Raw genomic sequence first — 142,639 nt, 5'->3', positions numbered from 1 at the left:
AACTCCCCACCTTGTTATTCCTCCCCACCCCCGGCACCTTCTGGTCTACTCTATGTCTGTATGAATTTGCCTGTTCTAGATGTTAGGAGCTCAGCCCAGCTGGGGGTAAGAGAGAAAGCACTCACTGAGTTGCCAGGTGTTGGGGGAAAGCAACAAGCCCAGAATGAAAGAGTTAACATTTTAATCACTTACCAGGTGATACAAGCAAGAATCTAAAACTGGAGCAGTCTCGGACTCCCCCGGTGCCATCTTCCCCCGTGAAACGATGCACCTGCTGAGGGTCAGGTGGATAGCACAGATGTAAGGTCATCTTTCTGTGGAGGGAATCCCAACAGAAGGCAGGTTTATAAACCCTGGTCAGAGGATAGATGAGGGAGAGGGCTCAGAGTGGAAAAGGGCTGAGTACTGAGTCCCACTGGAGAAAGAGCCCTGAGATTCCCCCAATCCTCCCATAAAGAAGCATCTGGAGATCTCTGCCCCAGGCAACAGAGAAGGCACCTGGGCCAGGAATGCACCTGGGCAAGGAGAGCGGCCAGCCGGGGGCCAGAGTCCCTGACCGCCACTCTCCTTGGAGACCGAGGTGCACCTGCCAAGCCTGAGCCTGAGCCCCATGGCAGGGGAAAGCTTTGACCCACCATCCCACTTCCACTCATGCCCATGAGGCCTGATGGGGAAAGCCTTTGTGATACCCTGTGGTCAGGCCTGAAAAGTCACACAAAGGTTTCCAACCAGTAACCAGACTCCTCACTAGATATTTCAAATAAGTGCAATCTTACAACATTTGTCCTTTTGTGCCTGGCTTTTTTCACTCAGCCTAATGTTTTCATGGTTCATTCACATGGTAGCATGGATCAAAACTTCATTCCTTTTTGTGGCTGAATATTATTCCATAGTGTGTGGACACATTTGGTTATCCATTCTTCTGCGGATGGACACTTGATTGTTTCTGCGGATTGGTTATTGTGAATAATGCTGCTGTGAATACTGGTGTGGAGTTATCTGTTTGAATCGTTTTCAGTTCTTTGGGGTATATACTGAGGAGTGGAACTACCGGGTCATGTGCAAATTCTATGTTTAACTTTGCGAGGAACCGGCTAGCTTTTTCACAGCAGCCGTGCGTGAGCATTACAGTTTCCCTACATCCTTACCAATGTGTAATTTTCCTTTTTAAAAAACTTACAGCCATCTGAATGGATGTAAGATGGTATCGTATTGTGGTTTTCACGTGCATTTCCCTGATGACTACCAATGTTGCCCACTATCTTCTGTGCCGGTTGGTTATTTGCACGTGTACTCAAGTCCTTTGCCTGTTTTCAAATTGATTTGTCTCTTTGATGTCAAGCTGATGTCTCTTTGATGTCAAGTCTGGGCATTAAACTCTGATGAGACACATGATTTGCAAATATTTTCTCCCACTGCGAGTTGTCTTTTCATTTAATGGATAGTGTCCTTTGATGCACAAAAGCTTCACATTTTGAAGAGTCCAATTTATGTTTCTTATTTTGTTGCCTCGGCTTTTGCTGTGATATTGAGGAACCCGCTGCCAAAGGCAAGTTCATAAAGATTTCCCCTTATGTTTTCTTCAAGGCATTTTAGCCCTTAAATGTTAGTCTTTGATCCATTTTGAGTAAATTTTTGCTCATGGAGTAAAGTAAAAGTCCAGTTTCGTTCTGCACGTGGGTATCTAGCTTCCCCAGCACCATGTTAGAGAGAGTATTATTTCTCCATTGACTGGTCTTGGCACCCTCGTTGAAAATCTACTGACTACAGATATGAGATTTAATTCCTTGGCTGTCTATTTTATCCTATTGGTCTGTTACTTATCCTTATAAGTATGCCACACTGTTTGATTATTGTAGCTTAGTAGTCAGTTTTGAAATGAAGAAATGTGAGTCCTCTAATCGTTTTTTGTTTTTCAGGATTGTTTTGGGGGTGCCATGGTGACTCAGTCAGTTAAGCTTCTGACTTGATTTCGGCTCAGGTCATGATCTCGGGGTCACAGGATTGAGCACCATGTTGGGCTCCTTGCTCTGTCTGGGGTCTGCTTGTCCCTCTCCCTCTGTTCCTCCTCCCCCTTCCTCCCTCTTTCAAATAGGTAAATAAGTAAGTAAATAAAATCCTTACCAAAAAAAAAAAAAGAGAGAGAGAGAGAGAGAGATTGTTTTGACTATCTGGGGTCCCTTGAGATTCCAGATGAATTTTAGGTTGGGTTTTCTATTCTTGCAAGAAGGGCTATTGAGACTTTTTTTTTTTTAATTTAAGTCATTTATTTCATCATTTGTTCCCTTTATTGTAGTGTATCTTCTTTCCTTGTCTAGGATATATTATTATGTTACCTATTTTATTTTATTTTATTTTATTTTAATTTTATTTTTCATAAACATATAATATCTTTTTATCCCCAGGGGTACAGGTCTGTGAATCGCCAAGTTTACACACTTCACAGCACTCACCATAGCACATACCCTCCCCAATGTCCATAATCCCACCCCCCCAACCCCCCTCCCCCCATTAACCCTCAGTTTGTTTTGTGAGATTAAGAGTCACTTCTATTGAGACTTTAATAGGGATTTCATTGATTTTGTAGATTGCTTTGGGTAGAATTGACAATACTAAAATTATTGAGTGTTCTATTTCATGAACACAGGATGTCTTTCCATTTATTTTGTTTTCTTTCATTTCTTTTCAGCAGTGTTTTGTGGTTTTCAGGAGAAGGATTTTCCTCTGCTAATTATCTGCTTGTTTTCTGCATGTCAGAATGGCTAAAATTAACATGTCAGGAAACAACAGATGTTGGCGAGGATGCGGAGAAAGGGGAGCCCTCCTACATTGTTGGTGGGAATGCAAGCTGGTGCATCCATCCTGGAAAACAGCATGGATGTTCCTCAAAAAGTTGAAAATAGAGCTATCCTACAATCCAGCAATTTCATTACTGGGTATTTACCCAAAGATACAGATGCAGTGATCCAAAGGGGCACGTGCACCCCAGTGTTTATAGCAACAATGTGCACAATAGCCAAACTATGGAAAGAGCCCAGACGTCCAATGACAGATGAATAGATAAAGAAGCTGTGATATATATATTATATATGTAATACATGTATGTATATATCTATATACCTACATACTCAGCCATCAAAAAAATGAAATCTTGCCATTAACAATGACAAGGATGGAACTAGAGGGTATTATGCTAAGGGAAATAAATCAATCAGGGAAAGACAATTATCATATGATTTCACTGATATGTGGAATTTAGAAAGAAAACAGAGGAGCATAGGGGAAGGGAGGGAAAAATAAAACAAGATGAAATCAGGGAGGGAGACAAGCCATAAGAGACTCTTAATCATAGGAAACAAACTGAGGGTTGCTGGAGGGGAAGGGGTGGAGGGGATGGGGTAACTGGGTGATGGACATGAAGGAGGGCATGTAATGTAATGAGCACTTGGTATTATATAAGACTGATGAATCACTGAACTCTACCCTTGAAACTGATAATACATTATATGTTAATTAATTGAATTTAAATAGAAATATAAATAATAAAAAATAAAATAGAAATCCTCTGAATGCAAAAAAAATGATTCTAATTAATGATATACATGATAAAGTATTTAGAAGAAAGTATATGCTGGCTGAAATTTATTTTTAAAAACATAAAATATACTGGGTTAATGAATGGATAGAGAGATGATACATATGTGATAAAGCAAGTATATCATTCAGGGTTCAACTAGAGAAGCATAACACATAAACAACATATACTACGAGATTTATTGCAAATAATTGGCTTATACAATGGGGGGGGGGCTGTCTGGGCAACCTTGAAGTCCAGGGGGCAGGCCTTTGGGAAGAGCAGGCCAGAACTCATGTGTGGGGCGAAAGCTTCTTCTCTCAGGGAACCCTCAGTCCTGGTTTTAAGGCCTTTCAATTAACTGAATCAGGTCCACCAAGATTATTCTAATTTATTACCAGATTATTTTGTGTTTAATTACACGTACAAAATGCCTTCATGGCAACATCAAGACTAATGTTTGATTGAGTATCTAAGAATTGAGTCTAACCAAGGAGACTCATGAAAAAGATCATTACAAGAAACTATTTTTTAGGGGTGCCTGGGTGGCTCAGTCGTTGAGCATCTGCCTGCTGCTCAGGTCATGATCCCACTGTCTAGGGACTGAGCCCTGTGTCTAGCTCCCTGCTCATTCGGCAGCCTGCGTCTACCTCTCCAGCTGCCCCCACTTGTGTTCCCTCTCTCGTTGTCTCTCTCTGTCAAATAAATAAATAAGATGTTTTTAAAAAAAAGAAAATATTTTTATTGAACTCATATTCCTGATTTCTTTACCTGCTATTGAATTTTTGAACATATTAAAAAATATATTTTAAAGAAAAAGACCATCACGTCCACCCCAATACCTCTAAAATACACATAACTTGTATATATTGTAGATATTTCTAGAGCAAAATATAAGTAACAGGTAACCATCATTTCCTCTGAGGAAGAAGAGGGATAGGACAGAGGCTTATTATGTGCCTATTTTACAGTGTTTGAATTTTTACCATGGGCCCACATTGCTCTCTTCAAAAATAATTTTTAAATATATAAATACAGCCAGCTATTGTCTGGGGGCACTTGGCCCCACACCTGCTGCACTGTTTCTTTGTGCCTTCAGAAATGGAAGCCCCAAAACTACATTTCCCAGGCTCCTTTGCCAGATGCTGCCCAATTAGCTTCCACCACTAAAGAGCCAATGGGTGAGATTTGCAGATATGAGGGAAGGTGAAGCATTTTCTGCTGCCAGCAACTGCTTTATCAACAGCTGTGTTAAGTGCAGCTTAGTGAACTCTGTTACAGAGGCTAGAATAGCTTATCTATCAGTAACACCATCTTTCCACGTTCACCCCTCCAGGCTTTTCAGCTGCTTTAACTGATTCCTTGCAATGACTAGGAAGGAATTGGGGAGGATATTTGGGTGAATTTGGATATATCTTAGACCCTTGAACTCATATGTAACCCAAGCCTTCCTTGCTTGAAGACCATGTAATGACCTCATTGGAGGCAGTTGCTTTATAAGGAATTATAATGGGACTCCCTCCGCCCATGTCTCCGCATTGCCTTCAGACCCTAACTGGAGTCAGATCCCAGCGTGCCCCAAGAAGACAAGTACTGTGTTGTCTACACACCGAAAGAAATACAAGATGATGAATGAATTATAAGATTTTACTGACTTATCTGCCCAAATCTGGGGAAATGAATGGAAACGGATTTTAAAGGCACTAGATCAAGGGAAAGAGAATATTTTGTTTGATTAGACAAAATTAGGGATATGGATTCACTTACCAGGACTTCAGGATTTGAGTAGCTTGAGTAGCGGAAGTGGCCTTAATGGATTGTTTGATAGGCTGAGTAAAACCTGAAATCATCTCAGCCTACATTCAATGCAGCTGAGAGGCAGAACATTCCCAGTTTAACACTTATACTTGTGTGTGCCTATTAGGACACAAGTTGGTGGGCTTCACTCCAGAAAATTCTAACACAGTAGGTTTGTGGCAGGAGCCAACAATTTCCATTTCTAACCAGTCTCTCGACGGTCTGGGCCTGTGCTTGGAGAATCACTGATATAAAGGACAGAATCCAGCCTGAATGAGCTAGACATGGTGGAGGAAATTTCTCCCATGAGACTCTCCCGAACTCCCCGTACCCTGAAAATGTGCAGAGAATGCCCCTTGGGAATTGAGAAATGCCTTGGTGCGGGAGCCTTAGCATCTTTGGAAAGCTATGGGGCTTTTAGAATGTGGGCGTGGCCTATAGAAGACTTACTTTGTGTGCCTCCTGGGAGATAATGCCTGCAAGTTTGGGAGACTGTCCTGAAAGACACAGTACATACTTAGAGCCAGCAATAAACATGTAGGGCTGTTTTTCTCCTGTAGCCAGAACCCTGGGGCTGGAAATCAGAGGTGGAATTGGAAGAGGCTCCTTTCATTCTCTCTTCCTTTATTATGGTAAAATACACATAACGGAAATTTACCATCTGAACTATTTTTAAGTGTATAGTCCAGTGGCATGAAGTATATTGACATTGTTGTGCAACTGTCACACCATCCACCTCCAGAATTCTTTTCATCTTGTAAAACTGAAACTCTGTCCCTGTTAAACAATAACTTCCACCCCCCACCCCATCCCTGGCAGCCACCCTTCTACTATCCATCTTTGTGATTTTAACTATGATAGGTCCCCCCTATAAGGAGAACCACACAGTATTTTTCCTTTCGTGATTGGCTTATAAACTTAGCATAATGTCCTCAGTTCAACCATGGTGTAGCAGGTGTCAGAATTTCCTCCTTTTAAAGGCTGCATAATACTTCACTGTGAGGATTTGCCACCTTTTGTGTATTCATTCATTCAGTCGTTTGTGGACATTTGGGTTACTTCTATGTTTTAGCTATTTTGAATAACGCTGCTGAGAACATGGGTCTACAAATACCTCTTTCAGACCTTGCTTTTGATTCTTCTGAGTATATGTCCGGAAGTGGAATTGCTGGATCATATGATAATTCTATTTTTCACTTTTTGAGGAACCATCACACAATTTTCCATAGTAGCTGTACCATTTCACATTTCCACCAACAGTACACAAGTGTTCCAATTTCTCCACATCTTTGCAAACATTATTATTATTATTATTTGGTAGCTATCCTAATGGATGTGAGGTGACCTTTTATTCTTACACATAGATTAATGTGCAAAAATTTTTGCTTTTCATTGTCATTATGTTGGGCTCAACCTGGATTCAGGTTCTTAGTTTCTTTTTTTTTAATTTTTAAAAAAATTTTTTATTTGACAGAGATCACAAGTAGGCGGAGAGGCAGACAGAGAGAGAGAGAGAGAGAGAGAGAGAGAGGAGGAGGAAGCAGGCTCCCCACTGAGCAGAGAGCCCGATGTGGGGCTCGATCTCAGGACCCTGGGATCATGACCTGAGCCCAAGGCAGAGCCTTTATCCCACTGAGGCACCGAGGCACCCCCAGGTTCTTAGTTTCTAATGGAGGAGAGTTTCCACAGGGGATACAACAATTACTCCATGTAACTGGATGTTGAGATGTCTCCTAGGTATTTTTAGCTCTTCTGTTGAACCAACAGGCAATTAAGAGAATTATTAGGCTGGCTTGGATGATTGATCCTGAATACCAGATAGGATTGCAGATGCAAAATGTGGGCAGGGAAGGCCATATCTGAGTCCTAGGGGATTTCAGAGGGGACCCGGGGCTTCCAGATCCAGTAACAAAAGTCAATGGAAGATTATATCAACATACTCTAAATGACAACACTGGGGCTCAGATCCTTCTGGAGGTACAGAACCCTGACTAGCTGAGATGCCAGTGAAGGGTAGAGGTCACATGAAATATGTTGTGAAGGAAGGAGTTATAAACACCAACATGGCATCTGCCCAGTTAGAGTAAACACTCTAGGAAATATGAATACTTCTGTTTTTGCTTGTATTTGTGTATATTAAGGACTTTCTGTTTCTCTGTTGTGATTTCCCCCAGCTATTTTAGATAAGGGAAGTGGTGGTGATTAACCTCACAGCGCTTAGGTACAGACAGTCCAGGATTGTGGCTGAAAGAGAAGAGAAATTAACATCATATGGAATGCTACACAACGATTGCTGGGGTTCTGTGTCTCCTCTCTCAGGGAAAAGGATGAGAACATGAAGGAGACTCATATAGGTTAAGCAGAAGCATGATGCTGTTATTGATCTTTGGAAAGTGAAATAAAGACGCCCACTAAAAGCCGCTAAGCAATTTTCTATCTTTTTTTTTTTTTTTAGCAATTTTCTTGATGACTCAGTGTTCATGATTCTCACTGAGACATCTCATACTTCTTTTTTTTTTTTTTAAAGATTTTATTTATGTATTTGACAGACAGAGATCACAAGTAGGCAGAGACAGAGAGAGGGAAGCAGGCTCTCCGCTGAGCAGAGAGCCCGATGTGGGGCTCGATCCCAGGACCCTAAGATCATGACCTGAGCTGAAGGCAGAGGCTTAACCCACTGAGCCACCCAGGCGCCCCTGAGACATCTCATACTTCTTATCTTCTTCCCCTCATACTTCTTCTTTTCTCTCTCCTCTCTCTCTCTCGAAAAAGTCCACAGAGGGATCCACCGAGTCCTTCCAATCGGGGAAAGTCCTGTTTAAATTTAGAAAATCCTGAAATGTGAAAATTTCACCAAACCCTGTTACAACTTTCCCACCAGAATTAAATGTTAACAAAGTAATCCCAGATAAAATATTTTATATCATTTTGAAGTTAGTAATGCCCACCATATTCAGGGGTAAACATGTGACATCTTTAAGAAGTTTTCTAGATCAAACAAGAGTCAAGTTCGGCCCAGAGCAGACTGAATGATCACAATTTCTTAGCAGAATTCGAACTCTGAAACTCTCAGATTCATTGTTAAATAATAAATCCAGAAGAGTTGGACATTGTCCTTCCCGCATGTGGAAAAAGAGAAAGGGGCCAATGATCCCCTTCAGATTTAACAGATTTAACAGATAAAAGTGTCTATTAGGAATATAGACACATCAATCCTAATGCTATCCCCCTCAGCAACAAACTATCAACTAAAGTAACTAGTAGGAATGATGTCCTTGTTGCAGGTTTCATTTGTTTGTTTTTGCAGTACATGGCAACAATTTCTAAAGCTTCTTTGTTCAAATAACACTTGTAACAAAAAATTTATTCTAATCCCAAACACAAGCTGGTAGCTGTTCTCCGGGTTCACATTAACTCTAGGTTTTGTAGCAGAGGGTGTACCTTGTGACCACTCACAATTTACTCTCTTATCAAATCAGATTATTTTAAATTGTTTATGATTACAATAGATGCTTTGTGTAATAAAATTTTAATAGGTTATTTAAAATAGATTATTTTAAATGGTTTAAACTATTATTTTTAATAGTTTGAGATGCAGAACATTTTCTCTAACCATTACGTCTTTGGTTCTTTCTGAGATTTGCTCTGTTAATTTGTAAGACTTGCAGTTTTTAAGGCCTGGCTCTGAAATGATGCTACTCATCATGATACACAAAGAACAGACTGCAAAGAGCCTTGTTGCTGCCAGAAATGGGGAAAAGATTGATAACAGCTTTTACTTTATAACAGTGAAATGAAAATGAGGAGTGTATAGAATGTTTCTTCTCTCAAATGAGTTAGCTTTCTATGAGAAAATACTCAGGATATTAATAATCTACACTTCTTGAAAAAGCCACTTTCCCATCTATACTTTTGTGTAATTGTCACGATGGCCCTGTGAAGTTGGCATTAATTTCCGTTTTGCCCATGAGAGACCTGAGGCCCAGTGGTGCAAACTCACACAGCTTTAGTGGCAAAGAGGACTGGAAGCTTGGCTTTGCCAGGCTTTGATGATGGTGGTGACATCAGTGGTAACAACAACTGATATTTATCGAATACTTGTTATGTACAAGCTCTGTTCTGCAATATACTGTATAATTTGTCCTCATAAAAGTCCAGTTAAGGAGTTACTGAGACTAATTCTATCCCACCCAGATGCATCCAACTCTTCAGCCCAGAAAATGTTTATCCTTCAAAAAGTGAAAAGGTTTACATTTCTAAAAACCTTGCATTCTGAGATAGGTCATGGATATAGAAGCTTCCAGAAAGCCTTGAAGTACAAATACCCATAGCTTGTCATCTTTAGGTAAACTGTGTCTTGTTTTTTGTTAATAAAAGACAGGAATTTCCAGTTTTTGTCGACAAGAATACATTATCCAATCAGGACTGACAATTTGGACATAATAACCTTTACTATTAGCACCATTTCTTTTCATCTGCTAGCCAGTTGTTCTGAAAGCTAGACTCCTTTGAATGTTTTACAAGAAAAGAAAAAACTTATTCAGTACTCAATACTAAGCTGTGATACTCTTTCTTCAGTATCTTCTTCAGCATTATCATATTACAGAAAGTGGGACACAGAAGTCCCTGGGTGGCTCAGTGGGTTAAGCCTCTGCCTTTGGCTCAGGTCATGATCTCAGTGTCCTGGGATGGAGCCCTGCATCGGGCTCTCTGCTCGGCGGGGAGCCTGCTTCCTCCCTGTCTCTCTCTGCTTACTTGTGATCTCTGTCTGTTCAATAAATAAATCTTTTTTTAAAAAAATAAAAAAAAAAAAGAAACTGGAACACAGAAACGTTTGGTACTTGCCCATGGTTACCCAGCTAGGATAGGGAACCCGACAATCTGGTCCCTAAACCCGCTTTGACTCTCCCTGCCACATTCTGGCCATCCCTTGACTCCTAAGTCCCTGCTTTGCTGAAAAAGTTGTTGGGGTTCTCATGGTTTACTACTCCTACTTTTTTTTCTACCTCTGCCCTAGCCATGGGAATACAGAGGGTGAAAAACACAGTCACTGCTCATGTGAGTTTAACATTTTAAATGGGGGCATTGGACAATTGAATAATGATTATAGAGCTTGGGGTGGGGGATGCCCAGAGGTCTGTGGGGCTCCAGGGGCCAGGCACGTCACTCAGACTTAGAGGTCAGAGAACGCTTCCCAGAGGGGGAATACTGGAGCCAAGTGTTGAGAACAAGAAGGGTTATTCAGATGGGAATAGAGAGGGAGGGAAGGAGTGTTCCATTATCCAGTTATCTATTGCTATGTAACAAATCACTTCAAAACTTCGTGGCTTAAAACAACAAGAATCATTCCATTCTCTCATGGTTATGGGGGTTGATTGCTATTGTTCTGTGTCAGAATCTCAGATAATTGCAGAGAGATGGCTGGCGCTAGGATCATCTTGAGGGCTTCCTCAATGAGATGTCTAACAGTTGACGCTGATTGTTGGCTAGAGCTTTGGCTGTGGCTGTCGAAACCCTCTAAGTTGCCTTCATATGGCCTGGGCTTCCTCAGGAGGATTCCAAGAGCTTGCATCCCAAAATAGCCAGAAGGAACTGATTTCACCTTGACTTGGAAAGGGCATGGGCTCATTTCTCCATGGTTATAAACCCTCCCAGATTCAAGGAGACAGGTTCTACCTCTCCAAAGGAGGATCATCAAAGTCACCTCTCGTCCCACCACACAGATGCAATTCAAATGCAAACAACCCTAGACCATAAACAGGTACAGTGCGGCTCAGTAAACTACAGACTTTCCCATAATAACTCCTTCCATGCATTTTGGAATTTTTTTTTGGAGGGTTCTTTTTTATGTGTGTGAGGGGGTTCCCTGTTTTGCTGGTGCTCTATGTTTGTGCTTTATGTGTTAGGTGCTCCATACTGGGGGAAGGGTGTTTCAGGCAGAAGGAGCAGCATATGAAAAGAGAAGAAGTGAAAACACCTGGTTAAGTATATCTAAGTGAGTAGATACTGGAAAGTGAATGGGGAGACATCCACTGGAAGGTTGATAGGGGACAAAGGATGAATGGTTTTGAGCACCAGGAACAATAGCATGCATTCTTTCCTTCTTAGTATTCTATGCACTTTTCATGTATTAACTCATTTAATTATTCAACAATCCTGTGAAGTAGGTAATATAACTACTTCACTTTACAAATGAGGAAAACTGGTTACACACTTTCTTCAGGTTCACGTGGCTAGTGGGAGGCAGTGATATGATTTAAGGCCCAGAAAGTCTGGGAACTGCCCCAGAACCTGTTCCTTTAACCACAATTATTATGTCATTAATCAAAGGAGTTTTTAGTTCAGCCGAAAGATGATAGGGAGTGATTTATTACAAAATGAAATTTGGGGAGGGGGAAAAAAAAGAAAATGAAATTTGATTAAAATGAAAGTAGAGAATTCCTATCAAAACCTTCTGAGCTCATTTTGGATCCTATGGGAATACTGACGCAAGAATGAAGTGGTGTATCTGTCAAGAAGAAAACCATTGACCCCAAATGGCCTTGCTGAGGTTAAAGCCCCAAGTCAGTAAACCAAGACTTAATACCTAACCCAAACGCAGTTGCAATCCCCCAGGAGGGTAACCTTTAACAACTCAACATGGGAGTTTCCTGGTCAGCACTAGAAAGTTTGCTGATAGACCCCTTCCATTCCCTTCAGGAGGGCGGCCTTGCCTAAAACAATGAATTCTCTGCTCATGATTTCCTGTTTTCTGCTCCCTCTTGACCTATTAAAACCCTTTCTATTCTATAGTCCTTTGGCGTTTCCCTCTACTTGCTAGATGGGATGGTGCCTGAGTCATGAATCAATAATAAAGACAATTAGATCTCTTAAGTTTACTTGGTTGAGGGGCGCCTGGGTGGCTCAATCATTAAGCGTCCGTCTTTGGCTCAGGTGATGATCCCAGGGTCCTGGGATCAAGCCTTGCATCCGGCTCCCTGCTCAGCGGAAAGCCTGCTTCTCCTTCTCCCACTCCCCCTGCTTGTGTTTCTTCTCTCTAGCTATCATTCTCTCTGTTAAATAAATAAATAAAAATCTTAAAAAAATTTTTTTACTCAGTTGAATTTTTGTTATTTAGGATATCCTTTACTTTTTTTGCGGTGGAATATACACACAGTTGTTATATAGATAATAAAGCACACTGATCTTAAGTGTACAACCTGGAGAATTTTTACGTATGTAAACACCTATAGAATTATTCCCAGATCAGCATGTAGACTAATTCCTGTACCACAAGGCTTTCTCGTCCCTTTTTCCCCATCACAGTCCCAAGCCCCAGGAAGTCACTCTTTTGGCCTCTGCCACCGCCATCCCCTGTTCCTAGACTTCACGAAATGGTACTCAATTTTGTGTCTTTGTGAAAGATCATCAATCACAATGTCTGTGATATTCATCTGTATTGCCCCTAGCGCAGTTAATTCTTTCCCATTGATTTGTTACAATACATTTTATGATTACATCACAATTTGTGTGTTGATGAACATTTGGGGTCGTTTCTGCATTTTGGTGATTACAAATAAAGCAGCTGTGCACATTCTGGTACATTCCTCTTGGCAATACACCTACCAGGGAATCACCGGGTGACAGGATGGGCTACCCCTTCACTTGCTCAATTCGGCTGCCTTTCCCGCAAGCCACCCCGGGCCCAACACCTCCCCCCGCCCCCCCCGGGTTACTGTCTGAACGCGAGGACCCCTCAGCATTAACTCCTTGGAAAGCCGCGAGGTGGACACAGCGCTCAGCGCCCCCTCCTAGGACGCTGGGGACTGGTGGCCTCTCGGTTACTGACGTCTCTTTGGCTCTCTAGTCTGCAATGCATGCTGGGAAATGTAGTCTTTTGTTGAAGACAGAGGGAACGGCTAAAAATCAGGAGACTTTTATGCCCATATCCATCGAGAGGATCGATATTTATTCCTGTTACAATGACAAAAAGGGATTTTATAGGGAAAGAGCAGGGATTCAGGGAACAGAAAGTAACAGGCAGCTTCACAGGACAGGGTACCAGGAAGTATCAGCCAATCTCTGCCCACCCCTATTTTTTTTTTTTACTTTTCAGACTTGAAGTCGCTTCTCAGTAAAGCCCTAGAGACAGAGCCTGATTGGTCCAGACGTAACTCAAGCCCAATCCTTGGTGAAGAAGTCTTAGCTGAAAGTCCTACCAATCTCTAGATTCACTCATCTGGACAACTCACAGATGGTTCGACTGACTCACACATGAGCCCACGATCAGAAATGGGAAGGAGACAGCAATTCCTTGCAAGTGGATCCAGGAGGAAATCTCTACCCAAATCAAAACCACCCCTTTGTCTCCTGCAATGTGCTTCCTAAAGCTCCCGGGGGCAATTTTAGCATCACTGATAACTCCACCAGCTCCAAGGCTGGCTGGTAGGAGGAGCTGCCTCCCATGATGGGGTCAGAATTTGCATCTTGCCTCTTTTAATTTAAGGTGAAAAGGAGAAAAGCAAGTATCTTGTTGGAATCAAAATGTGAAATGTGATTCCCCAACAATTACCAGGAGGATGGTACTCATTTCACACAGAACTAGAAACTTAGAGAAGAGAAAGAATTTAAATGAATTCCAGGCAGCAAGGATTTTCCTATCCCTCAGTTAAGACGCTTGTTACCATCTATCTATCTGTCCGTGTTCAATAATACACTAGGTGACATTTGGACCCCATAGCACTTTACAACCTCAAAATAACTAAGTATTATTCACATTCACTTTATAGATAAGTACCCCTATGACTTTAAACATCAGTACCTAAATTACAACGGGGTGGATTAAGTAGTCATAAGCACAAATTAAAGTAAGATGCTTTATACTTTCTTAAATTTAAATTCAATTAAAGATAAGATGCTTTAAAGTCTCATTATCTTAAACTTCCCTCAACAAAAGATTGATAGGGGTGGCAGAAGGGATAAATGAGCAGAACACAGAGAATTTTTAGGACAGTGAAAGTACTTTGTATGATATTATAATGGTAGGTACATGTCATTAGGGTTTTGTCCAAACCCAGAAAATATACAACACCATGAGTGAACCTTATTGTAAAATGTGGATTTGGGTGGTTATTTTGTGTTGATAGAGATTCATTCTTGGTTTAAAAAAAAAGAAAGTATTGTGCCCGTGACTCATATTGATAATAGGGGAGCATGTGTATGTGTGGGGACAGGTGGTTTGTGGTAAATCTCTGTGCCTTCCTCTCAATGTTGTTATAAACCTAAACGGATCTTTGAAAAGTGGTCTTTTAAGAAGGTTATTAATGCTTAATATATACCAAAAAGGGTGATATAGAAAAATACAATTCCTTTCTTTGAGAATCTATCAGTGGAGGTGGAGGGAAGACCAAGGGTAGTTTGGATAATTAACACAACTATATGGGGAATTTGTTCCCCAAGCCTCCATGTGATTGGAGCTATGAGAATATCGAAAGGTTCTGTGAATGGGAAAAAATTTTCAACCTGGGGAAGGAGGCAGAGTTGGGGGAGGCTTCATGGGGGTAGTGGCAAATAAGAAAATATCATGACATCGTCAACATTTATATAACACATTCATTCAATGTCTGAGAAGAACATGGTTATGGGGAAAGAAAAAAGATACAGATCTTGCCCTCTGGGAATTCACAATCAAGATCTATGGCACAATGTAGATTTTTTTTTTTCTGAGTTACTTACATTTTATTCACATGGTTCAGAAACGTGAACTTCATACACGAATAGGGCTCAACAAATAGAATGTATAAAAAGTCATTCATCGGGGTTCTGTCATCCTTGTCGCTGCCTGCCCCAGTGTCTGTGCTCCCCTCCTTGGGTTCCCTCGGAGCTTGTACGCATGTGCATCTGTGCTTTGATTGGGCTTTTGCTCAGTTAATAGTCACTCTTCTTACCTCCCTCCACTGTGGTAGAACTTACTTCCCTCTTGCTGCCGTGGGACTTGACGTTCCTCTAGTTAACAGAAGGGGGGCGGAAGTAAAAGTGCACCATTCCCAAGCTGAGGCGTTAGGAGATGTGGCAAGTTATGTCCAGAACTCTCGCATTCCCGCCATCTGCCAGGACAAGAGCTTGCTTGCATGTTCAGACTGGGCCCCGGAGTGAGAGACATGTGCAGCACACCTGAACCTGCCTGGCAGCCCACAGCAGTCAGACCCCCAGATCTGTGAGCAAAAAAAATGTTGTTGTTGTAAACCAGTTAGAGTTTGGGAGGTGGGGTCATGCTTATTAGATGGTATAATTGCAGGAAAATCTAGTTTCATTTTGCCTTTTTAACTTTATATATAAGTCACTAAGATATATAGTGACTTCCCCTATTGGAGCACAGATTTTCTTCTTTGAGTTTCATGATATTCCAGCGGAGAATGTTTAAATATGTTTAACCAACTTTCACTAATGAGTGCTTGGCTTGGTCCACCTGAGATAGGGAAACTTAAATCACTTTGCTTCAGAAAGGCTCTCCTTGTGACTGAATAAACCGAGGAAGCTATGTTCCCACTCCAAGGGGGGAATCAAGAAAGTTAACCATTCTCTGAGTTTCATCCTCAGCCCCCATACACCCAATGACATCTAAGAAAAACCAGATCCCAAAAATGTTCCAGTACAAACGCTTAGCTCTGAACAAACCCTGGCCAATACTGGCATCAATACCCCTGCCTTCAGTGATTTCTGAACTAAGATCTGTTGTTCACCTGTCACTCACCTGTGATTGGACCCTACCCGGGAGTCCTGAAGGAACACATACCTTGGACCCCTTTCTCATATAAACCCCTAACTCCGAGCAATGATGAGACTCACTTTCCTTTCTTTCCAAGTCTCCTAGACACTCAGTCTGTCATAATCTAATACTTAATGCTATTCAATGAACTCTGCTTTCACTTCCTCCTGGCTTGCGTTTGGTTTCTATCCTGGGCAAAGCCAAGGACCCTCCTGGCTGGTCCTCAGACCCAGTGAGCCTACAGTGCAACCTTTTGTTATCACAAATAAAGATGCACCGAATAGTCTTGCGCATACGTCATTTCACACATGTGCAACAGCATCTTTAGAATCTTGGAATTTCTGGGACACCTGGGTAGTTTGGTAGTTTGTCTCAGGTCATAATCACAGGACCCTGGAACTGAGCCCCGCATTGGGCTCCTTGCTCAGGAGGGAATCTGCTTCTCCCTCTGCCTGATGCTTCCCCTGTTTGTGCGCGCTCGAGTCTCTCTCTCTCTGACAAATAAATAAAAATCTTCAAAAGAAAAGAAAAAAACACAGGTTCATTCTTAAAAGATGCGGAAAATATGCAGCACCTGGAGCCACACAGTGAGGTTGGGGCAGGGGCTGAGGAGGGTAGAGAGAGAAGGGCAAACATGGGCCACGAGTTCTACTTTTTGGGGGGTCAAGGGGTGGGGGCCTAGGGTTTCACAGGCTCACTCATTATTGGTGAGTTGAAAACACAAGAGGGGGAATTTAAAGTGCAGGGAAGAGAAAAAGGCAAGTGGCTCAAATAGTTATTGAAATCAGCCAAGATTTCTAAATCAAAGGACCCCGAATGGGAAGGAAGTAGCCTGGCTCTGTGTGTGTAGTCTGTAGCTGGCAGTGCGTTTCTTCAACTTTGAGGTGGATACCTTGATGATCAAAACTTAAGTCAGGCACTTGTATTGAGAGAGAGAGAGAGAGAGAGAGAAAGAGAGAGAAAAGACCAGCCATTGTGAAGGCTTATACTCTACAATCTAAGGTCTCTCCTCTCACTTTGTTCATTCCAGGACCCAGACTATTGGAGAAGCCTCTGTATGGGACATCGCTGATCTTAAGGCAGGAAACAGGCATGATAAACTGCACACTGATTTCTACAGTTTTTGCTCAGAATTGACATGTCACTTCTGCCCACATTTCACTGGTTATGGAAATCTAATGGCCATGCCTGAGTTCTACGGAGCAGAAATGTTTAATCCTTCTGCAGGAGTGAGCAATAATTCAATCTACCACAGCCCTGTTCTCTTTTAACCTCACAGTGTGGACCCGGGGCTCAGGCCCTTTCCCTTTTCCTGAGGTGATCCCCTGGACCCCCATGGTCTCTGCTCTGTCTCCAGGCCTGAAAAACTGACACGCCTAATGCTTGCTGGGCTGCTCTGGAGGGCTCCCTTGCCAGAACCTCAACCCCAACACACCTGAAGTGAAACAGCCAAACCTGTTTCTTCTCTTATACCTACATCACCCCGAATCCTTCTTGAGTTATGTTTGCCTCTCCTGCTCCCTCCACATCCATCCAGCCCATTGCCAAGTCACACTGAATCTACACTTGCCTCGTCTCTGGATTCCAGCCTCTCTCCATTGCATTTCTGGCCTCAGGACCCTAGTTTTGAAATCTGTTCCCTTCATTATTCCTACAGCATCTGGCACATGGTAGGTAGGCAAGAAATATTTATTAAGTGATTAATTAACTTTTCAAATTCCTTAATGTGTTTTCTGTGAACTTGCATTAAGTTATGTGCTTACCTAGGAACAGCGTTACTCCTGTTTCCTAACTGGGCTATCTGCCTCAACTCTCAACCCTCTTCTGTCATTTTTCAGAGAGAAGCTGTGGGGATCTTCCCGGCGAAGTATACAAAACCGCTCCCCACTCCCAGCAGAACGCAGGCCAGTCTGACCCTGTCTGCTGTCCAAAATCTCTTCACCTGTCCTGCGCAGTAGCCAAATCAAACAGCTAACCATCCTCTGTGCCCTTGCTAATGTCACGAAGGGTGAAATGGACATCTCCAGATTCTCTGTATCTTGCAAAGACCACACAAACATCTACTCTTCCAGGAAGCCCTCCCGGATGCCCATCCCTACTCATCTCCTTCTAAATTTCCACAGCAGTGTAACTGTAACTCTCTACTCCATGCCATTTTCTCTTGTTACGGCTAAGTGTGTTCATGTCTTCTCTCTCCCTCAGATCGTGAGTTTCTTGGGGGCTAGAGCCATGCCTGCTGTCTCCTTGTACCCAACAGTACCCTACATGTAGTAAGCACTATATAAGGATTTGTTGAACACATAGGAAATAGGAAGTAAGAAAATGAGGTGTGTTTCTCCACAAAAGATACCTTCATCCAGGAGGATGCCCTGTCGTCCTCTTCTGAGCACTTACAGTATACTAAGCCCAGGCGTGAAGTCCTGGGCTCCAGTAGCCAAACCCACAGACTTGGAGGCTCTCATTGCATGATTTTTCCACCTGCCTCTGGGGAGGCAATGGCAGGAGCTCTCACTTCACATTTCACCTTCCAGATCAGACGGTTTAAGCTAACCCAGAAATGTCACAGACCGTGTGTCGCCATGGCTAATGGGGTTGCATGTGGGAAGTAAGCATACAAATAGTGTCTCATAGGTCCTCAGACAGAATTTTTAATGATCACATGTGCTTTTTTTTAAAAACCAAAAATACCTTCATGATGGCAGAAAGTCTGAAAGTTGCTAAACGGCAGGTGCCGCAGCTTTGAGTCCCAAGGATTCAGTCCCTTCCTGGGAGAAACCTTGAGATCAAAGCTTCCTTGTCTGCCTCAAAGAGGGATGTGACCACCTCAAACATACAGACACGCTCAGATATCCATGGCCCAATGTTTCGGCTAAATCCCAGTGCTAGAGGAATAGAAGAATATCGAACCGGGCAGCTAAGCTACCTCGTTCTTCACTCCCTTACATGTCCCTGGTGAATGGTGAAGGGCGAGAGGAACTGCTTTGGCAAGTCCTGTCCTTAAGAGGAAACAAGAAATGGAAGATACCCCCTCCCTACACCAGAGTCATTTATCTACAAAGAGGAGCTCAAAAGGTAGGAGAGCTGGCAAGAAGGCAAGCAAGGCACAGACAAGGCACTCCTGCCGAGATTATCCACCCAGACGCCTCCCGGTCAGGGGAGAAAATGGAAGCTGGAAGAGCCGCCATCGCGAGATGGCTCCTCGGGCGCCCGCGAGCCGGTCGCGGGCGCCACCTGCTGGAAGAGCTCGGAACACACCCTTCTGCGAGCACGGCTTTCCCCGCCCCCGCGTGCGAGCCTGGGAACCCCGGGGCTGCGAGTTGTCCCCGGCTTCGTAGTCAACCAGGTCCTCGGTTTTAGACTTCTGACTTTATTGCCCTGTGAGGCCGCGGAGTCACGGAGAGACGCTGACGGGAGAGAGAAAAATGTCGCTCATCACACGATCTTAAACTCTTGTCCCCGCCCCACCCCTGAGCCAGCTGTCTGCAGATCTCCCCACGAATTCTGGAATTGTAAGCACAAAGACATCACACTTTATTTGCGTGTTGAAATCATTGATTTGTGAAATGGGAACCTCAGAGGTATTCCATAAGTGTTGTCATCGCATTTTGGGATCGTGTGTGTGTGTGTGTGTGTGTGTGTGTGTGTGTGTGTGTGTGTTAAACACACCAGGAGACCTTAGCTGGTGGGAGTCCTGGATTTGAATATAGAAGAGAAAAGCAAGTAAGACGGAGCAACCATTAAATTGACATGTTTTGATTCAAACCAAACCCAAAGCGTTCCAGTGTGTGCATGTGTGCTTGTGTGTGCACGCGTGTGTGGCAGGGTGGGGTGGGGGCAGAGTCCAGAGAACTTTCTCCCTGGACTACAAAAGAAGACGTCCACAACCAGCTGTCCATCTGTGGTCTCTCCCCGGAAAAACTGGGCTGTTTAGCTATGTCCAGGGGTGTGCTCTGGAGTTAGACTCCTCAGGTTCAAATCCCAGTGTCTGCAGGTTATTTTTTTTTCCATTTGACATTAGCGCATTGTTCGACACGCAGATGTCTTTGACAGGAGTAGAAGAATCTAGTAGGAACAACGGTGCAGAAGGAATGTTTTTCAGAGTTAATGTACCTTTGCTGTGACTCCTCTAGTGCTGTTCCATAGAACTTTCTGAGATGGCAGACATGTTTTCTATCTGTTAATGAACACTTGAAATAGAGCTGGTGTGACTGAAGAACTGAATGTTTTATTTTATTTTAATTAATTCACATTGAAATAGCCACGTTCGCTAGTGGTTACTGTATTGAATAGCACAATTTTAGCCCCGAATGTCACCAGCTTCCTGTGGAAAAATCAATTTTGTGAAAATGTCTATTCCCTCTGACACTCCTAGACTTTTATGGGTGTTCCTCTTGAATATTATGTCTGATTAAAACTATGAAGAAATACAGTGTACACATTATTAGTTGGATGAGGCAACAGGATCCTATAGGACATTTTTACTTAAAAATTTTTAGAAATCTGGGTGTCTGGGTGGCTCAGTGGGTTAAAGCCTCTGCCTTCAGCTCAGGTCATGATCCCAGGGAAGCCTGCTTCCCCCCTCTCTCTGCCTACTTGTGGTCTCTGTCAGATAAATAAAATCTTTAAAAAATTAATAATTTAAAAAATCAAAAATTAAAAAAACTTTTTTAGAAATCCTTCTTCTCAGGGAAGAATACAGGCTGCCTGAGAGAGAATCTCTGTGCAGCAGTCACCAGCATTTGCTTTTCTCACAAGTTTCAGTGAATAGCCATAAAACTCCCCTTCCCGCCAGGAAGCTGAACATTTCCCAGGAACCACAAATAATAGAACATATGAGACAGACGAAGCTGTGTGTCTCAGCTTTGTGCTTTTTTTAAAAAAATGGTTTATTTTTAAGTAATCTCTACACGCCTACCCCCACTGTGGGGCTCAAACCCATAACCCTGAGATCAAGAGCCACAAGCTCCACCAACTGGGCCAGCCAGGCGTCCCTCAGCTTTGCGCTTTCTGCTCTCAGATGGGCAATGTTCTAAAAACTGCATTGCCTTTCTTCGGTTATCACTTCCCAGTTGTCCTTCTGACCATCTACTATCTTTGGCATAACCTTTATACTTGCAAATACACCCCTGAGATGAAGAGGTGATAATGACAAGTGCCAAGACAAGTACTACAAACTACTGATGCAATTCCAAGAGCTTCGGGAAGGTGGTGGTCTTTCCTGGTAGCTCAGTGCGGTGGAGGAGGCAAGGAGGGGTCCTTCGAATCATCACACAGCCTCCAAGTAGCATCATACGAAGCACATGTCAAAGGGAAACCAATTTTATTAAAAAGATCCATGCGGTGGGAGGATGGGGTCATGTTAGAGTTCGTTTGCTGAGAGAAAATCTTTCCTTAGAACTCTACAAAATCTGGGGCTCCTGGGTGGCTCAGTGGGTTAAAGCCTCTGCTTTCGGCTCAGGTCATGATCCTAGGGTCCTGGGATCAAGCCCCACATCAGGCTCTCCGCTCAGCTGGGAGCCTGCTTCCCCCTTCTCTCTCTGCCTGCCCCTCTGCCTACTTGTGATCTCTGTCTGTCAAATAAATAAATAAAATATTAAAACAAAGAACTCTACAAAATCTGTGTTGTTACCAATGAAACATTTTTTTCATTTTTCTGCTCTCATCGGAGGCAACTATGGTTATGGATCCTTGTATTCTTGTGACAACGGTTCCGCCACCACCAGCAATCAGAACAAGAGCTACGATTTATTGAGCACTGACTTATGTGGCCCTTTACAGGTGTTACTGTCTTTGGTCTCACGCTTTATTATCTTCATTTTAAGGATGAGAAGGCTGACGTGTTAAGAAACTCAACCCTTGTCGTGTGTGTGTTTTTAACTCTAAACTTTATTTTGAATGAATTATAGAACTTCACAGGAAGTTGCAAAGGGAGTACAGAGCATGATTGTAGTTCAGCATCAAAGGCAGGGATCTGACAATGTATGTGTGTTTGTGTGCGAGTGTGCAATTCCATGTCGTATGTGTAGATCTGTGTAACTACCAGTACACTCAAGACACAGAATTACTCTATCGCCACAAAGATCTCCCTCCTATTAACCACTTTATAGTCAAAATCATTCCGCTTTCTCCCATGGCAACCCATGGCAACCCCTAATCTGTCATTTTAAGAATCTTACATAAATGGAATCCTAAGTAGGTAACCTTTTGAGGTTGGTTTTTTTCACTCAGGATAATGCTCCTAAGATTCATTCAAATTATTGCAAGAATCAACAAGTCATTCCTTTTCTTTGTTCAGTAGTATCCTGTTGTATGGTTGTGCCATGATTTGTTTAACCACAAGAGATATTTCGGTCGGTTCCTGTTTTGTCCACCACAAGTAAAGTGTCTATGAACAACCATGTTTGGGTTTTCATCTTTTTGTAAGTTTCTGTTTCTTTGGGATAAATGCAATTACTAGGTTTTATGTTTAGTTTTATGTTTTGTTTTGAGAAACTCTCACACTGTTTTCAGGAGTGGCTGTACCATTTTACATTCCCACCAGTAACGTATGAGAAATCCACTTGAATTTATTATTTTCCAATCTGTATGCCCTTTATTTCCTTGCCTTGACTTTTTGCACAGGCTAGAACTTCTAGTACTAGGTTGAATCGCATCAGTGAAAGTGAATATCCTTGCCCTGTCCAGTTTTAGAGGGAAAGTGTTTGGTCTTTCACTATTAGCTATATGGACAGCTGTGGGTTTTTCATAGTTACTGTTTTTCAGGTTGAGAAAGTTCCTTTTTATTCCTAGTCTGTTGAATGTTTTTTTCATTAATAGGTGTTTGATTTTGTCAAAAGCTTTTTCTGCACCAAGTGATATGATCATATGTTTTATTTTCTTCATTAATCTCTTAATATCATGGATTGCTTTGATTGATTTTTCAAATACTGAAACAGCCTTGCATTCCTGGAAAAAACTTCACTTTGTTATGGTGTATAATTCTTTTCACATATTGCTGAGTTCTGATTGCTAGTATTTTACCAAGAAGTTTGCCTCTATATTAATGAGGAATGCTGGTCTATAGGAGTCTTCGTTTTTTTCCTCTCTTTCCTTTTTTCTTTTGGTATTGTCTCTGTCTGGTTTTGGTATCAGGGTAATACAGACTGACCTCATAGAACGAGTTAGGAAGTGTTCCCTCCTCTTCTAATTTCTGGAAGAGATTTGTAGAACTGGTATTACTTCTTCTTTAATTGTTTGGTATGATTCTCCAACTATCGGGGCCTGGATATTTCATTTTTGGCAGGCTTTCAATGATTTCTTTAGTAGTTCAAATTCTATTGTACTTTTCCCTTTCCTACAGGCAAGTTGTGATAGTTTGTACTTTTAAGGGAATTGGCCCATTTTATCTAAGTTGTCAAATTTATGTGTTTAAGTTGTTTTAGTACTCCCTTATTATTTTTCTGATGTGTGTGGGTCTGTAGTGATAACACCATTTCATTACTCATATTAGTCATTTGTGTCTTCCCTCTTTTTTGTCAGTCTTCCTAGAGGTTTATCAGTTTTATCTTTTGAAAGACCCAGCTTTTTGTTTCATTAATTTTGTTTTAAAATTCCATTGATTTCTGCTGCCCTTATTATTTTCTTCTGTTTGTTTTGGTCTTTTTTCCCTAATTTATTTTTAGCTTGTTTGAGACTGTTCTCTTTTCTATGTAACCAAATTTCCCTCTCAGAGCCACCTTAGCTGTGTCTGCAGGTTTTGATATATTGTATTCTCATTTTCATTTGGTTAAAAGTATTTTTTTCAGAGATTTTATTTATTTGTCAGAGAGAGAGAGAGAGAGAGTACAAGCAGGGCGAGCAGCAGACAGAACAGGCAGAGGGAGAAGCAGGCTCCCCGCTGAGTAAGGAGCCCCATGCTGAACTTGATCCCAGGACCTCAGGATCACGACCTGAGCTGAAGGCAGACACTTAACTGAGTCACCCAGGCGTCCCAGGTTCAATGTATTTTTAAAAAATTTCTCGAGGGGCCCCTGAGTGGCTCAGTGGGTTGGGCCTCTGCCTTTGGCTCTGGTTGTGATCCCGGGGTCCTGGGATCCAGCCCCACATGGGGCTCTCTGCTCAGCGGGGAGCCTGCTTCCCTCTCTCTCTGCCTGCCTCTCTCTGCCTACTTGTGGTCTCTGTCTGTCAAATGGGTAGATAAAATCTTTAAAAATAAAAATAAAAATAAAAAAATAAAAAATTTCTTTAGATTACCTTTTTGACCTATGGTTTATTTAAAAGTGTTTAGCTTCCAAGTTTGGGGAGGTTTCCCTGTCATTTTTCTCTTGATATTTAGCTTCATCCCGTTGCAGTTGGTACACACTCCATATAAATTCCACTTCTTTTAAACTTGTTGAGGTTAGTTCTTTATGGCCCAGAATATGGTCTATTTTGACATACGTTCTGTGAGTGCTTAAAAATAATGTGTTTTCTGTGTTGCTTCTGTTCTATTGTTGCTGGGGGGTGTCCCACAAATGTTAATTTCTGTTGTTGATGGAATTGTTGAGCTATTCCATGAATGTGGGGTGGAAGGTGGCCCTGTTGCTGCCGAGTGGTGGTAAAGGTCCTGACTCTTCATTTAGTTCCTCTAACACCACCTTTTTACCATTAAGTAGGGGTGGAAGTCCAGGTTCCCCACACAGTTTCCACTAACACCATATTGGGTGAGAGCCTTCTGTCCAATGGGAATGAAAGTCCATGCTCTCTACTTGGCCTTCTCTGACATTATATCAGGAGAGGAAAGAAGGGGGTAGCTGGATCCCTCTATAGCTTGGCTTGAGGGGAAGTCTAAGCTTTCTGCTTAGCTTTTGCTGGAGGGGCTTGGGGGGTATGGGGCTAGAGTATGTTTTGGGAGTTTTGGCTGGAGTAGAGCCATTGTTTAAGTTTTCTGTCTTCCAAGGCTGCCCCTTTCCTTGTCTTTCTAGTTAGAGAGAGCAGCCAGCGTTTTTGGGGGGGGGGGGAGGTTGCGCATGTGGGCATTTCTAGGTTGCCTGCCCTTCTAGTATCCAGTTTGGAATAATGAGGCAAAGAACCAAAACCAAAACCAAAACCACCACCATGTTGTTCCTTCAGTTCCAAGGTCCCTAGCCAGTGTGCCCTCCCTCTACTTTTCAGATACTTCTTACGCTTTTTAAATATATATTGTCCAGGATTTTTAGTTGTACTTAGCAAGAGGAATAGCATGTCTATTCTTTTTTTTTTTTAAGATTTTATTTATTTATTTGACAGAGAAAGAGATCACAAGTAAGCAGAGAAAGAGAAAGAGGGGGAAGTAGGCTCCCTGCTGAGCAGAGAGCCTACTTCCCCCTCTTTCTCTGCTTGATCCCAGGACCCTGGGATGAGGACCTGAGTCCAAGGCACAGGCTTAACCCACTGAGCCACCCAGGCGCCCCTATTCTGTCTTCTTAGGAATTCCCCTGTCCCTTTTTCATTGAAAGACATGGTGTCTATTTGTATAATATCTTGGCTGGGAAGTTAGAGTTCTTGTACTTGCATTTGACAGAAGATCCAACTCAAATTGATTATAAAAACATTGGAATTTATTCTTCCTTCCAGAATGACTCCAAATAAGACTGAAGCTTATGTTGGCTAAAGTGATGACAGGCTTAGAAAATTAACCCTAGGAAACTGGCTCAGACTTGCAGTAAGGACTCAGGATCATATTGGGTTTGTTAGTGGGATAGTCCCACTTTGGGAATTAGCAAGCAGGAGTCTAGAGTTTCAAGGTGCCTGGGTGGCTCAGTTGGTTACGTGTCTGTCTTCACCTTGGGTCATGATGTCAGGGTCCTGGGATTGAGCCCCGCATCAGGCTTCCGGCTCAGTGGGGAGTCAGCTTGTCCCATTCTCTCTGCCCCGCTCCTGCTCTCTCTCTCTCTCTCTCTCTCTCTCAAAATAAATGAAATCTTAAAAAAAAAAAAAAGTCTGTAGTTTCCAGAACAGTGGAATGAGGGTATGTATACTATGTTTCACTCCTGTGAAAATGTCTAAGGAAAACATGTTAAACATATTATTTGAAAAGACAACTAACATTTAGTTAGAAATACAATTTCCTGTTTCTAGATTTTGTGAGTACTTGTGAGGATTTCCATGGAATATTAAATGACTAAAGTGAATAAAAGCTACGTACAGAGAAGTGTTACGGTATCCTGTTGGTAAAACAAGGGACAATGGGGAGAATGCTGAATGTACACAGAATTGCTGGATTATGCACAAGATGGCTCTGGAAAGACAAGCATAGCTAATAGCATTGTTATCTACTGGGAAGAGAACTGGGTCCCTGGAGAACAGAAAGGGAGATTTTTCAACTTATTCCCTTTTGGCATCTCTTGAATTTTGAACTATGAGAATTCTCCTCAGTTACTCTTTCAATATCTTCTTCCCACGGTTCCCCTTCAACCACTTCAGATCTTTTTTTTTTTTTTTTTAATTTGACAGAGAGAGAGAGAGATCACAAGTAGGCAGAGGGGCAGGCAGAGAGAGAGGGGGAAGCAGAGAGAGAGGGGGGAAGCAGGCTCCCTGCTGAGCAGAGAGCCCCATGCGGGGCTTGATCCCAGGACCCTGAGATCATGACCTGAGCCAAAGGCAGAGGTTTAACCCACTAAGCCACCCAGGCGCCCCACCACTTCAGATCTTTTAAAAAAATTTACTTGCAAGAGATCTTATATATCCTGAATAAAAATCATTTTCAGATGTATGTATTGCATATATCTATTCGGCTCTATTCCTTGCATGGTACTCTCTTCCGTCTTTCCATGTCTTAAATTTAAGGACGCCCAATTTATCAACATTTGTCTTTAGGGCTAGTACTTTGTGTGTCCTGGTAAAAAGTATTTCCTTAACGCGTGGTCACAATACTGTGGTGTTATTTTCTAGAGCTGTACGTTTCACATTTAACTCTACTTTTGAATTGATTTTTTGTATGAGGTAGGAGTCAAGGCTCATTACCCACCTCCACCCCATATCGGCATTCAATTGATTTAGATCTATTTACTGAAAATAACTTTCCTATTGCTTTATGGTGGCTCCTTTGTGGGGAAAAATATGACTACATGCCTTTGGGTTTGTTTCTAGCCTTTTCTTTTCCACTGATCTTATATATTGCTGTTTTAATGATGTCTTTATGATTTATAGTAAGTCTTAACATTCTCCAGTGTACCGACCACTCCCCCTCACCCCAACAAGCCACCAAGAGTGTGCACGAAACCCAAATGCGCCTCCTTCTGAATTTCCCTCCGAAAGATGGAAGAAAGGCCCTTAGGTAGGAGTTCGCTTTTCAGACCTCGGGGTGCAGCGCCTCCTCCCGGCACCTCGAGGAACGCACGCCAGACACGCACGCGCAGCCTAAAGGCCGGGATTGGATGGAGCCTCGCGGGCGGGGCGAGCGAAGTCTCGCGTCACTTCCGAGGCGGGAGGATGAAGTTGATTGACCATGGTCTCAGAGGCGACCAGGTAGGGGTTGGGGAGGAAGCGACCTCGGTGGCGAGGGGCGGAGGGACCGTCCCGGAACTGAGGCGCGCGGGTGTATCCCGACTCGAGTGCATTCCCGGCCCCGGCGAAGGGAGGCAAGCGGGTGTAGAGGCCGAGCAGAGGCCACGGACCCCGAGCCGGCCTCTGCCGACCGCCGCAACCCCCAGCTCTGAGGAAAGACTCCGCTCTCGCGCGTACACTCGAGTCTTGCCTCTGGCGCTTTCTCTTTGGGCGGCCGGCGCCTTCGCTGAGGTCCCGGTGACGGTGTGTGCGGCTGGGAGGTGCTGAAATGAGGCGGCGGACCCGCACAGGCTAGGGCCTGTCCCTTTCCCCGATTCCGCACCCACCGACGCGGGCGTGACCCACGCTTGAGCGCTAGAGGCTGGTGGCACTGGAGCCTGGCGTTAGAGACCTAGGATTAGCAAAGGACATCCCGTTTGTCACACGGCAGCGGAGAGAGTTGACTGTGGAGCTCCCGCGGGAAGGGCTTGTTTCAGACCTCTTATTCCTCTGGTCCTTGCTCCGCCGCTTCCTGCCTGTGCGACTTTGGGCAAATGTCTTAAATTCTTGGCGCCTGGGTGGGTACTCAGCCGTAATTTGGGGAATAAGACGCCCATATTCGTGAGGTGGTTGTGAAACGTCAGTGAGATTGCCAGTAGAATGCACCCCGCCTAGTGTTTGCCACACAGTAGTTAGGAAATAAGTGGTACCCATAGAACTCTCTTTTAATTTCCCTTGGTATAGTGATTTGCGAGTTGAGAAGTTACTTCTGGGCTTCATACATACCTGTTAAGTGAGCTAATACTTGATTCTTGTAGTGGAATTGCCAGGAAGTGCTTTTCGCGTCTTCCAACCTGTGTGGAGGTGGGGGTTTCTAAGGGACGTGGAGCAAGGGATCCTTAGCTTGGTGATCCAGAGATACAGTAAACATGATCTAATTCTTCAGAAGGATAGGGAGGGGAACTAACTTATGACTCTTGTCTCTTGTAGATACTTCTCTTACTCTTCACCACAAAAGAGTAAAGGGGGTGGTATTATATACTTTCAGTGGAGTTAGCAAAGCTGAGATGGCACACAACAAATATGTGGGGGAGGCAGGGTTTTAGAAGATACAGAGGTCTCTCAACTTTTTCCTAAGGTAATGATGCTTTTTATTTCTCCTGAGGCTTAGGATGGAAAGGAGCCGAGATGGGAGGAAGAAGTAGGGTCATGACTGTGGGCCTTGGTCAGGAGTGACCAGTAAGGCTGAGTGCTGCTTCTCGCTGGGATTTTCTGGGCTGACCTTCTGTTATCCCCAAAGACAGTATGGTGAAGATTCCAGATTAACAGCTGATTGTAGTTTATGTAGTCCCAATAGGGCTCGCTTTAAAAAGGAGGCATTATAAAGATGGACATGCATAAATTATGTTTTGCTGAATTAATCTTTTTCAGGAGACAGGTGACCACCTAATTTGTTCTATTATTTTTCTTTACAACATTTGAAGCTTCTTTAGGATCATTCCTTGTATCCCTGCATGGAGGGTTTCTTTTATTGTAGAAAACACAGACTTTGGAGAAGGCAAAACAAAACAAAAATTTATATCATTGGAAAGGATCTTTGTTGTACATTTTTTCCTGGATTGTAGATTGATTAGGGATCTGGTACAAACACTAAAACAGCAGTTACCATGTTTTAATTTTATGGCATATAGTGAGCCTTTTGCCCAAGACGGAAGTATTATCTTATCTTAATTATTTTTTAAGGACTTATTTATTTGTTTCAGACACCCCTGGGGAGGGGTGGAACAGAGGGAAAGTGAGAAGGAGAATATCCAGCAGACTCCTGCCTGAGTGCGACACAGGGCTCTCTATTCCACAACCCTGAGATCATGATCTGAGCCAAAATCAAGAGTCAGATGCTTAACTGACTGAGCCACCCATGTGCCCGGAGAAGTACTATTTTAGTTCCATTTTTTACAGATGAAGAAATTGAGGCTCAGAGAGGTTGAATGATGTGTCTAAATTTGGAGAATCTAAGAGAGAACAGAAACAATTTTAAAGGGGATTATCTTGGGGAATGTAGAATATACCAGAAGGGAGAGAAAGGTTACCCTCAGATGTTGGAGAACTCTGGAATGAAGGGACATTTTCTCATTAAGTCTTGGAGTTTCCTGCTGGGAGGGAAGGGCACTTAAAGGCAAAAGCCTGTTGTTTTATCTGCATATCCTGGGCCAAGGTCAGCACAGCTGGACTGAGGTTCTCTAGGTTTTGAAGTGCAGGTCTGGAACTCTGCTGCCCTGCACTAATGGGTTGATGATGTACTTTGCTTTTTAAGAACCTGGCACTGTATACAAGAGTGTGCAAGCCACATAAATGCATGATCAGTTGACATCCAGAAAGAGTCTTGGCTTTATAAACATCTTTTTGAGGGTTCTTTTAATTTTTATTTAAAAATTTTTTCTTATTTTTAAAATTTTAATTCCAGTTTAGTTAACACAGTGTTATATTAGCTTCATGTGTACAATATAGTAATTTAGCAATTCTGCATATTACTCAGTGCTCATCAAGATTAAGTGTTCTCGGGGTGCCTGGGTGGCTCAGTGGGTTAAAGCCTCTGCCTTCAGCTCAAGTCATGATCCCAGGGTCCTGGGATTGATCCCTGAATCGGGCTCTCTGCTTAGCAGGGAGCCTGCTTCCCTTCCTCTCTCTCCCTGCCTCTCTGCCTACTTGTGATCTCTGTCTGTCAAATAAATAAATAAAATCTTTAAAAACAAAAAAAGATTAAGTGTTCTCTTCCTAGATGTCCATCAACAGATGAACGGATAAAGAAAATGTGGTATGTATGTACGTGTGTGTATATATGTGTATATACACACACACACACACACACACAATGGAATACTATGGAATACCATATATATATATAGTATTATATATATACATATATGTATGTATATATATGTATAACCACAATGGAATACTATGCAGCCATCAAAATAAATGAAATCTTGCCATTTGCAACGACGTGGATGGAACTAGAGGGTATTATGCTGAGCGAAGTAAGTCAATCAGAGAAAGACAATTATCATATGATTTCCCTGATATGAGGAATTTGAGAGGCAAAGTGGGCGGTTTGGGAGTAGGGAAGGGAAAAAATGAAACAAGATGGGATCAGGAGGGAGACAAACTATAAGAGACTCTTAATCTCACAAAACAAACTGAGGGTTGCTGGGGGGAGTGGGGTAGGGAGATGGTGGTGGGTTATGGACATTGGGGAGGGCATGTGTTATGGTGAGTGCTGGGAAGTGTGTAAGCCTGATGATTCACAGACCTGTACCCCTGGGGCTAATAATACATTATATGTTAATTAAAAAAAAAAAGATTTAAGTGTTCTCTTAATCCCCTTCACCTGTTTCACCCATCCCCCACCCACCTCCCTCTGGTAACCATCAGTTTGTTCTCTATAGTTAAGACTCTGTTTTTTGGTTTGTCTTTTTTTTTTTTCCTTTGTTCATTTGTTTTGTTTCTTAAATTAGGCATGAGTGAAAACATATGGTATTTGTCTTTCTCTGACTTAATTTGTTTGGCGTTATATTCTTTAGCTCCATCCATGTTTTTGCAGATGGCAAGATTTCATTCTTATTTATGGCTGAATTGTATGTATGTATGTATGTATGTACATAGATGTATATATACACATGCATACACAATATATAATAAGCATACTATACAATATACATACATATACTGATATATGTATGCAATATTCCCATTATACAATATACATATATAATATATCTTATATATATATACACAGGGAATATATCATATATGTATGTATATACACACACAGAGCATTGTGTATATATATATATATATATACATATACCACATCTTTATCCATTCATCTGTTGATGGACACGGGCTGCTTTCATAATTTGGCTATTGTAAATAATGCTGCAGTAAACATTGGGGTACATATATCCTTTCGAATTAAAATTTTTAAAAAGATTTTATTTATTTATTTGATATAGAAGGGGAGTGAGAGAGAGAGAGAATGCACAAGCACAGGGAGCAGCAGGCAGAGGGAGAGGCAGACTCCCTGCCCAGCAGGGAGCCCTGTATGGGGCTCGATCCCAGAACTCTGGGATCATGACCCAAGCCGAAGGCAGACACTTAACCGACCGAGCCACTCAGGCACCCCTCAAATTAATATTTTCATATTCTTTGGGTAAATACCCAGTATTGTGATTCCTGGATCATAGGGTAGTTCTGTTTTTAATTTTTTGAGGAAACTCCATACTGTTTTCCACAGTGGCTGCACCAGTTTTCATTTCCACCAACAGTGCAAGAGTGTTCCTTTCTCTTCACATCCTCTCCAGCAGTTGTTTCTTGTGTTTTTGGTTTTAGCTATTATGAAAGGTGTGAGATGATTAGCTCATTGAAGTTTTGATATGCATTTCCCTGATGATGAGTGATGTTGAGCATCTTTTCATGTGTCTTTTGGCCGTCTGGATGCCTTTGGAAAATGTCTGTTCATGTCTTCTGCCTATTTTTTAATTGGGTTATTTTTTAGGGGGTGGTTTGAGTTTTATAAGTTCTTCATATATTTTGGATACTAGCCTTTTATTGGCTGTGTCATTTGCAAATATCTTCTCCCATTCAGCAGGTTGTCTTTTTAGTTTTTTTAAAAAATATTTAATTTATTTATTTGACACAGAGAGATCACAAGTAGGCAGAAAGGCAGGCAGAGAGAGAGAGAGGACGAAGCAGGCTCCCTGCCGAGCAGAGAGCTGGTTGCAGGATTCAATCCCAGGACTCTGAGATCATGACCTGAGCCGAAGGCAGAGCTTAACCCACTGAACCACCCAGGCGCCCAGTTTTGATTGTTTCCTTCACTCTGCAGAAGCTCTTCATTTTGATGTAGTCCCAATAGTTTATTTTTGCTTTTGTTTCCCTTGCTTTAGGACACATATCTTTTTTTTCTTTTTAAGATTTTATTTATTTGAGAGAGAGAGAGAGAGAGAGAGAGCGAGCGAGCATGAGCAGGGGTGAGGGATAGAGGAAGAGGGAGAAGCAGATTCCCTGCTCATCAGGGAGACTGATGCGTGGGACTCAGTCCCAGGACCCTGGGATCATGATCTGGGTCAAAGGCAAATGCTTAACTGACTGAGCCACCCAGGTGCCCCATAGCACACATATCTTGAAAGAGTGATGTAATAGCTGACGTGAAAGAAATTACTGCTTGTGATCTCTTGTTCAGGGTTCTTTTAGATAATACTTTCCTATACTGTACTTAAAATATTTTATTCACATTTGCAACTGTATGTTTGTATAAAGGGAGCCGTGTTTGTGTTCTAGTCAACAGAATGGGATGTGTCTTGCCTAACATACTTTTCTCTTTTTCTCTGTAATTATAATAGTTAACATTCATTGAGTGTTGTGTGCCCGACTTTATGCTAAACATTTTATTGGATTATTCAACTCTCACAATAACTCTGTAAAGTAGGAATAGTTTATTTTTATTTTTAGAGGAAGAAATGGGCTCAGAGATGGGAAGAAATTTATCCAAAGGCAAAGAGCTAGTAAGGGCAGAACCAGTTCTGCATACTCCAAAAGCTGGTGCTTATCTGTGTATTTCATTCATTCCTTCATTTAGCAGAACATACCTAGTCTCTACTAGCAATGTGCTAGGTGTTGGGGATACAGTGATGGCCAAAACAGACACAATTCCTATTGTCAGGTTGCTTCTAAGTCTAACAATGGTGATAGGCAGGTAAAGAATTACAAACTAAATATTAATTATGGTTGTGGTACATGCTATGGAGGACAGTAGAGGGTGCTATGGGAATGTATAATGTGGCCATTTGGCCCTGGGAGGGAGTGAGGAGAGGCAGGGAGGCTCTATTGAGGAAATATTTAGCTGAGACTTTTAAGTATTGAGTTGGAGTTAAATTGGGCAAAGAGAAGGGTGAACCAGGGGGAGGGAAGGGCATGTGTGAAGCCTCGAGAATAGGAGGAGGTTGTCTTATAGTTACTGTGTGGCCAAAGGATGGCAAATGTTGCCCAAGTCTAACACAGAATGTATGTGGGGGTCTTATCCTAAGAGCAGTATCACCGCCAGTCTTGGTTTGTTTGCTTCTCAGAATTTATAATGAATTCCACAAACCGTATCTATTTTCCAGCTCTGATTGGAGCCCAGCCTCCTTTTTCAAATATGTGGTTAGACCTCTGGTTGCCCACAGAATGGGGATTGGGGATGAGAGGAGGGATAAATACCTAAATGGGAGACTTAATTGGCATTGGTAATTTCTACTACAAAGCTAAATAGACACTGAGTGTCAATATTTTGTTTTATCATATTGTCTCTGGTTTGCTAAATGATTTAACAAATGTTTTATAGCTGCACTGTGGTCCATACCCTATGTTAGCCACCTAGGATACAAACGTATAAGGACATTCTTTTCCTTTGCCATGCATAATTTAATGTTTTCTTTGCCTTCCATTTAAGATGCTGCAGGTTTTTTAAGAAAGATTTTATTTATTTATTTGAGAGAGAGAGAACGTGAGCAGGGGGAGGAGCAGAGAGAGAGACAAGCAGACTCTGCTCTGAACGTGAAGCCCAACATGGGGTTAGATCCCATGACCCTGAGACCGTGACCTGAGCCAGAATCAGAGTCGGACACCCAACTGACTGCGCCACCCCGGTGCCCCTAAGGTGCTGCGGTTTTATCCGCATTATTCTTCAACATCTATTTATTTAGCGTTTGTTATGTGCTAGGCACCGGGCTAGGGATACAGCATGAGCAAATAGTCGTGGTCTCAGTCCTCATGGAGCGTAAACTCCCATCTGGGGCTGGAAGGCAGAGAGGGAGGGAGAGAGTCAGGGAGATGAGGTTGAAGAGATAGGCTGGGGTCATACCACACAGGCCTCATAGGTCATGCCAAGGATTTAAGGCTTATTCTAAGAATGGTGGGAAGCTGTTGAAGAATTTCAGTCACAAGAGTATCATCAGCGGGACTGTGTTAGTAAAAGGTCACTTTGGCTCCTCAGAGGAGGCAAAAGCCAATGGATTTGAGGACTGTTTAGGAGGTAGGATCAATAGGGCTTGTTCGTATTTTCACTCTGGGATGAGAAGGGTAAGGGGGGTGTCAGAGCCGATTCTTCATTTTCCAGCTTGTGCTTCTGTGATAGGAACCCCTGGAGGAAGAACATGAGTTCAGTTTTGAAAAAGATGTCTTTGAAATAATCCAAGTGGAGGTGTCACAAAGGCAATGATATGGGAGGATCTGGCTCTGATGACAGTAATGGGCTAAGTCCCTGGAAAAAACTCTTGTTGGGGAGGGTTTTGTTTTGTTTTGTTTTTTCTCCTTGTATTGAGGGAGCCATCAGAGTTGGGAAAGCAGGGAATAAAATTTCTCCACATTTATGTTGGGGAGAAGTTAAGATCTGCCCACCTAAGAAATGGTCTCCACAAATGTGGAATGAAAGAAGCTAGTTCTGTTATTGAATAAGCATTAACCGGGACTGGGGTACATCACAAGTACCCTGCTAATGAGACTACAAAAACAAAAAAGAAACTCTACCATTTATAATTCATTACAAACACAGTCTCAAGGTAATCTTGTAAAAAGACTTGACAGCACCATTTGATATATATGCTTTGGTAGTTCCTCCTTTTTTTTTTTTTTTTTTTAAGATTTTATTTATTTGACAGAGAGAGAGAGAGATCACAAGTAGGCAGAGAGGCAGGCAGAGAGAGAGAGGGAGAAGCAGGCTCCCCGCCAAGCAGAGAGCCTGATGCGGGGCTCGATCTCAGGACCCTGAGATCATGACCTGAGCCGAAGGCAGAGACTTAACCCACTGAGCCACCCAGGCGCCCCTTGGTAGTTCCTCCTAAATTCACCTGGTAATTGGGGTGGCCATCTGTACTAATTAATTGCCTTTATCTAAAGGAGAAGTAAAACCTCTCTAATCTCGGTGTGCAGGGAATAGAGGTGTGTAGGCTAAACTCCTACGGTGACTGGGAGAGGGGGCGCTTTCTTCCTGGGTATTAACATTTAAAAGAGATGGCTTTTAGGACCCTTGGAAAAACATTCCTGAGTTCTGCAGCTAGCTTATTTAACCTTTAAAAAGATTTGCATACATATCAAAGGACAGAGGAAAGTTTTATATAAATACTAGGTTATTCAAAGAAATGCTCTAAGAAAAAAGAGGGAGGAAAAAAGATCTCTTTCCCTTTGGAAACAGAGAAAGTTTTAAAATTTTACTTAAACTTACAGTGCAATAAGATGTTGGACTAGAGCACACACAGAATGGGGATTATTCTGAAGAGGACTTTTAAGTGAGTTCCATGTAGTTTTGCATAGTTAGGATACCCTCAAATGGTCAAATGTAGCCCATAATTTCTTGTACATTGATTCAAAGAAAAATGTATATTGGTCCTCCTGGTAGTTTCCAGCCAAAACTCTTGTCTCTCGTAGTTAACTCTTCCAGGGCTTGTCTTGTCCTCCTTAATGTCAATAATGTCATTTCTTAGTTCGACCCAGTGTTAAAAAACAAAATTCGAATAAGTAAAATTCAAATATTTGATTAGCTTTATTCAGTGATTCATGAATCAGGCAGCATCCCATCTACAGGCAGAACGAGCTCCACAGCTATACAAAATGAAGGACTTTTATAAGCAGAAGAGAGTGGGAACAAGGAAGTCATACTAGCAAAATGTGGATTGGTTTTGGCAAAGTCACTTTCCTTTAGGAGATGGCGGGGGTCTATCAGACAGATTACCTCACTAATGCTGACCAGGTGATTCCTGATCGGCTGGTTTAAGATTCCACTTCTGGAAGAGTCTGAGACTGTAACTAAGTTAAGACTTGGTTTGGTGATGTGGGGCTTACCAAACATGACTGTTTTGGGTCTATTGTCTTGTTTTTAACCCCAGTTATAGACATATGAGACCTTTCTTTGGTAGGTAAAGTTAAGGTTTTAAAGCAGAAATGAACTCTCCATTAATCTCTTCTGGAAAGCTATAAACCAGACGCTGGAAATTGAGGTCGAATGGCAAATAAATTTAGCTTGGAAGCTACTTGCCACCCACAAGATAGGAAATTGAATAAATGCTTTTAGATTCTGCCTGGGCTCTCCCTCCCATGCCCTTATGGTAACCTGAGACTTGTCTACTCATCTACTTTGTGGAGGGAGTGGTCTGCTGATAGCTGCTGATTTAATGGAACGTTGCTTACCAGTAGTTTGAACTTGTTTGCTGTAGCTAGAGCTTTATTTTATCAAGTAAGGTCATGTTTGCTCTGGGAGCACTATGTTTTGAAGGGAGATGTAAGATTTTCTAGGTTTATATGAGTAGTACTTAGCAGTTTTAAATTGGAAAGTGTATTAGGAAACTACTGTTACTTCAAAATTCTCTGTGAGTATGGTATTACAGTCCAGATTGGCTTAAAACATTAGCTAAAGTGGGGGCACCTGGGTGGCTCAGTGGGTTAAAGCCTCTGCCTTCAGCTCAGGTCATGATCCCAGGACCCTGGGATGGAGCTACATCGGGGAGCATCAGCGGGGAGCCTGCTTCCCTTCCTCTCTCTCTGCCTGCCTCTCTGCCTACTTGTGATCTCTGTCTGTTAAATAAAGAAATAAAATCTTAAAAAAAAAAAACAGTAGCTAAACTGAATCAAGGAAATTGTACTGAGTTTCTGTTAAGCGATTAGCTTGTTTACATTCAATTCTTGCATAAAAGCCTTTGTATTTTGTTTGGGTGATTGCAGCTGAATATGGGGATCTTATCATCTCGACAGTATTAAAATTCTTCCTTTTTAAGGCTCCAACTAAAGGATTACTAATATTATTATTATTTACCCCCTATTTATTGCACTTAATGTGGACTTTAGAGTCTGAAAACCTGGTTCAGATCTCTTTTCTGCCACTTGCTAGCTATGTGACTTCAGTCACATAGCTTTTCTCATTTAGCAGATGGAAATTACTATCATACCTACCTCATAGGATTGCTATGAGGAGGAAATGAGATCACCCGTATGGAGTATGTAGCCCAGTAAGTTGCAAACACTAAAAAAAGTAATTGTTATTAGTATTTGTCTTTACACAGTAGCCATATATGGTAACAAGCTGAAAGTTACTTTTTTAAAGTACAGTTTGGACTTTTGTTTACTGTTATTGTTATTGTTTCACTCCATTAAAGTCCTCGTGTGTGTTAAAAACTATCACAGAATAGGTAAAAGATGAATTATATTAGAAATAGAAATGCACTTCTGGTTTCAGGAGTTGGGATATCTAGTAATTTCTGCTACATTTTCAAGAGATTGAAGGATTGTGACATTATATCTTGTAGCATTCTGTAATTTATAAAAACCATCTGAAAGCATCATTGTCCTTCTATACCTATCAGTTGACAGGTCTTTACAAAGGGCAAGCTTTTTTCTCTCTTCTTAACCTGGAGATTTACAAATTGTGACAAATGGTGGTTCTTACATACTGTGCATGCACCTCCCAAGGGTCCAATCCAGTAGGTTGTACAAAAGTGTTAGAGCTCTTGCTCTCCACTCTTTGGGATAGCTATTGGGGCCTGAAGTTCCAGCTCCTGAAAACTAGGAGATAGGAGTACCTCGAGGGAGCCCAAGGCGCTACAGTGTTCAGTTTGCTCATTTCACATATGCTGCCCATTTGTTTGTCATTCCAACAATATTTGTTGAACATACACCTTGTGTCTGGCACAGGAAACAGAATTGAGGGGCTTAAACCTCCAGAGAGAGTCTACATGCGGACAGATCAAGTACAGCCAGGTGTTCCAGGAGCTCTGGCATTGAGGCATCAGACTGTCTGGGCTTTCTTCTTGATCTGATTTTCAGGTTGAGAAACACTCACATGAGTTAAACATGCTTCAGCAGAGGATGTTTCTAGCAGCAGGGGTAAGTAATTCCAGTGGACCTCATTCATCACTTTATAGTACATGAGGAACTATTACCTCGTCATCTCTTATCTCATAACTCTCTTGAGATGTGTGTAGAATGAGGATTATTTCCTTATTTTATAGGTAGAGAAGCTGGGGTCCACAGTGGAAAATAAGGTCTATTGTAGAACAGGAAATAAATGGTGGCAACATTTTTATTCCACCATTGCTCCACCGTGTAGTAATTATAGTGATTTGCATTTCATTTGTGATGCTGGACTGCCTCAATTTAAGGAATCTATACTTATGAAAATATAGGTGTATTAAGGATTTTCTAGCAAAGGTAGGTATTCTAACTTGTGCTATCCAGATGGACTTATGGCCATTTTTTGGATTTTCTCATATCATTTCCACAGTTTATTTGTATAAACTTGTATTTTAGCAGATTCAGCGGTAATAAGGTTTCCAAAGGTATCTATTCTGAGAAAAGGTAGGGAATTTTAAAAATTCAGTATATAAATTTAAAAACTATGGTACTTAATTTTCTCCAATGTTCTCCAATGTTTCTCAGACAGTAGTGCCCCCCCAAAATTGCTTAAAAAATAAAATTTAAATACAACTTTGTAGGAAAATGTCTTATGTTTCTCAATGTGTTGTGTATGGTAGAATATCATTCTGTGAGAACTGTCTCAATTAATGAAAAGGTGGATTAAAAAAAGAGAAGGTCACTTCATTGTTAATTGGTGGATAAGGAGAGATGAAATTTAAATAGTTAATTTGGCCACTCATGAGTGCTAGACATAGCAAGGAAGAGAAATTTATCCATTTTCTTTGTTCTTTTTTTTTTTTTTTTAAGATTTTATTTATTTATTTGTCAGAGAAAAAGAGGGCAGAGCAGGGGGAATGGCAGGCAGAGGGAGAAGCAGGCTCCCTACTGAGCAAGGAGCCTGATGTGGGACTCAATCCCAGGACCCCAGGATCATGACCTGAGCCAAAGGCAGACGCTTAACTGAGCCATGCAGGCAACCCTTCTCTGTTCCTTCTTTTCACCCTTTCTGATATAACCTACCGAATTTCTATGTAGATAACCCAGTAATTGTAGAGATAATTGGTATCATTTTAATCCTTCCTGCAACCATGTGAGGCAGGTATTAGACATATTTTGCAGATAAGGAAACTGGCTGAAATATTAAGTAGCTTGTCTAGAGATACTTACCTGGTTAGTCCGATTATTGGTATTTGAACCTAGGTCTGGCTGGATCCAAAGACAGTTTGCTGTATCATCAATTGAAATGATCATACCTGTCACTTAAATCTCAATAGAAAAATGGTAGCTGGAAAGTTGATCTTAGGTAAAGATCAAGAGAAATTTAAAAGGAAATTATTTATTGGAAAAAAACTACTGAATTGTAAGAAACAAAGTTTGGTTCTGCATTTTATCAGAAGAAAGGTATGGTTAGACACTTGTAGCAACTGACACCAGGCCAGGGATACTGGATAAAGTGAGGAAGTATAAATTCTTACAACAAGAAGCAAATTTCACAGCGATCTAGTATCTTTTTTTTTTTTTTTTTTTTTTTTTTTTGCTTCTCATAAACTTGAAAATAAAATTAAATGTCCCCCCCAACATTTTAAAATTTAACTCGGCCACACATCACATCTGAGAAGCCATCTCTTTTGAAAGTTTCTAGTTGACATGCAGTATTTGATTATGAAGACATTCAGATTGGATGAATTGAGAGACAGAATTTCCATTTGATTAGATTTGCGTTATGATCATCAGTTTCATTTCTAGTAGTAGGAAAAAGTCCATTAAGTCCTTGGGATGAGGTGAGAAGACTTCTGGTATGATAAAGAGGTTGCAAATTTCCCTCCAAAACCAACTATAAAACAGGACATATGTCAGAAACAACCATTTCAGAGGTCCAGAAATCAACCAAAGACACACAACAAATTTGAGAAGCATTTCTTCATGAAAACGCATTGAACGTTAGGTGAGACCAGTGGGAATCTGTGGTGTTCCTGCCAAGGGCTCCTCCCATCCCATCCCATACCCCCAGCTCAGTTAGTGTAGTAGTTCAACCAGATGAATAGCTATTTCACTGTTGGGGCTACCTATTTAGAACAGAGAGAAAACAAAAAACCATGCCCAGAAGCTTTCTTATTCTTATGTTGTGGCCCTGGTTGGGCAAGCAGTGAATCAGTAGACGAGCTGAAAATTTGACAGGACCACGTACTCCGGATGACTGGAAAGCTACATGTATGAGCGTAGTTTGCTAAAAAGGCCCCAGGCTATCCACACATCCCTGGATAGTGTGCAACTATAGAGGAGTTAGTCACAAGAAAGCTTGATGAAAAGTAAAAGCTGGTGAAGACTTGAATATTGCTTGGATTTTGAAATTACTTCCCATACCACACATAGATCCATCTGCAAAGGGTAGAAGCTGTACTTGTCTGAGGTGTTTGGCATAGATACTGACATACAATGGTTGACCATTAAGATATTCAGATAACCACCAGTAGGAATCCAAGCATAAAAATAAAAATAAGAAGAAAAGAAAAACTGACCAGAGACATCACTGGCCACATACTGTGGGTGAAACAAAATCCTTAAGTTTAGTACAGGCAAGTTTTAAATAAATTTTAAAAGTCAGCTACTCTACAGTCTCCAGAGGACAAAATGAGAATCTGAAGTTGCTATAAGGTAATATCTAAAATAAACAGTTTTCAACAAAAAATTTTATAAGACATGTTGAAAAAACAGGAAACTGTGACTTATACCTAGGGGAAAATAGCAAAAAGAACAAAGGTTGAGGACAGAGCTTCAGATATCCTTGGGACAATATCAAGTATACTATCATTTGGGAGTCCTAGAAGAAGAGAGTATGGGGCAGAAAAGTATTTAAAGAAGTAATGTCCCAGGGCACCTGGGTGGCTCAGTTGTTAAGTGACTGTCTTTGGCTTAGGTCATGATCCTAGGGTCCTGGAATGGAGGCCTACATTGGGCTCTCTGCTCAGCAGGGAACCTGCTTCTTCCTTTCCCTTTGCCTCTCAACTCCCTACTCCCCCCAACCTCTGCTCATGCCCCCCCTCTCTGAAATGAATAAATAAATAACAAAAAAAGAAATAATGTCTCCAAATTTGGTGAAGAACATTGTATTTATTTCCTATTGCTGCTATAATAAGTTACCACAGATGTAATAGCTTAAAACTCCATAAATTTACTACCTTGTAGTTCTTGAGGTCAGAAGTCTTATAATCAAGGTGTCAGCAAGGTTGTGTTCCTACTGGAAGCTCTAGAGGGAATCTGTTTACTTGCCTTTTCCAGCTTCTGTAGGCCATCAGCATTTATTAGCTCAGGGCCCTTTCCTTATATTACTCTAATTTCTACTCCTGTTGTCACATCTACTCTGTGACTCATCCCTCTTGCCTCCCTCTTATGAGGACTCTTATGATTGTATTGGGCCTGCCCAGATAATGCAGGATAATCTCCCCATCTTGAAATCCTTAATTAATCGTATCTGTAAAGTTCCTTTAACCATATAAATCAAGTAATATACTCTTACGTTCCAGGGAATAGGATGTGAACATCTTTGGGGAATTTTATTCAGGCTACTATAAACATCGGTATATATATCCAGGAAACTCAGTGAACCTCAGGTAGGGTAAACCCAAAGATTCTCACCTAGATACATCATAGTAAAACTGTTGAAAGCCAAAGATCAAAGTTAAAAGCGATAAGTGAAAAATCACTCCTCATATACAGGGAATAACCATATATGATTAATGGCTTAACTTCTCGTCTTAAAGAATGGTGTTGGACCTTCTGATTTCTTATTCAGCATGTAAGGTGCTTAGAAGTTGCCCTTCCACCCTAACAAGTAAAAAGCAAAACAAATGGAAAAATCAACCAACTCTTAGATCCATCAGAGTCATGAGATCACAAAGCAAACTGTTGCCACCAAAATAGGCAAGATGGGTGGATACAGACAATCATACTTATTTGTGCAGTACTGCTGTAGGAAAACTTGAACTGTAATTGAAAATTGCTGGAGGGGGCGCCTGGGTGGCTCAGTGGGTTAAAGCCTCTGCTTTCTGCTCAGGTCATGATCCCAGGGTCCTGGGATCGATCCCCGTATCCGGCTCTCTGCTCCGCAGGGAGTCTGCTTCCTCCTCTCTCTGCCTGCCTCTCTGCTTACTTGTGATCTTAGTCTGTCGAATAAATAAATAAAATCTAAAAAAAAAAAAAAAGAAAATTGCTGGAGGCTTAATGCAGAAAAGTCTGAGAGTTAAAAACTCTGGAGGGATCCAGTCTAAAGGGGGCCTCACAGTTTTGTGAGTTTTGACTCCAGGACTTCCACCAGGCCCTCACAGTGAATATTGGGAGAAAATTCCCTTGTGCTTCTGTTATGGGGAGGGAAAAGTAACTGTTTTGAAATATGGCAGAGTGTTTTGTTCTTAACAAAACCTGCCCTCAGGAGAAACTCTTTTATTTAGGGAACTTACTTAGGGAAAGGGAAAATAAGTTCCCTTACTTAGGGAAAGGGAAATACTCAATTCCAGGTCCCTCTGGTCATCCTGTCCTATCTAAGGAGGGGGATCAAACCCTGAGAACCACTGATAAAGTTCTCGGTTCGGAGGAAAGGCTCACCACAAGACTAGATCTAATCATTGAACCATAGCATGCTTCTGCTGCCTCTACATTTCTCAAGGCCTATTACTACAGTTCCTTTAAACCAGTACATCATTTCTGCCTTTATTTTTTTAGTTTTATTTATTTATTTATTTATTTGTCAGAGAGAGAGAGAGAGAGAGAGAGAGAGAGAGAACACAAGCAGGGAGAGCAGGAGGCAGAGGGAGAAGTAGGCAAGGAGCTGATGTGGAACTTGATCCCAGCACCCTGGGGTCATGGCCTGAGAAGAAAGCAAATGCTTAACCAACTGAGCTTTCTGATTTCTGCCTTTTAAGAAAACATTACCAGGCATACTGAAAGACGAAAAACACAGTTTGGAGAGACTGAACAGCATTAGAACCAGAGTCAGATATAGCAAGAAAGTTGGAATTTTCAGACTGATAATTTGAAAACTATGATTAATATGCTAAGGAGTTTAAAAGGGGAAAAAAAAGACAACATGCAAGAACAGATGGATAATATAAGCACAGAGATAGAAAATCTAGGAAAGAATAAAAAAAGAAATGCTAGAGTTCGAAAACACCACGAGAAATGTAGACTGTCTCTGATGGGCATGGCTGAGGAAAGAATCTCTGAGCTTGAGCATATGACAGTAGGAACTTTCTCTTCTATTCCTTTCTGTTCCTTGCTATTCCTTTCTGGTCCTTTCTTCCCCAAACTGAAAAGCAAAAAGACAGAGATATATAAGAACTGTGAAACAACTACAAAAGATGTAATATATACATAATGGGAATATCAGAAGGAAAAGAAAAAGAAAAAGAATCAGAAACAATATTTGAAGCAATAATGATAGAGAATGTTCCCAGTTTAATTGGAGACACCAAACCAGAGATCCAGGAAGCTCAGAGAATACCAAGCAAGATAATGTCAAGAAAATCTTAGAACAACTAGGCATACTATTGTTAAACTTCAGAAAATCAAAGATTTAAAAAAAAAAATCTTGGAAGAAATAAAAACTAGCCCCCCCAAAAAAACACCTTACCCATAGAGGAACAAAGATAAGAAATACATCTGATTTCTCCTCAGAAATCATAAGTGAAAACAGAATGGCATGAAATTTCCAAAATGTTAAGAGAAAAAAGCCTAGAAATTTTAAACAAAAATTTTAAATATTTATATTTTAGGTAATGTCTACAGCCAACATGGGTCTCAAACTCACAACCTGGAGATCAAGAGTTACATGCTCCACTGACTGAGCCAGCCAGGTGCCCCAAAAGGCCTAGAATTCTATACCCTGGAAAGTTAATCTTTCAAAAGTGAAGGAGAAATTAGTCTTCACAGACAAACAAAAATTGAGGGAGTTTTAACTTGCCTTGCAATAACTGTTAAAAGAAGTTCTTCAGAGAAGGAAAATGGTATAGATCAAAAAGTCAGATATATGTCAGAGAAGAAAGAGCATTGGTAAAATAAAAACTTTTATTTTTCGTCTTCTTAATTGGCCTAACAGTTTGTTTAGAATAATAATAGGAAAAATGTATCAGTTTGTGTGTATATGCTTATATATAAGTGAAATGAATGACAGCACTGATTTAAGAGTTGGAAGAAAGGAATTAGTATTTTGTCGCTTGCATTATCTGTGAAGTGGTATAGTGTTAATTAAAAGTGGGCTTGGATTAGTTGTAAATATATGCTGCATTCTGTAAAGCAAGCACTAAAAAAAGTTTAACAAGAAGTATAACTGATATTCTAAAAAAGAGAAAATGGAATCATATAAATGCTACCAAAAAGTAGAAGAAGTGTGGAAGACAAAAATAGGAGCAGAGAATGATGATAGCAAAGAGAAAACAGTAACAAGTATGGTACATATTAATCTAACTATATAAATAGTTACTCTAAAGTTCAGTGGTCTATATATACCAATCACAAGAAAGAAATTTTGAGAGTGGATCAAAAAACAAGACCCAAAAATATGTTGTCTACAAGAAACCTGTTTTAAGTATTAAAGACATATAGATTAAAGTATAGGGATGGAGAAAGATATATCATGCTAAAACTAATGAAAAGAAAGCAGGACTAGCTATATTAATTTTAGAGCAGACTTCAGGGTAAGGAAAGTGATCAGGAATAAAGAGGGGCATTACATAATGATAAAGGGAGTAAAAAATACTCCCCAAAGACATAACATTCCTTAACTGTGTATGCACCCAACTATAGTGTGTCAAGGTACGGGTGGTTAAAAACTGATAGAATTACAAAGACAGATAGACAAATCCACTATTGTAACTGGAGACTTAATACCTGTCTATCAGAAATGAACATAAGTCACCAGGCAGAAAATCAGTAAGAACATAATTGAAGTTAACAGCACCATCAGTCAACTGGATATAATGAACATCTATAGAATATTTCATCCAACAACAACAGATTACAAATTATTCTCAAGTTCACATGGAACATTTGCCAAGATAGATCACATTCTGGGCCATAAAACACAACAAATTTAAAAGAATAGAAATCATATATTGTTCGCTTTCAGGTCACATTGGAATTAAAGTAGAAGTCAATAACAGAAAGGTAGTTGGAAAATGCCCCCAAATATGTGGAAAACTGAACAACACACTTCTAAATAACATGTGGGTCAAAGAAGAAATCTGAAATTTAAAAATATTTTGAACTAAATGGAAATGGAACTCCAATTTATCAAAATTATAGAATGTAGTGGAAACTATGCTTAGGAATTTATAGCATTGAATGCATATATTAGAAAAAAAAAGAAAAATCCAAAATTAGTAGTTAATCTTCTACCTTAGGAAAAAGAACAAATTAAATCAAAAGTAAGCAGAATAATAATGATAATTGGAGTAGAAATCAGTGAAATTGAAAAATAGGAAATCGGTAAAGAAAATCAAAACCGAAAGGTGATTTTTAAAAAAAGATTTTATTTATCTTTTATTTATCTTTTATTTCTGTCAAAACAGGCAGAGATCACAAGTAGGCAGAGAGAGGCAGAGACAGAGAGGGGGAAGCAGGCTCCCCGCTGAGCAGAGAGCCCGACAACGACGCCGACGCCGGGGCTCAGTGTCAGGACCCTGGGATCATGACCTGAGCCAAAGGCAGAGGCTTTAACCCACTGAGCCACCCAGGCATCCCAACTGAAAGCTGATTTTTTGAAGAGACCAGTAAAACTGATAAGGCTCTAGCCAGGCTGATAAGGAAAAGGGGAAAAAAAAGACATTGCTAATATCAGAAGAGAAAGAGGAAACATCACTATGGATCCCATGGACATGATACTAAAGGAATATGAACAATTCTGTGCCCACAAATTTGATAACTGAGATGAAATTGACCAATTCTTTGGAAGACACAATGTGTGACACCCATGCAAGAGGAAATAGGCAATCTGAATAGACCTATATCTGTGAAAGAAATGGGATTAATAATTAATATTCCAAAGTAGAAAGCCAGCACCAGACCTGAATGAGTTCACTGGTGAATTCTGCTAAAACGTTTAAGAAATTATGCCAATTCTCTACAATCTCTTCCAGAAGACAGAAGTGGAGGGAATACTTCCTAACTCTGTGAGGCCAGTATTACCCTGATACCAAAACTGGACAAAGATTACAAGAAAATAAAAGTACAGACCAATATCTCTTACAAACATAGATGCAGAAATCATCAACAAAATATTACCAAATCGAATCAAGCATTGTATAAAAGGAATTATACGCCATGACTAAGTGGAATGCATCTCAGCATGTAAGACTGGTTGAACATTCAGAAATCAATTAATATAACCCATCACATTAACATACTGAAGAAGAAAAATTATTTGACATATCAATGGATGCTGAAAAAGCATTTGACAAAATCCAATACCCATTCATGATTTAAAAAAAAAAAATACGTCTCAACTGTCAGCAAACTGGTAATAGAAGAGAACTTCCTCAAATGGCAAAGAACACTTAGAGCCAACATCAATCTAGTTAATAGTGAGAGGCTCAAAGCTTCCCTACTGGGATTAGGAATGAGACAATGCTCTTCACACCACTGCTTTTCAACATAGTACTGGAAGTCCTAACGCAATAAGATGAGGAAGGGAAGTAAAAAGTATACTGTTTGGGAAGGAAGATAAAACTGTCTTTTTTTTGCAGATGACATGATTGTCTATATGGAAAACCCAAAGAATCAGTAAAAACAAAACAAACAAACAAACAAAAAAAACAACTCCTGGAATTAATAAGCAATTATAGCTAGAGTATAGGATACAAATTTAATCTATAAAAGTAGATCACTTTCCTATATGCCAGCAATGAACAAATGGAATTTGAAGTTAAAGATAATATCATTTCTGTTAGCTTCCCCTCTCCGCAAAAATGAAGTACTTAAGTCTAACAAAATATGTGCAAGATGTATGAGGAAAGCTTCAAAACTCTGATATATGAAATAAAAGATCTAAATAGTGAGATATTCCATATTCACAGGTAGAATGACCCCATATTGTCAAGATGTCATTTCTCAGCTTGTCTATGATTTCAACATAATCTCAATAAAAATCCCAGCAAGTTATTTTGTGGATATTGACAAACTAATTCTAAAATCTATATGGAGGGACGCCTGGGTGGCTCAGTTGGTTAAGCAGCTGCCTTCGGCTCAGGTCATGATCCCAGCGTCCTGGGATCGAGTCCCACATCGGGCTCCTTGCTCATCAGGGAGCCTGCTTCTCCCTCTGCCTCTGCCTGCCATTCTGTCTGCCTGTGCTCGCTCTCTCTCTCTCTCTCTCTCTGACAAATAATTAAATAAAAAATCTTTAAAAAAAAATAAAATAAAATCTATATGGAGAGGCAAAAGACCCAGAATGGCTGACTTGGAAGTTGGAGGATTACACCATGCAACTTCAAGTCTGTAAACCTATACTAATCAAAACAGTACGGAATTGGTGAAAGAACAAACAGATCAATGGAACAGAACAGAGAGCCCAGAAATAGACCCGCAAAGCTATATACTCAGTGGAGCATTGATAAAGGAGCGAAGGCAATACAATGGAGCAAAGAGAGTTTTTTCAACAATGATGCTGGAACAACTGCGTACCTACACCCACAAAAATGAAGCTAGACACAGATCTTCTACCCTTTACAGAAATTAACTCAGACTGGATCACAGACCTAAATGTAAAACACAACGCTATAAAACTAGAATATAATGTAGGAGAAAACCTTGATAATCTGGGGTATACTGATGGCCTTTTTAGATGTAACACCAAAGACATGAGCCATGAAAGAAATACTTGATAACCTAGACTTCATTAGAATTAAAAACTTCTGCTCTGGAAAAAACAGTGTGAAGAAAATGAGAAGACAAGCCAGATTGGGAGAAAATATTTGTAAAAGACATATCTGATCAAGCACTGCTATCTAAAGTATACAAAGAACTCTTAATTTAAGACTCAATAGGGCACCTGGGTGGCTCACTGGGTTAAAGCCTCTGCCTTCCGCTCAGGTCATGATCCTAGCGTAACCCTACATTGGGCTCTCTGCTTGGCGGGGAGCCTGCTTCTCCCTCTCTCTCTGCCTACTTGTGATCTCTGTCAAATCAATTAAAAAAAAGGTTTTTTTTAACTCAATAGTAAGAAAATGAAGAGCTGAAAATTGGAGCAAAAGACTGACAGATGCCTTAGCAAAGAAGATACGCAGATGGCAAGTAAACACGAAAAAGATGTGCAACATTTTATGTCGCTGGAGGATTGCAAATTAAAACAGCAGTGAGATATCAATACACACGTATTAGAATGGCCAACATCCAGAACACTGACACCACCAAATGCTGGCAAGGATGTGTAGCAACAGGAACTCTCATTTATTGCTGGTAGGAATGCAAAATGTCACAGCCACTTTGGAAGACAGTTTGGCAGTTTCTTACAAAATTAAACATACTCTTACCGTATGACCCAGGAGTTGCACTTCTTGTATTTACCCAAATAAATTGAAAACTTACGTCTACACCAAAACCTGCAAACAGATGTTTTTAGCATATTTATTCATAATTACCGCAACCTGCAAGCAACCAAGATGCCCTTCAGTAGCGGGATAAACTGGTACATCCAGGAATATTACATACATTTTTTGTGATACAAGAAAATGTTAGTGTGAAAAGGAAATGAGCTATCAAACCATGAGGAGACATGGAGGAACCTTAAATGCATATTACTAAGTGAAAGAAGCCACTCTGAAAAGGTTGCATACTGTATGATTCCAACCATCTAACATTCTGGAAAAGGCAAAACTATGGAGACAGTAGAAATATCTGTGGTTGCCAGGAGTTGGGGTGGGGAAAGAAGGGATGAATCAGTGGGCACAGAGAATATTTAAGGCAGCAGTACTATTCTATATGATACTACAGTGGTGGGCACATGCCATTATACATTTTTCAAAACCCATAGAATGTGCACCAACAGTAAACCTAATACAAACTGTGGACTTTGGTTGATAATGATGTGTCACCGTGGGTTCATTAGTTGTAACATTTACCATCGTGATGGGGGATGGTGGTAGTGTGGGAGGTTGTGCACCAGTGAGAAGAAGGGGTATAAGGGAACCGTACTTTCTGCTCAATTTTGCTGTGAACCTAAAATAGCTCTGAAAAAATAAAGTGTAACAATAATTGGAAAAAGAATGCTTGTCACAGAACAGTGGAGTTCCAACATTGAACGAAAAAACTGTCAACATCAAATCCTATATTAAATTTTATATCTAAAACTATCCTTCAAAAATGAAAGTAAAACATAGTCTCCTGTGAACAAAGATGAGGTAATCTATTGATTACAGACTTATCTTTCAAGAAATACTGAGGGATCCTCTAGGCCAAAAGGAAATGACTCCAGACTGTAAGTTGTTTCTGCAGGTAGAAATCAAGAGCCCTGGAAATGATTAACTTGTGGGTAGCTATAATAGACTGTAAATATGTTTTCTCTTAATTTTTGTAAAAGTTATAAGATCATATTAAAGCAGTAATCATTATTAACACTGTTGGGTCGACAAGATGTTTAGATGTAATCTGTGTGATAATAAATTCAGGAAGGCAATAGCCAGATTGGGGTGTTGGATGTGAAGATTGTATAGGGCTGCTGTTTGACTATGGGAGTGGCCGAAGTAGTGTGGAGGAGTGGTCATAGAACTAAGGCACAGGAAGGGGCACCCATTTGTAGGTAAAATCTCCAAGAATTCTGGTGACAGGAAATGTGCTGGAGAGAGTTAACAGCGAGTAGCTAAAAATCTTTTGTAAGTAATGCCGGGGTGTGGGGGATGGTGGTGGCCAAGAGGAAGGCAGGTGATTATTAGGAGGGGCAGTGTGTGACATAGTCTGACAAGGAAGAGGCACAGTTTTAGGGAGAGAGGGAGTTGTAGGGAAAAAGTTTTAGGGTAGTTTTAGGGAAAAAAGGAGGAATAGTGAGGAGCAAAGATGGCCCCACCATACCTTCGAGCAAGTTTGTGAGGGGTATGGGGGAGAAGACAGCCACCACTGCAGAGGTCTGCAGGGGAGTCTGTCCTCAGGAGGAGCCAGACATTGTTGGAACAGGATGGTGAAGGGGCTGTCCAGAGTAGAAGATGTGAGTTAAGATGCAAGTGATTTCGATGATGACTGACCAAGAGGACCACGGGTTAATATGGGGAAGGGTGGGAGGTGGGGTCAGACAAGGGAGTGCACAGAACGGTTTGGAAGCCTGGGGATGTCTCAAGAGACCTGGACTTCCTCTGGTGACTGATGTAAACATCTATAAAAATTATGATGAGATTGGTCCCAGTGGTTCCAGGCATATGGGGGTGGCAGGGTTGGTTATTGTGGTGGGAGTGGGGGTGGAGGGCCTTGCTGGGAGCCTCTTCTGGGCTTCTGTTGATAGAATCTAGGAAAAAGGCAGTTATCCCAACCCTGTGAATGGAGGTTGGCAGATAGCCCTTGTTACCCTCAGAGTGGCATATCTCTGTTGGTAGACAATTAAGGAGATCTTCAGGGGCTTCTAACGTTAATATCTATTAAAATCATCAGAGGAGGGCATCAAGAGTCCAGATTCCCACCCAGGTCCACCTTTTCTGGTATTACTGATGTCAAAGGTCTTTACTGGGTGGGGCCCTGGAGCTGGATTTCAACAGGTGCTTCTAATGTAGATAGGGATTAGGAGAGGATGAGTAATGTAGCTTGGAGCAAGGTCGTTTGGAAAATACAGCAGGAGGGGGAAGCCTGGAAAAGTCTGGTGATTTACTCTGTAGTCACCTGGTCTCAAGTCCCAGGAAAGGTCCAAATCAAGACCCCACCTGCCATGCTGCCCCAGATAGATGGCACTGTAACTTAACATTGGTCAGTTTGTCCCCTATTGTGTTCTACTTGGGGTATTTCTTAGCTAATTTTATTTTGCAAAGTTGGTACTTCCAGTGTAGCTAATTGTTCACTTTAGCAAAGTTGAGAGTGAAGTAGAAGTTATGGAAATGCTCAAAGATACACAAAACTAGAATAGTACAGTGAACTCCCATATACCCTGTACTCAACCTCAACAACCATCAGCATTTTGCCATGGAAGGAAAGAGACAAATCTTTCATTTCTTGGCTCCTAAAATTGGCTTTAAAATTTGTTTGCTTTTATTTCATTCTGTGGCTAAGCTTATTTTATAAGCTTATTTTATATCACTTATATTTTATAAGCTTTATTTTATATCACCAGGGGAAAAAAAGAAAGCTTCATTATGTAACAGTGTATATTTTAATGCAGTTTAAAAGGTAGCCCTTATACTGTTACACGCTCAGAGCAAATACAGTGAATATATAAAAGGTGTTTTCAATTGCAGGTGTTTTTTCTTTTAATATAGATTCTGGAATTTGCCAAATATATATTTTTAAAGCCTGAAGGGGCTCAGAGAGAAGAGCTCCGAGAGAAGGCTCAGAGAGAAAAATATGTTTGGGGAAGAGTGGGAAATCAAGGAGTGGTTGAAATAAAGTTTATTGACTCCCTACCATGGGCCTGTCCTGAGGAGACATAGCTATGTCTCAGGGAGCAGTTTGCTAGGATGCTGAAAATAAAGTGATCAGGCACTCACTAGGCTATTTTTAAATGAAAGCTTAGAAGTTGGCTATGGAAAACCCCTCTCAGGTTATTATGCTTTTTTTCTCCTTTTGCCCTTTCAGTTTGTGAAATTCCTTCCTTTATGTTTTCTAGCATAAAAGTCAGTGCACTACAAGTTTTAAGTAGAAGCATTGTAAAAACTGCTTCAGAGTAAGGGCGTTTCCTAGTCAAATTTCACAATAATGTTTTTCAGTTCTAAAAATAACTTGGAATTCAGGGCGAAGCATCATCCTAAATGAATTACAGTAAGGGAGATCGTCTAAGACAGTGGACAGGGACAGATGATTTATCTAAATCCATGAGGAAATTAAGACAGTCATTTCTTAGAATTAAAGATAATCTGATTTCAACCACGAGCCTACTTGAAATTGGGCAGCATTTAGTGTTTAATCCTTTGTGGATGACATACTTATTTTTTTCTTTTTTATTGTGATAAAATACAATAAAGTTTACCATCTGTATTTAAAGATTTTATTAATTAATTAATTTATTTTTAATATTTTATTTATTTATCTGACAGAGTGCGAAAGAGAGGGAACACAAACTGGGGGAGTGAGAGAGGGAGAAGCAGGCTTCCCGTGGAGCAGGGAGCCCAATGCGGGGCTTGATCCTAGGAACCCAGGATCATGATCTGAGCTGAAGGCAGACACTTAACGACCGAGCCACCCAGGCGCCCCAATTACTGTAGCTTTGTAGTAAGTTTCAAAATCGGGAAATAAGAGTCTTCCACTTTTGTTCTTTTCAAGATTGTTTTGACTCTTTGGAGACATTTGACATCCTATATGAATTTTAGGATGAGTTTTTCTGTTTTTACAGAATGTCTCTGGGATTTTGATAGGGATTGCATTGACTCTGTAGAGCACTTTGGGTATTATTGACATTTTATAATATTTAGTGTTCCACTCCGTGAATGTGGGATGTGTTTCCATTTACTTATATCTTATTTAATTTCGTTTAGGACTATTTCGTAGTTGTCATTTTACAAGTCTTTACCTCCTCAGTTAAGTTATTAAGTATTTAATTTTTTCAGCTATATTGTAAGTGGAGTTGTTTTTGTAATTTCCTTCTCAGATTAGTCATTGTTTGTACATAAAAATACCAACTGATTTTTGTATGTGAACTTTGTATTTTGCTACTTCGCTGTATTTATTTATTCTCACACCTTTTTGTGTAGTCTTTAGGGTTTCCTATGTATAAGATCATATCATCTACAAATGGAGATAATTTTACTTCCTCCTTTCCAATTTAGATGCCTTTTGTTTCTTGCCTCATTCCAGTACTTTGTAGTGAAGTGGGTATCCATGCTTTGTTCTTGATCCTAGAGGAAAAGCTTTCATAGTCTTTTACCATTGAATATGATGTTTACTGTGGGGTTTTCATATATAGTGTTTATTAATATGAGGTAGTTTCCTTCTGTTCCTGTTTTGTTGAGTGTATTTATCATGAAAGGGTGTTAGATTTTGTCAGGTGCTTTTTGTTGCATCAGTTGAGATGGTCATGTGGTTGTATTCCTCTAGTTGGTATGGCATATTACATTGATCAATTTTCATATGTTGAACCATTCTTACATTTCAGGGATATATCCCATTTGATCATGATGTATAAACTTTTTAAATATGCTGCTGAGTTCGGTTTGTTAATATTTTGTTGAGGATTTTTGCATCCGTTTTCAAAGGGGATGCTGGGCTGTAGTTTTCTTTGTTTCTTTGTAGTGTTTTTTTCTAGGTATCAGGGTAGTGGTGATCTCATTGAATGAGTTAGGAAGTATTCTCTTTAATTTTTTAGGAAAGTTTAAGAAGGAGTTATATTAGTTCTCCTTTAAATGTTTGGTTGGATTCACCAGTAAGGCCACTGGATTTGAGACTTTTTTCTTTTTCTTTTTCTTTTCTTAGAGAGAGGGCATATGCAAGCAGCAGGGAAGAGTGAAGGGAGAGAGAGAGAATCTTAAAGAGGCTCCACACTGAACGTGGAACCTGACATGGGGCTCGATTTCATGACCCTGAGATCATGAGCAAAAATCAAAAGTTGGATGCTTAACTGACTGAGCCACCCAAGCGCCCCCAGGATTTTTCTTTGTTGACATTTTTTTAAATTATAGATTCCGTCTCTTTAATAGTTATTGGCCTATTCAGATGTTCTGTTTCTTAGTGATTAAGTTTTGGTAGGTTTTGGATTTCTAAGAATGTGTCCCTGTCATCTAAGTTATCCAGTTTGTTGGTGTATAATGTTCATAAGTACTCTTGTAGTCCTTTTTATATCTGTAGAATCAGTAGTAATGTCCTCACTCTCTTTTCTGATCTTAGTAATTTGAGTCTTTTCTTTTTCTCTTTTTAAGTCCATTTAGCTAAAGGTTTATCAATTTTGTTGACCTTTTGAAAGCATAACTTGGTTTCATTGATTTCTATTTTCTATTCTGTTTCATTTATCTCTGCTCTAATCTTTTATTTTTATTTATGCTTTTTTATTTATTTGACAGGCAGAGATCACAAGTAGGCAGAGAGGTAGGCAGAGAGAGAGAGTAAGGGAAGCAGGCTCCCCGCTGAGTGGAGAGCCCGATGCGGGGCTTGATTCCAGGACCCTGGGATCATGACCTGAGTCAAAGGCAGAGGCTTTAACCCACTGAGCCACCTAGGCGCCCCACAGATTTTATTTATTTGCCAGAAAGAGAGCGCGAGCATGCACAAGTGGAGGGAGCAGCAGGTAGAGGGAGAAGCAGGCTCCCTGTCAATCAAGGAGCCCCATGTGGGACTTGATCCCAGTACCCTGGGATCATGATCTGAGCTAAAGGCAGGTGTTTAACCATCTGAGCCACCCAGACATCCTTGTGTTCTAATCTTTGTTATTTCCTTTCTTCTACTAGCTTTGTCTTTAGTTCTTTTCCTAGTTTTGTTTTGTTTTAAATTGTGGATTTAGGTCATTGAGATCTTTCTTGTTTTATAATGTACATATTTATAGCTATGAATTTCCTCCTTAGCACTCTTTTTGTTGTATACCATAAGTTTGGTATATTTTTGTTTTCATTTATTTCTTAAGTATTTTCTGTTATCTCTTGTTACTGATTTTCAGCTTTACCTTGTTGTGGTCACAGAAGATACTTTAGGGGTGCCTGTGTGGCTCAGTGGGTTGGGCCTCTGTCTTCAGCTCAGGTCATGATCTTGGGGTCCTGGGATTGAGCCCTGCATCAGGCTCTTTGCTCAGCAGGGAGCCTGCTTCCCCCAGTCCCTCTGTCTGCTTCTCCTCTTACTTGTGGTCTCTCTCTGTCAAATAAATAAATAAAATCTTTTTTAAAAAAGATACTTTTTATGATATCTTTTATTTTGTTTTAAAAGATTTTATTTATTTATTTGCTAGAGAGAGAGAGAGAAGGCACAAGTGGGGAGTGGGAGAGGGAGAAGCAGCGATGCAGGACTTGATCCCAGGATGCTGGGATAATGACCTGAGCTGAAGGCAGACACTTAATCGACTAAGTCGATATCCAGGTGCCCTGATATCTGTCTTTTAAATATTGAGACTAATTTGAGAATTTGTGCCCTAACATATGTATATCCCGGAAATTGTCCCATGTGTTCTTGAGAACAATGTATATGCTGTAGTTGTTGGATAGTGTTTTATATGCCTGTTAGACCTAGTTGGTTTATTGTGTTAAGGCCTTTATTTCCTTATTTTGATTGTTCTTTCTGTCATTATAAGTGGGATATTGAAGTCCCCAACTACTCTTTTATTTATTTTTTAGATTTTACTTATTTATTTGACACAGGGAGAGAACACAAGCAGGCAGAGTGGCAGACAGAGGGAGAGGGAGGAGGGCCTCGATCCCAGGACCCCTGGATCATGACCTGAGCTGAAGGCAAATGCTCAACTGACTGAGCCACCCAGGCACCCTCCAAGTACTCTTATAGGACTGTTTTACCTTCATATACCTTCAAAGGTTTTACTTCATATATTTAAAGTCCATTTTTATATGACACTAGTGTAGCTACCCCTGCTCTCTTAATGTTTGCGTGGAGTATCTTTTTCTATCCTTTCACTTTCAACTTCTTTGTGTCTTTGGATCTCAAGTTAGTCTCTTGTAGGTAGCATATAGTTGAATCATGTGATTTTATCTGTTCTGCCAAATTCTGTCCTTTGCAGAGTTTAATCCATTTACATGTAATTACAGGTAAGGAAGGACTTACTTCTACAGTTGCACAGTTTGTTCTCTGCTTTTCCCCCCTCATTTCCTTTATTATTGTCTTCTTTTATATTTAGTGGATTTTTTTTGCAGTGAAATGTTTTGATTCTTTTTTCATCTCCTTTTGTGTTTGTTCTATAGTTATTTTCTTTGTGGCTACCATCAGGATTATGTGTAACATCCTAATGTTGTAACATTGGAATTTGACTTTATACCAGCTTAACTTCAATTCTCCTTTTACAGCTCTCTCTCCATCCCTTTTGTTGTTGATGTCACAAAATTATATCTTTATACATTGTGTGCCCCAAAGACTAAAGTAGTAATAATTTTAAATGTATTAGCTTTCTAAATTATATAGGAAATGGGCTGCCTGGGTGGCTTAGTTGGTTAAGCATCTGCCTCCGGCTCAGGTCCTGATCTCAGGGTTCTGGGATTGGGCCCCATGTTGGGCTCCCTGCTCAGTGGGGAGCCTGCTTCTCCCTCTGCCCCTCCCACCCCACTTGTGTGCTCATGCTCTCAAATAAATAAATAAAATTAAAAAAAATTTTTATAGGAAACAAGATTTGGAGTTACAGACCATAGTTTCAATAATAGTAGCTTTTAAACTAAAAATTGTTTTTAAAAAATGTATTAGTCGGGGCACCTGGGTGGCTTAGTGGGTTGGGCCTCTGCCTTTGGCTTGGGTCATGATCTCAGGGTCCTGGGATTGAGCCCCGTGTCGGGCTCTGTGCTCAGCAGGGAGCCTGCTCCCCACTGCCTCTCTGCCTGCTTGTGATCTCTCTCTCTGTCAAATAAATAAATAAAATTAAATAAATAAATAATGTATTAATCTTTTAAATCATGTAGAAAACAGAAAGTGGAGTTATGAACTATTATAATTATTCTAATATTTATGTTTTTGCATGTATTTACCTTTACTGAAATCTTTATTTTTCCACATGGTTTTGAAGTGCTGTCTAGTGTCTTTTCATTTCACCTTATAGGACTCCTGTGACAATGTAGGCAGATGTAGTGATAAACTATCTCAGCTTTTGTTTATCTGGGAATGGCTTAATTTTTCCCTCACTTTTGAAGGACAACTTTGCCAGATGCAGGATTTTTGGTTGACACATTTTTCTTTTAGCACTTTGAATGTATTGAATATATTGCCCACTGCCTTCTGTGTGATGAGAAATGTGTTGATCATCTTATTGAGGATCTCTTGTGTGTGACAAGTCACTGTTCTAGCATTCAAGGTTCTCTGTCTTTGCCTTTAGAAAGTTTGATTATAATATGTCTTGGTATGGATCTCTTTGAGTTCATGTTACCTGGAGTTCTTTGAGTTTTTGGGGTGTTTATAGTCCTGTCTTTCAGCAAAGGTGGGAAGAGTTCAGCCACTAATTCTTCAATATTCTCTCTGCCCCTCTCTCTCCTGTTTTTGAAGCTTCTACAATATATATGCTGGTCAGCTTGATGTGTCTTGTGGGTCCCTTAATATTCTGCTCACTTTCATACAGTCTTTTCCCCTCATTTCTTAGATTTAATACTTTCCATTGCCCTGTCTTCAAGTTTGCTGATTCTCTCAGCTTTGTGCTCCATCTGCCTTTGAATTGCCCTAATGAATTTGTCATTTCTGTCATTCTTTTCAAGTCCAGTGTTTTCTTTTGCTCTCTTTTTAGGTTTTCTGCCTCATTATTGATATTTCCATTCTGTTTATACGTTATTTGCTTGATTTTCTCTAGGTCTTTCTTTAGTTCTTTGAGCAGCTTGAGATAGTTTTAATATCTTCACCAGGTTAATCTATAGTCTTTCACTGGGACAGTTTCTTTGAATGGGCCATAGTTCCCTATTTCTTTGTATGCCTTTTGAATTTTTTGTTGAAAACTGGACATTTTAATCTAATAATGTGGTAACTCTGGAATCAGATTTTCTCCAGTCCCTAGTGTTTTCTCTTTTTTTATGATTAATTAATTGGCACATTTATTTTTGTGGGCTTTGTGCCTAGGATCAGTCTGATCTATGAACCTAAGGTCTTCCAGGTCTTTTCTGAGCATGTGCCTTTTCCTGGACATTCATGGTCACTTTCTAATTTTCCCCATGTATTCAATTGCTTTTGAATGTCCTACTCTTCAATTACTGACTCCTAAAAAGAGGAAAGGAGGAAAATGAAGGGAGGATAAATTGCTGCTGGCCCTGTAAGTTCTCTGGCAGCCCCCTGCTCCGGAGGTGGAGAGGCTTGTTACTATGGAGGGAGGTGCAGCCACACTGGCTGTCCACCTCTGTCTGCACCTCTCTGATTGGAAGCAGCAACCCACATTCAGGCACAAATCCCTGATATTTAGAGGACAGAGTCTTTTTTGCCCATCCTCATTCAAGTTGCTCCAGAACCTGGTGCACAGCTGCCAGCCCTGCTCCTGGGGTGGAGGTTGTGTAGCTGCTATTGTGTTTGCAGCTGAAATTGACTGAAATTAACCACAGCTTGCCAGCTAGGCCTTAGCAGGGAACTTGCAAGCCTTCAGTAGACTCCAGAGTTCTAAAATACATGGTTCCACTTGACAGATTCTGCTGGTGCAGTCATTGAGTAGGTGGGGAGATGGATTTCTGGTGCTTCCCATTCCACCATTGTCTTAGAATCCTTTCAGTGTACATTTTATTTGCTTATGTTTTTATTGTTTGTCTTTCCCATTGATATGTCATCTTCAAGAGGATAACAATTTACTTTCCGTTTGCTCATTGTACCACAGAGCCTGGAAAAATGGACACACAGTAGGTGCTCAGTAAATGTTTGTGGAATGAATTTATACTTTAGCAGATATAGTGATAATTGTGCCCAAGTTTTAGTACAGTATTGTTTACTGTGTTTTCTTCTTATTTCTGAAGCTGATACCCATGCACAGTTCCTAGTAGATACTCGGGCGTGGGCCCAACCAGGTCCTTTTAAACACACTGGATTCTTGGAGTACCTGGGTGGTGCAGTTGTAGTGTCTGACTCTTGGTATCAACTCGGATTGTGATCCCAGGGTGGTGAGATCGAGCCCCACTTTAGGCTCTGTGCTCAGTGTGGAGTCTGCTTGGGATTCTCTCCCTCTTTCTCTGTCCCTCCTGCTCATGCTTTCTGTCTGTCTCTCTCTCTATATAAAATAAATTAATCTTAAAAAAATTATAAACACACCGATTCCTGACTTTATATTTACATGGGCACCTTGTCTGTCATATTTACTACTATTTGTAATTTTGTAAGGTGATAATCTAAAACTCGGGAGTCAGAAACAAGCAGCTGCTCTGGGCCAGGTTGTGTGTTGTGTGGCCAGCATAGTGGTTTGAATTGTTTTAACTTTGAATTAAAGCTTCAGGCGAGGCTTGTCCTTTAGACAGGCCACCACTATGTGGTTTTACAATGATTGTTTCTTTCATTATCACAACTCTGATAATTTAATTTTTGTGTTTCTTTGTTTATTGTCAGTCTCCTCATCTAGGCTGTGAAGTCCATGAGGTCAGAAACTGTGTCTACTTTACTCATCGCCCTACATCCCAGTCTTAGCTGAATCTGGTACTAGATGGTACTTGCTATATGAGGTGTGGATATCAAGTCATACCTTCGCTCTTTTTACCAAATGTACTTAAACATGACTACCTGTAATGCCACCTGCCTGGCTGCCATGTTGAGTTCCTGCCCCAGCTCCTCTGTGGGGACTGCCTTTCCTCCGTGAGTTTAGGAGGCAGGAGCACGTTTGTGTAGGACGTTAACATGTACGAGGTGTTTCCTATGTGTCTTTTTTTTTTTTTTTAAAGATTTATTTATTATTTATTTGACAGAGAGAGATCACAAGTAGACAGAGAGGCAGGCAGAGAGAGAGAGGGAAGCAGGCTCCCTGTCGAGCAGAGAGCCCGATGCGGGACTCGATCCCAGGACCCTGAGATCATGACCTGAGCCGAAGGCAGCAGCTTAACCCACTGAGCCACCCAGGCGCCCTCCTATGTGTCTTCTTATTGGAATAATCATCCGCATTTTCAAATCAGGATACGTACTTACAGATGATGAATACATTTGCCCATGTCATACAGCAAGTACATGACATGGTGGACTTGAACCCAGCCCCCCGAGTGCCACCTTGGTGTTTTTCTGTTTGACTCCCACAGTGGGTGTACTGTCCGGTTTCTGTCAAGGCCTCTTGTGCGTTTTCTAGGAAGGAGGGTGAGATCACCCCTTCATCCTCCAGTGATACTTAATTCATTTTATAAAGCACGTTAGACACGAAAATTGGTTTTCTGTGGCAGGGTGCTAGGTAGACATCGTGAGCACTGTCTTTAGAAGCAGATCTAAGGCTCTGGCTGTGGGGCCCCGCTCCTGTGTAGGGAGCCTGCACGGCAGGGTCTGGAGCTGTGCTGGCACCTCTCTTCCCGCCCTCCCTGGCTGGGGCTCTGGCAATGTGTGCTCAGCGTCTCGCTGGAGAGCGGGGCTTGCTTCCGCGTGTTTCCTCTTCCTAGGAGTGGACGCTCAGGAGCCAGGTCTGAAATCGTCTCGGGCCTTCCTTTTGGTGTAGCTTTACTGCTGCCAGCCTGCGTTCCTTTAAACTGGGGGCCCTGAGGTTGGCATCCCAAAATACACCCTCCAGGCCACTCGTCGCTGGCTTGTTCCGGCGCTCCAGGGAGGGCTTGCTGACCTGAAGGTGTCCTCTGGCCTCTAGTCTTAGTCACTCTGCCCCAGGTCAAGGGACCAGAGAAGACGCTGGCACTGGGACCTGCCACTGGCAAAGTAGCTGGCATCTGAGGTAGGACATTGTTCTTTCTTTCCAGTCAGAGACGGCCTTAGCTGCTGCTTCTCATACGCTTGAGACCAAAGAAGAGCAGCTTCATTCTGCTTTTACTTTCTGAAAATAGATGAGTATTTTCAGATATGGGTCATAGCATGACCCATAGCTTATGTCACCTTTAACAGACCAGCTGTTTAATGCTGGTCGTCAGTTAGGAAATACAAGAGCGGTGTAGGTTTGTGAGAACGGAATCCTAACTGCTTTGGGTGATACTAAGCCACTCCGTGCTGCATGATTTCAGCGACCTGCCTCCCAGTTGGAACTCCTCTCTGCCCTTTAGCCTGATTTTCTTGTGCATAACATGACAGATTATTTCATGACTCATCCTTCTTTCGGACCTGAAATCATTTTTATTCTTTAACTGTGAAGGGCTTTCAGATACCCTCTGTTGATTTTTGGGTGTGGCTGTTAATAGTTTAATTTCTGTGTGTGGTTCTGAGTAGCTTCCCAATAACCTGTTTTTTTTTTTTTTCTTTTTAAAGATTTATTTATTTGACAGAGATCACAAGTAGTCAGAGAGGCAGGCAGAGACAGGAAGGGAAGCAGGCTCCCTGCTGAGCAGAGAGCCCAGTGCGGGACTCGATCCCAGGACTCTGGGATCGTGACCTGAGCTGAAGGCAGAGCTTTAACCCACTGAGCCACCCAGGCGTCCCCCAACAACCTGTTTTTATGGATGGTTCCGTTTACTTTATTTTTTATAACTGGTTGAGAGAAGAAAGGAATCTTAGGAACAGATTCCATATGTGAAATGCAGTGTAGAATTTTGGCTAAAGGATGAGGAATGAAATAACATTAAAGTGACATTTCTGCTCAGAGTTGAGTTCTTGGAGAGAGTCTTGTTTCCAGTTTCCAGTTTCCAGAAGCCCCTTTGAAGAACTTCTCAGCGGAATAAGGGAACAGCTGAATTTCAAAGTCATAGTGACAACCGTGAACTTTCTGGCTGTCCAGGCCCAAGTAACACTCACCCATGAAAGGACTTTTCTACCATTTACCGTCTTTTAACTTAGGTCTAGAGCTCTGTAGTCTGTGGGATATGAAAATACAAGCAGATCAGCCTAGCGTGTGAATGCCCGAACTGTCTAACTTCTTCACACCAGCTGATGTGCCTTATTAGCACAAGGTCTGCTTCAGGTCACTTCCCTGTCAATTAAGAGAGTAGACAGGATTGTGAGCACCTCCTTTTCTGTTAGGCCATGCACTCGCACTTCTGAACCTTGTGTGATCCGTGGTTTCTGTTTGAGGGGGGCTATCTCACCTTCTTCCTTTTCTGACCTCACTCTCTCTCTGTGACTTGTCCTACTTTCTATTGTAGCTCACAGTGATGCTGGGCTGTCCCTTTTATGTATGAGCTGATCTCCAAGTGCTGGAAATCGTGGGATAGATTTTTTTCCCACTCTCTTTTTATACAGTCAGTCTTGCCTTCCCAGTTCTATCTGAAACTAGCAGTTAAGCATTTTGGTATAAAATGCAAAATTTGTAAACATATTAAAGTTCTTCTATGCCAGCTTCAAAGAAAACTGACCCCCTCTAACCTTGTTTTACATAGGAGTTGTATTTCCTACTCTGGAAATGGGGCCAGTCAGGACACAGTTCCTTCCTTCCACTTAGAAGCTGCGCCTCTGCTTGGAGAATGCCCCCAGACACCACAGCAAGGCGGTTGGGCCGAGTTACCTCCGTGTCTTGCTCTCTTGGCCATCCTCACTGCCGATGGTGAAACACGGAGGAGTTGGCCCAGCCAGCATTCAGAGACCAGAGAGTCCTGGCGGTCCGGGGGCCTGGCAGTATGGCCCCATGCACTGCAGTATGGCCCTGTGCACTGCAGAGTGGAGTGAGGGGAAGGTCTTTAAGAATTTTGAGAAACTTCCAGAAAGTTGGGATTTGTCTGTATGACCAGCTTCACCTGGTCAGGAAAGTGACCTGAATACCTACCTACCCTGATACTGAGCGTAATGCTCTCAAATAAATGGCTTGCTCTGGAATGTCTTTTCCCACCGTCATCCTCCTGAGTTAGCTGGGCACAGCTGGTGCTGATTTCTAATTTACTTTGCATTCTGATTCTGTTAAATGACTTGTCAGACTGAATGCAGATGTGCACTCTCCCCACAGAAGCCGGCCCGTGGGCCGAGGATGGATCCCATTAACCTGTTGCCATATTTGCCTCAGGCAAAGTGGTCCCCAGGGCCAGGAGACCAAGGCTGGCATGCGATGTTGTGTCAGGTGCTCAAGGAATCCCAGAAGTGTACAAGACGGTGTGTAGTTCTCTCTCTTTTCTTCGTGTCCTGGATTGCTGGCTTGGGTTGTAAAAAGGTGCATGGAAATGCAGCTTGTTGGCAGCTATCGCCGTCTTCACGGGGTGGGGGGCAACCTCCGGTTTGTTTTCATCCTGCTTCTCCCTGGGTGTGAAAAAAGGGGATCAAGGGACACTTGGGCACTTGTCTGCTCTCTTGGCTGTGCTGGCCTCGGTGCCTGTTAGGGTGGCCACATTTTTGATATGCACCTCGGCATATGGGATCCTGACTTCTGATAAAGTCGGGGTTTCTTTTTTTTTTGGGGGGGGGGATTTCTTTTTTCCTATACGTTAATGGCATTGAACCAAAGGGTTTATGAAGGTATAAAATTTAAACTCCAGCAAGCTCTATGTTTAATGACTTTCCTTCATTTTGAAGAAACCAGTTTTCATAAACCGGGGACTCTTCCAGACAGCCTTGGAAATCTGACTGCCATGAAACTAATTCCTGGCCTAGGAGCTTTTGGTTAGTTCTGGGTCATGATGATGCCAATGGCAAATGCATTTGCTGAGCACTTACACTTTTCTAGGGACTCGCACACATTTCCATGTATTAATTCAGCTAACCTCATAACAGACCTGTGAGGTGGACACTCAGATACCCTCATTTTACAGATGGGGAGATTGAGGCCTGGAGTGGGGAGGTCCTTTACCCAGGCTGGTAAGTAAGTGGCTGAGCCAGGATGTGAATCCAGCCAGGCTGGCTCGAGGGGTCATCCTTGTAAGCCCTGCACTGCTGTCATTTTGCCGCAATTAGTGTTTTCCACGTGGCCTCTGCAACCTCTGAATTTTGAGGAGCAACAGGCTGCATATTGGTACAGGACACCCCTGTAGCCTTCGGTGGACTTCTGGTTCAGCCCCAGGTTGAAGGTCTGAGCCAGGCAGGCTCCACAAGGCTCTGGTCTTCAGAAGCCTATGGAGGAATGTGCAGAGCTATTTCCACCGAGCTGACCTAATGGAGCTCTGTGTCTCCACCAAGGGGCTGAGGCCTGTTGTCTCTTCATGAGTCCCTTCTTCAACTCCCTGGTCACCTTGGGCACTGGCCAGGCCCCATGTAATTCTGGGTGAAGCAGGGTGGTCCGCCTTGGGACCTGCCTGGTAGGGATCCGGGATGGCGGTGGGATAGAGCTCTTCCTAGACAGCCATCCTGCTGGGTCGAAAGCTCCCTACCCCCAAGTTCATTACATGAAAGTTCTGAGCTATGATTACCTTGGAGCCTACCTGTGTTTTCTGTCAATTGCTGTAATTTTCCGGTAAAGCTGCACTAACAAACTAGTAATCATTCTTGCCCCCCAGAATTCACCCCTCCCCCCCAGGAAGTACTCCTACACCCTGTGGTCTTCAGGGGCTGCCCTGTGAAGGCCCCCAGGCAGTACCTGCAGACCCACAGAACTTGCAGAGGTGCCGGTCCCTGCTCTACACCGTTCTCAGTCCCTCCAGGTGCCAAACAAAGGATTCCTGGGCTCTAGCATTTCCCCTGGGACTCAGCCTCAGCTTCCTGCTGTGGGCAGGGTGGCGCCAGTGGTACCCGGTAAAGAGCTTGGCACTTGACAGGCCACTTTAATTGCCGGTTCATCTGATGGAGGCTTGGCACAATGGAGGGTGAGAAGGAAATGTAACCACTTAGCAGACAGTCGCTGGGGACTTTTCAGAAGTGGATTAAGTGGAGCTTGATGGGAAGCAGTCATTTTTACAGATGTTTGTGTAAGAACGTTAATTATTTATGGTGACCAAGAAATTGGATATATTTAGAAAGGCAGATGAAAAACCAAACTAAATACTGAACTCGTTGAGTTGGCAGTTCAAATGCGAGCAGAACCCTTTTGCAGTCAAGCAGTTTAACCTAGATCAGGACAGCTCACCCAATGCTGAGGTTCATGGTCAAAGCAGCTCATCATGTAAGCGGATCTGTGTTGGGCTTCAGTGGGTTCCTGGCTCCGTGGTGCTCACAGAGTTGATGTTGTCTTGGAAATGGAAGCAGAAATTTTTTTTTAAATATATGGAGTTGAGGACATGGGACATTCAGCAGGTGACTGAGGGTTTTACGTAGTTACTCCCAATTTGATGAGGAATTGAAAGCTTTAGGCTGGTTTGCAGCTCTACCCTTGGTTTCCAGCCTCTTTCTTCCTGAACAGGATTACTTTGCTTATAATATCCTAGTCCTGGAGGAGGACTGTGGGAGGTGGGCCTTTTGTGTAATAGACTCAGCCCACTTGTCAGATAGCCTTACAGGGCATTTCTTCCAAAGTGGCAGACAGGTGTTGTTCGTCACTGGCTCATCCTTGACCTTCCTTTCATCCTGGGTCTCCCTCCTCTCCTAGCTTGCTCCAGGCACGGGGGCATGGGTGAGTAACAAGGAATCAGGGAAGCTTGGAGGAGTCAGGAGATTTGGGCAGTCGTGGAAGGGACGGATCCTAGGAATTGACCGCCGCTGTCGCACAGACGTTCCTGTGCCCTGACTTCACTTGCCTGACCGTGGCTCCCCGGCAAATGTTAAGTGAGAACACGCCACAGCGCATGGCAGGGGACCCCGCCTCCCAGCCTGAGTCTGGGGCAGAGGGCAGCTCCGTGCTGCACAGAATTCCCTCTGGGTGTCTGTGAGGCCTTTGGCCAGGAGGACATTTATGGGCCATCGCAGACATAGTCCAGGGCACACCCCACCCAGAAACATCCATCTGCTTAGGGAGGAGTAGAAGGATTGGTATGGTGTTCTTTTTTCTTTTTTAAAAAATGTTTTTTAATTCCACATATACGGCTTAAGAATGATAATGGGCATACTTCAGTCCCCCTCAGTAGGTTCCTGAAGGAGAATCAGGTGAGTGTGGATATGCCAGAGCCTCCTGTCACACTCATGGGTAACTGGGTCCTGCGCTGAATGACTCTTTCAGCTTGTTCTGGGGTCGCTGTGCGCCTCTGAGCGGCTTCACGAGGTCAGTGGCTTTGCTGTCTGCTCATGTCAGTCAGAGGGAGAGAAAGCATATTCCACCGTGCCGAGGGTCTCAGCAAGATAGTTGCTGGGCTCCGAGCTAAAGTCCGCATGAGAGAGATCTGGGCTCTTTATCAGTCTAGTGGGGCAGGGGCTGGCAAGTCCCTTGAGTTTACTTGTTGTGTCACAAATGCACTTGGTTTGGGTTCCTTCAGGAAGAGTCTGCTCAAGGTGAAGATCATGGACTTCATTACGTCTACGGCCATCCTGCCCCTGCTGTTTGGCTGTGTGGGAGTCTTCGGCCTCTTCAAGCTGCTGCAGCGGGTGCGCATGAAGGCCTACCTCCGGAATGCTGTGGTGGTCATTACCGGCGCTACCTCGGGCCTGGGGCGAGGTGGGTCCTGGGGGCAGTGCTGTCGGCGGGGCGGGGGGGGGGGCAGGCAGGGAACTCGACCCACACAAGAGGAGCAGCTCCTCCACTATACGCATGCAAATAAAGGAAGCGGGCTAGGTGACTTGGGAACAAGAGCATGTCACAGTCCCTGGTCCACTTGGAAAAGGCGAGAGCCTAATTGTGATGAGAAATGGCCCCTGGCTTTCATCCACATCGGTGTTGGGAGGCGAAAGCCACGAGGAAGACTGGTAAACTGGAGACACTGTTTCTCATCTAAGGGGGCCCCCTCACTCCACTGTAGCTAGTTGTGGAAATTGGGGGTTTTATGTGAAGACGCCCAATTGTCAAATACAGCAACTAACTTAGAAAACATTTTTACCTCTGTGAGAGCCAAACAAAGCATGCGGTTTCCTGGATTCAGCAAGCACCCCCAGTTCATGGCCTTGGTGTCCCCTTCCCCTCGCCTTCCTCTCCCTGGGGCTGTGCCTGCAGCTGCACCCTGAGTGTGGCCTTGGTGGGGTTGGGAACAGAATAAGTGATACTTCAGGTACTCGGTTTTTCATGTGAGTTCCATCTGATTTGGTGAACATGTTGAGATTCTGGGTCCCAGGGGTTTTATGCTGGGACACAGGCCCAGAGTCAGTCACCACCCCCGGCCTCATACAGATGATTCTGTAGAGCTGCCGTCATTTCCCTTCCACACACGTGCACTGCCTCTGGCAGAGTGTGAGCAGCAAATGCAGGCATGTCGTGTGTTGCTTCCTCCTCCTCAGCATCTGCACACATACCACCCACACCAGCACGTCGTCCACGCCGGCGCTCGGTGCCCCGGGAGAAGGCTGCGAGGCACCCAGAACTGTGGTAAACCTATCTCTGCTGCATCCTTTGGTCGTGGGTAGCACAACGCAGATCGAGCATCTCCCATTTGGGAGGCTTGGGCCAGGTGCTGGGACAAACCAAGAAAAGACAGGGTCCCTTTCCTCAGGGAGTTCACAGTCTGATGGAGAGTGGCCAGGGCTTACCTCAGGGTATTGACATTTCAGTAATGGGTGTTCCCACCCAGGCCCAGTAGGTGGATTAGAGGGATGTGCCGGCTTGCACTTTAGCTCACCGAATGCTCACAGAGGATGCAGAGACTTGCCCTAGGAATTCTAGATTCAAACCCCAGTCTGATGTCAGGACTCAGTCTTATCTCTCCTGCGGGGGAGATGGCCAGGGAAAGGAAACCATGGGCCAGCAAGGAGGGCATTGGACACAAGCCCAGGGCAGGGAGCAGCATGGTCATGCCGGGCTGGGAAGCGCTTGGGTGTTGCAGAAACATAATGGAGCAGACGGTGCCTTGTCTGCAGAGGAAGTGGCTAGCAGTCATGGGGGAGCCTGGGAAAGCATGGATTCATTTGTACACCACTCTGATGTTTTTGGTGAGGTCTCTGCGGGTGAACCCTGGGCCTGTCATTAGATACCCAGACCCGCGTAGGGACAGCTGCCTCTAGGCCCTTTGCCACGGTCAGTCCTCTGACCTCACTCAGCTACTATATATAGGGTAGTCAGCAGCCACTTCTCTTGATCTCAGAGAAGCATTTTTTTTTTTTTAAGTCCTTGAAGAGTATTTGAGAGCTGGCTGGGATGGTGACTTACAGGTGCTCCCGTATGTGATTGTTGGAGAAAGACAGTGTCCTCTTGGTCATTCCACACTTCCTCTTCTGGAAACCAAGACTGAAAGGAATAGACAATATAATTGAAAGAAAAACAAAACTTCTGTGTGTGTGTGTATTTCTATCATATATTAGGTCAGCCATTTCCCAGATTCCGAATCAGTCTGTTTATATGCTGCCCCATTTCACATCTGAAGGACAAGAGCCCATGGACCGCTTTCCCCTCCGGCCAGATAAAATAGGAACAGAATCCTCACCAGCCGTGTCAAGGACAAATGCCGCTGTGGGGGGCCACCAAGGAGGCGCTACTGCACCTCAGCTTTCGGAGGAGGAAGACAGAGTTGCCCTCAGTGGCTCAGCTCTGCCTGCCCTGTCAGCCGCTCTGAAAGCCTGGATTCTGTGATAAGTCTTCAGACAGCTTTCTGTGTTTCTCCTGTTTTGTCTTCTGTTTTGTGTATTTAAGCTACATGAGCTTATTCTTATAAAACACTAAGACCATTTACTAGAGGAACAGAATGTTCTGGATACCCACTGTAGCCAGCTTAAGCCCTGAGGTCGTGAATAACTCTCTTGATTGAACAGGCCAGGAGTGCCAGCAGTGCGGGACAACCCTCTGGCAGCCCTCGCTAGATAAATGGTACGTTGGGACTGTTTTCCTTTTTCCCTTGACCCTCCTGCCTCCCTGTGTCAGCTTTTTCAAGAAATGAAAATGGAATCCCTGCAATCTGTTGTTTTCATTTCTGTCACTCCCTACACGGACTTTTAATTTCCTCTGTGTTTGGCTGTGCTAGGAAGCAGAGCTTAAGCAGCATGTACGTGACCATTTTCCAGAAGCCATGTAGATGTGAGTGCCTCCCCCCACCTTTGGTTCTGCGTGTCCGCACTCTGGTGACACCTCACAAAACGTCCGTTGTGTCAGCCACGTCAGGATGAAAGGGGGTTAGGAAGCCAACCATGCCTGAGATTCCTCTTCTTTGGGAATGATTTAGTAAACCCCATGAGCAGCTCTGGCCTCAGGAATGCTGGTGTCTGGCTTTGAGCGCAGCTGCTGCCCCCATCCCTGCGAGGGATGCCCTGCTGAGGAAGCACAGCCAGGCGGGCCGCGCAGGGGCTGAGACCCCGACCGGACCATCCAGGGACAGGTAGAGCGGGGGCTGTGGCTCTGTCTGGGTTTGTGCCCTTTGTCAGGATGAGCTGGAGAACAAACCAGCCACATCTTCAAGGAAGGTGATTCACCACACTTGAAAAGGTCTTGATTTAGTCTGCTTAGCACTTCCTTCCAGAAAACTCCATCTAGAGACCCGCCTGGAGGTGCTGGTCTGGGGATGGTACGTGAAAGCTGTAAGAGGAGCAGAAGGAGGAGCTGTAGAGTGAAGAGAGAGCGCTTTGCACCATCAGACAATCCAGACGTCAGAGAACTTTCTGTTTTCCTGAAGGATGCTGGAGTTTGCTCTCCCCTCCTGTTTTGAACCCTTCAAACTTTTGGCTCTTTTGTGGGGAAAGGGCTATCAGACCAGTACAGCCTGCCTGGATCCTACAACAAGGTCCTCTGCTCCTAGCCAGGCAGGGACAGGCTTGATCCCTTAACCGCTTGCTGCACGGCTCCCAGAGCAGGCCTGTCCTTTCTCTGAGTCAGGGTACGAGACACCACAAGACTGCCTGAGCCTCTCAGATTTGGCCCAGGACACGGTGGGTGGTGCACTGGCTCCTTGGTCAGCTGCGGGGGAGGGGTCCGAGCAGACCTGTCCGTGGGTGTTTGAGGGAGACCAGCCCGCAGGTGTGGACAGGCAAGTGCTTCTTTAAACCCTTGGGTTTCAGTTTTCACCGATAGTTTTAGAATGTTTTAAAAAGGCAGCTTAGAAATGTGAAAACAATGAACACTTCTGTGCTGCTTTTTTCTATAGCGCTTTTCCTCTACTGTATTATAGAGAAAAATATGTATGTATGTCCACTTCTACTCATGCAGTCCCAGTGCTGTTTTTACCTGTACTGTGTAGAAGAGGAAAGTGAGAAACACAGAGGTTATAGCTTACCAAGATCACAGAACCAGGAAGTGACCAAGATCGGCATTGGACGTGGGCGGTCGAGGTCCAGTGCAGTCCCTTGACCACTGGACTGCACTGCTTTTCACAAGCTGTATGTTTTCAGGGCCCCGAACATTCAGTCAGGCCGTGTCTGGGCTCAGAGCAAGCAAGAAGCAAGAGGCCCTCACCCTCCCTCTCCCCTACAGGTTAACCCAGATTCTGGAGGTTTCCTCTCCCTGCCCTTCCCCCTGGGCCTCAGGGGATTTGCCTGTGAGCCTTGCTGGCCTCGTCCTCCCTCGAGATGCTGCCCCACACTTCCTGGGATTTCAGCAGCAGAGCTTGCCTGAGTCAGAGACCCCTCTGCTGTCTGGCGGGGGTGCTGTGTTGATGTGACTCAGAGTGGCCTGCAGCCCCGTTCTCATCTTGGAGGGAAGCCAGGCCAGGGAGGCGAAGTGGAGAAAAGGCTCTGCCAGCACTGAGAGAGCATGGTTCCTGCCACCAGTGGCCCTGGGCGGCCGCTACTCCCTCCCAAGCCTTGGCCACTCAGCTCTTTTCTCTTAATTCTGGAGCTATCCCAGCATCCTCCTGATCAATCTCTTTTTGCTTTCCCCGGTGGGATTTGGGTCTCTTTTCTTTGCCACCAAGAGAACACTGGCTAATAGAGGTACCCCGGTGTCAGTTGATGTCACCTGGAATGTTGCAGTGGGTTCAGCAGAGCCTGATCTCCACCAGTGCTCTCACCCGGTGGGAGGGAGCCTTTCAAACTGCAGCCTCCCTTACTGGGCCTTCGCTGTTTTAGGCGCTCCGTGTGCTGCACCTGTTCACCTTTGTTTGTCATTTCCCAGCCTGGCAAGGCTGTCAGACACTCCACTTTCTGTCCCACATGTTTCTGCATGTGGTCTCTTGGGTCCTTTGCAAATGCTGCTTCTTTAGCCTTGAGCACTTTCCAGAGAAACAGCCCCTCACGGGCCCTGTCCCTGTGCAACAGAGTCCTGTGCCCCTGTGCTTGTACAAACCATGGAAGCACGCCCTGTAGATCTGTACCTGGTGCACTGAAATGACTTGGGAAACAGCCTAGGTTGTGCCAGAACGCAGGTCTCGGCACACTACGGCGTCACAATGGCTGGTATTGCCCTATCACTGAGCACATTGCATGACCTGAGCTTCTTCAGCTGTGAGAAAGGGAGTAATGCCCGCAGGGTTGTTCGGAGATAAAGATCATTAGGGAAAGTTCTAAGCATGGTACCTAACAGATCTGTCCACCAGTTCCAGCCTTCCTCTTGCCTTGGTGTCTGCCATACGCCTGATGTGAGTTCTCCTAGGGCAGCAGCGGGCCTCATTTGTCACTGGGGTCTTAACTCCCAGCTCTACAACTGGTCCACAGCAGGGGCCAATAAACGTGTGCAGTGTGTGAAGAAACAAATTCATACTTCGAAACATGGAGTGAGTTTGGACTGACCTGCCCTGGGGAAGAAAGGCATTGAATTTCCTCAGCTGTCAAGGTTCTTTCTCCTTTGCTTAGAATGTGCCAGAGTCTTCTACGCTGCGGGTGCTAAGCTGGTGCTCTGCGGCCGAAACCAGGAGGCCCTGGAGGAGCTGACCAAAGAACTTACTGCTTCTCTGGCCACCAAGGTGAGCCCAGGGGTGTGTTTTCCGTGGGCCAGGGTTGCGGTGCGTTGTCTACAGGTGTCTAAGGAGATGGCGGCCACTCCTGGGCTGCTGCATGTTCCACGTGCTCGCTCTGGACGAGCAAAGGCAGCGGGTCTCCATTGCTGGGGGAGGGAGGACTGTCGCAGGCTTCAGATCCCAACTCTGCCGCTTACTGGCACTGAGTTTAGGCAGTTCTCTCCGTGAATGCTTCTGCTCCCCCTTTTCCTGGCTAATACCTAGTCATCTCTCTATGGTGGGGAAATGAGGGGGAGGTTGGCCATGACTTCTAAAATTTTAATTGTGAAAAAATATATGTGACATAGTACTTACATACATATAAAGATATACATATAAATGAAATGTACATGTCAAAGTGCTAATCATTTTAACCATTTATAGGTATACAACTCCGTGGCATTACACACATTCAGGATGTGTATAACTCTCACCACTGTCTGTGTTTATCATCCCCAACAAAAATTCTATACCTGTTAACAGTCTTCCTCCTGTCTCTCTGGTGCTTGGAAACCTCTGTTCTACTTTCTTTCTATGTATTTGCCTATTCTAGATTCCTTGTATAAGTGGAAAATACAATATTTGTCCTCTGTCTGGCTATTTCACTAAACGTTGTGTCTTCAGGTTCGTCCGTATTGTAGCACGAATCAAAATTTTATTCCATTTGATGGCGGAGTATTATTCCAGTGTACATATATACCACATTTTGTTTATCCGTGACTTTGTTGGTGTACACTAGAGTTTTCACCTTTTGGCTATCGTGAATAATGCTGCAGTGAACATAGTTGTACATATTATGTTTGAGTCCCCGGTTTCGGTTTTTGTGAACATACACCTAGAACTGGAATGGGTGGGTCATAGGGTAGTTTTATGTTTAACCTGTTGAAGAACTGTCTTCTGTTTTCCACGGCAGCCGCACCGTTTTACATTCCCACCAGCAACGCACAAAGGTTTTGCTTTCTCCACATTCTTGCCAACGCTTGGTTCTTTTCTGTGTGTTTTTTAATTGTACCCATCCTAGGAGATATGAAATGGTTTTGAGTTTCCCTAATTACAAATGAGGTTGAGCATCTCTTCCTGTGCTCACCGATCATTTATATATCTTCTTGGGAGAAATGTCATTTCAAGTCCTTCTCCTGTCTTATGTTTGTTTTTGTTGTTGAGTTTAGTTCTCTATATATTCTGGATAGTAATCCCTTATCAGATCTGTGATTTGCATATATTTTTTCTCATTCAGCAGATTTTTTTTTTCACTTCCTTGACAGTGAATCTGTATCCTTTGATGCAGAGAAGTTTTTTTTTTTTTTTTTAAAGATTTTATTTGAGAGACAGAGAGAGCATGCGCACACGAGCAGGTGGAGCAGCAGAGGGGGAGGGAGAGAAAAAAATCTCTCGCAGACTCGGTGCTGAGTGCAGAGCCTGATGCGGGGACTCAGCCTCACAACCCAGAGATCATGACTTGAGCCTAAATCAAGAGTCAGTTGCTCAACCAGCTGAGCCACCAAAAAGTTTTTAATTTTGATGAAGCCCAGTTTATTTTTTCTTTTGTTGACTGTACTTGTGGTGCCACATCTTTGAGGTCGTTGCCACACCTAACATTATGAAGATTTTCCCCCATTTTTTTTTTAAATATTTTATTCATTTATTTGACACAGAGAGATCACAAGTAGGCAGAGAGGCAGGCAGAGAGAGTGGGGGGAAGCAGGCTCCCAGCCTAGCAGGGCTCGATCTCAAGACCCTGAGATCATGATCTGAGCCGAAGGCAGAGGCTTAACCCACTGAGCCACCCAGGCACCCCTTCCCCCGTGTTTTATTCTGTAATTTTAACTCCCCAACATTTAGGTCTCTGATCCACTTGATTTAATTTTTGTATACGGTGTTAGGTGAGGTTTCACTTGCATGCTTTTGCATGTATATATCCAGTTTTCCCAGTCCCAGGTGTTGAAAAGATTGTTCTTTCCTTCTTGAATGGTCTTGGCACCCCTGTCACAGTCATTTTGGCCACATACGTGAGCGTTTATTTCTGAGCTGCCCTTCCTGTTTCATTGGTCTGTGTCTGTCTTTATGCCAGTCCCGCACTGTTTGCTGTAGCTTTGCAGTAAGATTTGAAATCAGAAAGTGTGACTCTTCTAGCTGTGTTCCTTTTTTTTCAATGTTGTTTTGGTTGTGCACGGACCTTTGAGATTCCATGTGGATTTTAGGATTTTTTTTTCTATTTCCTCCAAAACATGCACTTATTTTGATAGGGACAGCATTGACTCTTGGATCACTTTGGGTAGTATTGACTACTTAACAGTGTTAAGTTTTCCAGTCCATGAACGTGAGACGTCTTCCCATATATTTAGGTTTTCTTTCACTTGTATCAGCAGTGTTTTGTAGTGTTTAGCATACAAATCGTTGACCTCTTCAGTTTGATTTATTCCTATATATTTAATTCTTTTAGTTGCTATTATAAATGGATTGCTTTCATAATTTCCTTTTCAGATTACGCATTGCTGGTGTATGGAAATATAGCTGGTGTGTGTGTGTTGATCTGGTACCTTGCAACTCTGCTGAGCTTACGATAACTCTAATAGCATTCTCTGGATTCTTCAGGACCTCCTGTGTATGGGATCGTGTCATTTGTGTGAACAGTTGTACATTTTCCTGTCCAATGTGAGTGCCTTTTATTTCTTGTTCTTGTATAAGTGCTCTGCTTAGAACCTAGTACTGTGTTGAATAGCTACAGTGAGAGCAGGCATCCTCGTCTGGTTCTTGGTCATAGGGGAACACTTCCTGTCTTATACCATTGAACATACATTAGGTGTAGGTTTTTCATAAATGTCCTTTACCATGTTGAGGACTTTACCCTCCATTCCTGGTTTTCTGGGGTTTTATCATTAAAGGGTGTTGGAATTTCTCAAATCTCTTTTTTGCATCAATTGAGATGATGATGATGTAGTTTTTTCCTTTGTTCTGTCAACGTGATATATTGGTTGATTTTGTTATATTGGACGACCCGGCATTCCTAGGATAAATCTCACTTGTTCATGGTGAGCATCTTTCCAGTACACTGTTGGATTTGAGTTGCTGGTATTGTGTGGAGGATTTTAGCATCTGTATTCATGAAGGATATTGGTCTGTAATTTTCTTGTGCTGTCTTTATCTGGACTTGGTATCAGAGTAATGCTGGCCTCACAGAATGAATTAAGAAGTGTTCTGTCATTTTTCTTCAGTTTTTTGGAAGAGGATGACAAGTGTTGATGTTAGTTCCTTTTCAAAGTTTGGTGAAATTCACCGGTGAAGCCATCTGGTTCTTGACATTTCTATGTTGGGAGGTTTTAGGGTATCACTTCAGTCTTTCTTACCTCCTCTGTGTCTGCTGAGATTTTTCTATTTCTTCTTGAGTCAGGGAATTTGTGTATTTCGAGGAATTTTTTCAGTTCTTCTAGGTTATCTCATTTATGGGCATACAGTTGTCGATTGTATTATAACCTTTTTAAACTATTTTTTTTAAAGATTTTATTTACTTATTTTTTTGATAGAGAGAGACACAGCGAGAGAGGGAACACAAGCAGGGGGAGTGGGAGAGAGAGAAGCAGGCTTCCCGCTGAGCAGGGAGCCCAATGCGATGGGGGCGGGAGGGGGGTGGTGGTGATCCCAGGCGCCTGAGACCATGACCTGAGCCTATGGCAGACCCTTAATTACTGAGCCACCCAGGCACCCCTATAACCTTTTATATCTAGGTAGGGACCTACTCCATTCTTTCTTTCTTTGTCTAGCTCATGGTTTCTCAATTTTGTTGATCTTTTCGATGAACCAACTTTTGGTTTCATGATTTTCTTTATTTCTACTCTCTATTTTATCTCCTCTCTAATCTTTATTTCCTTCCTCTGCTAGCTTTTGGGTTAGTTTACTCTGTTCTAGTTCCCTAAGGTGTAAATTTGTATTATTGATTTGAGATCTTTTTTTTAAAATATAGGCACTTATAGGTACAATTTTCCCTCTTACCACTGCTTTCACTGCATCCCATAAGTTTGGGTGTTTTATGTATTCATTTTCATTTGTGTCTAAAGAGTTTCTAATTTCCCTTGTTATTTCTTTTATGAGTCAGTGCTTCTTTAGGAGTGTGTTGTTTAATTTCCACTGGTTTTCCAGTTTACATTCTGTTACTGATTTCTAGCTTCATCACACTGGTTGAAGAAGACACTTTAAATGTTATCTTTTTCAATCTGTTAACATTTGTTCTGTGGCCTAACATGTGGTCTGTCCTGGAGAATGTTCCATACGTGGTTGAGAAGAATGGGTGTGGTGCTGTTGTTGGGTGGGATGTTCTATATGTCTGTTCAGTCCTATTGGCTTATAGTATTCGAGTCATCTGTTTTGTAATTGATCTTCTGATTGCTTGTTCTTTCTCTTTAAAATGGAGTATTGAAATACCACAATATTATTATAGAACTGTTTCTGATTTAAAGCCTACTTTGTATGATACTAATACAGCCACTCCAGCTCTCTTTTGGTTATTATTTATATGGAATAACCTTTTGTCATCCTTTTACTTTCAACCCAGTTGTATCTTTGGATCTAAAATGAGTCTCTTAAAGACAGCATATAGTTGGATTTTTTAAAAAAATTCTAGCTATCAAGTGGTGTTCTGATGAGAAAGTTTAAATTGTTTATATTTAAAATAATTACTAGTAAGGAGGAACTTCTTCCATTTTGCTATTTGTTTTCTGTATGTTTTATAGCTTTTTTGGACCCTCCTTTCCTGCATTACTGTCTTGTGTGCTTAGTTGATTTTTTTAAAAAAGATTTTATTTATTTATTTGACAGAGATCACAAGTAAAGCAGAGAGGCAGGCAGACAGAGAGGGAGAAACAGGCTCCCCGCTGAGCAGAGAGCCCGATGTGGGGCTCGACCCCAGGACCCTGGGATCATGACCTGAGCCAAAGGCAGAGGCTTAACCCACTGAGCCACCCAGATGCCCCTCCAGAATTTTTTTTATAATTTCAGTTTCTTTGATGGCATTTCTTTAATGATACTCATTTTGTTTATACATGAATTTTCTGCCTTTCTCCGTGTCTTCCTTTAGCACTTTGAGGATCTTTTAAGACATTTGTTTTAAAAATCTTTGTCTTATAAGTCCATTGTCTGGGCTTCCTCAGGTATGTTTTCTGGGGATTTATTATATTTTTGAATATCAAAACAACATGTGTTAACTCTTATAAATCAACTAGAAACCATTTTAGCCAGTGGTGATTAAAATAATGCAACTTGCCTCCATGCTGCACCTCAGTGATCCAACACCAGAACACAAACCTGATTTTTAGAAGACAAGGTCTTTATTGCCTACTTTGGCTCCCTCATGCCCCCAAGAAGTGTGGCTTGTCTTTCCTACAGCTGCCTACCACAGGGATGTAGGGATGGGGGATGGAAACCTACCACCAAGGCGATGGCTAGAATTGACCAAAATTATCTATAATTTGGCAACCAGGCACTGCCTTAGAAGCTGCAAGGATTCAGATAGACTCCAGAGTTCCAGAATTTTCTCTTCAGAGAGTTTCTGCCAGTACAACGTCCAGGTGGAAAGAGATTCTTGGCACTTCCTACTCTGCCATCTTCTCTGATTTCACATCCCTACCCCTCCTTTTAATCTCTTATTAAACTCACATCTATTGGGAAGCCCTCTAAGTTAGACGGCTCAGTTATTCATTTCTCTGGCATCTTGTACGTCTTCGTGATATGCTTCACAGCTACAGAATTTGTCTTCCTCACTAGACAGGATGCTTCTGGAAGACAGGAATGGTGTTTGTCTTGCTTTCTGCCCTGTCCCCAGCCTCTGGCACATAGGAGATATATAAAAAAATGTTTCATGAACAAATGAACAAAAAGGACAGTCTGAGAAGGATGGCCCCCGTCAGGAGAAGCACTGTTTAATGTCATGATGATATACAGCACAGTGCTGGCACATTGAGGGGAGCCTGGCTCTAGTGGTCATTTTCAGTTCAGGGGAGAGGTTGCCCTGGTGAGGTGTGAGCACCAGAGGCAGGAACCTCCAGGCCACATTTCTTTGGAGGAAAAGGTACTAGAGCCCGTGCCGTGCCATGCCCAGGCCACTTCCAGCGCTCTGAGAAGCAGGGACATGTGGCTCACATGCCTGTCACTCTGAAGGTGCATTTGGTTTCTGTCGTATTTGACCAGGTGCAGACACACAAGCCTTACACGGTGACCTTTGACCTCACGGACCCTGGGGCCATCGTCGCGGCGACAGCCGAGATCCTGCAGTGCTTCGGCCACGTGGATGTGCTCATCAACAACGCAGGCATCAGCTACCGAGGCACCATAGTGGACACCACCACTGACGTGGATAAGAAAGTCATGGAGACAAACTACTTTGGCCCAGTTGCTCTAACAAAAGGTAACAGTCCTGAAGTCAATGGGAAAAGAGCACTCTATGTTGGCATTCTTTTTACTTTACTTGATTTCTTTTTAGCTAAATGTTGCCTAACTCCATCTATTTTACCCCGGAATGGGCGTTGTCATTACAGCTTGGGTGTTTGTTTTCTCCAGGCTTTCATTTGCATTTGCTTGATCTGCTTTCCAGCCTTAAATCAAGATGTTCTCCTCAGGGACAGCTTATTTATACAGCATCACATCCATTTCCTTGTCATGGTGTTTGGAAGCCCAGGCAGAGTGGGACATTTTTGTGCCCAGCCACAGATACCAGTCACAGGGAGAGGCTTTCCCTAGAAAGGGGGACCGAGCAGACCGTTCCTAGTGACCAGGCATCTGCCTGCCTCCCTCCTTGTCCCCTTCCCACTCCTCCCTCCTGGCGATCTGCTGGGTGCCGGAGGCCTGAGCATTCCCACCAGTGTGCTGCTCCACGTGAGAAGCTTTTCCCTCTACTCAAGCCTCCACTAAAGCCTCTGCTGTCTTTCTTTAGCACTCCTGCCCTCCATGATCAAAAGGCGACAAGGCCATGTTGTGGCGATCAGCAGCATCCAGGGCAAAATCAGCATTCCTTTCCGATCAGCGTGTGAGTACTCTCTTCTCCCTCCCCCACGTGCTTTTCCTTATTGTCTTCTCATGATTATAAAGATGGCACATTTAGTATGCAGAATTCAGACATGTAAGAAATACTCAACGCAGAGTGTGAGGGGGCTTGATCAGAATGTGTTCTGCTGAGCGGAATGTCTGGGTTCCAGCTCTGCTCCTTACCCGCTCTGCTCCTTACCCGCTCTATGTGACCTTGTGCAAAGGTGCCCACTGCTCCGTACCCCAGTCTTTATCTGTAAAAGGGAGGCCGGGGCAGTCCCAGCCTCAGAGGGCTGCTGGGAGATTGTGGTAGTCTGCGAGGGCCGCATACATGCCGCGCGTGGTTGGCCACTAGCCCATTACTGGGTTTCGCCGTGGACACACAACATGTCCACGTGATCAGTCTGCAGCACACGCCTCCCAGCTTCTCTCCTGTGATCAAATACTCAGACATGGGATTACAGTGTACATACTGTTCCGTGCCTTGCTTATTCCACTCGGTGATATAACTTTCCACATCAACATATGCAATTCACTTGATCCTTCCAAGTGAGTCTGTAGTAATGCATTGGATAGATGTGACGTGAGTCATTTAGCCATTTTCCTGGACACAGGAAGATTGCTTTCCCTTCAGTTCTTGACCAGTAGCAATGATGTGCTACCCAGAATATTCTTAACTATTTCCATCTCTGGCCACTCGTGGAAGGGTCTCAAAAAGTGGAAATCATAAGTAGGACAAAAAATGAAACTGCCACATTGACTTCCAGTTCCCACTCTCACCTCCGTGTGCAAGTGACTGCGCCAGAAGTTTGAGATCTCATTTCTCCCATCTGCCTGCCATCATACTGTGCCAGCAAGCAGACGGAGCCTGGGCTTGTTGTGTTGACAGATTTTAAAGGCGATTTCCCAGACTGCTCCGGTAGCTCTGTTCTTTGCTCCGCCCTGTGCTAGACTGACCTGTGGCAGCCTCCTCTGCTCTCAACTGCCTCCAAGCGCTGGCCTCACCCAAAGGCAGCTGCAGAATTGGCAGCGAGGGAACAAAGAGCAGAGCTGGGTCAGCACTTTGGAAGGACAGTAGCAGACATCCAGCTGGATGACACGGCGTGGCTGATCTGGAACTGTCACAAAGACATCCTCTTCCTCTCCAGATAGGATCCCCTGCTCTGCCTCATGGTTCTAGTTGCATGTCCTTGGGCAAGTAGCTTAACTCCTCTGACCCCTGTTTCCTTGCTTGCGAAGAGACTAATGGCTCCCACACACGTTCCACAGAGCAGCGTTAAAGGTGAAATGAGACATCTGGAGACGGAAAGTCCTTTGTGAATCGGGAAGCACTCTGGCCATATTTGTTCCTGTGGTGGTGATTTCCCTGTTTGCTGGCATTCTGTTTCAGCTCTGGGATAGCTATTGAAGGCAGCTCAGTGGTTCAGGAATAAACAGAATCACCAGTGATAAAGCAAGTGAAGTGAAATGTTAGTAATAGATAAATCAGGGTGAAGGCTATACAGTGTTCTTTGTACGAAATTACTTCCAACCTTAACTTTGATTTATCTCTGATCCGGGCACTTGGTAACAAGCAGACTTGAGTGTGGCAGTGCATCTGGGCACGTTGGTTAATCCTGGCGAGCAGCAGTCTTCTCATCTGTGAAATGGGAGAGCAGCTCACCCCACCTCCCACTGCTGTTGTGAGGACCAAAGAAGATGACCCAGGTGGTACTTTGAGCCCCGTGCCCTGCAGTTCGGCATGGTGACAGTGTAGGTCAGCACAGCCTGCCTGAGGACCTACAGCCTGAGACTCCATGAGACCTGGCATCAGGGTGCAGCCTTCTATTTTGGGGGGCCCCCAGGATGACTCTTGTCTGTCCTCAGGCCTGGGCTGCACCCCTGGGATCACAGCTGATAGGAGAAGCTCTCTCTACCTACCCACAAACTACACTTCCAGCCCCCAGCAGCCTGGCCCAGAGCGAAGCTGCTGGCCTCCAGAAGGTGCTGCAGTGAGTTCCAACTCTGGAATTTCTCATGGGACTCGCTGGGACACTTCCTTGCTTCTTCCCTGTTTTCTTGGCTGATGGATTGCCCCTTTCCTAACACTAGAACATTTAGAAGTCTGAATTGGAGGAAACCGATTTTCAGTGGAGATGCTATGTGTTTTCCAAGAATGTCATTGTCGGGTCACTGTGTCCCCACGCAGAGCACCTGTCAGCATGTTTGGAGCCGTGGCTCACAGGGAGCAAGCTCGGTAGCTCTTCCTGACAGAGAGCCACTCCACGGAAGCTCATCAAACAAAATACATAAGAAAGTGGGGCATGGAATTCAGACACACACTCCCTTGCCTGCAGGGATGCTCCCTGGTAGCGCTGCTTCAGTGACAAAACCTGGAAACCACCCAGTCCCGCGGCCAGGGCGGCTTCTGTGGTCCCGGACCCGTGGAAGCGTGGCGGGCCTACCACTGTGTAAAGAGAGCCACTTGCAGGAATAATGTAGACAGTATGAGCTAAAAAAAATTCTTTAAGTGTCAAATCACATATATGTACATAGGATATGTAGAAGATAAATCCTGCGACACCAATAGCACAGGTGACCTCTGGAGAGTGGAACTGGAGGATGGAAGGAAGACCTTCACTTTTTACTTCGTGTCCTCTGACCTGTGTGAATGTTTTACCTATTAAGCATTAAGGGTTTTTTTTGTTTTTTGTTTCTTTTAACTCTTAACATTAGAATAATTGCAGATTTCAGGGCGCCTAGGTGGCTCAGTCGGTTGAATGTCTGACTTGTGTTTTCTGCTCACATTGTGATCTCAGGGGGCGTGAGGTCAAGCCCTGTGTTGGGCTCCGTGCTCAGCAGGGAGTCTGCTTGAAATTCTCTCCCTCGCCTTCTGCCCTGCCCTCCCACTCACACTCTCGCACTCTCTCTAAAATAAATAAATCTTAAAAAAAAAAAAAAAAAGGATTTCAGATTTAAAGAAAAGTGTCAGGAACAGTACAAAGAACTCCCGTGTTCCCTTCACACAGATTCCCTAGTTGTTAACATTTGACCATATTTGCTCTGTCCTAGTCTGTGTGTGTTGTGTGTGTATGCACATACATGTGTGTATAAAATTTCCATTTTTTTTTCCTGAACCTCTTGAAAGAAGGCTGGAGACATGACATTCCTTTACTCCTACACAGTTCAGGGTATTTCCTGAGAACAAGAATACAATGTGCTTCCCTAACTCAGGAAATATACACTGCTCTAATAGTATAATCTAAAATTGTAATATTAGTTTTGAAGTAAAAGAGAATGAATGGGAATGAATCTGTGGGCCTGTCCCAGGCCCTCTCCCTCACCTGCGTGTCTGACCATGAACCTTTGCAGATGCGGCTTCCAAACACGCTACCCAGGCCTTCTTTGACTGTCTTCGTGCCGAGATGGAGCAGTATGAGATCGAGGTGACTGTCATCAGCCCTGGCTACATCCACACCAACCTCTCTCTCAATGCCGTCACTGCTGATGGGTCCACATATGGAGGTGAGGCCCTACTTTCTATTTTCTTCCATGAAAAGCTGTTGGTTGGCCACAGTGAGATGTGCTTCTTTGTTTTTTTTTTCATTTGGGATGTAATTTTGAAAACCCCAGACCTTGCTGTGTGGGTATTGGTTATACATACCGCTGCTCAGTGGTCATTAGCACGAGCCATCTGCAGCCTGAGCTCACCATTGCAGCTGTCGGAACAGGGTCCCTGGTGGCCAGGACTTTGAGTCCTTTGAAGGACTTAGAAGCCCAAGCTTCCAAATTAAAATCATCTCAAGTAAAACTAAAGTGGATTAACTTCATGGAAAGTATGGCTTGCTCGACCCAAAAGATTTCCCGCCCAGTGTGCTTGAGAAATGACTGGTTTCAGGGTGCTCAAAGGAAAGAGTGCAGGTTTCTGGGTGCTGGGTGCACCGGTCTCAGTCCCCGTCTTGCTTCAGCCGGAGACACGGTGAGCTGACATGCAGTCAGCACTGGTGGGCTGGATAGCCTGGCCTCAACACGTGGGCTCCGGCGGCCTCCCCAGCCCACCGACCCACCCATGCTATTGATGCGGGGGTCAGCCCTGCTCCCTCTTGCTTGCATGCCCCCACCTCTTGAGAAGTGACCTGCCGTGTCCTGCCTCTGTGGAGGTGCCCTCTTGCGCCTGTGCTCTGGTGTTCAGCAGGGGCCTGCAGGTCGTGTACCACCCCCGGCCAGACTGGAACCAGACTGGATAGTGGCTCCCTCAGCAAGTCAGCAGGAGCCAAACAGAAGCACCAAGCCAGGGAGGTTTCTACTTACTTATACCTGGGAGAATCTTTTTTTAACAATTCCCTTTGTGGCATTTAAAAGTAAATAACAATTAGAAACCTGTTCTGTGTTAATGGAAACACGGGGAGAGCAGATATTGGGGAGGAAGCTCTTGCAGTTTGGACGGCTCGTTGATGGTTGCAAATGGCCTGTGCTGGTGGCCTTTCCTCTCCACCTGCCAGCTGGTTGTATTTTGTGGGCAAAATTGTCAGATTATAAGGAAAGGAGGAACATCAGTTGGTGTTAACCAGCCTCATACCTCACAAACTCTGCACCTCTCTGTTAATACGTCAAACAAACCAAGGCTTTCTTCCTGGTCCTTGTCCAGGTAACATAGGACGTGGGGAACCGTGACATCTGTTCCTGAGTCACTTCATTCTCACTGCGGGGGGAGGGGTGGTATAGTCTTCTCCCATCCCCCACCTGGCAGACCTCAAGCCAAGCCGCTCAAGACCTACTCAGGGCCACACCAGCCTTCATTGTCGGTTCCAATAGACAATTCTCAAGGTGGAATCAGTGTGTGTGAAGGCTCACTCTTTGGGACCCCATCCCGGCTGGCCTTTGGTCTTTGTCACAGACCACCGGTTCCTAAGCACTGAGGAGGCCCGTTTACCTCATTCCACGTCTCACCCGCACTCCGCCTCTCCCCGCTCACACACACGGAACTGCAGACGGCTTCGTCACTTCTGTGAGTACAGAGCAGTTGTGGATGGAGGCGCCCCACCTGCCTCCCAGTAGACGGCAGGGGGAGCTTCGTGGTGGGAAATTCAGCAAACCTAGCTGACGCTGGTCCATGTCCACTCAAGTCCTTGGGAGAGGAACTTCTGCTTTGTAGTTCACGTCTTTCTTTTGTTTTGTTTATTTTAGTCATGGACAAGAGCACGGCCCAGGGCCGAAGCCCTGCAGAGGTGGCCCGGGATGTTCTGGCTGCTGTGGGGAAGAAAAAGAAAGATGTGATCCTGGGCGACCTGTTGCCGTCCTTGGCCATTTATCTGCGAACTCTGGCTCCTGGGCTCTTCTTCAGCCTCATGGCCTCCAGGGCCAGAAAGGAGCGCAAGTCCAAGACCTCCTAGTCGCGCGTCTGAGCTGGGCGGGGGGAGCAGCGCCTGCCAGGGGCGGCGGCCTGCCTGGGCACAGCTGTCTTTGTCGACACCTTCCTGGGTACTCGTCGTACGGGTGGGAAAGAGGGAACACACGCTTTTCCCGAAGCTCCCTGGCTAGCCCCTCCTAATAGAATGAGAACCCAGAAGGGCAGCCACCTGCTCAGGGCTGGGGGGTGCCTCTGAAGGAACAAGTGTGGAGCTGACTTTGGGCTAAGACTCTGAAATAAATGAACGGTTAAGGGCTGTAGTCCTCAGGGCTGAAAGCACTGTGCCACCTTTGAATTCCAGCCTGAGTCAGCTCCTCAAAAGTGTTTCAGCCTTGAAGACAGAAGACATCTTGACATCACCTGACCCACTTCTCTCATTTGACTGATCTGGATCGCAAACTGATGGTTTTGGCAGAGTCCCCCGCAGTACTCAAGGGAGCAGGCTGTGGTTTGAAGACGTCGTTGTCCGTATCCATTTCCAGGGTCCTACAGGACATCGTCCAGTGCAACAAACGGGCTTCTGTTTGTTCTGTCTTTCCATGTAGCCCAAGTGATGCTGACTTTAGTACCTAAGACATTCCCCAGTTTCCCTGTGAACTCTCCCCGGAAGCCGTGTAGACCAGGCCCCACTCCAAGCAGAAGATGAATTTACTAAGGACACAGCAGCCAAAAGGGAGAGGAAACCCCCGCATGGGCCCACAGATGCTCTAGGGAGTCAGACTCCGAAGCCCGGGTGGCTGGGGGGTTCTAAGGCTGCAGCCGGCCCCGGCAAGACGGCGCTCTGTTAGCTGTGCCTGTTGGGAGGTAGCCAGAGGGGTGCCTGCTTCCACCTGTCTGATTTATTAAAAATACGTGGTTGAGGTTGAATAAATCCACTTCATAGCTGATGTTTAGGACGAAACTTTACCTATTATTGAGGCTGAAAGTGGAAATGGTGGCTGTCTTGTATGGCTTCCCCAACTCGGAATAAAAATGTCCTAGCATGTCCTAGTGGCATCTTGCGCCGTCTCCTAACTCTGACCCTGTTGCGCTTGTATTTTAAACAGCTGTCCGTGAAATAAAAACGGCTAAGCCAGCCTATGGTTAGTGTTTGAGGCTCCTAAGATTCCTGGGAGCAGGAGGACGAGGAGTGGGGCGTTAGATCTGGTGGTCGTCCCCAGTTCCCAGCAGGACCTGAACATTCCAGGGGCCCATGGTTGGAATGTCGATATGGACATATGGGTTGGCTCTTCATTTACTACATAAACCATCTACCTCCCTCGTAATGTAGAGGAGAAGGATCTCACTGTTCACATCATGGGCATGAGCCCAGGGAAGAGCTGGGCCCATGACAGCTGTAGCGGCCACTCTGAAGCCTACTCTGAGACTGCCTAAAACTGTCAAGTGCATAGCGGGTCCTCAGGAAGAGGCAGTGACAAGAGGCAGCTGGGCCTCTAAATGGGGACGAGAACATCTGTCCTTGGACACAGTTGATGGGTACTTTCACTGGGGCCCAGATCCAGGTGCTGTCCTTTCCTGTTAAACAAAATGGGCAGCAACTGGAGACCGATGTGACCTGCTGTCCTCTAAAGGACACATGCTGAGCAGCCACTCAGTGTGTCATCAGAACATGGCACCAAGTCTGCTGCTGGGTGGCTGCCTTGGGGGCCACTGGGACAGCGGTGGAGCCCACCAAGCCCCAGGCCAGGCGCGGGTCAGTATGCAGAGCCTGGAGCAGACACGAGGGGTCTCTCAACCTACACACGACACCCGAGCCAGATCCTAAACCACTGATGTTTATTTACCTTGCATTTTTTAAAGACTCACACTCACTTTCTTAAACTTACTTTAGAAACTATATTCTACCATGTAAGCAGCAAATGCAGCACAAACAACCATTAAAATCTGGCCACCTCCAGCTGGCTGGCAGAGGCTGGGTGTGAGGTCCAGCTGGTCCTGAGGAGGTTGGCACTATCAGAGAGGTATGAAAGATGCGCTCGCGCCGCACAGATGCTTTTCGGCCTCAGAAACCAGGGAGAGGACTAATTAGGGCCGGTGACCTCAGTGCTCCTTAAAGTCCACGTGGCCATCTTGGGCCTCCTGTCACGCCGGACAAGCAAAGGCGGGGCTTACTGGGCCTGCTGGAGCGGGAGCTCCCAGGACTGGGAGGACAGCTGCAGCCCTTCCCTGAGGGCGAGCTTCCCTCTCCCCAACACTGTGCCATGGCCAGGACCCACTCTTGCTTTCAAAGCAGTGTTTGGATACATCTGCCACCAGGGACAGTGGTGGTCCTGCTGTTCCAGATTCTCTGTCCTGTCCTCAAGGGTTTCTTTCCCCCCGTTTCTCTCCTCCGTGGAGTGGGGGTGGTCAGAAAGCTGCACTCTGGATGGGTTCTGACTGCAGATACAGTTCAAAGGCACTTCGTTCTTTGCTCTGTAGGCCTCCTGGAGCTTTCCCCGGTCCCAGTGCAGAAGCAGGCACACTTGTGCTGTGAGCCCACACCCGAGTCGGGAAAGCATAACCGAGTGAGTTTCCAGACAGCAGTGCTGCACATCTGGCCGCTGCGGAGTGGCTCGCGAGTGATTAGATGGACCAGTGAGCGCACAGCTGCCTGGGCACACTGCCCGGCACCCAGCAGGCTCCGAGGATACAGTTTCCCTTCGCTTCTTCACGGGGGATGACAGCTGCAGAACCAGATGTGAACACCTTGGAGGGAGCTCATAGGCCAAGGAGAGAGACAGTCCATGTTTGCCGGGGTCTCCTCCTCTCCATGTCTCGATGAGCTGACCTTTCCGAAGGCTCTTTGCTCTTCTCTGAAATTGGGGCGAGAGCGGGCAGTTCAAACAAGACTGCTGTAATTGGGCTGGCATGATGCACTGACAGACGTGGGCACACACAGGACTCGTGTGGACTTCGCAGGCAAGGGCCCAGCTAACTTGGCCTTTGTTTCCCACTTGACGGTACTTCGGGGCTCTTGCTTTGGGAGCACTGTGGCCCGTCACCGAGGAGCATAACCCACTTGTCAGTGACGTCTAAGTAGGAAGGCGGCAGAAACAGAGGAGCCAGGGCCAAGAGAGGGGAAGGCCTTCCAGGCGCAGGAGGTGCGGTTCTGCCGTTCCCCTTCCTGGCCAGTTTGGGTGTGGGTCACGCAGAGAGGCCTAGAACACCTAAGTCCTGCCCTGCACTCCACGGCAGGCCCGAGTCCGCACCTTGGCCAGGGCCATGTAACTGAGGTGGCACCACAGAATCCGGGCTGGTCCACCTGACAAGAATCACTTTGTTTAGCGCAGCTGGAGCCAGCCTGTTTGCCCTTGGCTTCTATTTCTGGTGAGGACTTCAGCTCAGCTGACCTGACGGAGACGGCTACTGCTTGTCAGCTTCCAGCCACCTCCCCTGTGAAATCTGATTTGCAGGCAGAAAACATGGGGCTCCCTTTCCAAATCTGCACCGTTTATTACAAAGACACCTACCATTCACAGCAGCCAGCCTGGGAGCCGGCAGTCAAGACACCCACGGGCTTATGGGCCCTGCACGTTGAGACCCGCTCTGTGTCTGGGATCACTACCAATCGACTACGGTTGCAGATGGCCAGGCTGCCGCGTAAACTGTAGTGTGCCCCCACCATCTTGCCACCCAGCCTTCAACTGAGTCATGAGTATTTCTAGGCCCCTGGAATTAAAGTTATTCCAACTCTTTGTGGAACAGAGTCCATTTTGAAGTCTTTTAAAAACTCTGGGTCTCCCCTTAAAAAAAACGGACCAGTCGCCACTTGAGCGCCTCGACACCTTCCCACATACTCCTTCATTATTCTCTGGTATCAGATCTTCCCAATGTGGCCTTTAAAACTAGTTTGCTTCTTAAAGATGGACCCTTCAGGAGGAAGTGCCATGTAGCTCTTCAGGGAGGACTGAGAGCAGGTCTCAGGAAGGTTGCAGACAAGATGGGGGACCTGACAGCTGCGTGGAAGAGAAAATCTTTCATTTATCCCACACCTCAGAGGGATGTGGAAGATGGTGTGCGATAGGCCTTCTGCTGGGAGGAAGGGGAGTGGCGGGAGGGGCACTGGGCTTGAACTCAGGGTCCACATCAGAAACAGCTTCGATGCTTTGAAAAAAATGCGGCTGTTCCCCTGTGGGGCCTTTTAAATCCAAATCTGCACAGGAAGTTCCAGGCCCGAGTCTTCCACATGGCCCCACACAGAAACCCAGTGACCTCTAGGCCTTGTCACAGGATCCTACCATGGCCCCGAATGGCATTTAGCAGCGCTGGCCTTGAAAATGAGGCCAGCATGAGAAGTGAGAGGTGAGATGTGAGACCGCTCGGGGCGGGGGCGGTGGGGGGGTCCGTACCGACCTCGCTCAAAGGCCTGCTCCTGCTGCGAGCAGTCACGGAAAGAGAAGACACCTGAAGTTGAAATTCTCATAATTTTAATGGTCAATAGCTTGTGGTGGGCTCTGGATGGTACAGTTAAACAACAGACTTAAAGACCTCCCCCCCAACCCCGCAAGCACATTCATACCCGCTCTGTAGCGTTGCTGCCGTCAACATTCCACCGCCTGCTCAGACTCCCACAGCTCAGAAGACCCCCCGCGGGTTACGGGAATCCACATCTTAGTGTAATGAGCTGAAAACCCTTGGTACGCCTGTGATCTGTGTTATTTTTTTTTTTTTTTAAATAACAACTATTAAACCAAACCCCTTCCCAGGCTCCGCCGCCTCACAGAGCAAAAACTGTTGCTGTGGCCATCTGACTCCTCGGGTCGTCTCTCGTGGGCTGGGTCGTTTGCTTCTCTCCCCGTCCTACTGCAATCATACGGCGTAGAGTTCGTAAATCTTCTTTACACAGTACACCAGGGCGGCCAGTGCTATCGTGTTGTGCAGTCTCTTTCTGTGCAAGTCGTCCTTCCGGACCAGCACCACTGGGGTGGAGGAAGTGAGTGTGTGCAGGGGCAGGCGGGACAGTTTGTAGGCGTCGTACTCCACCTGGTACTTGCAGCAGGGGTCAAACTGCCAGGAGATGCCGTAGAGGGTGCAGCAGGCCAGGCTGAGCACGCCGGCGGGCAGTGAGATGTAGTGGGAGTAATCCAAGGGCAGGGCCAGCGGGGTGAAGAGGCAGGCAGTGCCCGCCAGCACGGTGGTCTTGTGCAGGCAGTTGCCCACGGTGATCCAGCGGGCCGTCTCGTCGCCGATGCGCGTGGGCTCGATCACGATGTACTTGTACTGTGCTTCCAGCGCCTGCTCCAGCTCATACTCGAACTGGTCTTGGGCGTTCTCCCCATTGTAGATCTCGTGCACGATGTAACAGTCTGTGGCCGACAAGCTCACCCTTGGGGAAGGGGGGGAAAGAGGAGACAGTGAGACCGCTGAGAAGCACGTGCCCCACTTCCGTGCTGAGACACTGGGGACAAGTCCGTGGCCGCAGCCTGGGCGCCCGGCTCAGCAGACAGCCCGAGCTCTCGAGGCCACCGTGTCTCGCTTTTGGTCTTATCGTCCCTGGAACCCAATATACAAGGTAGTCACTGAAGAATTTTTTTTCTCCTGAGAGAAAATGGCGAAATGCAGAGAGACACAGGAGGAAGAGTACCCAGATCTCTAAGGGGATGACCGCCGGTGACGTGCACCGGGCCTGGCAGGCAGCCCAACTCAGTGGACTAAGTGGACAGAGCTAAGTCTGCAAAGGAGCCACAAGGAAGAGTGTTTCGGCCCGGAATTACATCCACGCAGAGGCCCAAGGCCGGCAGGATGAAACGTGCTCTTGGTTAACCAGAGCAATGGAGGAAGAAGGCGTCTTCGACGGAAACCAACAGACCCGAGGCCAATAGTGCCAAACACCCTGCCCTCTGCAAGGGTCAAAAGCAGTCATCCCTGCCCCACAGAACAAAAGACCGATAGGGTCATCCTCGCCTCGGATGACTGAGAACAAAACTCCTCTGGCCGTCACGGGAGGACAAGCTGCACAAAGCACCCCCGGCCAGCAGCCCCGAGAACACCGGCACACAGCTTAGAAAAAGCAGCCCTCTGATCTCATTAGGAAAAGACAAGGCCTCAAGAAGAGTGACAATGAAATTCAGTGTAAGGGGGACACACGAAGGACCCCCAGAAGTTCCTGGCCATTCTGACCCTGTGCCTCCAGGACTCTGTATTTATCGCCAGGAAACGCTCCTCCTACTCACATAAGAAATACTGTTCATGGGGCGCCTGAGCTCAGGTCATGGTCTCAGGGTCCTGGGACCGAGCCCCACATCGGGCTCTCTGCTCAGTAGGGAGCCTGCTTCCCCCCGTCCTCTGCCTATTGGTGATTTGTCAAATAAATAAAATCTTAAGAAAAGAAAGAAAGAAAGAAACACTGTTCACAAAGACCCACTTCAAGTGGCTGAGCTGATCCAACTCCCCACCTGGGACTAGGGATGGGTGACCTGACCCTCACTGGCGGAAGACAAATCTGGAGGCTCAGGGACAGACGACTCAGCTGTGAATCAAGGCCACAGAGCTGGCCCATGGGCCATGGGGGGCATTTGAGGTGGTTTCAGGATTCTGTTTGACGTCTCTCCAGTGCAAACTTTGCATCCAAAGCAGAATCTTTCCACACCCCTGATGGGCTAACCTAAATATAGACCCGTACACGCCTTGTCATTTCCATTTGGCTTGTTTCAGCCTGTCCAGATCTTTCTGAATTTCCATACCGCCTTTCAGCATGTACCGTTTCTCTTAGTTTTGTGTTCTCAGTTCATCCAGTAAAAAGCCTTCTTTATACCGGCCTCTGGGGGACACTGGTAGACGCAGCTCTGGAAGCTGGATCAAGCCACTTAACCCTGTTACTAGGCAGCACAGAACACCTTTCACGTGCCTCAGTGAAAAGCAGCCCCTTGTCCCTGGGCTGGTCAGACCATGACGAACAAGAGAAGGTCCAGGGACCCCCATCTGGCTCCTGGTGCCCCCACCCGAGCCCATGCCCTTCTAACTGGGGCTCTGGACCAGTGTACTGAGCCCATCCTCCTGAGCTCTGCTTGTTCAATGAGTCGCACAGCTTACATGCTCAAGGACACAAGGTCCACCGGCCCCCCACATCCTGGAGCGCACACCCAGCAGCCACTCTGAGGAAAGCAACAGGGGAGCCAGGCTCAGAGCGTCCTCGTCAGGGACCAGGCACATTAAGAACAAGTGAAGGCTTTTAAAACAAGGTCACCCCCAGAACCTCTAGGTCCCAGCCCTCCTTCAAAGATGACATGTTAAGTGTGATGAAAACTGGATTGTCGGGGGTATGCTTCAAGAAAAAAGGACAGGCGATGAGAGAGTGGGACCACTGAGCACTCCCTCCAGTTATTCCCAGGCAGGATTCAGCACAATAAAAACTATTTTTAGCCAACAAATAAGCAAACCTAAGAGGCAAAGAGTTTCACCCTGTTAGAAAAACAAGTGCTCAGTACTCTCCTGTGGTCACATCAGAAATGAAAAGTCACTGGTAATGGCCTGACTGCCCCCCAAGTGCAGGGGGAGGAGCATCCTCCAGGAAGGGCCTCCATTCCCAGGTGGGAACCACTTTAGCAAAAGGCACTGGCCGGGACTTGGGCAGAGGGAACTCTTTATTCTGAAAAAGTAACTGTAATTAAGTTGGGCTCAGGGGAGCCTCCTAATTAAATCACAGGCCCTAATTAAACGGTGTGCACTGGGGAGAAGTTGTGCACTGGGGGGGTCAGACAAGCAGCCTCCTAAACACGGGCCATCGCCGGAGCAGCTCACTGCGGCGAGCCAGTACTTGGAGCTGCCTCTCTGGGAGGAGTTAATGAGCTGTTTCCGGAAGAATCCACCGGAAGTAGATGAGACGGGAAAAGGAGGGTTTCCCCGTTCAAGGCCTCCATTTGGTTTGAATTCAGGGAGGGGAGACGGAGTTCGTTTCAGTTCTTACTCCCAGGCAGGACTCCGCACTTTAGAAGTCACCTGGAGCAAACAAGCACACCTAAGAGGCAGAGTCTCACACTGACTGGAGACGTCCCAGCGGAAAGGGAAGTCACTGGTCACGGGATGACTGGCCCCATGTGCATAGGACTCGGGAGAGGACTGGCTCCCAGGCAGCCCCGACTTCCCTTGTGTTCTCAAGCTGTGAAGAGGAGGCAGTTCAACTCACTGTGTGTCCCACTATCAAAGCAAGGCCGGGGATGCGTTTCTGGCCACAAAGTTCCTCCAGAACGTTTAAGGCAAAACCTGGGTGTCAAGGTTGGGACTATAGAATGTTCCTGGCCAAACTGCAAATCTACCTTAGCATACGGTGCCCTCTCTGCCCGGCAGACTGTAGCCATCCTGAACAAGCCCAGCACAGAACAGTGATTATAGTATGTGATCTTTAGTGTACTTTAAAAAAGGTATACATTTGTTTTTAGGGGCTTTTAGGTGGCTCAGCTGGTTAAGCATCTGCCTTGATCATGACCTGAGCCTAGGGTCCTGGGATCCAGTCCTGCATTGGACCCCTGCTCAGCGGGGAGCCTGCTTCTCCCTTTGCCCCTCACCCCACTTGTGTTCTCTCTCTCAAATAAATAAAATCTTAAAAAAAAAAAAAAAAAAAGGTGTATGTTTGCTTTTAAACGCGCAGCACCTTTCTGGATACACAAAGACCCGGGATATACGACCATCACTGGGGAGAGGAATGGAGTGGCTCCAGAGAGAAAAGAGGAGCCCTTTTACCAATAACTTTAGAACCTTTTGTGTCTAACACAATCCATGGTACTTAGGGTACAAGGTCGTGCTCCTAAACCCCCTGTGCCAGTGCTGACATCAATTCGCTCAGTGAGCTCTAAACTGGCTGGCGGGGCAGAGCATGAACCCGTCCAAGCTGAAGGGGCTGCTGTGGGCGCTGCCCCAGGGTCATGGGCCCTTGTGCCTGGGGCTCCTATCGGCCTCCCTCATTCTCCCTTCACCCAGAGTGGGCCTGAGACCCTCCCCTCTCCTCCTCTGAATCTGCCCTGGCGGTGGTGAAGATAGGGTCTTCAGCGGAATTCCCAGAGAACACTGGCTTTCCAGTGAGAAGGGGGCCATAATGAAGAACCAGGCCACTGAATTCGAATCCCCCGATGTGGGCACCCTCTTTGCACCTGGCAGCCTGCCCAGCATGCGGCCCCGCGGTCCCCTCCACCGTCGGGAGGCCGGTCTCGGAGGACTCCGGAATTACCAGAGTAGTCTCAAACCCAGGATCCCCAAAGTCTGGAGATACCTCCCCCAAAATCAGAGCTGTGCAAAAATGTTCCAAGCAGCACCGTGTGGGGAGAGCAGCACTGCTACGAAGAGACCGCTAATCGGGCTGCTCCTCCACCGGGCGGGGAATATACAGCCGAATCCCTCACTGGGGAGAAAGCAGGGACACGTGCGGATGTTCGGAATGTGCAGCACAGCGCTGCCAGAGACGCTGCCGCTGAGGAGGGTCCTCACGTGTGCTAACTGCGAAGAAAAGCAAGGAAACGACGTCATGAGCGAGGGGGCCTCTGCCTGCGGCAAGGGACACATGGGCCAGGGTGATGCTAGTTTTCTACTTAAGCTGAGCGGTGAGCCCATGGGTTTACTGTCTCCAAATCACAGTAATACACACACGTAAAATGTACCGTCCTGACCATTTGTAAGCACACAGTTCAGTAGCGTTCAGTACCTTCCCGCTGTGGCGCAAACAAGCTCCAGGACAGTTTCCGCCTGCACAACTCTGCCCCCGCGAAACAACAGCTCCCACCCCTACCCCCACCCTTCGACTTTGTGTCCCTCTAAGCCGGACAATGTTGGGTACCACGTGTAAGTCAAATCATACAGTATCTGTCCTTCTGCAACCGGCTTACTCAACTTGACACCACGTTTTCAAGAGTCACCCATGTTATACGCCATGAGTCAGGAGTTCCTTTCCCTTTAAGGATGAATAAAAGAATATTCCATCGAGTGTCTATACACCTGTTCATCCCCCGATCACACCTGGGCTACTTCCTCCCAGCTATTGGGAATAATGCTTCTGTGAACACAGCATAAAACTATGTGCTCAAGTCTCCGCTTTTCATTCTTTTGGATCTATGCCTGGAGGCCGAATTGTTGGATCATGTGGGAATTCTACTTTTCACTTTTGAGGAACCGCTGCACTGTCCCCCACCACTGCTGCATCCCTTTACGTTGCCCCCAAAAGGGCATGAGGGGTCCAACTGCTCCACATCCTCACCAACGCTTACACCTGTCTGTTTTGATTTTAACAGCAGGCATCCCGATGGGTGGTTTTGATTTATACTTTTTAAATAACAGCTTTATTGGGACAGAAGTCACCCTTTTGGAGTGTACAATCCGGTGGCTTACTGCCTTCCCTACTTTGTGCAACAGACACCATTATCAATTCTGGAGTATTTCCATCACCCCAAAAAGAAACTCCATTGCTCCCCCTTTCCTCCAACCCTCCCCAGCCCCTGACAAGCACCAATCCACGCACTGACTGGACGGACTCACTTGTTCTGGACGTTCTGTATAAACGCCATCGTGCCTGTGGCCGCCTGGGCCTGCCTGCTTTTGTTTAGAACAATATTTTCAAGGGTCAGACATATGGTAGCAAGTTTATGACTTTCACATGTTAGAAACATACTTTTGATGTGTTTAACATACAGTTTTTAAAAATCCAAGACAAAAGATCTGGAGGGAAGTATCAAAGATGCTGGACACGAAGAAAAGTCAACACGGGTTTTCTTTGGATGGTGGCCTACCAGGTGACTGACATTTTATTTTCCTGCATAGGTTTCTGTACTTTTCAAAACCAGAAAACAAATACACATGTGCTTTTATAATGCGGAAATGAATCGCCAGCTTTCTGGCAAAAAGAAAACTCTTGTTTGACAGCCCTGTATCCCTCAGGGTGACGAGACTGCACAGCTGAGACGAGCAGGAGGGGGCCCAGTCCCGGCCCCAGCAGTGACCCCGTGCGGACGGAGGAGTGTGTGCTGCCAGGGAACGAGCCCACCACCGCGGGTCTGGGCAAGGCAGCATCTCATGGCTGGGGTATCCTGATGGTCTCAGCCCTCTGCAGTCCTGCCAGTGAGGAGGAAAATTTCATTTCCGTCACCTCAAGCGAGCACTGGCCAATACACCGTGCTGGCCACCATCACTTTCTGGTCCTGGCAGAACCGGAAGAGGCTAATCTAACAGCAGCGGAAGCGCTTGCTTTGGGCTCACTTCCTGGGGCGGGCCCTGGGCTCCCAGGCGGGCCTGGGCTGGGAGCTCTGGTCTGAAAGACAAAGGATGTCAACTCGGAGCTCTGGGAGGCAGACTGTGTTTTCACCCGGCCTGAATGTGACAAGGCACCAACACACAGTAGTGGAAGCGCATTTGAAACGAGTGGCAGGAGAACAATTACAGTAATTAAGACAACGCGTGGGCGAAAAATTAAACTAGGTCCATATGTCAGGTTGCTTTCCACCCAGTAAGCATGTGGCCACTTCATTACCTGTGCTCTGGGAGGTCCTGGACTTTACCTCGACCCCCAGATCTAGAACGCACTTCTGGCTAACCAAAAAGTGCCTCCTCGGGAGCCAAAGAAAGCGGCAGGATTCTGTGTTGTGGCTTTAAAGGCCAATCCGGACAGCAAGGCACAGGCATGCAGCCCGAATGTTGAGGATGACTCCAAACAGGCCAAGGAACTTGCACAGGCACCCAGCATGTTCGTGTGTTTCAGAGAGAGCCCTGCTCAAGGACACGGTTCCTCCCCGGTGCTTGGGGAACCACACAGTGCTCTCCTGCGGGAGTAAGAGCACCGTGCACCGAGCGGAGGGGTGTGTCCGGAGACCTGGATTCTAGTTCCCGCTCGGTAACTCGCTGGCTTTGTCGCCAAGGGCAAAAGCCCTTGCTGCTCTAAGCCACGTTGCCTGGGGTCAAACAGGGCAAAGGCTCTAGCTCTTCCCGAGTGCCACAGTGAGGGCGGAACGGAGTGGGCGCTGCCAACCCAGGTGACAGCTGCAAAACACACCCCAGTGTAAGGCCCATGCAGCTGTTTGTAAATTTAAATTAACTAAAACTGTCAAGTACAAAATCCACTTCCTTAGACACAGCGGCCATACCTCGAACCGTCTGTGGCCACCTGCGGCTAATGGCTACTCTAAAAGAAAGCAGTGACAGGACATTTCTGTTATGGCAAAAAATCCTACGGATCAGCCCTGAGCTGAAGCACTCCTGTGACTCTACTAAGCTTACTGGCTCTCCCCAGAACTCCGTGGTCCATAACGCCGCTGCTGGCAGCAGGGACAGAACACAGAGAAAGCTGGGAGGTGCTGGAGGGTTCGCTCTGTGGAGGACCTCCCACCTTCTCCCACCTCCTCCCACTGCCTCCACTCACCGAGGCCCTGTACAGAGAAGCCCAGCTCCAGCCTGGCCTCGGCCTCCCCGCCCATACAAGAGCATCCTGCCCTTCGCAAAGCTGCGCCCGAGCCGGAATGGGGCCTAAAGCACGGAATCCCCAAGGCGCAAGTATTGCTGCTAGAACCAGACCGCTCCCGTCAATCCAGGAAGACAGAAAGTCGTGCCTGAGGAGGATGAACCCCAGCAGATGACTTTAAGTTGCAATATCCAATTTCCGGGATCAGAACCTATGGCTGAGTGCACCGACTCCACCTTCTGTAGGCAGCTGGGGAGGGCCCACACACCCAGACTCGGGCATGGATGCCTACCTGTGCGCCTCGGCCATGGCCAGGAGGAACAAACATTTTCACCACACACTGGAGCCAGAGAGGCAGTTTTCCAAGATAAAAAAAAGTACCCCAGGCCACTAAGGGTCCTCAGCTCTAGAAGGAAAAGCTCAGATCAGAATGAGGAGAACATCAATCCCAGAAAGTGAGCCACCTGCCTTCATGGCTTGTGGCCCATCGGTTCAACTGGACCGGAACTAAACCCTCCACCAGCCATCCAGGACCACAACTCTCCGACTCACATATTAAAGCCATGCTGTCCGAACAGCACGAACGGGCAGGCGGCTGCACAAGCCAGGGGCTCCCCCGGACACCTGAGCATCTAGTCCAGCATGCCAGGCCCTCTGGACACCCCAGGTCTTTGAGCAGCGCTGCTGCCTTGCATCATGAGGAGTATCAGATCAAGCACATGTTCACATGATGGGAAGAGCGGGAGCTCAGAGTACGTGGCTATACTCACATTCCAACCATCACGGAGAGCTCAGGGACGCTCAGAGGCCCTGAGGGAGTGAAGACAAGCGGCCCAAGTAGGACAGGCGGGCCCGTCTGGGAGCTGGTCCGGGGCGGCACCCAAGTGGCAGAACACACAGATACCTGCACTGTGCCTTCCTAGATGGGCAAGTATGTCTCAAAGACGCCGACAGGCCAAGTGGCAATCTGTTTCGTGTGCTCGCTGCCAGTGTGCTCGCTGCCAGTGTGCTGAATTCTGGACAAGAATTCAGGTTACAGCTCAGAGTCTGATGTTCTTCATTACAAACACTGTTGAGTCCCTGGATTTAACGGAGTGGAGACAAAAATCAACATGCGAGCAGCTAGCATTTTGCTATTTCCACCCCTCTCCTCCTTTAGTCTAGACCAGCGCTGTCGCATCACTAGAACTTTCTGCAGTGACGGAGGTGTTCTAAATCTGCCCTACCCAATGTGCTATCCCAAGCCCCATGTGGCTACTGAGCACTTGAAATGGGACTGACTCGTATGACTGAGAAGCTGAATTTTTTCATCTTATTTTTATTTAATTAATTTTTTAAGATTTTTTTTTTTTTTAAGTAATCTCTACACCCAATGTGGGGCTCAAACTCACAACCCCAAGGTCAAGAGTCACATGCTCTACTGAGCCAGACAGGCACCCCTATTTTTAATTAATTTAAACTTAACTGCCACATGTGACTAGTGGCTACTGAATGAACACAGCTCTTGACTCAAGAACCAGGTAAAGAATTCACACATCGTGTATTCTGAAGCAGACCACCATTAATACACAGCTGATGACAGAAACTGTGGTGGATGGTACAGTCCTGGGCAGGGCCTTTAAGTACAAGTCATGCTTGGGAGTTTGCAGCCACTTGACAAATGTGGAAAGTTTGCCCAAAGTGTTGCTCTGCTCCAGTTCCTGCCCCAAACCAGGCAAAGTGTCCTTTGCTTTCAGCATAAAGCAGACTCCAACTGGGTGTGTCAAGTGATTCTGGAAAGTGGTCTTCCAATGTGAAGCTGAGATTTGGGTCAGCACAGATATGACATGGAACAAACTCATTTAAGAGAGCCATAAACACCCTATTTCAGTCCTAAGAGCCAATAATATGCTTGGGCCTCTTAATCTACGGTGCTGGGCAATCAATTAATCCAGCCCGCCCCTCCCAAACAGTCTTTCCACCCACTGAGCAGGAATGGAGGTGTGCCCAGAAGTTAGCTAGCTGGCCCAGCAGCGGGTTATGTTTCCATCCCCTGCTCAGCGTGGGAGGATCTTAGGGAAACTGGGCTCCGACGAATGACTCCTCCAACAGAGCCAGGCTAGGGCCTCCCCACAAAGGCAACTAGAAAGGTCCCCCAGCCACACACCATGATATCTGAAGGAAGAGAGATGGGGCCACCCGAACCATAAAATCTGCTGCCCCATTCCTGGGGCATCTGCATGTGCGAGCAGAGCCTTTGGCTCCAGGCCAAAGGTTGCAACCTGCACACCTAGGGAGACTAGGCAGGTAACTGCAGTGAGTCAAGCTGTCAGGTGAGTAATGAACTAGAGAGCACTTGCCCTGACCAAAAGCAGTCCGCCACCACTCAGCTTTTCAAGGAGAGTTTTACATGAAATCTTCCAACTTTTAAGTATTGGTAACTGATTTAAATTCTTTTTAAAACCTAAGGATCGACAGTCAAGGGCTGGATTCAGCCTATGGGCTACTAGTCTGCAAACTCAGTTTTGAATTAATGCGTCTCCAACCAAGGAGATAAGATCACCAGTATCTGATTTCTTAGATCAATAAAAGCTTAACTTGTGCTGGCACAGCCCTTGTATGATGTCTGGGGCATTCCCATTTGGCCCTTCCAGCTGTTTTTATCCAGTAAGGAGAAATGCCTTTCTCTCAGCTACTCTGGCTTTTCTAAGCAGGATTAATGGTCGCATTTAAGATCCTGAAAACGTTTGCCAGGTTTAAAGGCCATCGAGGTCATTTCTTTAACTTCTTCCTATGGTCTGATCTAAAAAATACCACATGGGAGTTGGAAAAACAAAAATATCTGCTTGCCATTCACTGCTTTTCCACGGAAGAGGAAATGCAGAACAGACAACGCTGGATAACTCTGAGCTTAAGATAGCTGGTCTACCACAACTACCAAACAGGAAGACTTACGAGCCGAGAAAACCATCTGCAGGCAACAGAAATGCATACGTGATGGAATCAAAGAAAAGGAATAATGAGGATAGTTGGGCGGGAGGGGGTGAAGACACTGTTCTGTTTAATAAGCCTCTCCAAAGAGACAAAACACACAAACACAAAACTTTCTTGCTGACCTCGGCTATACCAAGCAAGCCATAACAAAATGGACAGAGCAGCTGAATTCAGACGACTACACCAATACACATCCTTCCCCAAATTTCTAGTAGCTGAACAGCTTCTAGTGGCTTCTAGCTGAAACTGCCTTCTCGAAGAACTGTAACTTCAACCCGAAACACAAAAACTCTAACAATCTCATCTTCTAGAAATCAGTTCTCCAAATCGAGATCCGCTTCAGAAGAAACAAGCCCCTAGCTCCCTACCCACTCATCATTCATTAAGAAAGGTCACTTTAAAGGACTTCCACAGCAGGGGCGCTTGCAGAGAACCCTCGAAAAGTCGCAAAACTCGGAGGGTTCGAGGAAGCGGCCGGCTCTCGGCCCGGGAGACACACTGGGGAAGGTTAAAGCTATCCTGATAAACGTGCAGACCGCACTACCCTCCCGCAGCTGGCCCACTCCGTGCAGGCTTCCCTTCCTTTTCCTTCCCCGGAGCCATCCCTCATCACGTCAGGGGTCGCGGCCGAAATGGCCACGCTCCTGGCCACGCAGGACGGGAGCTTCGGACGCTGCCCGACCGCGGGATGCTAGACGGGTCCCTTGGGCCTGCGCGGGGCTCCCGGTCCTTCCCGCGTGGCCCGGCCCCGGCCCCTGTATGGCCGCGGGCCACCTCTCCCGGCCCCGCATCGTCAGCTCCCCGGAGCCCTCCGCGGAGGCCGCTTCAGCCGGGCTAGAGCGGGCGCCAGATCCCACCCAGATCCTGGATCGGCCAGAGCAGAAACCCCGCGTGCCTCGCAGGAGTACGAGGAGGGCGGGTGGGCGAGAAAGGGGAGCCCGGGGACGAAGGCAGGGACAGCGGTGCAGCCCCAGGAGGCCTCACTGGCTTCCAGGCTCCTGACCCACTCGCCCTGGGAAAGCAACAGGCCCCCGGATCTCACCTCTCTCGGGCGCTGCCGCCACTGCTGCCCGGGCCAAGACGCCTCCTTCCCCAAGCGGCCATCTTGGAGACACTCAGCTCGCAAATGTCTCGCGCCAAAGCGGCCTCGGGATAGTGGGCGGACTGAAGGGAAATGTAGTCCGGGCCAACAGCCACGGACTGCACAGAAGGCGGAAATCGAGCCCCTCGGAACTACAATGTCCACAATACGCCGCGCGCGCCGGAAGCCCCGCCTCTTTGGGGTTGCCTGGGAAGTGTAGTCCTCAAACCAGGCGGAGTGGAAGGAAGCTCCCTGGGAAGAGTCCTATTCAGGGCACTTTTTTAGAATTTAAATTTCCAGAGTTCACAGCTTAGGAGTCACAGGCGCCCGCCCGCTTGTACGGCCTTGGGCTTCAGGAGCAAAGAGCTGAAGGAGAGTGGAAAGAAAGTGCCTACAACTCCCAGACCACCGCGCGGGAGGCGTCCGGCCGCTGCCCGCTGCAGTCGCCGAGCGGCGCCGCGCTTTCTGCGGGGCCTGCCCTCCGCTTCCCTGTTCTACCCGCGCTCGCCGCCCTCGTGCTCGCCCGGCTGCCGGCGTGTCCAGCCGGCACCTTCGTCTCGCTCTCCGCGGAGGCGGCCCGATGTGCCCTTCACAGCGGCCTCTGCCCCCTAAGGTCACCGAGGGGCCGGAGGCACCACGGGCCTTTCTCAGAGGCCCTCGCTACTCCCGCTCCATTACCCCCAATTCCCTGGACTCCGAGGATGCTTTGGGGACCAGACAGACGCGGTCCCTTCTGTCACGAAGTTACCGCTTACACCCTGTTGGAATCGAGAGTCTCAACGCAAAGAACTACAACATGTGATCATTGTTATGAAAGAAACGGTCCTGTGTAGAGAAAAGCCCATTTTAGATGAGGCCCGTGAGGCCCTTTAGTCTCCACCGCACAGCCCACTCCTGTTTTGGTGCGGGGACGTGAACATAATCTCCTAATTCGATGTCTTTGAGAGTATATGGTGGGCAAATCGCCCCGCCTGAGCCGGGCTCAGGACCTGGCATTTCCCTGGACCCTGCCCGAAAGAGTCAGGAAACGGGACCCAGTGATTCCTAGTTGCTGCTCCCATGGACCTTTGGGCTATTTGGAGGAGGAACGTTTCGCAGTGTTGGAACTTGTAGTCCCTCTCCTGCTTTCCGCAGACAACGTTACAACACGTTAGTTGGTTCCATAAATATTTGAGCAACTCTTGTATGGCAAAATCGGCTCCAGATTCCCAGATAGGAAAAAGCACAGCGCCTGCTGTCAGCATCCAAACCTGGCGGAACTCAGCACTCCCAGGCACAGGGCTGTCAGGTGTTGATGGCACTCTTAGCATCGAGGAGAGGATTCATCTGTATCTCCTTCCAGCTCACAGTCCACAATAGATTTAAATGCTTGAACTCCTCTCACAGTCCCTCATTACCTAAATGATGAAATTCAAGCTCCTTAGCACAATCTAGAGGCCCCTCCGTGGTTTGGAGGTTGCCCAGCTTGCCCAGCTTGCCAGCTTCAACTGCCTCTCCTTCCTGCCTGGAAACTGCCAGGTTAGCGAATCCGGAGGAAATCCATGCTTTCCCTAAAATATCTTTCTCTGCCAGCCAACTAGCCTTTAGACTTTGGGCCTGACTGGTACCTCGGAAGTGCCCGCTCAGGTCACACAACCCCGCCTCGTGGTGCCAGTGTGTATGCAACGTGTCGGTAGAGACTGCTGGACAACTACCATGCTGCTTCGTCATTACCTACAGACGGGCCGTTTTCTCTGGACCAGTGTGGGGATGCAGAGGGTCTCTTGGGATTTTAGATCAGCTGCGTGTGAAGCCTGGCACCACACTCTGCTTCTAGGGCTGCTTCTACAACTACTTGCTCAGTTTCCTTGTTTGTCAAGTGGGGGTGATATTAGTGCCTTGCCTCACGGGACTGCTCTGAGCATTACATATGATACACGCATGGAACTTGTACATACATGTTACACCGGTACCAGTAACAACGGGTGGTGATGTCCCGCGAAGCCCTGTTCTAAGCATGTTAAGTGATTTAACTATTGATCGTTACAACGACCCCATGAAAGTGATGCTGTTATTATCAATGTTCTCATTGTGTAAATGAGGAAACTGAGTCGCAGAGGACCTGAGTGACTTTCCGAGGTCACCCTATCGGTCAGGAATGGTGCCAGGAATTGAACCCGAGCTGTCTGGTTGCGAAGATTACACTGTGCTGTGGTGCCCTTCAGGAGGAGCTCTGGAAATGTCATTGTTTTTGTCAACAAGGACAGGTCGCACAACCATGTCAACTGCACAGAGGAGATGTAAGGCCTCCAACGGCTGTTGCAGGCCGTTCGCTTCCAGTCTGCTGACTTGAGCTGAGACACAGCCCCCTCACCTGCCAGGGTTGCCTCTTGCTCACTCTTAGTGCTCACACAAACACGCCTTCTGGAAGCTTCACAGTTCATAGGCAGGTTAGTTCCCTCGGCATGTAGTAACTGAGCATGCGCTGAGGGCACATACAGAATGGTGGAAATCGGAATTCCTGTGGGAGTGGGCACCCCTGGGCAGTGGGACCCCCTGAAAGACTCCTGAGCGGCTGGCGGCCAGCCAGCCAGCGGGACAGCCCGGTCCTAGCTGGGGCTCACAAGTAATCGAGCACCCTTTCTGTCCATTCATTCTTAGAGCAAATAAGTATGGTGTGCATTCAGTGTCCCACACTTGGCCCCAGAGACACAGCATTTAGTAAGACGAACACTGTGCCTGGCCTTGTGGGCTTTTCAGTCCTAGTGAGATAACAACCAAGTAAATGCTTGCAGAGGTTTTCTAAGAAGAAATGAAGCAGGATGATGTAGTAGAGTGACTTGGAGACTATGGGGGGCTAGAGGAGATGTCTTTCCAGAGGGAGTGTTTGCATGGGCCCCAAGTGGAGAGTGTGCACAGGCAGAGCTGGAGACAGAATATTCTGCACAGAGAGAATCCCTGTGAAGGCTCCGGGGTGTGCGTGAGCTCGAATGTTCCAGAAATGGGACATGGTGAGGGAGGAGAGGTGCTGGGTTTGCCTTTGGTTAAGTCACTTCCTTGCTCTGAGTTTCAATTCTCTCATCTGTAAAAGGTGGTAAGTTTCTCTGTGTGTTAGTCAGTGTCCGTTAGAGGCGGAAAGCCCCCGTAGGTATTTCAAGCAGAAGGAGTTTACTACAGAGCGTTGTTGACAGAGGTGTTGGGAGGACAGGAGAAGCAAGGGGACAATAAGGACACCCACTCGATTCCCACTTGCTGGAGCAAGAGCTGAGCACCACACCCCTGGGAGTATCTGCTGGCACCACTGCTGTCACTACTGCGGCCTGCTGTGCCACAGTACCCTGGTCTGGGATGGCTCCTCCCTCCTTCCCGTCTCCAGGACACCTGCCGTGCCTCCCGTAGGCCCTGTCACCCGCCGGGGGGTCTGGGAAGTGTGCTTTGCAGGCTTCCAGTCCTGGCTGCAGGGAAGAGCCTAAAAAGGCACGTGTGGGATGGAACGAGCAGACGGCACTGACACACGGCTACGGCGCGTGGCTCCTGCGAGGAGGAGCAACGAGTGTGCGTCCAGCAAATTCAGCCAGCTCAGACCCCTCCCCGCACATCGTAGGCATCCGGGAGGCAAACAAAGACATCTTTGCGTGTTTTCACGGGAAGGTTTGGGCTTATGACTAAAAGCATCAAAAGTGGCATCTTAAAGATAGAACTTTGATTCTGAATGGATAATATATTCACGTGGCATCATGTTCAAGTTACAAAACAATATGCAGGGACGGTGAGTTTCTTGCATCCTGGTCTTCCCATTACTTCGTCCTTAACACCTTCTAGAACAATCGCTTGTGCCTTTCTGCTTTGTCTTTTGTGGCTGACCCAGACATAGGCAAATGTCTCCATCTGCTAACAGCTGTGTCCTTTACCCCCACGGTGCATACTGGACACGGGCTGTGTGGCTTGTCGGTGTCACTTCAGCGTATCCTGGGGGTCACTCTGGGCTTGCTCGGGATTCCACAGGACGCCGCATGCCGTGGTTAGCTCTGCCCTGCTTTTCTTAGGCAGCCTCCCAGAAGTCTTTTACTGTTTCGAAGAGGGCTGCAATCCGTGTGCTTGCACGACTTCCTGGTGTTGCACACCTTCCTGTGGGATAATTTGCCGAAGACAACTTGCGGGCTCAGAGGGCGTGGGCGCTTGCCGCATTGACAACTGTCACCCAAGCGTCCTCTACTCCCACCACCACCAGGGGCTGTTTCCCCACAGCTTCACCAGCACAGTCTCTTGACATCCCCACTGAGGCCCCACACATCGAGAGTGAGAGATAAGCCCTCCCTGCTGTGCTCCATCTAGACTCCTGACCCACAGGCTCCGTGAGCAGCCAGAAATGGGCCTTGTTTTCCGCGACCGTGTTTGGCGGTGGCTGGTTCCACAGGCGTAGACGCCTGAAACAAGCCCTTCCTGAAATCCGTATTGGCAAACGCTTTCCAGTCAGTGGGACAAGGCTGGCCTCCCAGTGCTCCGTGGCGCCCAAGCCCAGTCATGAGACCAGCCGCAAGCAGCCAGGTGTCCTTCCAGGATGTTCCTGGGGAACCTCAATCCTCCCTCCTGGCAGCAGCCCACCCCGGACACAGAAAAGGCCCCGGTGTGTGCACAAACCACATTCCCGGGGAACCCCAAGCTCATGCCTGTGTGAAGATAAAGCAATTGGCCCAGTTTCACAGCGTGAATGTGGGAAGGGCACAGATCGCCCTGACTGATCTCCGTGTACTCCTCGCTAGAGACTGGCGGCCGTGGGCATGACAGCGAGGCCGCTCAGCGGTCGGGGAGCTTCGGAGGAGGTGTGCGACTCGGTCATGTGCCACCAATCCCTGCTCTGTGCCAGGCTGTGGGAAAGCCCGGTGACAGAGGAGGACGTGGACGAGGCTGCTGCCTTCCGTTAGCCCGCCTGGCCAGCTCCTAAGTCAGGGCTGGGCCACACAGAGCCAGGGGCCTGGAGGGTGACACGGGAGTTCCGGTTTTAATAGGAGGAGCTCCTGCCCAAACTGGGTCAGGACAGTTTGATGATAAAAGTGCCTTTTTATAGTTCATGTTCAAGCAGGTGCCTCCCTCGGGAGCGTCGAGTAGGTGAGACATCTACTCAGAGGCCGATCTCACGAACAGGGGCTGGGGGACCTCGGGGCCAGTGCGGCACGCTTCTGCCATCACACACAAAGTACTACAGACTGGGGGACTGACACCACACACATTTTCCTTTTTAAGGTGCTGAGGGTTTTTTTTTTTTTTTAAGATTTTATTTATTTATTTGACAGAGATCACAAGTAGGCACAGAGGCAGGCAGAGAGAGAGGAAGGGAAGCAGGCTCCCTGCCGAGCAGAGAGCCTGATTCGGGGCTCGATCCCAGGACTCTGGGATCATGACCTGAGCCGAAGGCAGAGGCTTTAACCCACTGAGCCACTCAGGCGCCCCACCACACACATTTTTATTTTCATGCCTCTAGGACCTAGAAGTTGGAGATGAAGAAACTAGGGCTGGTTTCTTCTGAGGCCTCTCTCCTCGGCTTGGAGCAGCCACATTCTTGGGGTGTCCTCACATATCTCCCTGTGCACGTGCGTGCGCGCGTGCGCACACGCACACACACACACACCCACCCACCCACCCACACACACCCAGGGACTCCTTGTGTGTCCAGATTTCCTCTTCTTGTGAACTCACCAGTCAGACTCGATCAGGGCCCTCCCATCTGACCTCATTTCACCCTACTCACATTTTTTTTTTTAAGGTTTTATTTATTTATCTGTCAGAGTGCGTAGAAGCAGGGGAGTGGCAGGCAGAGGGAGAAGCAGGCTTCCCGCTGAGCAGGGAGCCTGATGTGGGGCTCGAGCGCAAGACCTCTCTCTGCATCCAGGCCGGCAAACACAGGCTCCTTGTTCGTAGGCCCACAACCTGCACACGGACGGGGCAGCTCCCCCGACTTCCTAGATTCCTCACACACGGGGTCCCAGGGACTCTCTGTGAAATGTCCAGGCCCATGAGGTGAGCAGTCTGATTTGAAGTCCCGACTCTGGCACCAAGCTAGCTAGGGGACTGCAGTGTTCATTCATTCAACAAACATCCCTGTGTTTCTGGCACTGGGCCACAGCCACGGACGAGCAATGAACATGACGGGTGTAGTCCTGCTTTTTGGGCTTCTGTTTCAGGGGCAAGAGTGGATCAACCAGCAAGGAAACAAGTAAGAAAAGTCCAAGGAGTGATACAGGATCAGAATAAGATGGGGGAGTGAGGTAAAGAGCGCCTGGGGAGGCAACATTAGACGGGAAGGTCAGGAAAAGCAGCATCCACTTTTCCTCTTGCCTAGACTATGGCTGTGATACCTGGGGGTACAGGAGCCATTTTGTGACCATGAAGCAATAGCAGGAGGGGGAAAGCCAACATATTAAGGAGATGGAGAGGAGGATGAAAAGAGCCTGGGCCTTCAGTGACATCATAGCACCACAGCACCAGCCCTGGGTCTTCATCCTCCAGACTTCGTAATACGTAGAATAAAGGAAATGCCGCTGTGAATTGGGTTTTCCTAGCAACTGAACACGTGTCTAATTAAAACAGATCTAAATGACAAGGAAGGTGAAATTATGGTAATGTTTGGATGAAGACAACTTCAGGTAGAGGGAGCAGAAATGCAAAGGCCCTGAGGCAGGAACAAGCTCGAAGGATTGGGAGAACAGAAACAAGGTCAGTGCTGGTGAAGTGTGATGAAGTCGAGGGACACAGGTGCTGCTTCAGGTCCTTTGGATTATACCCTCAGTTCAGTGGGAGGGCACTGGACATAGTCTGACCGAGGTTTTAGGCAGATTTTTCTGGCTACTCTGTGGAGAGCAGCCCACAAGGTATAAGAGATTGGTTGGGAGACCAGAGGTCAGATGAGGGAGGGATGTGAGGCCCTGGCCTGGGCTGGCTATAGTGGAGATGGTATCTGGGGGCCATGTTTACACACACACACACACACACACACGCGCGCGCGCGCGTGCGCGCGCGCGCATTCACGTGCACACCCCTCAACTCACAGGGACATCTTCCACCCAGACTGACTCCGGGTTGTGTCCTGACCCCTGCCACTTGTCAGCTGTGGACTCGGGGACACCTCAAACCTAAACCATTTCTCTATCTTACTCCCCTATTGTGGTCCAGGACACTGGGGATCTGCCCTGACTTCCTAAGCTGCCTTCCTACCCCCAGCCTTCACCTTGCAATCCTCTCTCCACACTCTAGCAGCCATAATTCCTTTAAAACAAATATGAACTTGGCACTTTCCTGCTTACAAGCCTTCAATGAATCCCCAGAAGCCTCAGCAACAATTGAGATGCCTGACCAATCCTGTGTGTTTGCTAAGTTATTGTTGGTCTAACAAGTAGACTGAACAATGCTTCAGAGATCAGACGCAATGCTGGGCTCTCCCTCTCCAGGAGGCCACCACTTCCTGGAGGGGACAGAGAGATGGGAGGAGGGGAGGCACCACTTTCGGAAAGCCTCTGTTCACTTCTGCTGCCAATTAACGACCAGGGAGGCCGGGAGATGCCATCTGTCTGTCCAGGAAGGGCAGGACATGGAGTTTTGGTGACTTACCGAGTCCCTGCGACAATCTGTCCTCTGGCCACCCAATCATAGTGCTCCCCTTTCTTCACTGGCACCCTCTGCTGGAGGGACCGGCCACACCACACCCCATTTCGGTTTGAGGCCTCCTGTTTCTTGGAGAGGAAGAATGTTCTCCACCAGCCTGTGATCTAGTAGTAAAATCCAAGTTACTGCCCATTCCGAACCAGGATGAGATGGTGGGATGGGGACAGGATCACCGCAGGTGCAGCTCTCATCTGACACAGGGAGGGCAGGAGACAGCCCGCTTTGTGGCAGCACCAGGCCAGTGACAACGGGATCCTGAGGGGCAGGTGTCACAGGGTCCCCCTCCCTGGCTCGGGCCTGACTCTGTTCTCTGGAAGGACCATCCCCATCCTGTTTTCTCCGTGGCCGCCTCCGAGGAGGCGTCTGCACGCTCTCTGCCACCTGCCCGCATGGGCGTGGCCTCAGGGGCCAAGCTGAGGGCCCCTTCGTTGGCAGTACAGTTCCCTCCAAAACCCAGGGAGTTCTCCTTTCGGGAAGTTCCAGAGGACTGCGCCCATCACTCTGTCCTAATGGAGCTTTCAAGAAGCTCCATTTCGGGGCGCCTGGGTGGCTCAGTGGGTTGAGCCGCTGCCTTCGGCTCGGGTCATGATCTCAGAGTCCTGGGATCGAGCCCCACATCGGGCTCTCTGCTCAGCAGGGAGCCTGCTTCCTCCTCTCTCTCTGCCTGCCTCTCTGTCTGCTTGTGATCTCTCTGTCAAATAAATAAATAAAAATCTTAAAAAAAAAAAAAGAAGAAGAAGCTCCATTTCATTGTTTTCTAATCACAGCGTCTGTCTCTACCTCAGTTTACCGAAGCTGAACCTCTGGAGCAGCTCAGACCCTGAGCTGGCGGGCCCAGGGGATACTGCCCCTGATCTCGCAAGTAGTCGAAGCTTTGTCTACAGAAGCGGGGAAGCCGTGATGGGCTGCTCCTGTCTCGGGCATGGTCAGGTCAAGTCCCTGCCGTTCGCGGCCAGTAGCAGTGGCCTTGTCCAATCCCACGGGCCTCCAGTCTTTCACCCACCTGCCTTCTGTGGGCAGACGGTCATCTCGCACACACCCATTCCTCAGCCTCCTTGCAGACTGAAGGAACTGCTGGCACACACTATGGGCTTCATTTGCCTCAGTACCCCTAAAAGCCCCAGGCCGGGTAGTGGCGGGCTCTGGCCTCCGGGGCCTGGCAGGGGTGGGGGTACCGAACATTTGGCCCCTGTGCAACGTGAGTCTCCACCTTTCCGCTCTGCAGAGTCTGTGTCCGTGGCCCTGCGCCTGACTGCTAAGCTGGCGCTTGCTGTGTCCCGTGTTCAGTAACAGAAGCACCCGGCTCCAGGTAGAGTTAGCATCCTGTCTGGTGTAACTCACGCCCAGAGGCTGGATGCTGAAAACACTGCAGAGATGTATTTCTCGGTCATGGAGCAAGCCTAAAGGGGAGCTCGCTCTTGGCAGGGGGCTTGTGCCCAGGCAGCAGCCCGGGGACCTACGTTCTTTCCCAGGAGATTGACCAGCAGCATGGCCTTGCTGTCCCCAGCAGCAGCGGTGGAATGGGAAAGACAGAGCCTGGAAGGAGTCCCCATCACTTCCACACACAGTCTGTTGGCTGGAACTCAAACCTGGGGCACGTCAGCTACGGGGAGGCTGGCAGGAGGAGCTGCGTGTCCCCACTTTGTGAGCAAACTCTACCACGCCTCCTGGCTGTCCTTCACCTGGCTCCAGGCTCCTTTCCCAGCTCATTTCCTGCCACCCTCACTTCCAGACATGGGCAACCTCAAAAGATGCCGTCAGCTCCCTCACTGCTGGGCCTTTGCTCGTGCCATTGAGTCTACCCAGAGCTTTCGTTCCCTTTATTGCTCCATCCGTTCATCTATCTGTCCGTTGCTCCATCCATCCATCCAAGAAACACTGCTGAGCATGAAATCTGTGTTAGGCACCGCTCTGGTCTGGGGTTATCAAAATGAGCAAAATGGAACATAAACAAACTACTGTCCTCATGGGGCTTGTATCCTAGGAGTGCGATGCAGACAATGAATAATAAACAAGCTAAAATAAACCAGTTATATATAATGTAAGAAGAAAGCAATGATTGAAAAAACTAGAGCAGAGTAAGAGAATCAGGAGGGTTAGGTCGCAACTTAAAGGCAGGGCAGTCTCTGGGAAAGGAGGCCTCCCTAAGAAAGTGACAGCTGGGCACAGACCTGAAGGAGCCAGGTAGGGAGACACAAGGATGGCTGGGAGAAGAGCATTCTGCACAGATGGAGCTGCATGTGCAAAGGCCCTGAGGTGGGAGTGACTTTGCAGGTCTGAGGAACAGCAGGGAGGCCTGTGTGGCCACAGAGTGGTGGGAGATGAGGTCAGAGACTGTGGGGGCCACCTCCCATGGTGAAGCTGGCCCCTTCACAATGCCCACCTGTCTTTAGCTTTCCACCTAGATATTCCTTACGCAAGAGAACCTTCCAGGGCCCTCTGCACTGGGGTGGGTGCCTTGTCTGTGAATGCCAGCAGCCCTGTCACAGTCTTCCTCCTGGGTGTGTGCTTTCCACCCCTGCCCCGCCCTGCCGGGTCCCCTGATGATGGACTCCCTCTGCCTTGCTCACCCTCACATCCTCACTGGACACATACTGGGTACTCCACATGGGAATGGGATTGGCCTCCTGAACGCAGGGTCTCCACATGTAAAAGGAGGAAGGCTCTCCCTTCACAGGCAAATTCAGCTTGGGAGCTAGGAATGAAGGGATGTGATTCTCTGACCTAGTTCATCCCTTTAGTTGGCCTTTTTGTCTTAACAGATAAAACACCCATAAGTTCTTTTTTCCCTGACTCTCCTTATTCTAGATTCCAGAATGACCATGCAGAGGCGTATTCCTGTCCGGTCTCAGCGTCTTTCCTCATCTGACCTGTGACTTCATCATGAAGTGCCTTTAGAAAGAAGCCTCTTTTAAAAAAAAAAAAAAAACGATTTTATTTATTTATTTGACAGAGAGAGAGAGAGAGATCACAAGTAGGCAGAGGGGCAGGCAGAGAGAGAGGGGGAAGCAGGCTCCCTGCTAAGCAGAGAGCCCGAGGTGGGGCTCGATCCCAGGACCCTGAGACCATGACCTGAGCTGAAGGCAGAGGCTTAACCCACTGAGCCGCCCAGGCACCCCAGAAAGAAGCCTCTTGAAGGACCCTCCCCTGACCTCATGCGTTCCACCCTCTCCCAAATTCAGAGGATTGCTGGATCTCACCCACAGATCTCCCACCCAAACCCCTGATCCACAGCCTACAAGGGCCCCGTCACCTACGACAAGCTCGTGACACAGCAGCCCATGAGGCAGCCGCACCGTGATGACTGAGCGCCTCCAAACGTCAGGGGCCATTCTGACAGCCATCTGGAGGCAGCCCGGCACTAGGAGCTGTCACTGTCCATCAGGCCGTCTTCCGCCATTGGTGTAGAGGGACCGGCACGGTATCAGATGCCCTGCCCCTTGCTGGCAAGAATATTCCACCCTGGCTACTCGTCCAAGGGCGTCCACATCCCTTCCTCCCCTGGATCGCACCCGCACCCACGTCCCAGAGCCCTCGGCAGTGGGCAGCCTGTTCACTTCTGCCCAGATGAGCACCGGCACGAGCCTAGAGGACGGTGAAAGTGAGTTTCTGGATCTGGGCTGTTTGGGCAGTGGTGGTGGCAGCAGGCACGGGTAGGCACCCACTGCGAGATTTGGTCCAGGTAGCGGAGTCCTGGCAGTGGGCCAGCGATCATGGCTTCCAGGGACACCTTGTGCCCCAGCTCATGGCCCCACAGCCTCCCACGGGTACTCACATCTGGGTCATCTTCTCACACTTGCTCCTCTCATCCTTCCTGCAGTGTGGTGGCCAGTCCCCCGCACTAAACCCGCTTGGTTTGCTGCACTGAGGCGTTCTCTGTTCTTCTGACTCTACACGGACTGCTGTCGTTCTTGGTCAGAGCCTCGGCCTCCGAGGAACGGTCCCTTGAACACGGGAACCCAGGCTGGCTCGTATGACCAGATTGGGCTGGGCCACAGCCATGACCTCACTGCCCCTGGGGGGAAGGAGACCCCAGAAGGTGAAAACTGCCATTTGACATCTCTGCTAGTTTCAGGGAGGGGTGGAGATGCCTCCTGAAGGCAGGGCCTGGAGACCTGCCGGCTGCTGTCCCCAGTCACTGTGACGGGTAGGACTGCGACAAATGCTCCAGTGGGGGCTGGATGCTGGGGCTGCCGCGGGGTCAGCAGAGACAAAGCTGTAGACTCAGCTCCAGGCGCAGGCACAAGACTGCAGAGTGTCCTCAGCAGCTGGGAACAGTCCGGCAGCTTCGGGATGAGACAAGGGACCGTGGAGCCTGGAGCTTGATCTGCGGGGGTGGGGTGGGGGGGTTGGACAATGAGCCTCCACACCCTCACCAGACTCCAATGGGGAGCTTAGGCCACTGGTTTGGAAGGAGCAGCACCCTGAGAATAGCTAAGGGGACATTTGTGTAGACTTGAGCAAATCTGAGAAGCCAGCCCCGAGGAAGGAACAATGTGAGGAAGGAACGATGTGAGCGAATGAGCGGTTGCACGCTCCCTCCTAAGCCCCACCATGCCCCAGGTGCACATGCGCAGTCATCCTCTCGTGCCCAGCGGGCCCCCCTGCTCAGCTGTGTATCTTGTAGCTCAGGACAGAACCCACCTAACCTTCCAAATGAGCAGAGAAGTTGCCAGAAGAGTTATGTGTGTATTTTTCTCGGAGATCATCTATCCCATAGATTAGATAATATGACCTAGGACCCTCCAGCCCAGCATCATCTTATAGAGAGGGCAGGGACTGGGTGTGGATCCTGGTGCTCTTGCTGTCCAGCTCTGTGGGCTGTAGCCTAGTGACTCCCCCATTGTGGGCCTCAGTTTCCTCATCTGTAAAACAGGCCGAAGAACTGGGATCTCATGGCACGGCCATGACAATCAAGCTAGACAAGATTCTGAAGGGCCTTCCTCTTCTTCAGGGCAGCCCTGTAATCCCAAGTGGGAACTAGGAGAACTCCCAATCAGGGATCCCTCCCTCCCTGGGCCATAGGGTGGGGGGGCAGGGAGTGGGACAGCCTCCCTCCCTGGAACTAGAAACCCCAGGGGAAGGCTCTTCAGTGGGGAGAGGGGCATGTCTAAGAGCAGTAGCTGAGGAGACCTGACAGGACATCACAGCCTCTTCCTGGCAAACCCCGTCCGGCTGCTCGGCCGGCCCCGTGCTGAGTGCATGGCTGTGGCCTCAGGAGGCGGGAGCTGTGACGTGGGAAAGGATGGCAAAGTCCCCAGATCCTGATGCCACTGAGTTCTTGCTGAGAGACCTCAGCTAGGCCCCCAGTGCCTGTCAGAGCCTCGCCTTCCCCACCAGAAAGTGGGGGCTTTGCTGCCCATTTAAATAAAAGGCTGAACACCAGGGACCGGTACAGAAGAACGGAGCACGCCTGCCAAGCCTGCCTTCTCCCCTCCTTCTCACACCCATGGCTCCTTAACCTGAACTTCTTTCCTCGTCAGTAAAACGGGGGCCAGTGATCCGACTGGAGCAGGATGGTGGGGCGAGAACAGTCGCCCCCCCGCCCCGCCCAGGCCCAAGAGCCCCTGCACAGCTTCTAGAAGCAGTCCTGGAGCCCGCGCACTAGGTCACATCTTTTATTGAAATGTATGCCATGCAATCTGTTCAAGAGTTTGAAAAATAACAGAGGGAGCAGGTGTGGAGACCGGCCTCGGCCCAGACACCACCTGGAACAGGTCCTGAGTAGAAAAGGCACATGACTTACCACCTGGCTTGACTGGGCAAGAGAAAGTCCCCAAGCAAGACACGGCAGGAGCGCGCAGGGCCCGTGGGGTAATCTGTTTGCAGGGGGGCCGGGTGGCATCCCCACGCGTCCCCCCGCCCCTGCGGGTGGAAGCGGCCTACGTGACCTGCCTGCCGAGGAAGGGCTCCTGGAGCACCCGGGATGGGTGCGGGCGAGGTGGGAGCGCCACGGAGTAGCACCGGGGGGCTGGGGGGGGGGGGAAGGGGGGCGGTACAGGCTGGTGGAGGTGGGCTGGGGGCCCTAGGGTCTGTGTCTGCTGCAGACCAGGTCCCAGCCTTGGAGAGTAGGCTCTGCTGAACACTGGGGCCAGGCAGGCCACTGCGGGGGGGGCGGCGGGACTTAAGGCAGCCAGAGGTGAGGAGGCTCCAGGTGGCTCTTGCAGGAACTGGGGACAAGCTGTTCCCGGACCCAGGGCTGAGCCAGGTCCCCCAAAACCCTGCATGTCTCCTGGTTCAAGTACTGTTTTGTGTGCATGCTGGCCAGGTGTGGCATGTCACCTGTGGTTAAGAACACAGGTGCCGGCTGGGACCCGAGGAGGACTGGACCAGGGCTGCTTTCTTGATGCCAGCTGGCTGTCTGCTCTGGTTGGCCCTGCTTGCCCTAGGGGCCTCCCTGGGGTCCCGTGTGCTATGCTGTGGGGCACCCTCCTGGGGCCTGACCAGGAGCGCCCTAGGGCCAAGTGCCCTCCCGGAGCTGGTTTGTGTCACCCTATAGGCCACGGAAGGAAAAAGCACCAGTTTTCTCGGCTACTGGGCAGTTTTCATGACTGAGTCTATGTTTGGCCTTGGGAAGGCTTGTGTAGATGGGGAGAGGGAGGGGGAGGGGCCCCATAAGCCCCCTGCCCCAGGAGTCAGGGGGAGAAGGCCCGGGGCCACTCTTGGGCCTACAACCCACTCTTTCCTTGAGCTGCTCCAGGGATGGGACACCCCCAGCCTTTTGGAGGGGGCTCAGCAACTGAGTCCCAGAGTTCTTCCTGGCTGCCGGCAGAGGCCCAGGGGCACTTGTGGCTCCTCACTGTAGCCCTGTTGCAAACAGAACTGAGGAGCATGGTGGGCAAGGCGAGGCGTGCCTTCAGCCCTTGCGGATGGGAATTCTTAGAGGCCAGATTGGGGCTGGGAGCGAGCATACAGGAGGCCGTGAGGGTGCTGAGGATATTGCCCCTCCAGGGCTCAGGGACCCCTCACGGGTGGGCTGCAGGCACAGCCTGATCCAGCTGTTCCTGCCACTGGGTGGGAAGGGCTCTGTGCAAATGTCGACCAGGGGCTGCCGAGCTGCAGCGGTCATGGGGAGCTCGGTGCAGAGATTGGGAGCGAAGAGGTGAACACAGTGAGAAAGGGAGGGGTCCCCGTGGCAACCAGTTTCCCCCAGCACACACACTTCCCCAAGCCCACCCCCAGCCAGAGGCCTGGAGGGGACACGGTACCCCTGGGGATATGCTGTGAACCAATGTCTCAGCCCCTAAGGGACTCTGACTCCAGGGTCACCCTCCAGCCCCACAGAGAGGCAGGCATGGATTGGAAGGAGGGCACGGGAGGTCAGGACCCTGAGCCCTCCCCAGGTCACAAAGCCCGCGGAAGGAGGGGTGTTGGTGTGCACCTCCCAGGCCATGGCCAGGACTGCTGTCTGGGAGGGACCCTGGGATCCCAGTCAGGCAACAGGACATGTCGGACCACAAGCTAGCCACGAGAGAGAAAGGTGCTCCGATGTCCGATGTCCACAAAGGAAATCCCACCACATTACTGTTTCTTCCCCTTGGCGGTGAGGACGGTTTTGTGAGGACAGTGTGCCTCCCTCCCACCTGAGCTCCAAAGGGACCTCTGTGAGAAAGCGCACCCGCGGGGGACCAAGAGGCCGGTAAAAGAGGGGTGTCCCAGGGCTTGGTGCTCTGGTCGTGCCTGGGGCTGGCTCCAGGCAGACGGGGCAAAAAGGGATGGCGGCCACAGGGCATGGGGACCTTGACTTCCTGCACAGCTGACAGACGAGGGGGCAAGGAATTAAGGGAACAGGTACCGAGGAGAGAACACCCAGTGCTCCCTCCACCAGCCCCTGCACTGATGCATAGACCTGCACAGTGTCCCGTGCATGTGCATGTGTGCGCGCACATGTGCTCGTGTATGCACGGTCGGGCCGCGGGGGTGAGCAGTCCACGCATTCCAGGCTTTGCCCCTGAAGGAGGGTTGCCCCTCACTTGGGCCCACCCCCCAGTGCCGGGGTGCAGGAGCTGGGGGAAGGGAAGGGGCTGGTGGCAGCCCCTGGGAAGTTGGCACGCGAGGTTTCTTATTGCTCCTGTCCACTCAGGCAATCCCCTCCTCGCCGCACAAAGGACACAGCCCTAGGTGGTGGCAGAGGGGGCCCCAAACCAGCCCCCCTGCCGATCACAGAGCAGGGAACAGCAGGCGGGACCCAGACCGGCCACAGGGACAGCCCTGGCCACCCTCTGGTCCTGGCTGCTGGCCCCCGCTGGCCTGCCCACGAAAGGTGGGGGTGGCCCCGTGAGGAGCCAGCCAGTGTGTGTGGAGTGGGGTCCTCCGGGACCTCGGCTGCCCGGCTTCCCCTTCACCGCGGTAGCTGGACCACTGCCCGTCATCGGCCGGCAGCCTCTGGGGGCCACCGAGGAGCGTCCTTACAAAAATAACTCTGAGTCCATCCCCGGTGGGGAGCAGTTTTCCTGAGAGCACACAGAGGGCCGGGGTGAAGGCCGTGAGGAGAGGTCCGGCATGGAGGGTCCTGCCCCGCGGGGCCGGGGCTATGGCTGGAGGCGCTCCAGGTACTGCGGCAGGGGGTTCTCCTTGACGTACTTCTGAATGTACCAGCACGTGAGATGTGCCTTCAGGTCCTCCTCCACTACAAAGTCCAGAGCAGCCTGGCGGCCGGGGCAGAGAGAGCAGTGGTCAGTGCCTGCAGCCCGCAGCCCGGCCCCCATACTCTCCCTGGTGCTCCCCTCCAAGGGTGGGAGCTGGCGCCTGCGGGCCGAGGGACGTGCTGCCGCCACCCTCCTTTTGCAGTGGGGGAAACCAAGGTACAAAGCTGGGATACACTGCCCGTGGCCACACGACACCGAAGTGGACCAGGGGCCCGGGGAGGGCAGTCTGCACACAGGCAGCCCAGTGAACCCAGCAGCAGTGCGGGCTCTGTATGTCTTGAAAGACATCAAGCAGACACTAAACCAAAGAAGCCCCAGCCCTGCGCCACATCTGGTCTGCCCTGCACCCCACCTGCGAGGCCTGGCAGCCAGCGCTCCCACCCCGTCCGATCTCAGGGCCTCTGTACTCACAAGGCCTACAACTCTGTTGCCCTCACTCTCCCATGGCCACTCCTTCGATGCCTTGTCCTGGAACCTTACCCTCTGGCTGGGTAAAGTTCCCTGCACCTAGCAGAGGTCACACTTGGGTATGATAGGGCTCGCACAGCCGCTCATGGGCGGGGGGCCATGATGAGGATACCGCCACGTGGCCTTCATCATGCCTGTGGCTGTTCTCACCATGGACAGCGAGGGCAAGCTTGGGGTCCCCCTGCCCCAGTGCCTTGCAGGACGTCCTGCACATAGTTGGCGTTTAATAAGTGCTTGCTGAAACAAAGTGGAGGATGGCCTGGGTGGGGTTGGCTGGTCTGATGAGAGGGGAGCAGCATTTACTGAGCACCTACCAGGGACCCTGTGCTTACATGCCGGCCAGTTTGAACCTCCAACTCCACACGCCCGAGCAGGCCTTGTTGCGTCTCACCGTCCACACCCCATCTCAGGGCTCACAACCTGAGATCCTCGAAAGACAAGATTCCAGGCTATTCTCCCATTTCATAGAAGAAGAAACGGAAGGCCCCAGGAGGCAGCAGAGGCCACATGGTGAATGCATTTCATGCCCTCGGCAGGCAGGACTCAGGGGAGACATGGACAGGGGTGTCTGGTAGATCCCACAGCTGGCCAAGGCTCCCCAGAATCAGGGAGGGGTGCACCCAGCTTCACGGCCTGCCTCCCCTCTCCCCAGGTCAGTAACTCTCAGACTTTCCTGAGTTACAATCCCCAGAGAGCAGCACAGAGGCTGGGTCCTGTTTCAAGGAAGAGGACAGCTATGTCTGCCATACCCTGGGAGCCTGGGGGCACAGCTACAGGAGGGCAGAGGGGAGAGGAGGGACGAGGCCCGAGTTGGGGGTGGACGTGGGTAGAGCAGGCAGAGGGAAGAACAGGGGCCTGGAGCAGCCCCCAGTGCCATGCACGGAAGGCCATTCTCTGTCACCTTCCCCGCATTAAGCCCACACCCGCTTTCCAGCCAGCCTGGGTTTTGGGGATGGAGGGCTCGGGGGCGAGAAACAGGGCGCAAGCCACTGTACTCGGACATTCCTTTATGAGGTCGTTCTATCGGGGTTTAATGAGCACCTATTACTCATGTGCCAAGCCCTGGCCAGTGAGCTCCTGACATCCAGCAGGTGTCTGCAGCCCTGGAGGCTTAGCCCTACGGAACCCAAGGCCTGGGCCCACACTGGCTGCCCCCTGCTTCGGAGGAGCAGGGGCGGGGAGGGCAGAGTGTGCCGCCAGCAGCTGCCCATTCGCAGCTGTAACATGTGGCCGAGCCGGCACCGTTGTCAGCACTCCAGCCATGACACAGACCCGGGTCAGCCCCCAGGGCCATGGTTTCGCCACATGTGGGGGCAGCCCCCTCCCCCCAGCCTACCTTAGCCAGGTGCTTGGCGATGCCACGCCCACGGTAGGCGTCGGGGACCTCGGTGTGCTGCAGGTCCACGATCCGCTTGCCCACATACTCGTAGAGCAGGACGGCCCGGTCATGACATCCTGCGGAGGGACCGTGGAAAACAGGTGAGGCTCAGCACATGCTCGGGGCGTAAGGCAGGCAAATAGAGGGACGGGTGTTTGGGGCCAGGCTGCCAGTGTTGGACCTAGAATGACCTCTCTGTGCCTCAGTTTCCTCATCCATAAAGTGGGGGCTATAATAACGCATCCCCCATCGTGTTTGGAACGGAGGTCATCTCTGCACAATGTTAAGATTAGTGCCTAGAGCATGTTGGCCTTTGCTGTTGTAATTACCATCAGCGCACATCATCCCCCCACCCGCTGTCCTATCTGTCCATCTGTCCCTTCACCCCTGTATCTAACCATTCCTTTCAACAGATGTTTATGGAGCCTCAGGCACTGTTTCTGATACTGGGACTCAGAGGCAAACAAGCCAGACAAAGAGCCTTGCCCTCATGGAACTGACTAGAAGAGGAGATAGAGGACAAACAAGAAAAGCAAGTTACTGTGCAGCCTGGCAGAGGGTGGGGCAGGGGTGGAGGGAGTGCTGGCTAGAAACAGGAAGGAGCAGAGGGAGTCAGCCATGGGATGTCTGGGGGAACCCTGTTTTGTCAGGGGGAACAGCCAGTGCAAAGGCCCTGAGGCAGGAGTGGGTCAGATGTGTTTGAGGGACAGGGAGGTGGCTGGGGTGGCTGGAGCAGTGTGGGCAAAGGGGAAGGCGGGGGTGAGGAGGGCAGGGAGGTGACAGGATCAGGTGCTGTAGAGATGGTAAGTCATTGTGAGCAGGGAGCGAAGAGGGCCCTGGGCAGAGGGGGAACAGAAGGTGACTCAGGATTTCATGGGAATCCCTCTGGCTGCCCTGAGGGCAGACCCAGGGCAGGCACAGGAAGACCAATGAGACGGCTGATACACTAGCCCAGGTGAGTGATGATGGGAACCCAGTCGCAGGCAGAGGCACTGGGGTTCAGGCAGGCATCAGACTCGGATGGTGCTGTGACGGTGTAGCCGGCAGGATCTGCCGGGGACCTGGACGGGGCAAGTGAGAAAGAGCTCAGGACAACTCCCCGGCTTACCGCTGCAGGCCACTGTAAATGTATGAAGGAAAAAGTAAAGTGGGTTGGGGGCGACACAGGGCCATTTAGCCAGAGGCAGTCCAGGGAGACCCCCTCCAAGAAAACCTCAGAGTTGGGGGGGTGCCTGAGGAAGGGGCAGGCTGAGGACAGGGTTAGTGGAAAGGCCCTGAGGTTAGAAAACACAATTTACTGGCTCTAAAAGAAAACATGGCAATGCCAAGTGTCTTTAATTTTTAAAAGCAAATAGTCTTTCACGTGTTTTGACTTTAAAGCTTCCTAGAGTTTGCTCCTCAGTGCTGCCTGGGCTCCCAGCCTACAGAGAGCGTGGAAGGCTGATAGGCCAAGAGAGATCAATGACCAGACCAGGGTCTTACAGCAAATCAGACACGGCAACAGGCTCCCATCCCATGTGGGAGGCTTTCTGTCTCTCCCCAAAGCTCCAGGAGCAGGCTGCAATTCATCTTCCCATTTCCAGATGGGAAACTGAGCTCCAGAGATCCAAGGGCGACCATGAGTCCAGGTGAAGCCGGTACCCAGGCCTCCTGACCCTCAGCCTGGTTCTCTTTCTGCCCCACCTCAACAAGCCTCCTCTCCCCTGCCTCCAGGCCTTTGCCTCCACGCTTCTTTCTGCCTGGAACGCCCTTTCCCCTTCTTGGCCCCAGTCCCGCCTCCTCCCCACGCCTCTGGATCCCCAGTGTCTCCTCCTGACGTCCCCACTGTGGCTCTGTGTTGGCCTCCGCTACTGCTACCTGCCCAGCTGTGTCGCTTGGGACTTGGCTCCTGCATCTGTACGAGGGCACGAATTCAGCTCACCCAGCACAGGAGAGCAGAGATCAGGAAGCTATTTTGGGCCTGAGCTGGTCACCAGTCCCGGAAGGAGCTGCTGCCTGACTGGCGTGGCCATTTAAGGACCCCCGAACCCAAGGAGGGTCTACTGGGTGGTAGGCAGGGTTCAGAGTGCTGTGCCTGCAGTCCATGAAGAAAACGGCCTCCCCTTTCTTAATGGAGGAAGCCGGATAAACAATACCCTCCTAATAACAGAACCTTGAAGGTGTTAAGCTGGAATAGAGCAGAGAAGGCAAATCCCATCTTAAATGGAGTCTACAGGGAGGCCTCTTTTGAGCAAAGACCTGGAGGTGGCGAATGAGCCGATCTAAAAGGAGATGTGGGGGATGACCAGTCCAGGTGCCAAGGACAGCATGTGCAAAGGCCCTGAGGTGGAATGTCTGAGGATCAGTGAATGGGTGGGGCTGAACCCAAATGAGGGCAGGACAGCAGTAGGAAGCCACGCTGGGATCCTGGCTTTCCCGGGCTGGCCTTCGGGGAGATGACAGGCAGCTCACACCTGTGGGGCCCTGCCACGCTGTCCTGTGCTCAGCTCTCTGAACAAGCTATTTCCACAACACAATCTTACAAAGTGGGTAAGAGTCTTACAGCCCTGTTTACAGATGGGGAAACTGAGGCCCTAAGAGGCAGTTGTACAGCCTGTTAGCACGTGCGGATGAGCTCACTTAGAGTTTTCTGGCTGAAAGAAATACAAAAAGGCATCTGGGGTCACCAGGATGGACGTGGGCTACGTGTGAGGGGAAAAGCTCTCTAGTGAACCCTGCCGGTGACCAGGTCACAGCACTCTACATGGGGAGGTACCAGACCCTTAGTGGACTATCTTGGTGCCCTGGGCCTATGGCCCCACACCAATTCTGGCCTTAGAAGGGTAGCAAAGGTCACCTTGCCCCAATCACCCACACCTGACATGGCCCAATCCACTCCCATCCAAGTGCAAGGGGCCCGAGCCAGCACGGCTGGGTGGCACCGAGGGCAGAGCCTGGGGGTTTACCCAGGCAAGTCCATCCCCACATGGAGTGAGGCCCCTCCCCGCACCATGCATCCTCTCCCAACCTCCCTGCTCAGGAACACTGCTCTAGGCGGGCATCATGGGGCACTTGTGGGGTGGCAACATGGGGTCATGTAGGGGCCTCGTATCCAGGACTGGGATCTGAAAGCCACGAGATTGGTGCTTTGCTTTCAGTCCTGCTGCCTTTGGGGATGCCGAAGAAGGTCAAAAGTACCTACTAACTCTCTGGGGCCTCAGTCTTCCCATCTGCAACATGGGGGCAGGGAGGATGCGGAAAGCACCAGGACCCTAAGACCCCCAGATGACCCTCCTCCCTGTAGCATGTGGGACAGTCAGCCCTGGCTTAGATGCCTCCTGGCTGTGTGCCCCGCTTTCCCCACCTATGACATGGTAAGGCACAATCTAGTGTTTTAAAATATGGGTGTAGGCAACAGGCCTGGGCTCCAGCATCTCACACTCCACGTCAGTAAGAGCCATCCATACTTCCTTCTCCATCTATCCAGGACTGGGACATTTCTCCCCAGCCCTGCTCACGATGTCTGGACTAGTGCAGTAGTTACCTCCCTGCTCTGTCTTGCCCCACACAGTCTGCTCCCCTGGGAGCAGTCAGAAGGACCCTGGGATATCCCCGTCCAGCCTCTGCTCAGGACCTTCCCAGGCACCCACCTCAGTGGGAGTCAAAGCCAAGTCCTCACTACGGCTTTTGTGGCCCCCGTACCACCGGCCCCCCATGACCTCTTAACCTTATCTGCTGCGATCGTCCAGCCCCCTCTTCTCCATTACTCCACTCTCTGTTGCTCTGGATACACACCAGGCAATGGAAGGCCTCTGGTCCCACTGCTTCTTCCTCGTGGCATGTGCTTCCCACTGGAGCTCTCCCCTCCTTGCCTCTTTTAGGTCTTTACTTAACTGGCACCTTCCCAGAGTGACCCTCCCCGACACCTAATTCTAAATAGCAGAACTTTCCCGGCATGCCCTTCTGCTGCCCTGCTTTATTCTCACCAGGCCCTGGCTTTCTAGGACACTACACTTTATTTAGTGTCTGTCACCCCTCTGGACCGTCAGTCTGAGTATTCAGCACCAAGGGCAATGCTTGGCACGTAGTAGGTGCTTAGTAAGGACGGGTGGCATGAACCCCAATTCTTCCACCTCCAAGGTACAGGACCCTGAGCAACTGGGTCACTTTCCTGTGTCTCGGTACCCTCATCTGTAGAACAGGAAGAGCAGTTTCCCCTCACCCAGACCCACCCACATGCCCACAGCCCGCCTGGAACACAAGGACTTCAACGCAGCTGCTCCAACCCTGCCCTCACCCACAACCAGAACTTGCTGGAAGCTTATCAGCACAGCCCTTGCCAGGGGGATGCCCCGGGGCCCGCCCTGGGAGTATTGGGGCTGCTTTGGCTCTTAGCCGAAGCATTTACCTCTCTCCATGGGTACTATAAGCCTATCTTTAGGGCCTGCCCTGCGGTTTGGGAGACACTATGACACACTGTTCCCCTCTCCAGCTGAGGCAGGATGGGGCCTAGACACCGATGAGCTCCCCCAACTCCCCAAATACACATCTAGACCCCACCTTCCAGGCTGGAGAGAAGTTGGTGGCCTCCCACTCCTCCCTGGGCTTGGGTGGGGGATCCCCAGTCCATTTTATAGGTAGCCATTTGGGGAAGGGAAGGAGACAAGTTTAGAAACATGGCGAGACAAGTCCAGCCTTCGCCACAGCCAATTCTAGAGGGGGGCTGTCCTTTGGCTATACTGATTCGCCAAAAAAAAAAAAAAAAAAAAAAAAGGAAAACCCCAAACATTCCCATTTTCTTCTGTCTCTGTGAATGTATGGAGGAGCCTCTTGAGCCGCGAAGGGAACCAGAGGCCTCTCTGGAGCCTCAGAAAGTAAGATGGGAAAAACCACAAGGACCCTCCACACAAGAATGGCCAGCCCTGAGTGTCAAGGTCAGTAGGGCCACGGTGAGCACCACGGTGGTGGAAGGACTTGCGTTCACATGGAAGAACGCTGTGTAGGATCTGTCGGGCCCAGGTTTGAGCTCTGGCACTTTGTGATACAGGGCAAGTCACTCCTTCCCTCTGGTTCAAATCTCAGTTTGCTCATCTGTAATGGGGGGTGAAAATGCCCTCATCACAGGGATGTTTTAACAGGGAGGTGGTGGGGCCTGAGAAACATCGGTGCCCCAACCTCAGCCCCTCCTGACTACGTCCAAGGGCAGGCTGGACAAGCCCAGTTTCAGGGGTCAGACCAGGTGGGATCCTGCCCCACCTCTGCCCTAACTCACTGCCTGACCTCCCGCAAGCCTTTCCCTTTCGTGAGGCTCTGCCTTCCCTTCTCGGAAATGGGCACGATGGCCTCTAAGGGGCCTGTCTGCCACTGGGGGCCCAGCTGGGAGGGAAGAAAAAGTTATTAATGTGGAGGGGGACGCACAAGGAGTTCTTGATCCTGGACTTTATAATTCTGTTTTTTTTTTTTTATCCCCTGGACCTCTTAGGGAGAGGGGGCATGCATTAGTAAGTGCTGGAAACTTTCTTTACAGGAAATGAAGACTTGACTCTGCTTTCTGGTTTTAAAAAACAACCACCGGTCCTTGCTGAGTAGCACTTGCTGTGCGCCACTGGCACTCTTCTAAGCCTTCTCTACTCTCAGGACAGCATTTCATCCCTACAACCGGGACAGGTGTGCACTACTCTCCCATTGCCGAGATGGAGAAACTGGGGCACACAGAGATGAGGCAACTTGTCCAATGGGGCTGATGGGGACACCTTCCCCTCTACAGTGCCCACCCACTGAGGCAGACACCCCTCTCTCCCTCTACCCCGGGTCTGCCCGGAAGATTCCCCCAACCAGGTGCAGAAAAGCCAAAGTTCCCAGAGACGGCAAGAAGCCATTTAGCACCCGGGGAAAGGGAGGAGGTCACCATTGACCTACTCTCCAGGATCTACAAGAACAGCCCTCAGGGGGTGTCCAACACCGGAAAACTGCCCCGCTTGCGCAGGTGCGGGTCCCCTGTGGCTTGAAGCCGGGAGCTGGAGGCAGAGGACCCGAGCTGGCCCCACCATCTACCTCCACCTTCCCCGGGGGTCCCCTGCCCGCCGGCCCGGGGTGCTCCGCGTGGGCGCGCCTCTCACGGGCAGCCCGCTCCTCCCAGCCCCGCCAGTCGGCCGCGCCCCCTCCTAGCCCGCGAGCGCAGCCCGGGGCCTACTCCCGGAGCACCCGGCAGAACAGCAGCGGAACCGCGGCCGCCGGAGGCCACCCCGCGGCGCGCACTCGCGACGCCCCTCCCGGGCTGCGGAGAGGGGGCGCGCGCCCCAGCTAGGGGGCGGCCTCGGCGGGCCCCGCTCGCTCGCTCGCAGACAAAAGGCGGGGGCGGGCCGGACGCCGCGTTACCGTTGAGCCGGACGGTGAACTGGCGGCGTCGGCGGTCGTGCTCCACGCGGATGGGGCAGCCCTGCTCCAGCGCGCCCAGCGGCACGGCGGCCGCCGAGTGCGCCATCTGCGCGCGGGGCAGCGCCGGGTAGCGGCCGCTGGGACCTTCGGCCCGCGCCGGCTCGGCGAGAGCAGGGCGCGCGGAGAGGTGCGCGGGCCCGCGGCGGCGGTGGTGGCGGCGGCGGCGGCGGGGACGGGGGCGCGGGGCTGCCGGCAGCTGACGGCCGGGAGACCGCAGGCGGCGGCACAGAAACTGACACTCGGCGGCGGCCTCGGCGGCGGCAGCAACAAAAAAAGGAGGGGGGGCCAGGAAATCAGCTGTGAGGTCACGTGCGGCGCGCAGCCAGTGGGCGCGCGACCTTTTTGTTTTGATACATTCCATTCGACTCTTAAAGGGGCCGTGCGCCTCCCTGGCCGCGTTCCACTCGTTGCTCCAAACAAAACAACGCTAGTCGCTTCTGCGCCTGGGACAGTTTTCCCTCTTGTGTTTGACTCACAGGCAACTTTGGCCCCCCTCCGACACGGAGCCCTTCTCAAAAAGATGTAACGACCTATAGGGAATTCTAATCTTCCCCTCAAAGCTCCCATTTATTAAGCACTTGCTGTGTGCACAGCATGTGCAAAGCAAATCCCTGGTAAACTACCGGGAGTGCTCAGTAACTCAGTGAAAATTCTTATCACGACCTTGAGAAATAGGTATGCTTGACTCCATTATACAGATGAGGAATAGGGGCCCAAGGCACACTGCGGTGATTCGTAAGCAGCGATGGGAGGATTGGTGTCGAGGATCCCACCCGTATGCAGGTGTGAGTGGTGAAGAGGAAAAATCCTGAGAAGCCTTGTTTGGGAGAGGGGTGATATGCCAGCTCACCCCAAGAGGCGGAAGTGTAGGAAGAAGCCTTGGAGATCCCTGGACCCATCCCACAGATGGCGAAACTGAGTCCCAGAAAACGGGCAGGGACTTAGTCTAGGACTCCCAGGACTGTGGCGGTGGGGGGGGGGGGGTTGGAGGTGGTGGTGCTGCCTGACTTCTTTTTCTTTTGAAAGGGGACTTCCCCTCCCCCCAACCTCATCTGGTTAACACCTGAAGCAGCGCTCCCTGCCACCCATTTCTGCTTATGAAACACATGACTACAGGTCACCATTTACTAGTTTGTTTCTTAAGATGTTAAGTTTGAAGTTCATTCCCACGTTGACCACCACTCAAGTCACAGTAGAGAACACTGTGGTGGTTTCCTTACTCCCTTCCAGTCAGTGCCCCACCCTTTGAGAGAACCACTGTCTTTGACTAATTTGATTTTCCTAGAAGTTCTCATAAACAGAATCATATAGTATGCACTTTTTAGTGTTCAGTTTCTTTTGTTCAACATTTTTAAATTTCAAAAAAATTTTTTTTTAAGATTTTATTTATTTGACAGAGAGAGAGATCACAAGTAGGTGGAGAGGCAGGCAGAGAGAGAGAGAGAGGAGGAAGCAGGCTCCCCTCTGAGCAGAGAGCCCGATACCGGGCTCGATCCCAGGACCCTGGGATCACGACCTGAGCCGAAGGCAGAGGCTTTAACCCACTGAGCCACCCAGGTGCCCCTGTTCAACATTTTTATCTGTAAGATTCATCCATCTTGTATCTTTTTCATTGCTGAATGGCATTGCATTGTGTGCACATACCATAATTATTTTATTATTTTTATTTATTTAATTTGTTTAAGTAGGCTTCACACCTAACATGGGGCTTGAACTCAAGACCCTGAGATCAAGAGTCACATGCTCTAGGGACTGAGTCAGCCACCTCAACTAACTTGGGGTCTTTTAATGAACGATTTGAAGGAGGTAAGAAAGTGAGTCAGGGCATGTTGTAGGGAAAAGCAGTCCAGGCAGAGACAACTGCAGCCAGTGCAAAGGCCCTGTGGTGCGTTTAAAGAACACAGAGGCCAGTGGGACTGGCACATAGTAAGCCGGGGAGAATGGTGAGCTGAAGGGCCTGGGGGTTAGATTGAGGGTTATCGCTGGCCACAGTAGGGCTTTTGGCTTTTACTCTGAGCCAGGAGGGAGTTACCAAGAAGGTTTTTAGCAGATCAGGGATGCAATCTTAGTTTTTTTTTTTTTTTTCTTTTTAATACTGGAAAATTTCAAACATATAGTATGTGTAAATACATTAAATAGTAAAATGAAGTCAACATCATGGCTGAGGTTTTCATTTTTTTAAAAATTTAAAACATTTCAGTTCATGTTTACATACAGTAGAAATGACCTCTTTCAGCGTATAGCTTTGACAAAGGAATACCTTCCTGTAGCTAGCACCACAACCAAGTTATGAAAGTTTTATCATCCCTCCAAGTCCCCTGAGCCCCTTTTAAGCTCTCCCCCACCCCACCTCAGATTTGTTTTCTGCCCCTATTGTTGACATGCTGCCTTTTCCAGCATGTCATAGAAATGGAGTCATGCAGCATGTGGCTATCTGTGTCTGCCTCCTTCATCCAGCACTGTGTCGTCGCAACGCGCCAGTCAGCAGTCTGCTCCTTTCCATGGTTCCATAGCATTCCATGGAACTACGTAATGGCCTTGGCTGTAGGCTCCCTCTGCCTCCTTAGCTGGGTGGGGGGTGGGACCATGGAAAGGAAAGCCCAGAAGCAAGAGACCCGTGCGCTGCTCCAGAGAAGTAGGGACATTAGTGGCCAGTATATAAGCCCATTCTTCTGAGCTCTGTGGCTGCCACAGAAATGCGATGTGGAAGATAGCTCATGGGCATGGCCCCCACACTGCCACCACCTGAGATAGGAGAGGGGAACTGAAGCTTCATGATGAGGATGCTCCCAGGGGAGGAAAGTGACAGATTTAGAATCTGAGCCAGTCTGTCTCCAGAGCTGTGCTCCTCGCCCCTCAAGCTCTGTACCCCCGGGCCTCAGTTTCCTTATCTGTGAAATGGAGTTAAGGAGTATGCATGACCTCACCAAGCACCCCAAGTTCCTGCTGCTGGAGGCTGAGACCCAAGCAGGCCTGGCTCATCCATCTTGACTCTGCTGTGAGACCCCAAGTCACAGGCCTTCTCCGGGCCTCGTCTTCCCTCCCAAGCCTTTCCTGACTTGCTGCCCAGGGTCTCAGCTCTGCCAGGCTGATGTGGGATGAATGTGGGCAGGATGGCTGCCCTGCTCACCAGCCCAACATTCTTCCAAGGGAGCCCCCACACCCTCACCTCATCTGGACCCCGGCCACCCCCACGCCCATGGACAGAGGCTTCACTTTTCTTTTTAATGCCTTTACTGTTCTTCTTTCCCGATTAGATGCACAAGGGATGCTCATTAAAAAGTTTCAGAATAAACAAAATATCAACAGGACAAAAACCCTGCAGAGACCCACCTCCAAGGTCCAGCACTGTTCTCAGGTTGGCTGTGCATCCTTCTAGATGTCCGGCCCTCACTCATTCCTTCACTTGTTCATTCAGTGTTTGTTAAGCTGCCACTGTGTGTTCTGGTCCTGAGAACACAGTTGAGAATGAGGCAGACGGAACTCCTGCTCACCTGGAGCTCTGTACATAGACTGTTTTTTCTAGCACAAATGTAATCAAATCATATTCACTGTTTCGTAGTGGGGTTTTTTTTTTTTTTGAACAATATACTGTGAGCATTTTCCCTTGTTAATATATGGAAATCACAGCTCATTCTTGAAGAGCTTTTTTTCTCCAAAGATTTTATTTATTTATTTGAGAGAGAGAGTGTGGGAGAAAGAGCATGAGTGGTGGGGAGGGGCAGAAGGAGAGGGAGAAGCAGGCTCCCCGCTGAGCAGGGAGCCTCGTGCTGAACTTCAGGCAGACCCTGAACCAACTGAGCCACCCATGCACCTTGAGAACATTTTTACATCTACTTTTTGATAAGACAATATGTTCACATGTGTGAAAAACTAAAGCAAAATACATCCAGGCACCCAGGAACCATCTACCTGCTGCCCGTGTCTTCCCAGCTCCCCGCCACACACAAGCAAGCAGTTTTACTTGTTTATAATGAATCCGTCCAGACTTCCCATACATACACCTGGGTACATACAAGTAGATAATCCTTCCTCCCATTTTTAATCCAAATTAGCATAGAACCCCCAAGTGTGGCATAGCGCCTGCCCGGACGCCGCTGTAATGAGCTGTGTTGGCCCCGCGCGGTGTCCCCTCTCCACAGCTGTGCGGTCTTTCATTGATGGAATTGCATGATGTCACTAACAGATGACAAGACCCTAACCATTCTCCTAGACACAGCCCTTTGCTGATGGCTATTTGGGTCATTTCTAAATATAGCATCTTTGTCTCCACTGCAGATTCTTCCATCTTATGGATACAGTAATCAACCAGTTCTCTGTTGTTGGGCATTTAGGTCAACTTCCAACGTTTCACTGCATCGACGTGAATGTTCGCACATATGTCTTTGCCTACCTTTCCAGTTGTCTTCACAAGAGCACACCAGCTACAAACCACAGCTCCCTAGTGCTCCTATGCCAGGCGCCAGCACTGCTGTGCTGAGTGCCTCAGGTGTGTGAACCCATTAAATTCCATTAAATCCTCACACTCACCGGGGGGAGCAGAGGTCATACAGGTGAGGGGACCAGACTTTGGAGAGGCTGAGAACTGTCCGTAGTCTCCTCAGTGGTAGGTATAGAGCTGGGATCCGAACCCGGGTGAGACTGAGTCCAGAGTCTGACATCCCAAACAGAGGACAAGCCACCAGCTGGCCCAACAGATGGGACCTTCCCAAGGGCAAGGATGGCTCCCTCCCAACAAGACCCAGTCTCTCAGAGATCATCTGGAGTACATCAGGGGTCCCACGTTCAGGGCCTGCGGGGCCCAGGCATTCTGTGATTCAGGGAGCCCGGGTGGGTGTCAGACAAAAGGGAGCAGTGTGGAGTGCGGCAGAGTGCCGATCTCCTGCCCCATGCAAAGGGGCAGGGACTGCTCACTCCAGCCCCACTGACTGTCCTACGTGGGAAACCTGTCCTGGTTTTTCAATAGGAGCTGGAAATCAAATAATATAGTGAGGTCTTCTTATGTACAAGTGATGGCAGCTGATTAGAAAACACAATTGCATGTGTCTGCTGCTAACTCTTAAATGGTTGGTGGGGAGAGAGAGGATCTGGAGAGCTTAGCTAGCGATGGATCTGGGTGAACGTCTTGTGCACATTCACCGTGCAGTTCTGGCCACCTTTTTTCTGGAGATGTCAACTTTTAAAAAACAAACAAACAAACAAAAACAGAAAATGGGGAAAAGAAGAGACAAAACCAAATAGAATAAGTGATTCTGGGCTAGATCCTGGTTCAAACAAAAAATCTGGCCATAAAAGATACTTTGGAGTCAACAGGGTGAGTGGAATATGGATCATGGATTAGAGGGAGTTACAGCTTTTTTCTCTGATGGGATAACCATAGTGCGGTTACAAGTGAGAATGTTCTTGTTCTTCATGCTGAAGGGCTAGGAGCCAAAGGTTTTGATGGCAGTAACTTACCCTCAAATGATTCAGAAAATAATGTATACCTACATGTGGGCGGAGAGAGAGGAAAACATGCGGGCTCAGCATTAGCAATGGCCATCCCAGCCTTCAAAATCTTCTGTCCTTGAAATTTTTCATAATAAAAATTGTGTATGTGGGGGGGGGCGCGCCTGGGTGGCTTAGTTGGTTAAACAACTGCCTTCAGCTCAGGTCATGATCCTGGAGTCCTTGGATCAAGTCCCACGTTGGGCTCCCTCTCAGCGGGGAGTCTGCTTCTCCCTCTGACCCCTCCCCTGTCATTATCTCTCTCTCTCTCTCTCTCTCTCTCGTTAGCTCAAAGAAATAAAATCTTTAAAAAAAAAGTGTACTTTTTTTTGTACAGGTGCTCGAAATGGCCCCTGTTTGCCACCTATCATGTAGCTCAATTAACCCCTATGCCAAATGGGGAAACTGAGTCCCAGGGAGAAGAAAGAAGCCTCTTTTTGTTTTTTTAACTGCTGATTTACCTTCCTAATTCATTTCCCTCAGCCAGTGTGAGAGTGGGTATTTGGGCTGGTGGCGAGAGGGCACTTCCTGTCCCTTAATCTTTTCTTTCTCCTCCCCCAGAGCTCTATGAGAACGGTTCTGGCAGAGCCCCATTTTACAGAGGTGGAGACGTAGAGAAAGGAAGAGACTTGACTGAGTTGCACATCAAGTTGGGGAGGGAAGCGGGTCCTCAGGGATTCCTGTCTTCCTTTCTATACCTAGAGAAAGAACCTGGCTTTGGGGTCAATAAGCCAGGTCTGCCACCAGCTTTGTTGTGTGACCTGGGAGGCTGAGCTAACCTCTCTGAGCTATAGTTTGCGGTGAGGAATTAATGAGGCGATATGTGAGAAAGCTCCTGAACCACTGCCTTGTGAACAGTTGGAGCCGTCCCACGTCCCTCTGTCCCGCAGTCCCCGAAATCTCAGAAATCTCCATCTGTTACACACACCCAGCCTGCCCAAAGAGCCATGGCTCCCACCTCCAGCCCTTCTCTTCTCTAATCCCAGACCCACCTGGCTGCTATTGGTCCTCAGCCTCGCCCTAGTCTCTGTGGGTCTCCTCCTACCAGGGTTGCCACAAGGCTTGGACCCGTGACATCACCCTTCTGAGCATCGGGTCCCCTGTACCCTCCCTCCATACCCTCTCCCCTTGTGCTGCTCAGGGCTTTTTTTTCTCTTTATTGAACTGGCTTCCCTCCTCCTCCCCAAGCTTTTAAGATAGAGTTTATATACCATAAAATTCACACGGTAAGTATGATTTTGATGACTTTGGACACAAGTTTACAGCCCCGTAACCACCATCACAAGCATCCTATAGAATATTTTCTTCACTCCCAAATTTTCCTTGTGCTCTTTTGCAATTAATCCTCCCACCCCAAGTCCCTGGCAACCACTGATCTCTTTGTGCCACTGTAGTTTTGGCTTTTCCAGATGGCATGCAAAGGGAATCATATCTGATGTCACCTTTTTTAGTGTGGCTTCTGTGACTCAGCATAAGGCACCTGAGAGTCATCCGTGGTGTTGCCTGGATCTGCAGCTCATCCCTTTTTCATTGCTGAGTAGTAGTCCATGGACAGATATACCAAAATTTTTTTTCTATTCACAAGTTCATGGACATTTGGGCTCTTTCCTGGTTTTAGGTCTAATGAAAAAAACTACTATTAATACTTGCATACTTTTTTTCTTCTTTTTTTAAAGTAGGCTCCATTCCCAGCGTGGAGCCCAACATTGGGCTGAAACTCATGACCCCACAATCAAGACCTGAGCTGAGATCAACAGCCAGACACTTAACCAACAGAGCCATCCAGTGCCCCTACAGAGAGGTTGTGTGTGTGTGTGTGTGTGTGTGTGTGTGTGTGTGTAAACACAGGTTTTTCACTTCTCTTGGGAGTGGAATGGATCGTAGACAGGTGTATAATTTTATAAGAGACGGCCAAGCTCTTTCCCAGACTGGTCATATCATTTTGCATTCCCACCAGCAAGATTTCTCCATCTCCTGGCCAACACTTGGAATTGTCAGTCTTTGAAATTTTAGTCATCCTAATAGGTGTGTAGTAAACCTCGTGGTTTTAATTGGCATTCCTCTAATGACTAATGTTGCTGATTGTCTTTTCACGTGCTTATTTGCCGTTTGTATATTTTCTTGGTGAGCTGTCTGTTCAGATCTTTTGCGCATTTTTTATTGGGTTGTTTGTTTTCTTATTTTTGCGTTGTAAGATTTCTGTGTATATTCTGGGTACAAGCCCTTTATCAGAGATGTGTTTTGCAAATATTTTCCTTTGGGCTTGTTTTGAGGATTCAATAACATCATAAATGTTCAATAAATGGGTGTTTTTATCGTTATTATTCTCATTACTGCTCTTGCATTATTACTCTGTTTTGTCTTTGTGAGTAGAACAAAACTTCATGCCTCTTGAGTCCAGAACTCCTAGTGGCACCTGCCAACAGAGGCTCCCCTGCTCCTCCAAGCCAGATACCCAGGTTCCCCCAGGCTGGAACTCCCTGAGGGAGCCACAGCCTTCTCTGGAGCCCAGGATATCTCTGTGTTGTTTGTCATTTCTAATATTCACTTATCAAAACAAACCAGCTGGCCCAGGCTGCTCGGCTGGGCTGCTGCTGGGAGGGGAGGCTGGCCCAGAGGACACCTCAGATACAGCTCCCCCTTCCTGCCCTGCCCTCTGGGCAAAGCCACATCCCTCACCATCGCCCGGCTCACAGCCCTGACTCTGGCGTGCTGGGCATGCATGGACGTGCTCTTTCCTTTGAGCCTCACCGCAGCACTCAGGATTTGATTTCCGTTTGCCGGAAGAGACGCCGGAGGCTTGGAGAGCCGATCTGGCCACCCCAAGTCCCACGAACTGTGGCTCGGAAGGGGAATGGCGGGTTTCTCCTGAGTGCCCTGGGCGCATGCGCACACGCTCATGGAGCACAGCCGAACTCGTGCCCTAGGCGGGGCTGAACGCAGGACAACAGGAGGCAAACAGCGACTGTGTACAGAGCGCCTCCTTCGTGCCAAGCACTGGGCCCGCAAGAGTTATGCCGCTCAGGGGAGTAGCTGTAAAATTGTCCCATTTTACAGATGAGAAAACTGAGGCTTGCAGAGACCCAGTGACTCACTCGATGCGGTAGTGGCAGAGCACGCTTTGGACGCCAGGAACGCCGTCTTCTCAGACCAGGTGCTTGACACCCTGCCACACTGGGCCCACAGCCTTTGTCCCTTCCGCGAGGCCTGCCCAACCTGTGGGGCCAGCTGTTGCGTGCTCCCAGGCACTGTGTGTGTGCAGCCTCACCGACCGCCGCAGTGCCGCTGGGGAGTCCGTCATGCCCTCCCCACTTCACCTGTCCCAGGCCCCTTCCCCTCTCCCTTCAACCAAGTTCGCTGCCTCTCCATCTCTGCACCCTTTTCCATTCGCAGCTGCTTCTCTGACTGCCCTCTCGCACCCACGCATCGCCCTCGTTCATTAAAGCCTTCCTGGCGGGAACAGGCTGGCTCAGACAGCGTGGGGAGGGCCCTATGGCGGGACCTGGCTACGTTCGCATGCGGGGCCCCTTCGCCCCGGCCCTCCCCCTCCTGAGACTCCCTTCTTCAAATCCCCTGGCACGGTGGGGAAGGAGTTTGCCCCGGAATATTCACTGTAGACTCGAAATACGCGCAACTGCCTCGCAACAGGGGACCTGCTAAATCCTGTTGGCAGAGTCGCTGGGATTGTTCGGAGGTGCAGAAAGGATGCAGATGCCCTCCCCATGCTGAGATGAGAGGGCTCGCAGGGTCTTAATGCGGTGTTAAGTGACGAAGATATGTGTAGGGCGGTGTGAAAAGAGTGGGTGTGGCCTAATCCTTCCTAGGACACACAACGGGCTGAGTCCTGGGTGGGCACCAAGGTGGCCGGCGGGGGGTGGGGTGGGACATTTTTTCGTCTCATACCTTGTCACTTTTCACTGTAGAACTGAAATTTCCTCCTCTGTGAAGCTACCTCTGATTCCGCCACCCCAGGTGTTACTCTAAGGAGTAACTTAGAGGTCAGGGATAGGCTCCGCCCTTCTCTACATCTGGCTCCCGGACAGCCCTTGGGAGGCCCTTCACCTGCCATCACTTGTCTGTCTTTGGGTCACACTGGGCGCCCCTGAAGGAAGGACCTGGGTGAGGCATCTCCTTCAGGGGAGCTCCCGCATCTAGCTCAAGACCCAGGAGGCCACTGAGTTGGCGCAGATCCTGAGGCCTTCTCCTGCCCCAAGGCCTCAGTAGGGGGCTGATTTCATGGCCAAGCCCTGGTTGAGCTCTGACTGTGTGCTAAGCACATTCTAGGCCTCCCTTTTTAAAGTACCAGTGACACCTCGTCTTTATACAGGAGCAAACAGGCTTTCGGAGCAGTTACGAAATTCTGTAACTCGCCTGGTGTCATGCACTAGTAACAGAGGAGGCAGAATTCCATCCCAGAGGCTCTTGGCAGCCCTTTGAGGGATATGGGCCGTCTGTGGTTTTCCCCCACGCTGGGAGGCTGCTCCGCCTGGAAGGGCCTTTCTCTTGCCCTCGGATGAGGCTGGGGACCCAGAGATGTGTTAGGTCTGGGCTTGTGGGTTCCCATCTAGCTTGACGACAGCAGCACAGGGTTTTCAGGAACCCACAGTGGGGACCAGTAACTCCACCAGAGCAGCAGGGAGAGCTTCTTGGGGGACATGGTGTGGCATTCCACCTAGAAGGATGAGGGGGCTGTCCAACCCTTCCACTCCACAAGTTCCCCAGCAAGCTCACTATCTTTTCTCCCCACACCTACTGCCTGGCCTGGTTTTATCTTCGTGATTGGCACTCTTCTCCTGAACCCATGGGAGGCTTGAAACCTCATCCCTCTGGCCTTCTCCCTCGGCCTCCACCCCCTTCCCACCAGCCATGAAGGCTCTGAATCTTTCTGAGGTCCTGCCACCACGTTCCTCAGTCTCATCCCATCTGGATTTGTCTCAGCCTCCTCACTGGATGGGGAAGGCCCCAGCAGGGACCCTGCTCTAAGAGATGCTGACACCCTGGGAAGTAGGGGAGGTGGCTCTTCGAAGGGCCCCTGTCCATGAGGAATTGCCGAAGGACTGTAGAGCTTTTAAAGAAATGGTTGCAAGTTCTTCAACGTTCTTCCCGTTGTGAGGCAGTCTGTCTCCTGTCCTTAAAACTGGGTGGGTTGCTTTGACCAACTGAGTAAGGCAGAAGCGATACCGCATGACTTCTGACATCGCATCAGAAAGGGCCAGGGAGCTTCCACCCTGTTCTCCTTTTGCCAGACTGAGGAAGCCCAGGCCGCAGGCGGAGGCTGTGAACAGGTGCCCCAGTCCACAGGCCCAGCTGCGCCCAGCCCTGCGGTCCTCTGGGTCCCAGGACCCAACACTGAATGAAGGGGTCTCCAGGTGACTCCAGCTGAAGCTGCAGATGTCCTGGGTCAGAGCCAGGCCGCCCCTGCTGTGAGCATGACGAAATAGTTCTTTTACCCTCCTGAGTTTAGGGGGGTTCGAAACTCAGCAAGAATCAAGGTGGGGGGTGGATTTTGTGACTTTCCCTGTCTCAGACTATCATTCTTTTCTCAAAGCGTATCTGTTGGGACCTAGGAGGGGCGAGGGGCTGTGGAGGACCTCGGCCCAGGGTCAGACCCTAGAGGTGCTGTTTACCCCTGTGAAATAGCCGGACCAGGTTAGAACCAGGGAACTTGGGCTCCCTGCCTCCCCCAAACCACTGTACACACCCCAGCCCCTGACACCCCTGGAGCCTGGAGTTTTGAGTCACTGGATGGTGTCAAGTCCCGTGAGTCTCTCAGCTTGGATATTTGAGGAAGACTGCCCAGAGGAGGCAAGAGTGAGATGTAAAGAAGAGGCGGAGTTAAAAATAACGATGACATTTTGTTTGTTTACATTAAAATGTCAAACAGGGGCGCCTGGGTGGCTCACTTGGTTAAGTGTTCGACGCTTGAGTTCGGCTCAGGTCACGATCCCGTGTTGTGAGATCAAGCCCCGCGTCAGCCTCCGCTTAAGACTCTCCCTTCCTTTCTGTCTGCACCACCAGCCTCCCTTCTGCTCTCATGCTCTCTCTCTAAAAATTTTTTAAAAAATAAAATAAATAGTAATTATATTACTGGGCTTTATTAACATACCAAACTACTACATATTTAATATATATTAAAAATAACACATGGTTCTTACAGAAAGAAACGTTTGACAGAAAAGCATAAAGAAGACAAACACATTCCTTGTGGTCTCTTTGCCCAGAAATCACCCTGGCTGACCTGTTGGGAGTATTTCCTACATTCTCATCAAGCATCTTGGTCTAGGCAGCCACTTTTAGCAAAATTTCTCCATGGTTCAAGAAAGGCAGAGACCAGCTGGCTGAAGGGACGGTTGCCACCATAACAGAAGAGGCCATATTTGGAGCATGTGGCTCGGTGTCCTCCTTCCCTGCCCCTGCACAGCCCCTAAGGACAAGGTCATCACAGCAGCACCCCCTGCAGTGGCCCCAGATCTGAGTCATTCACGGAACAATACCATGTGGTGGGGGGGGGGGGCTCTGAGTGTGCGAGGCGGAAGCTCCTTCCCACTACTTCTTGGCTTTCTGATCCCCAAGCACAAGCAATAACCTCCAGGGCCAGGGCAGTGGAAATCTATCCCTGGGAGGGGGGCAGAGCCAGCCACTTATCTAAGCAAGCTGGGGGCATCATGGCTGCCTGCCCATCAGATGCCTGAATCAATCTCAGTCCTTCTCTGGGGCCTACCCCCAGGACGGATTCTCTCCACCCAAGAATGTTTGCAACCCTCCAAATGACAGTTTCCCCAAGACGGATAACCTGAACACCCTTTCTCCCCTTATAGCAGAAAAATCTGTGGTTGCTGGACAGGGTCTGCCCACAGAACATTTCGAAGGATGGGATGGCTGAGCCTTTGACTCTGAGCAGGAGCAGGCTGGGGGTGGCAGCTAAGGGCATTTCATGCAGGAGAGCTTTCCCAGCGCAGGGCTGTGGGCAGTGCCCTGGCTCTAGGCCTGGACAGGGCACACCTGGGCCGGAGGAGGCTTCTCCTGGGGCCTCTCTGTGACGTGGTGGGCAATGCTCAGTGCCATGTGGGTGCTGGCCGGGACAGATCTCGGGCCTGCCTTTGGGCAGGACGGCTGTACTGCTCCAGTTTCCTCCTGGCAGGACACCCGCACACTGGCCTCTCCCACCCAGGGTCCCCTGGGTGGGCACCTGTGTCCCTTTCTGGCCTGCCCTGCAGCTCACCCTGGCCTGGAGTCTCTCCAATGCATCCCCTGCCTCAGGGGTAGAGCCACCTCCCCTGGAGACACCAGACACCACCACCAGCCCCTGGTACCCCAGCCCCAGGGCACAGCCCAGCAGACGGCCGGTGCGGACTCACTGAGCACAGGCAGCGGGAGAACAGCAGCGCTGGGCTCTTCAGCGGTGGGCATGGCTGCAGCACGGACCCAGCCCCCGAGGCCCCCGAGGCCCCCGAGGCCCCCGTGGGGTCTGCAAGGACAGGGCTCTGCGGAGGGACGTGTGGCTTTTCTGGGGAGTGTGTGGTGAGCTGGCCAGAGTGTCCTGGAATGGCTGAGGGTCCTCGACACCGTTTCCATCATGGCCTTCCACGACTTGGGCCTTCTGACACTCTAACCTCATGTCCTTCCTCTCCTCTCCGCTCCTCCTGCTGGAACTACGCTCTAGACGACCGGCCTGTTTATTTCCCCCTCAATTCGACTTTTAATTCTTCTTAGAGCCATGCACGTCCCCAGTGTGGAAAGGCAAACAGCACGATGAGGCCTGCAAGAAATACAAGGACATCCCAGTAGCCCCTGTTCCCACCCCTGGGCACAAACAGGAATCGAGCATCTGGTGTGTGCTGGGCCCACACAGGGGACGCCACAATGTCCTCAAAATAGCAAGTCCCCCCTTACCCCCACAGTTGAGATTCTAGTGGGACTGCCTGCAACCCCTTTAGCTCTTTCTTCCTTATTTCTCTATCACATGCTTTGATGGCCATTTCTGTCTTTCTTTTCGGTTTTAAACAGTATCTGATAGCTTCCCAGGCTGGAAGATGAGGGTTCAGTTCTCTTACACGTGGACCTCTGTGGCTCTCCTCCCCCAGGAGCCCAATCTCATGGACCCAAACTGTGGGGCTACATCAGTCTTTGGTGTTTACAATATTGTGATTATGGAAATGCTGTTTCCAGCCGAGCTGCTCAGTACTTTATGACTACATTCTCTATTGTGTGTGTTTTGTTTTGCTGGGGTGGGGGTAACTACTGACTTTTGTCCTTTTTGTGTCAAGGTGGGCACTCAGGGGATCCTTTCAAGCTGGAGGCTCATGACCTTTGTCTCTGGGAAGTTGGGAGGCATAGCTCACTGCTCCTTTTACAAACTCTTAACTCATTTTGTTTCCATGCCCACCTGTCCCACCCTCCTGGGGGACCTGGTGCCTCCCAGCTGAGTGTTTCTAAGGGTCTGTCAGGTCGGTGGTCTGGCCTGGGGTTGACTCCTCCTCTTCCAGACCTGATTTCACCTTTCTCTACTTTCTAAGTTGGTCACAGTTTGTCTGCTGATTTGCTAGCTTATTGTGTTGTGGATTCCTCTTATTCTGTCCTTGTCTTTTTGTCCTTGTGTGTGTCCTAAAGATTTATTTTATTTATGTCATTTTAGAGGGGTTTTGGGAGGGAAGACCCATTCAGTTCCCTAAAGATTTATTTTATTTTATTATGTGTCCTAAAGATTTATTTCATTTCATTTATGTCATTTTAGAGGGGTTTTGGGAGGGAAGTCCCATGGCACAATGTCCCCATTCAGTTCATGGTTACTCCAAGTCCCCTTTACATTTTCCTCTGAGCATCTATTGTGTACCGTGGACTATTTTAGGTCAGCTCCTACCCCCTTTCACATGAATCTTTTTTTTCACCCAAATCTGAGCTCAGACGATACTTCCTCCAGGAAGGCCTCCTTGACTACCCTGTTTAATGGTGCCTGTCTGCCACATCACCGTACTTTACTTTTGTTCATAGTCCTGCCATTTTCAAAAGTATTCTATGGATTTACTTCATGGATATATTGCCTTCCTTCTCAACCTCCCCCAGAGGTTTGCTCCATAAGGCAGAGACCTTGTTCCTCAGTACTTAACACGGAGTCAGGCCAAAGTAGATGCTCAGGAAATAAACGTTGAATGGACGGATGGATTTGAGCTTGGGATCTCCAAGAGGCAAGCTTCAGCATGACCTCAGGAAGAAGCTGGTAATGGTCAGAGTTCCCTGGGAATGGAAGACTCTTCTAGTGAGGGAATGAGACCCTTATCATGGGAAGGATGGAAGTTGATGGAAGTTGGGGATGGCTGAAAGGGTATAGAAGCACCTAAGAGAATAGATGTGGGAATCTCTGAGGCCTTGGCTCCAGGTTACTCTGCTACTTCCTAGGGAAGCCAAGTCGCCTTTCGATCTGAAAACAGCTCTTTGCAGGCCGGTATCGGGGTGAGCTCTGGTCACGGAGTCAGCGCGATCTTGACGCCCTTCCGCCTCTCTTCTCCGTGGTCTGGCTGGGCGACTTGTTTGTCTCCGTCATTGCACTTGGTGCAAACACCATATGACGGTGATAAGGACAAATCTGAGGTCCTGGATTCGTGATGACAAGCGTGAGCCCTTTAGTGAACTATTGATACACAGTAGGCTGTTCTGATGATGTGGGTTAACACTCTGGTTTCATTCTTCCTGGCAGTGAGAACTTGGCTTGGGCCTCAGTTTCCTTGTCCGTGAGATGAGGGTCTGACCATGCTGACCTGACTGGGTCATGTGAAGTCTCAACCTTGGAGTGTGACAGGTGTCAATCAACACCCATCCCTGCCTCCTGGGCCGGCAGGACCATGTGTGAAGACCTGGGGACAGACAGCCTCTGGACTGGGCCCCTGGACGTGTTCCTGGGGCAGCCTCAGGGTTTCTGAGCATATCCTTGCAGAATATTGGGCTGGGGAGACCCAGGGGCTCTGTCCGAAACAAGGGCTTGGCATTGTTCCAGAAAGCAGTGGCGGGAGCGCAAGGACAGCTTGTTCTGCTCAGGGGAAGGATGTTGCAGATCCTGTAATGGAAGCTCCACAGAAAAAGGCGGGGAAAACTCTGTCTCCACCTGACGGTTTTGACAATAGTTCTGCCATGATTCGCTGCTTTCGACATCTTTTTGGGCCTCAGTTTTCTTCTCTGTTAAATGGACACGGTAATATTGTTATGCCTCTTGCTGGGCTGTCTTGAGCCTTTCTCCACTCCACAACTGTGGAGTGCTGGGGACACTGCAGGGACAAAGTGGTTACCTTCCTCATGCACCTTGTATCACAGGGAATCCCCAAGATGTGGTGTTTAGAGTAGGTGCCCTGCTTTGCTGGCAGAGTCGTCAAGCTTGTATGAATTCACCCTTTATACTTGAGAATGGTGGCAATTTAAGTAAGGCAGGCGAGCCCCGCCTTCCCTCTTGGTTTTCACCTCTGCACACCACGCCCTCGGAGCCTGAGCCTGAGGAGGAGGCGCCCACTGGCTGCTGTACTCTTCCCCGTGTGCCTTCCTGTAGCCTCGGTCCATGGCTTCCTGCCGGTCCAGTGCTGGGCTCGAAGAAACCAGCTCCAGCTCTGGCTTTGCGGAAGTACAAGTTAGACGGAGAGGCAGATGGGGGTGCAGCCGCCAGCAGAGCCAGGGTCCTCGATGAGAGTGCTGGGGTGGAAGAGTTGGGATTGTCAGGGAAAGCCTCCCCATTTTATTTCAGAACCGGGCCTTGAAGGAGGCTATTACTGAGTCAGGTGGAGAAGGCAGGGAGGGCATTCCCGGCTAAGGGAATGGCCTTTGCAAACAAAGGTTCAGGGAGAAAAGCTTGGGCTGGGAGTGGCTGCAGTGGGATGGCGCCTGGGGAAGTTCCCTGCTTAGGGAGCCCTGGCAGGGTTTGGAGCGTGGCCAGTGCTGTATTTTGGAAGGCTCTCTCTGGCTGCAGTGTGGAGGAACTGGGGGCAGGAAGCAGAGAGAGGAGGGGAAAGGAGAAGAGGGGATGGCTGATTCTGCCCAGGCCTAAACTGTAGCCGCTCACGTCCAGCCACCATGCCAGAGATGGTCACCAGAGGGCGTTGTGTGTCAGCAAGCCATGGAGGTCCCTGCCGGTGTCGGGGTGGTGTGCGGACACAGCTGTGCACGTGGACTGAGTCTGTGAATGTGCCTACACCGTCTGCCCATTCCACGTGTGTGTTCACACTTGTGCACCCTGCTGTGTTTGTGTGCACATATGTATTTGGGCTCCATGGACTTACAACGGTGTGAAAGGGGGCTTGTGGGGTTTTGATCGTGAAGGTGGGTGTGTTGGAGATGTGCCAGAGGTACATATAGGTGAGAACAGCCCCCCCACCATCTCCCACTACTCCAGCCACAGTTATTCCACTAGAAGCCACCTACCTCAGGGCCTTTGCACATGCTGTTCCCTCTGCCTTCATGCTCTTCCACCACATATCTTCTTGACTCCTTCCTCACCTCCCCAGCTCTGTGCTTAAGTCACCTTCCAGTGAGCCTTTTCTTGACCTCCATCTTTAAAAGTATAGTTCCCACACCCAGACATACTCCCAGTCCCTGTCCATCCTTTGTCCCATAGCACTTACCCTCTGACAGAGTATAATGATGTAACCTACACATTTTGTTTGC

General features: G+C 47.7%; 3 protein-coding genes across 4 annotated transcripts; 1 reads left to right on the top strand and 2 right to left on the bottom strand.

The window, feature by feature from the left end:
• Positions 1-27,550: 27,550 nt before the first annotated feature.
• On the top strand, positions 27,551-85,626 carry LOC111139272 (dehydrogenase/reductase 7B). The gene is made up of 7 exons (XM_022491510.1): positions 27,551-27,584; positions 66,629-66,807; positions 72,009-72,118; positions 78,332-78,548; positions 79,074-79,166; positions 82,517-82,669; positions 84,332-85,626. Exons 1-7 carry the CDS (start codon positions 27,565-27,567, stop codon positions 84,535-84,537), a joined length of 978 nt encoding a protein of 325 aa, XP_022347218.1. The 5' UTR covers positions 27,551-27,564; the 3' UTR covers positions 84,538-85,626.
• Positions 85,627-89,184: 3,558 nt separating this feature from the next.
• LOC111139233 (transmembrane protein 11) lies at positions 89,185-100,997 on the bottom strand. Of its 2 annotated transcripts, XM_022491446.1 has the most exons (3): positions 100,922-100,972; positions 97,677-97,986; positions 89,185-89,859 (listed from the first exon to the last, which is right to left on the bottom strand). In XM_022491446.1, exons 2-3 carry the CDS (start codon positions 97,685-97,687, stop codon positions 89,343-89,345), a joined length of 528 nt encoding a protein of 175 aa, XP_022347154.1. In that variant the 5' UTR covers positions 97,688-97,986; positions 100,922-100,972; the 3' UTR covers positions 89,185-89,342. The 2 variants fall into 2 exon arrangements, with proteins under 2 accessions (XP_022347154.1, XP_022347153.1); XM_022491445.1 differs by lacking the exon at positions 97,677-97,986 and having other exon boundaries at positions 100,922-100,997.
• Positions 100,998-114,202: 13,205 nt separating this feature from the next.
• On the bottom strand, positions 114,203-125,630 carry LOC111139234 (N-acetyltransferase domain containing 1). The gene is made up of 3 exons (XM_022491447.1): positions 125,450-125,630; positions 119,051-119,169; positions 114,203-117,246 (listed from the first exon to the last, which is right to left on the bottom strand). The coding sequence occupies exons 1-3, from the start codon at positions 125,553-125,555 to the stop codon at positions 117,130-117,132; spliced, it is 342 nt and encodes a 113-aa protein (XP_022347155.1). The 5' UTR covers positions 125,556-125,630; the 3' UTR covers positions 114,203-117,129.
• Between the last annotated feature and the right edge of the window lie 17,009 nt (positions 125,631-142,639).

Source organism: Enhydra lutris, unplaced genomic scaffold, assembly GCF_002288905.1.
Source record: "Enhydra lutris kenyoni isolate GAN:26980312 unplaced genomic scaffold, ASM228890v2 scaffoldscaffold97, whole genome shotgun sequence".
In the NCBI taxonomy this organism is placed as follows: Eukaryota; Metazoa; Chordata; class Mammalia; order Carnivora; family Mustelidae; genus Enhydra; species Enhydra lutris.
The sequence above is the reverse complement of the archived record's forward strand: the minus strand, read 5'-3'. Positions and strand labels throughout refer to the sequence as shown.

Excerpts from the sequence above, each read along its gene's own strand:
- LOC111139272 (XM_022491510.1), top strand. The coding sequence starts at position 27,565 with ATGGTCTCAGAGGCGACCAG. Across the intron at positions 72,119-78,331 it reads CTGCTTCTCTGGCCACCAAG|GTGCAGACACACAAGCCTTA; the intron begins GTGAGCCCAGGG and ends GTATTTGACCAG. Across the intron at positions 82,670-84,331 it reads TGATGGGTCCACATATGGAG|TCATGGACAAGAGCACGGCC; the intron begins GTGAGGCCCTAC and ends TGTTTATTTTAG.
- LOC111139233 (XM_022491445.1), bottom strand. The coding sequence starts at position 100,983 with ATGGCCGCTTGGGGAAGGAGGCGTCTTGGCCCGGGCAGCAGTGGCGGC. Across the intron at positions 89,860-100,921 it reads GGCGGCAGCGCCCGAGAGAG|GGTGAGCTTGTCGGCCACAG; the intron begins GTGAGATCCGGG and ends CCCTTCCCCAAG.
- LOC111139234 (XM_022491447.1), bottom strand. The coding sequence starts at position 125,555 with ATGGCGCACTCGGCGGCCGCCGTGCCGCTGGGCGCGCTGGAGCAGGGC. Across the intron at positions 119,170-125,449 it reads GTTCACCGTCCGGCTCAACG|GATGTCATGACCGGGCCGTC; the intron begins GTAACGCGGCGT and ends GTCCCTCCGCAG. Across the intron at positions 117,247-119,050 it reads TCGCCAAGCACCTGGCTAAG|GCTGCTCTGGACTTTGTAGT; the intron begins GTAGGCTGGGGG and ends CCCGGCCGCCAG.